Source organism: Conger conger, chromosome 2, assembly GCF_963514075.1.
Source record: "Conger conger chromosome 2, fConCon1.1, whole genome shotgun sequence".
Lineage (NCBI taxonomy): Eukaryota > Metazoa > Chordata > Actinopteri > Anguilliformes > Congridae > Conger > Conger conger.
Genome location: NC_083761.1, coordinates 29,474,001 through 29,618,179, shown reverse-complemented (window position 1 = coordinate 29,618,179; position 144,179 = coordinate 29,474,001). Strand labels below are relative to the sequence as shown.

At 40.5% G+C, this 144,179-nt stretch overlaps 4 protein-coding genes and 1 long non-coding RNA gene across 7 annotated transcripts; 2 read left to right on the top strand and 3 right to left on the bottom strand.

Moving 5' to 3' along the window:
• Nucleotides 1-27,035: 27,035 nt before the first annotated feature.
• Nucleotides 27,036-55,490, bottom strand: casc3 (casc3 exon junction complex subunit). The gene is made up of 13 exons (XM_061229460.1): nucleotides 55,094-55,490; nucleotides 46,581-46,605; nucleotides 46,232-46,287; nucleotides 45,139-45,387; nucleotides 43,365-43,516; nucleotides 43,040-43,216; nucleotides 39,090-39,955; nucleotides 34,915-34,976; nucleotides 34,468-34,576; nucleotides 33,022-33,138; nucleotides 31,985-32,190; nucleotides 31,669-31,856; nucleotides 27,036-30,016 (listed from the first exon to the last, which is right to left on the bottom strand). The coding sequence occupies exons 1-12, from the start codon at nucleotides 55,277-55,279 to the stop codon at nucleotides 31,710-31,712; spliced, it is 2,352 nt and encodes a 783-aa protein (XP_061085444.1). The 5' UTR covers nucleotides 55,280-55,490; the 3' UTR covers nucleotides 27,036-30,016; nucleotides 31,669-31,709.
• A 4,467-nt stretch (nucleotides 55,491-59,957) lies between these two features.
• LOC133122964 (uncharacterized) lies at nucleotides 59,958-63,895 on the bottom strand. The gene is made up of 2 exons (XR_009708161.1): nucleotides 63,442-63,895; nucleotides 59,958-60,599 (listed from the first exon to the last, which is right to left on the bottom strand). It is a non-coding gene; the product is annotated as an uncharacterized LOC133122964 (long non-coding RNA).
• Nucleotides 63,896-75,261: 11,366 nt separating this feature from the next.
• On the bottom strand, nucleotides 75,262-90,210 carry msl1b (MSL complex subunit 1b). Of its 3 annotated transcripts, none has more exons than XM_061229532.1 (10): nucleotides 89,977-90,210; nucleotides 89,242-89,370; nucleotides 88,179-89,060; nucleotides 84,688-84,884; nucleotides 83,861-84,183; nucleotides 83,437-83,501; nucleotides 83,288-83,355; nucleotides 82,972-83,096; nucleotides 78,568-78,640; nucleotides 75,262-78,409 (listed from the first exon to the last, which is right to left on the bottom strand). In XM_061229532.1, the coding sequence occupies exons 3-10, from the start codon at nucleotides 88,854-88,856 to the stop codon at nucleotides 78,319-78,321; spliced, it is 1,620 nt and encodes a 539-aa protein (XP_061085516.1). In that variant the 5' UTR covers nucleotides 88,857-89,060; nucleotides 89,242-89,370; nucleotides 89,977-90,210; the 3' UTR covers nucleotides 75,262-78,318. The 3 variants fall into 3 exon arrangements, with proteins under 3 accessions (XP_061085516.1, XP_061085501.1, XP_061085507.1); XM_061229517.1 differs by having other exon boundaries at nucleotides 89,857-89,981; XM_061229523.1 differs by lacking the exon at nucleotides 89,977-90,210 and adding an exon at nucleotides 89,654-89,968.
• A 4,398-nt stretch (nucleotides 90,211-94,608) lies between these two features.
• Nucleotides 94,609-109,670, top strand: gip (gastric inhibitory polypeptide). Its single transcript, XM_061222969.1, has 6 exons — nucleotides 94,609-94,880; nucleotides 95,238-95,310; nucleotides 106,142-106,229; nucleotides 106,437-106,580; nucleotides 107,568-107,666; nucleotides 109,542-109,670. The coding sequence occupies exons 3-6, from the start codon at nucleotides 106,156-106,158 to the stop codon at nucleotides 109,549-109,551; spliced, it is 327 nt and encodes a 108-aa protein (XP_061078953.1). The 5' UTR covers nucleotides 94,609-94,880; nucleotides 95,238-95,310; nucleotides 106,142-106,155; the 3' UTR covers nucleotides 109,552-109,670.
• A 5,439-nt stretch (nucleotides 109,671-115,109) lies between these two features.
• Nucleotides 115,110-135,123, top strand: snf8 (SNF8 subunit of ESCRT-II). Its single transcript, XM_061231615.1, has 8 exons — nucleotides 115,110-115,578; nucleotides 115,796-115,846; nucleotides 126,722-126,860; nucleotides 130,257-130,361; nucleotides 132,731-132,803; nucleotides 133,435-133,576; nucleotides 133,864-133,938; nucleotides 134,765-135,123. The coding sequence occupies exons 1-8, from the start codon at nucleotides 115,525-115,527 to the stop codon at nucleotides 134,900-134,902; spliced, it is 777 nt and encodes a 258-aa protein (XP_061087599.1). The 5' UTR covers nucleotides 115,110-115,524; the 3' UTR covers nucleotides 134,903-135,123.
• The last annotated feature ends 9,056 nt before the right edge of the window (nucleotides 135,124-144,179 follow it).

Below are 144,179 nucleotides of genomic sequence, written 5' to 3'. Positions count from 1 at the left end.
AAACTCTCTTCAGCAACCTCACCTTGGAAGGTTTGGTTGTTCCTCACCCAGTTTTAACCCTCCTACACAGCTGTTTCTATTTCAGTTAATGATTGGGTTTCAACCTACATATTAAAATGATTAGCTCCTGTTTGGTATAATTGGTTAATCACATACCTGACTATATGCCTACAAAATCCCTGACTTTGTGCAAGTGCACCTAGAAGAATTGATGCTGGCTTGAGGAGTGGTCACAATGTAATAATTGTTCCTTTGTAAAGGTCTCAATGAATTTTGGAAGAACGCATCACGTTCAGATGACATAATAGCGCTAAGAGTACAGGACTAGAGCTTAGATTAAGAAAAATAAGGAGCTTACAAAAATGACGCACAACCTGGGAGGTACTGTATTCCCTAGATAATCCGGAACCCAGAAAGAGAATTCAAACTCCAACAGAGTGCTACGTGTTTTGCTCCTCTGTGCAGTGAACTAAATGCTCCCCAGTGATCAAGATCAACTCCTGAATGGAACTCTTCAATAGCCTAATTTGGCAGTGTGTTCAGCTCCTCCAAACAAAGAACTGCTGTCCCCAGAAAACCCACACAGGCCCAGAAAAACAGAAACAGATTGCACCTAATGGCAGATCAAGTCTCAAAATCTACAGCTCAAATAACCTACAGCTCCATAACCAAATATTTGTCTCAATGAATACCAATACCCACAATGATCATGGATTAAACCATGAAGCCATACTTTAGCATACACACTACCATATTTCGCAAGGCAAGACTCACTTAGGCCTTGACCTTACAACAGTAGCAACATTACATTATATTTATGCCATTTTGGCAGACAAAGTAGAGATATTACTTTCCACAAATAATGCATTCCCTCCGCAGATGGAAGGAGAGGGACACCTGTGTACCTTGTTGAGTAACTAATCTTGATTATTAGCATTGAGACCCAGGCAAAACCGTTTGTAAATTATTTTAGCAAACTTGCATTGTCCACATGACTAAAGTAGCCTGCTCTGTTAATCTTATATCTCTGGAATGCTGTCTGTTCTGTCTCTATCACTGCCCCCCCCTCCCCAAAAACTATGCTGAGAGTTTTACTTTATGCCTTGGGAAGAACACATGTCAGCGGCCTCATTTATAAACGTTGCGTAGGCACAAAAGAATGCGTACGCCACTTTCTAAGCAAACTTTGGCATTTATAAAAAACGAACTTGACCGGAAAATGTGCGGTCCTCCACGGAAACTCTGACCCATGCGTACGCACATTAACTGGAGAAATGAGAAACTGTGCCTTTAATGCTTGTGACGTAAGACCAGGAAAACGGGAAGTGAAACAGTATTTAAAAAGGTATAAAGATTTGCCGGGAGTTGTGGCTGGGTATGGCTGCTGTAAGGACGTGCTTCGTCCCTGTTATACTTATTAAAGTGTTGTGTTGTTGAATCTCGCTATACGGGTTCTCTCCCTTCCTAAGTGCAACACAACATTTGGCGACGAGAGAAGTCGAAAATGATATACAACAGATACCACTGTGTAAAATAAATCGAAATTGTTGTTGATTGTACTCTTAAAGGGTTCTGATTTTCTGCACTAGGACTCGGAACTATACTGTCCTCTCAGGTCCTATTTGCACTTGTTCTTGTGTTTAATTTGCACTTTGTTGTACGTCGCTCTGGATAAGAGCGTCTGCTAAATGCCAGGCAATGTAATGTAATGTAATGTAATGTAATGTAATGAAATATTACCTCTCACGTATCACGAAGAGTTAATTTGCAAAAACGGATAAAAGCATCTCTTACAACGAATAAACAAACAGCTGTTTGATTGATGCTCCCTGGAGTGCCCAAAAAATATGATTTAGGATGATAAATATAAACGGAGATGTTGTTGTAAAATAATCCCTCAAATATGTAGACGAATTGTTAAACAATACTTCATGTTATTAAATGTATTCTCATAAATAATATGGTGAACAGTCGGACAAATTGCGCTGCACTGATGACGTTTACAATGCGTCAGTCGGGCAGATACGAGCATAGTTTCATATATTGTTATCATATTCATATATTACGTTTTATAATGTGTTTATTGTTATACATTTTTGTTCGTTTTATCTCTTAATTTTGTAACTGTGTTTTCAATGGTGCTAGACAAATAACGTGTATTATTATTATTATTATTATCATCGTCATCATCACATTCGTTGTGCAGAACTGTTCGTCATTTACAGGATAATTCCCACACCTGTAGCTTTTCAGAGGCAATCAAATAGCTGAAATCCCTTTTCTTGGCCTTCTTTTCAGCGTTTGCCATTGTCATGTTCGTGAAATGCATATTCATTAGGGGTGTTTCACTGCCTATTTATAGGCAACTGTGGGCGGGACATGAAGCTGGCAAAGTTGCGCCACATTTAGAGTTGATTGTGATTTATAAAGGAAAACTGGCGTGAGACGTGCGTTTTATAAATCAGAATATTTTTTTTGCATATGCACGTCCTAGGTTTCATGCTTACGCAACCTTTTGACGTGAATCCTAAGCACAGTTTTATAAATGAGGCCCCAGAAGACCAAAAAAGACAGATTAAAGAAAACGTGGTTGTCGTGCCTGGCTGCCAGCAACAAAAAAAGTAGTGGAAGGCAGCAGCACTAGCCCAAGGGCCCACAGCCTTCCTTATAGCCACCTCCACAGGTGCAGCCAATCTTGCTGATTACATCTGTGGAGGGAGCAGAGAGAGAGAGAGAAAAGAGGAGAAAACAGCCAGCCGTCTCATGTGGTCTAACAAAGGACTTCCTTAGATTTATACTCAATACTCTTTCCGATGTATTCCAGAATCCTGTTGGCCTTTTATACTGCTGCACCACAACCTTTGATCAACTTACTTGTCATTAGTTTATGTAATTTATCTAATACTTCTATATCCCCTATCTCAATATTGGCAAAGACATTCTGATTATTAAATATGCCCTCTGGCCAAATAGTAACCTCATTTTTAGTAAAACTCTCATCACATTAGCTATTTAAGGCATCAGAAATATCCTGATTCTCATAAAGCTGTGCTCCTTCATTATTTTTAATGCACTTGACCTCCTCTTTAACTTTCCTTTTCCTACTACAGTAGTGAATGAAACTCTTCACATTTTGCATTGTCAGCAATTCGAAGAGCCTTTTGGCAAACCTTAGTTTTTTTTTGTTTTTTTTACCTTAGCACACATATTACAATATTCAGCCTTATTACTACCAGGTCTGTCACTTTTTATCTATCTTTTATATATCACATGCTGTGTAGTCCAAATGAAAGTAAAGGACATAATTATCTTACCAATGTTGTGCGTTTATTGGACTTCAAGCTGTTTGTTCTGGCTGACAGCAAGACTGGCTTGGAATGGCTTACCACATTTACAACTTCTACATCAGTGAGCCTGTGGCACATCAGGGAGAGCAGAATTGGTTTTCCCAAGACCAAGAGCACTGTGCGAGGGGACATGCACTGTATGTGAAGAGGAGGGACCATAGGGATGTCGCTATGTGTTCCTCAATTTCCAAGACCTACAGTGGGAGGACAACACAGCTGCGTGTGAAGAAACCACAGCCAGTCTTTCAGAACAACAGGTACATGGAGGGGGGTGACCAGTCAGATACACTCATCCAGTACTACAGCGTCATATCTTTATCATTCACAAAGAGCTGGCTCTGGAGAAACAGCACACTCCCCTGACTCAGAAGTCAAGGGAGGTCCTCTGTGTACAGCTAGCTAGTGTGGGCATGGATGGCAGCACACAGCAGGGAAAAGCTGAGGTGGCATCGACCACAGGAGGCAGCAGTGGAGAGGAGGCCAGAGGGCTGTGAGAATGCTTTCAAAAATAGAAATGTTAATAGTTTATTTTTATCAATTAACAAAATGCAAAGTGAGTGAACACCTTGCCTTCAAACCAGCATCAGTTCTTCTGGATACACTTGTACAAAGTCAGGGATTTTTTAGCCATATAGTCAGGTGTGTGATTAACCAATTATACCAAGCAGGAGCTAATTATCATCAATTTAATATGTAGGTTGAAACACAATCATTAACTGAAACAGAAACAGCTGTGCAGGAGGGTTAAAACTGGGTGAGGAACAGCCAAACTGCTTCCAAGGTGAGGTTGCTGAAGACAGTTTGTCAGAAGTCATGCACCATGGCAAGACTGATCACAGCAACAAGACACAAGGTAGTTGTACTGCATCAGCAAGGTCTCGCCCAGCCAGAAATTTCAAGGCAGACAAAGGTTTCCAGATGTGCTGTCCAAGCTCTGTTGAAGAAGCCCAAAGAAATGGGCAACGTTGAGGACCGTAAACGCAGTGGTCAGCTAAGGAAACTTAGTGCAGCAGATTAAAGACACATCATGCTTACTTCCCTTTGCAATTGGAAGATGTCCAGCAGTGCCATCAGCTCAGAATTGGCAGAAACCAGTGGGACGCAGGTATACCCATCTACTGCACGGAGAAGTCTGGTCATAAGTGGTCTTCATGGAAGAATTGCCGCCAAAAAGCCATACCTCAAGATGTGGAAACAAGGTCAAGCATCTGAACTATGTATGAAAACACAGGAACTGGGGTGCAGAAAAAAGGCAGCAGATTCTCTGGACTGATGTGAAAAATGTGAAATATTTGGCTGTAGCAGAAGGCTGTTTGTTCGCCGAAGGGCTAGAGAGTGGTACAAGAATGAGCATCTGCAGGCAACAGTGAAGCATGCTGGAGGTGCAAGTTTGGGGCTGCATTTCTGCAAATGCTTGGGGTTGGGGATTTGGTCAGGATTAATGGTCTCCTCAATGCTGAGAAGTACAGGCAGATACTTATCCATCATGCAATACCATCAGGGAGGCATCTGATTGGCCCCAAATTTATTCTGCAGCAGGACAACGACAAGTCCTGGAAGTGATGGTATGGCCCGCACAATTTGCAAGAAGTGCAGAGATTATGGACTGATGCGACCAAAATTAACCTCTACCAAAGTGATGAAAAGGCCAAGTGTTGAGAAAGAAGCCCTGATCAACATCATCAAGTCTATCTGGGATTACTGATAATTCAGTTTGTACATTTTTAATTCTATTAATAAATTCCCTCCAGTAGTGATGAATGCAATATATTAAAGTATTCCTGCAATGTTTTATTCATAAAGAACACCTCTTTCTCTCATAATACAGTCAAGCAGTCGCTGCAGGAAGTGAATAATCGATCCTGGAGCTGTCAATGGGCCTCGTAACATTGCATGTAGAAGCTATCCCTTAAACAACCTCCTAAGTAAACAACATTAGTTAGGTATACCTTTCGAGTCTAAGAGACACCGTTATCGGGAAATGCGGCCCTAATGATCTGTGCTGAGTTTCCCAAAGCATGTCATAGCCATTAGATTATTTTGAAGTCTCTGTTTGCTACTTTTTCAAGTATTTCCCAAAAATATCAAGTATTATGTGAAATTGTATGTTTTCCACAACATCCTGGGACTAGTCATGAGATTCCAAGCATTGCATAATGTATAATCCATCCATCCATTCATTATCTTAACCTGCTTATCCTGAACAGGGTCACAGTGGGGCTGGAGCCTATCCCAGCATACATTGGGCGAAAGGCAGGAATACACCCTGGACAGGTCACCAGTCCATCGCAGGGCACACACACCATTCACTCACACACTCACACACTCACACACTCATGCAATTTAGACTCTCCAATCAGCCTAACCTGCATGTCTTTGGACTGTGGGAGGAAACCGGAGTACCCGGAGGAAACCCACGCAGACATGGGGAGAACATGCAAACTCCGCACAGAGAGGCACCGGCCGACAGGGATTCGAACCCAGGACCTCCTTGCTGTGAGGCGGCAGTGCTACCCACTGCACCATCCATGCCGCACATAATGTATAATGTCATTTATAACATGTTAATATTTGGTTTTAATAGTAAATAGTAATGATACAACAGAAGGCTACATAATTCTACAATGTACAACAAAGGACCTTTTTCATACTTCATCTCGTTATTTGAAAGAGAAAATATTTCAAACAAATTCACATTTAATTTTTACATATAGGGGTACATTTATTGCATCATGCAACAGAACAAATAGAGACAAAAAAAAATGTAATACCTAAACAAAAGAAAAATTTTGGGGGAGAAAATACTTGAGGATGAAGGACATTACTACAGTTCCCAGCATTCATTGGGCACTCAAATGTACCACTACTTAATCGATTAATCTGTCGGTTATTTTATTGATTAGTCGATTAAATGATTAATTTGCAGTTGAACATTTCAAGATGTATTATATACTATCCTTAGATCACTTGGGTAGCTGCCTCTCTCACACCACCTACTGAAGACCCAGAGTAGATCATCTTTGAGCAAAGAGCTCAAATCACAAAACAAATCAGATTAGTTTTTTACTAGGAGAAAGTGCAAGAAAAAAGTAACAGTATTACTTTGCTGTAGATTTTATATTAAGATGTGTACTTATTAATAAGAATATAATATTAATAATGTTGATTATAATATTCATCACGAGCCATGAAGATTATTTATGCTTGTAACATAGTGGTTGAGGTACATGATTGGGACCAGTGGGGTCAGTGGTTCGATCCCCGGTGTACCCACTTTAAGATCCGCACAGCTGTTGGGCCCTTGAGCAAGGCCCTTAACCCTGCATTGGAGGGGGAGGATTGTCTCCTGCTTAGTCTAATCAACTGTACATCACTCTGGATAAGAGCATCTGCCAAATGCCATTCATGTAATGTAATGTAAATACTGTGTAGTTTGGACACGCACTAGACTATATTACTAGGGCCATTTGCCTGTAGCTACGTGCTGAAAAAAATTGCAGAGATTATCCGACGGAGGGGCTGCACTTTGATTACAGATTAATTGTGGGTGCTTCTATTTGGGTTTGTCTAGTGCACATGGCTAGTTGTTTATTAGGCTACGTGTTTATTAAAGTGATGGTAAACATTGGACTTGGACCTGGAAACATTGAAATTGAAATTTGTTGAATTCATTATATATTTTAAGATAAGTTATTTATATTTTGAATGTGACTCATTCATTGCGCACTAGTTAGATGACATATGTTGCACATATTATGACTTTGAATGCCTGCCATTTCCACTGCAAAGACGGCACATAAGTAAAATCAGAGACGTTATAAAACTAACCGTACAACTTGTTCATTAGACAATTTACATTGAGAATTATAACAGCTGCTGCCTTTTGTTTGCCTTACAAAACGCATGATCGCTGATGCCATTAATGGAATATAAAACCGTGGTCAAAGTTTTGCAGAGTTACACAGTAGCCTAATTATGCATAATGTTAAGTGGCTGGAGCCATCAGAACTCAGCAGTGGGGATAGGACTATGAAACTTTAGTGTAACTGTGGTGTTATAACAATTCCAACAGTCCAGTCCAATTCCAACAATTATCATGGCTATATTTACATTAATCTACCTAGATTTCAGACATGCATGGGTTTTAGGTTAATTGAGAATAGCAATGTTGACAATGTTACAGAGCTACATATACATAACAATAGCAAGCTAGATAACCAGCACCACAGCTCCTGGATGCTTTCTTTCAAGGTATTTGTGCATGGCCATCATGCTGCTGTGGTCTGCCATTTCGGCTTTGCACAGCTTGTAACGCCCCATAATATTGGGGTTTTGCTTAAAGAATTCCTACACTTTGAATGCTCAAGTTTTTTGGATTAACTCCCTCCCGCACTCTCAGCTGGGTTTGCCGCTGCCGTGTTCAAAACAATACGGCACTTAGGTCATGAATATGCAAATCGACTAAATTACATGGTCGACGTCATCGTCAACGTTGACGAATCGCTGCTACTCTAGTCTGCACTTCCTCCAACTGTCACCCTCCCCCTACTTCTCCCTCTCCTTGTGGTCTCCTCAGATAGCAACAGGTCGAGAAGTAAAATAATTGTAAAAATAAGTACAATAATCCACAATAATAACATCTTGTATAATAATATATTCATTGACTTCCCCTGATTGACGTATTTGACTTGTTGATGGGGGCTGGCTATATCACAACAAACATTTCTCATGCTATTTATTATTCAAAAGCAGGCTGGTTCCTTATTTATAAGCATACTGAATAATAATACAATATTTTGAGAATATATTCACAGATCACTGATATAAAATGCGGTCACGTCGATGAAAATGTTCTCTATTCCGTTGTATTCACGGTCTTCCTCAGAAATATTCACTCGACAGACTAGATAGACGAGAGGTTCCTTGCATGTCCCCCAAAGGATGTCATCTATTTAGGTGTAGACATAGCAAATTTGTTGTAAAACGTCAAACATTTTGGCCATAAAATCTAAGAACAGTTTTTGCTGAAGTGTCTCAGCACCTGAATTGAAAATACTATGGTTTCCTTATGCAGGCAAAAAAGTGCTGTGTTGTTTTATGAAAGCGAAACAAACTATACTCCGTTGCTAATGTAATGTCATTACCTAAATTGCTTCTCAGTTGTTACTTCAATACCATACTACTAGCCGGTTCGAGGCTCAGCTGAAGTTATACTGTATTTTTTGCTCACTTATAGGGATAATGCCTTTGCTGTGCAAATGGATTACCAATACCGGTCAGATAAGCTTGTACTTGGGCCCTTCTTGTTCTAGAGACCCTATACAAAATATAACTAATAGCATTCCTATGTACGAGTGCTTTTGTAGAAGTATACAACAACAATGAACATATGGACAACGGTGATAATTACTCCAGGGAAATTCAATGGATATTCTATCAACGCTTCTATGAGTTAGGACATTTTTAGAATTGCATTATTAAGCATTTGGTTTTCTGCACCCTTGCAGTGAAAAGCAATGGCTTCTTAAAATAGGTTATACAGATAGAACCGTGAGTTTTAACCCTTTCAAACAGTATATACTTTTACTATATTGATTGAAAATTCCACTGATAAAAAAGTGAATGCAAAAAAACCCCACACTTAAGACTTAAGGGGTTAACAGAAACATTAAATACAACATTGCATGCATAACAATTGTTATGTTATTGAATCCCCCCCAATCCTTTACACAAAATGCGTGCATGCGTGGCAACGCCTCTAGAAATAATGATCTGGCCTACTCTATGTTTGTCAATCCACTGAAATGCCCGACGTAAGTAACAACACGACGACAAACATTCATTGTTACACCACATAATAAAATACTTTTGCCCTGTTTTTACTGTTTCATTCATGAAAAGCTGATAAATCTCCTGTACTATCGTTGTTTATGCAAGCAGACCTATTGTACAATAAACAAACAAAAAACAGGAAGTAAAAATAAACAAAAGTTTCCTTTTCATCAATCAGTCACTGCAACTGCATACTTACGACATCTATTAGCACGCACCGTGCTATACACAATCGTGCCGCCGATTAATTTATAATCAATTGTGAAACAACGATTGTACTTCAAGTGTCCATGTACTTAACATTGGGTCCGGGTTAACCCGTGACATCCCCCGCCCCTTCTCCAGATCCCCATGAAGGCTCCTTGAAAAGTCAGCAGTGCAATTTTGCTTTCATGCTCTCAAAGTCAAATGGTTGAATGGCCAAAAACCAGCAAGTGGTCTGGGCATTCATTTCCCACATCTGCCCAAGCCAAGACAGTGCCTGGTGGTCTGTCTCTAGCCAAACTTCCTGTCCATTCAGTAATAGCAGAAACAGTCCAAAGCCCACTTTATCACCAGGCACTCCTTCTCCACAGTTGAGTACTTTGTTTCCATTGAAGGAGTTTACTGCTGATGTAGATGATCGGCTTAAGTGGTCCATTCCCCTTGCAGCAAAACCACCCCCAGGCCCTGATCAGATGCATCCGTTTGCAGAGTGAACATATGTCCAAAGTCAGTGCTTTGGATGACTGGCTCCTGGCAGAAAAGTCTTTCACGTCCTGGAAAGCAGACCCGCATTCCAGTGGACCTTGTTTGGCATTTACTTTTTAGTTAATTCAGTATGTACAAAGTTAGGTACAAAATGTCTCTACCACCCTTCTAGACCCAGGAATGGCCATAGTTGCTTCGATGCCAGAGGCCTCTCTGCTGATCACTCACTGCCCCAGGCCAAAGCCCAAGTACTTAGTCTCCCCCCTTGGCCGGGGCACACTTATCAGGGTGGATGGTCAAGCCTGCTGCCTTTATCCAGGTCAATACCTCTTCCACATGCACAAGATGCTCCTCTGAATTGTGGCTGTACACCACTATGTCGTCTAGGTAAGCTGCAGCAAAACCATAAGTGCCCTTGAGGATTTGGTCCATCATTCTCTGAAAAGGTACCCCATGAAGGCCAAAAGGTAAAACAGTAAATTGATAGTGTCCAAAAGGGGGTCTAAAAGTGGTTAATGCCCTGCTCTCTGGGGTTAATGGAACTTGCCAATTGCCTTTACACAGGTTGAGAGAACTTAAGAACTTAGTCTTACCCAACTGTTCTACCAAGTCACTTACCAGTGACAATAGGTAAGGCTTGAATTAACTCATGCTGTTGAGCTTCCTGATGTCCAAGCAGAACCTGATGCTGCCATCCTTCTTTAGCACCAGGATGACTAGGCTGCTCCATTCACTGGTGGAAGGCTCAATCACCCCTAGGTCCTCCATTGTCTCCAGCTCCTCCTTCAGCATGGACAGCAGATGCTCTGGTACCTGGTAGACAGGCTGCCAAATTCGTTGTGTGTATTTGATGCTGATGTGATGCTGCACTAGCTCTATTCTTCCTGGTCTCTCCTCAAAGAGGTGCCCCAAATCCAGCTTCCGTTCTTGCCACTTCCCAGGGAAGTATTGCTCCGTTATATATTATTCTTCTTCCACAGCTCTGATGTAGAGGGCTTGGTTGGTAGGTGACTCAGGTAGACATCAAGCATGCTATTTCTTGAGTATCATGGAAAGTCTGCAGTGGCTACCTCATCATCACGAGCATGAGACGAGATGGCGTGTTGTTCTTGGATCGCCAGATCCCTTCGGGTCACCGAGGGACGGGGTGTGGTGTATCCCCAGCTAACACTAATTGGATTAGTTAGGGTACAATTGGCTGCCAAATTAGGAGAAAAAGGGAAAAATCATAAATAAATGATGCCTCCTTTGGGACTGCAGCAGCTTCTCACATCCCAAGGCGATGGTCTTCTGTAATTGTTCCTGCATCCGCAGCAAGTAGATCACCAGTCCCTCTGGTGCATCAGCTTCCTCCCAGCACCCCTGCTCAAGCAGCCCCCCACTGGCTGCCTGTCATGACTTGCATCAAATTCAAAACATTGGTGCTAGCCTTCCAAGCAGTTAAGGGGTCAACCCCAGCTTACCTCCAAAAAATTATCAGAGCCTACACCCTCTTCGTTCGGCCTCCACTGGCGCCTCCCCCTCTCCGAAATTCCACCTCCCGCTCACGACTACTGTCTGTTCTGACTCCACGGTGGTGGAATGAACTCCCCGTGGAGGTCATCACAGTAGAATCTCTTTCCATCTTCAAGAGCAAACTGAAGATGCACCTCTTCAAGTTACACCTCTCCCTGTCCCTTCCTACCTACCTGTAAACCTTAATTGTTGTCTTTATCTGTGATATTTACTTGTGTATCAGGATGTTTAATTTGGCTAGATAAGCAGCGGTTTCTTCGTACATTTGCATGTTGCGGTATTATGATTTTTAAAAAACAAATAGGCCCTGGTCCTTATCTTTGTTGTGCGGGTAGCAGTTGAAATTGTACTTCCCTCTAGGGTCTTTCAGCACACTTATCCCTGGTTATGTGTATTCACTTTGTTGTACGTTGCTCTAGATAAGAGCGTGGACCTTTTTAACTATGCCAATTAACCACTTCTCTCTCTCCCCTACAGTACAGCTTGCTCTGTCTGAAAGCAATGGAGATTTGTACCTTTTCTCTTTGATACCTTGTCCTACATATATAGACACAAGTCATCAAAGCAGCATGCAAATGCTGACAGTTATCCAGGCTCCCAATCAAAATGCAGGCCCCAGAAGCCAAAGAGCAACATGAAAATCACTGGGGAATGGTAAAGATAAAAGCCCTTGCGAGAAGCCATTTTTGGTGGCCTAGATTAGATTACAATAAAGAAGAAATGATTAAAACATATCAGATCTGTCAAACAAACAGACACCTGCCAAACAGGTGCACCCGTGCACCCATGGAAATGGCCTGATAGGTCTTGGCAACACATACATATAGGTTTTGCTTAAAAGGGGAAACAACAAATTCATACTCATGCTGGCGTGAGGTAAAACGTATGGGTAATATCACAGACATGGCCACAGTCAAAGCTTTGGATGTTTTCTACATGGGGGTTAGCAGAGTGTTTAGTTTCAGACAATGGTAGGCAGGTGGCACGGATGGTGCAGTGCGTAGCACTGCCGCGTCACAGCAAGGAGGTCCTGGGTTCGAATCCCCGTCGGCTGGGGCCTCTCTGTGCAGAGTGTGCATGTTCTCCCCCTGTCTGCGTGGGTTTCCTCTGGGTACTCCGGTTTCCTCCCACAGTCCAAAGACATGCAGGTTAGGCTGATTGGAGAGTCTAAATTGCCCATAGGTGTGAGTGTGAGTGAGTGTGTGTGTGTGAGTGAATGGTGTGTGTGCCCTGCGATGGACTGGCGACCTGTCCAGGGTGTATTCCTGCCTTTCGCCCAATGTATGCTGGGATAGGCTCCAGCCCCCCTGTGACCCTGTTCAGGATAAGCGGGTTAAGATAATGGATGGATGGATGGACAATGGTAGGCAGCTTGTCTCTAACTTGAAACATTCTTACAAAACAATGGGGTTAAGCACATTAAGTCAGCGCCATATCACGCAACAAAACAGCATCATTTCTTCTAGGTATACTTGCACACAGTTTTTGAAGGAACTCGGCAGGTAGGTTGTTCCAAACATGTTGGAGAACTAGCCACAGTTCTTCTGTGGATTTAGGTAGCCTCAAATGCTTCTGTCTCTTCATGTAATCCCAGAAAGACTTGATGTTGAGAGCAGGGCTCTGTGGGGGCCTTCCAGGACTCCTTGTTCTTCTTTACGCTGAAAATAGTTCTTAATGACATTGGCTGTATGTTTGGGGTCGTTATCCTGCTGCAGAATAATTTTGGGGCCAATCAGATGCCTCCCTGATGGTATTGCATGATGGATAAGTATCTGCTGTACTTCTCAGCATTGAGGAGACCATTCATTCTGACCAAATCCCCAACTCCAATGCAGCCCCAAATTTGCATGGAACCTCCAGCATGCTTCATTGTTGCCTGCAGACACTTGTAAGGCTGGAAATCTGGCATTATCACTCTGGGCTGGTCAGCTTGCTGGCTTCCTCTGGTATTGTGGAATATGTGGCTGTAAAGTAATTTAGGAGCATGCACCATTAACCCCCACTATCTCCGCACCCATACGGGCAGGAGCCTGTGGGGGAAGACTCAGGCCTCCAGCCGTAAAACTCGTTACGACGGGGCAACATCCTTTACGGCACGGGAAGGTTTCAGAGGGCACGGCCTGTTAGGCCCTGACCTTCTCCTGAACCCCCCTTTATTGCTCTCTCCCTCTTTACTCAGTCACTAATGATGTGTACAGCATTGGATGTTTCATGACAAAGTCAGTTTAGATAATATTCATGTTTGGTATTATTCTGATTGTTTCAGTGCGACTGGTGCAATGGTTTTATTTCTGCAACAGCAAACCCTGGACATCATAACCAACCAGGAACCAGAGGAAAAACTGTGTGGAGCTCTGCCCCAGTGAAAGCCATGTGCCTCAACCCCCCTGCGCTTCCTGGGGAGGCGTGGCTCCAAATTACAGATGGGTGACCCATTTTTAGGGTTAACATCAAAGGCCAGATTTTGGATTTAAGGACAGCAAACTAAGCAATCTGGGAGAATGCAATCAGCCTCCCGTGCACTCCGTGCACGTAATTTCTACATACAGGGTGTCTGTAGCCAGACTCCCGTATGTAGCTTTTATTACCAGGTATGACTTTTAAGACTCCGTAATTTGGTTTCCGTTGTGATGTTTTTTGATTTGGAACTAGTATGTAATTACGTGTATGTAACCTGCCTGGTAAAATAAATTGTTAAAACTTGATCTGTTTGGTTTCGCTTACTGACACTCAAAGTTATACAGGGAATGCGTGGTTTACCCCCTCGAACTGGTCTAGGGAGGATGATTATTTCCACTTAATGTATCACGGCTTATAGCACCCGTAGACCTATGTTGGTAAATCCCTCGCCTCCGCATGGTAGTTCATTCATGTCGAGCACAGCTGTAGCTAGGTTGGTCTGCTTGGGTCCCTAGGCTGTAAACAGATATACCCAAGAGTAGCTATTCCTGCGACCTCTGATGACTACAGATAGCTAGTCAGTTCGTGAGACGTGCACATTACGCGCAATGTGACATGCGGTGGTACCAGCAGAGGACTGTTTGGAGAGTAAATCTCAGTACAGGATTCCTATAGCGATCAAGTCAAAATTATAAATACGACATCCACTAAATGTGGACAACTAATCTAAATTATTATTCTAAAATGGAGTCAGATAAACGAAGGTGAATATATTGGCCCTATTGTGGAGATTCTTGGTCAGCCCGGACCAGTAAAGAGCGGAAGGCAGAGTGGTACTACTGCCTTTGTATCGTGGTTTGTTTATTGGCTAATCTAGACTGTCTGCATAGGGGCCACTAATTTTTAACCCTATTAGTATTCTTTCAGCAACACCAGAAGGACGAGCACGCTGATACCGTCAGCCCTCGCTGAATTCCGTTGTTGGGTTAGCATGGGGTTTTTACACACTCATTCTTGTACCGCTCTCCAGCGAACGGCGAACAAACTGCCTTCTGCTACAGCCAAATATTTCAATATTTTTGACTCATCAGTCCAGAGAACCTGCTGCCATTTTTCTGCACCCTAGTTCCTGTGTTTTTGAGCATAGTTGAGTCGCTTGGCCTTGTTTCCACGTCGACTTTTTGGCCGCAATTCTTCCATGAAGACCACTTCTGACGAGACTTCTACGCACAGTAGATGGGTGTGCCTGGGTCCCACTGCTTTCTGCTAATTCTGAGCTGATGGCACTGCTGGACATCTTCTGATTGTGAAGGGAAGTAAGCATGAAGCATCTTTCATCTGCCTTGGCTGACCTCTGTATCTACGGTCCTCAACGTTTCCCGTTTCTTTGTGCTTCTTCAAAAGAGCTTGGAAACCCTTGTCTGCCTTGAAATTTCTGCCTGGGGGAGACCTCGCTGATGCAGTATAACTACCTTGTGTCTTGTTGCTGTGCTCGGTCTTGCCATGGTGTATGACTTCTGACATTTAATTAGTTAATTAAGTTTGGCTGTTCCTCACCCAGTTTTAACCCTCCTACACAGCTGTTTCTGTTTCAGTTAATGATTGTGTTTCAACCTACAAATTGATGATCATTGGCTCCTGTTTGGTAGAATTGGTTAATCACACACCTGACTATATGCCTACAAAATCCATGACTTTATGCAAGTGTACCTAGAATATTTGATGCTGGTGGTCACACCAAATGTTGATTTGATTTAGATTTTTCTTCTGTTCACTCACTTTATATTTTGTTAAAAAAGAAACTATGAACATGTCTATTTTTTAAAGCATTCTTACTTTACACACCTGCCTAAAACTTTTGCACAGTACTGTACTTCTCCTCTGGGATGGAGAGGGAGAAGAGACAACCTTTCGGTGGAGTGGTGCCGGGGTGCAGTTTGATGGCGCAGTCGTATGACTGCTGAGGAGGCAGAGAGCAGGCTTGGGATTTGCTGAAGACTTGTCCCACGTCTTGGTACACAGGAGGAACGGAGGATAGGTCAGGTGGTGTCACGGGCTGGTTAGATGCAGACTGGAGGCAGGACTGGTGACAGTTGGGGCTCCAGCCTGCGATGGTTCCCCAGACCTAGTCGACTTGGGGGTTGTGCTGGAGTAGCCACAGTCTGCCTAAAACCACCGGGACCAGGGGAGACTCCATAACGTAGAATGTGAGCTCCTCCTGGTGGTTGCCTGAGATCTGCAGCCGAACAGGGGAGGTGATTGTGTTAACTGCAGCCAGGGGTGCGCCAGTGATGCCGTTGGTGCAGAGGACCTGGGAGAGGGTTGATGTCAGAACCCCCAGGTGACAGACCAGAGTGGGGCAGATCAGGTTGGCATCAGTCGATCAGGACTTGCACTTGGTGGCGAACCCCCTCCCAGGAGATGTACACCATTATCATGGATCTTGAGCTTGAGGGGGATGTGTTCAGGGTAGCGCCCATCAGGACCCCCTCTTTTACTGATGGACGTGGTCTTTTAACAGGTACAGGCAGACATATTCCCTCACCTGTCTCTCCCTCTCCAGGGTGGTGAGGTATGTGGATCCCACCTGCATGGGTTCAGGTTCGGGTACTGGAGGTTCTTGAGAGACCTGCCATTGGGGACGAGGGCTCTGAGGCGGCGGAAGAGGATCAGGTTCCTGGGGTCGCCTGGTCGTACGTCGTTCCCTCAGCCATGTGTCCACTTGGATCACCAGGTCAAATCCAGGGAAGCCGGCAGCTCACAGGTGGTCAGTTGGTCTTGGATATGATCTGACAGCCCACTCTGGAAAGCGTCCTGTAACACGGTTACGCCGCCGAAGCTGCCAGGGTCCGGAACTCAATGGAGAAATCCGAGACAGAACGAGACCCCTGGTGGATACGGAAATCCTGCAAAAAGAGAGTAGCCAGGTTCAGGGCCCACAAGAATTCTGACCCATCAGCTAGAGAAGAGAGCAAGGAATTAATATGGACGAAGAAGTTCAGTTAATTTTAAAGAAAATCTATGCTATGATAACATAATTATATCATACTATAGTGGTATATTTCTTTACCAAACTAATCATTCGGTCATTATTTATAAAGACTGTCCTGCCGGGTAATAATTTCAGTCAGGCTGGTAGCGAAAATGCATAATATAAATTGATTTAAGTGCGATGTCATGTACTAGAAAGCATTTTCAGACATTTTCAAGATTGGATCACTTCTCAGCATTTTCCCAGCACAAGTTTTGTGTAAGAGACTTGAACACATTTACTCATAATCTAAAACAAGTGCAATCTTTATGAAATAAATAGTAGTATTTTTAAAATTTATTTCCAGAGTACTACATACCTTAATCTGACCTTTAATATTTACTAATTATTGGGTGGTAATTTAAGCACAAAAAAAAGTTTAATTCATCTATTTTATCTATACAATTTCTGACTGATGAAAAATTTTGAAGTAAGTAAACTGGAATCCCATTTATCAATGACCCATAGATAGTTGCAGTCCTGTAATCAAGGACAAATAAAAGCCCTGTGCAAAAACTGTTTCTTGAAGGAAGAATAATCCATTACTATCTTGAGTTCATTCAGAGAATATTATTTTAGGGTATCATTAATTATTTTTCTTGGAAAAAGAGGAGGAGTGTAGCCTACTCTGGGGGAGAGGAGCAGGCGAAGCATGTGTATAAATATCACTTGTCAACACACAGTGAAGGATCGGCAAGGAGCCAGCAGTTCACACCTACCACCACTTGAGAGGACAGAGAATAATAATCATTTCATTTTTAAGGTCAATTTATATTTTTGCTGGTCTTTTCAACAAAGTTAGCGTCAATTATTTATACATTCACTGAAAATTTAAATTACAAGGCGGTCTGTTGGTATTTGCGTCACTGCAATATATTTACCTGCCACATCGAAATGGAAATTTGGAAACTTGTTGTTTTAATAGTTGCCCTTTTTGCGCTGATATACTACGCTCAGGGAACACCTCCGAAATTTGAAAAGGAATACTGGTCGGCAAAGGACTGGAAGGTAAAAAATATTTTATTTTACTCTCATGGCGAACATCTAAGGAGTTTTAAAAAAAACGTCAATTATTAATTTCCTCTGTGTTCGAAGTGGAAAACTGAGATTCGACTGTGCTCCACATACCAGCAATATTGTAAAACCTACGATCAATTATTCATGTGCGAATAAAAATAGCACAGTCCAGTTTAATATACATTAATTTTCTGTTTTAATATTACTTAAATCATTATTTCCTGACATTACATTTACACGACACAAACGCAAATAAGATTTTTAAGGGGTTTTTTTTTGCTTGCAGGACGAGCCTTCGGGTAGACGAGTGGCTGACATAATAAAAAGATCAAAATCTCAGCAATTCTATGGACTCATGGGAAGACGCTCAGGTAAGATAGGATCTTTTGGAAGTCTGAAGGCAATGCATCACAGGTCACTTGCTATTTTATTTTAGGGAAAATTAAGGCGTGTAATGGCAGGCCTCGTGGAATGTCTCCCATGATCCAAAAATTAAAGCTACATATATTTGTATATGTATATAAAAATATATTTATTTAAAAAAGAAAAACGTGTGGCGGGTTAAAACACTGTAAGTTAGTGCTGACACCAGTCAATAGCCCAAACCATGGCTAATAGTATTCCATAATAATGACGTGAACTTTTAGCATTCTTGAGAATCATAATTCATCTATGGATCTACGGTATGTGAAAATTGTATAGGCTACTTTGTTAGCTCAATCTGTAAAACAGAGATTAGACGATAGCAGTTAAGCATGGTTTGGAAATGTGTCCATTGCCTGGAAAAGGTCACAGAAAAAAATTAAATAAACTAAACGACTACAGTCAAAATCATCAGCAAGCATAGTCTGTAAAGCAGATATTGGAGGCGAATTATGCTGCCTGATTTACCTACATGTTGCGTGATTATAACGGGTTAATTCAAGTTTACATTGTTTCAAGCAGACCACGTATATCATCATTAAATTGGCAATGCACTAGGGCATATAGAAGGAAAGAAAGCCTACCAAAAATCGCGGGCGACTTTAATCGTTTTAAAGCAACTGTTTAGTTGTTTCGAGTTTCTCAATTGTCTGATATTGGAGGACAAGATCATACTTTGGCAGTGACGGCGATTATAGGCTACGTCCAAGGTTAGTTTAAAAAAAAGATTCATTTGAAACAAAATGTTTTATGTTAATCAACTGTTAACATTTAATTTCATTATGGTAAATGATAATAGATAACATTTATTTTTCGCTTTTATCCACACACGGTGATAGGCTGCCAGGCAAGGCTACCAGCTCGTCGGGAGCAATTGGGGGCTGGGTGGCTTGCCCAGGGCAGGGGATCAACCGGCAACCGACGGCCACTCTTACCTCCTGAGCTAACTTAGATCTAATATTATCATTATAATATGAAAACAAAATTAACATTTAATTAATAAAAGCAATTTGCAGTTTTTAGGAATATTCTTTCTAGCAAAAGCAAGCAAGCATGTAGCTAGTTAGTGACACTACAATGAACTACAAAATATTTTTATTAAACTATAAAATGTATTGACAGAAACATGTCTTTTTGGCTGTATCTGCTAGAAAATGCAACTAATACTTACAGATTTATTTTGGACTAATGCATTCCTGTGAGTTTCAAGATTTCATCATGATTTGAGAATATTTAGATATTTCAAAAGAACATTGCAGGATTCTACCTTTTCTTTTTCAGGGGTTCCAGTTCCTGTACAGCTAGGTCGAAAGAGTAAGTTCATTACTTTAAAAGCTTGCATTTTTGGAACATTTCTCAAATTGTTGCGTTCATGTTTATAGAATACAAAAAACTGTGATGTAATACAACTGCAAAACAGCATTGCCAGATTGTTGAAAAGTTATACGTTTGTTTTGCTAATTATTTGATACATACATATTTATGCAACCAAATACATGGTTATGAAGCAATGACTGTTTTCTGATGAACGTAGCCATTTTTGGCCATTTTTTTTGGCCATCCGTCTAGCCATTTTTGAGAAAACTATCTATTTGCCAGGACTAAACCTAACTGAATGCTGTATTCAACTACTTCTTATTGTTGAGTAAATGCATTGCTAGGTCATTTCAGTACCGAACTAATGTAAAACATGGTAAGCTTCTTGTAGGGTTTCCTACCCTTTCCAACAAGGTATAATGTGTCATATTCATATGACGGACAGTTTAGGAATACCGCTGTGTTCGCATAGCAGACTTGGATTTGGACTTGCAATAGATAAACCTGTAATTATACTGGCTAGCAGGGCTCTGGTAAACCTAATTAATTCAATGTGATGCAGGTTGGTTTGAAAGCATTAGGCTGAGTAATCATTTTTAGAGAGCTTTTTGGACACTTTGGGCATTTTTATAACAATTCGTGATCATTCTTATGTCTGAACAAAAAGATATGCAGAGTTTTCTAATTTGAGATATTTGGGGGCACTTGAGGACATTTGGGTGTAGTTTTGGGAAAAACTCATTTGGAATTTGAATGCAGTGGCGGGCAGGAGGAAACGTTCCCTAAACTGACCCATGGGGAACGCCGCAGCAGCCCCGCTTACGAAGGAGGGGACACTACCGTCTATTCGCAAAACATCCCCACAACCCTCACATCCCCTCAACCCTCACGATCACATCCCCTCACCCCTCACATCCCCTCAACCCTCACACTCACATCCCCTCAACCCTCACACTCACATCCCCACAACCCTCACACTCACATCCCCTCAACCCTCACGCTCACATCCCCTCAACCCTCACATCCCCTCAACCTCCAATGTTTGCCCTTACAAGTTTTGCCACATATTTAGGAAATGGCTTCACTGACAGTGATTTTAAAAATGCCTACACACATAATTTAAGCATTTAATCCAAATAACCTCACCTGAAACAAGGGTGAAAGTGCTCCTTTAATATGACACCCTAAATCTTCTTAAGTAATTGCTCAATTAATGTACTGTTTGTTTTTTCATCTTCAAACAGGAACTAAAGGAGAGATGTTTGTCGGGCTGATGGGGAGGAGATCTTCAAGTGGAGGTGTAATCCAGCTTTCTGGTCTACAAGCATAGCAGTTTCACAGTTCAAGCACCAGGTGAATTGCAGGACTTGTGCGCTTCTAGTGAAAATCACTCTTAAAGAGATTATACTGGGATCCAGGAAACATATATAGTGGGCTCCAGAATTATTGGCACCCTTAATAAAAATGGGGGAAGAAAGGCTGCATATAATAATCAACTTGGATACTGACTTATATTTTATATTCAAACATACAGGAAAACAATATACTTTTATTTCAATTCACTCATGTTTCAATTTTAAAAATGTAGTATTGACACCCCTTACAATTATTGTAAATAAAATCTAAGTGAAATTGGCAATTTTACCATCACTTAAAGTTAATCTCAGTCTAAAGGAACTATATTGTGTCATTCCATCACTACTTGTATAACAAGCATGCAAAATCCCTTTGTCAATCATCAGCATGGGAAAAGTCAAAGAACTAGATGATAATTGACCATCACATGTCAGGCAATATGTACAAAAAAAATACAGAAACGTTTAAACATACTGTACCTCGAAGCACTGTACGGGTAAAAATGAAAAGGCCTAAAACATATGGAATTGTTTCAAACTTGCCTGGAAGAGGATGTAAGTGCATATTATCTCTACGGACAGCAAGGAAGAGGTCATAACAGAGGTGTAACTAGGATGTCATCTTTGGGTGGGCATTTGTATTATTTGGGTGGGCAGCAAAGTATTTTTTGCTTTTCCCAAATAGAGTGTGTAAACAAGGGCATCTGAGGCCATTACCCTGTGAAAAAGAAAATAAATAATGAAATTGTAAAATTTAGATTTAGATGTTATGATGAGCATTTGTATGATGAACTAGAGAGGAAATCTTTAAGGAAACCACTGTCTCATTCAAACGCTCTCTTCCAATTAGTGTTTCGTGAATATGTCCTCTTGTTCAGAATTGGAAACACGCCCAGGCAAAGCAAAAGCAGGCATCACATGAGACAGAATATTCTAGCCATGATCGAGACTGGTACCAGCCTGCATTAACGCTTCTCACAGTTTGTCCAAATGGGTGCTTGGGATAACTATTTAAAATTGGCTGGGATGGGCTATCTATATTGAAGAAGGGGGCGGACACGGCAGAGCTGGAGGATGGTGTGTCTGGAAAGTTTGCTGCCCCCAACAGTAGATGTGCTGGGCTCGACAGTGGACGCAGCCTGCACTGGGGTCGAGGGTGCCTGTTTTTAATGAGCCACCCATCCATGCTGAAAGCTTTACATAGCTATCTAAATAAAACTCATCCTGTTAGCCTTCTTAAAAATCATTTTATACCAAACAAGCCAACCCCAGTGACTAGCAACAAATCAGCTATAGCTAGCCTGACTACCAATGGCCACCAAGTGAGCTAAAAGAAACATGCAGCTTGCAAACTCAACTATGAAACTATAGAAGACTCCTAATATAACTTATAAGAATGAGAGAAAAGAATTAACAAGAATCAAAGGTATTATAAATGTGGAACCTGTTTTTTTGGGGACGTACATTTTTAATTTGATCAATTTAAGACTTTGGTTGATTCCATTGAATAATTAATAAAGCACACTACTTTACACATGTTGGAAAATAAAGCGTATGTCAATTTATATTTTTGTGCATATTTATCAAGAAGTCCAATCATTTTGGAGCCCACTGTATATTATCATGCCCCTTTCTCCTGTCTCAGCATACTTCACACTGTATTGTTTTTCACAATCACTTAATCTCTAAATCTGGTCACGGATTTTGATTGAATTTATGCACATCACAGATGGTCAACCATCATATTTTCACCCAGAATTAAAAACAAAGGTACATACTGAAAGCATTTTGAAGGAAACTAAGTTGGTTCTGAAGTTAGAAATTAACAAGACTTCATATCACACCAAGTGGTGACTTTGAGGTTTCATTTCATTCAAGCCAATATCCATAAACCATATTGAGATATGAAGTAGCCATTTTAAAGCAAATAGAAGATTTTCCATGTATTCCATGTCTTTTGGGTTTAAGAACAAGTTATAATTAATCCATTGTGCAAAATAAATATTTTTTTGTAACTGGATTAGTGCAATTAAGCAAGTGTGTCATAATGAACCGAAAACAGACTGCAGTGTGTTCGATGCTGAATCTGACATTTTATATTTTTATTTGACAGTTTCAAGAGGAATGGGACAAATTCACAGAGGTGTTAACACTGCCTCCTGTTGCACATTTTCCAGCTCTATTTATCAACATCAACCTTCCTAAAGAAATATTTGGCAGCAATGAAATAAAGTAAAAGGCTACACTTAAAGTGGGCCAACACTGTTCAACACTTTCTGTAACCGTTCAGAAATCAATTAGTGTAGACTAATCAGGAACACCGTTTGGTAAGTCATAGTGTCAGTCTTAACAGACTTAGTTTATTGCAAATATTCTCCATCCATCCATCCATCCATCCATCCATTCATTATCTGAATGGATGGATGGCAAATATTCTCAAACACAATAAATCACATGCCACAAGTTAATTATGTCACAAGTCCAGAATCCATAAAATGAACAATAACAAATCAGCATAGATAACAGCAAGTTAAGGATCTTTTTTTCCGAAAGTGCGTTTTATTGTGAGACATGCGTTTCGTTTGGAGCAGAATACCGGTAGGATATCAAAAGATTTTCGCTTTGGTTTGGGATTTAATTTACTTTTGGACTGTTTGATTCTATTGCTAAATGTTGGGACTGATGGGCACTGAAATCTGGGGCATATTTGATGGTTCACTGTTAAATTTTATGTAGTTGAAAGAGTGTCGGGATTTCCACCCGTCTGTTTATTGCGAGCCAAGGCAGCCGCTTTCATTCATTAATTGAACGTGCGCTGTGCTGTAAATACATGGAAACCTTATTGCGTAGCCAAGTAGCCTAAATTGAGTTAATTTTTCAATTTTTGCCTGATTGAATTTTTATTAAATTCGTAGGCTGGAATGCCTCGCGGCAACAATTGTGTTTAAATGTATACTGCTTCAGCCTTTTGCAAGCTACTTAGAAGGGGGCGGCAAGCGACTGGTAGCTTGAGAGCAACGTGTTGGAGACCCATGGTATAGGACAACGACTTCTCATTGGCAACAGTATTAAACCAACCAACAATATAAAATATGAAGAAGAGCTCTTTTATTTCATTGAGTTAAATCGGCTTGTATTTGGAAGGGGGGGGGGGGGGGGGGGGGGTTGCTCTCTTTGTCCGAATCGACCACGCCCCCGGCTTTTATCCGAGGCCTGGCTTCAAATAGAATCCCGGACACAATTTGAGGATTTACAGTAGCTATTCATGTACCAGATTCATAATAAAAGAAACAAGTAAAGATTTTAACTGAAAAAGTTATATTGGCAATTCTGTTTACATGTTACAACATGCTGTTTACATTCTCAACTAGCAAATGACAAGCTAAATTGGGGATAGTTGTACAACAACTTGGAATGTCCTGAAAAAGAAATACACTGTACTGAGAAACAGACATCAAATAGGTCAACCAAGGAAAACAACAACCGTCAATGAAAGAAACATTGTGAAAGCTGATGTTTCAAGAAAAACTTTGAAACATCAGTCAGTAACATGAAAAACAATCTTCACAGGGTAGGGATGAAGGTATCTCGACCATTCGAGGAAGACTTATAGAGCAGACTTATACAGCAATATAGAGGATATACCACAAGTTACAAATCAGCATCATTCGAAAGATTCGGAAGGTAAGATTACAGTTTGCAAAGAAGTACAGAGACGAGCTACAAAAGCACTGGAACAAAGTTCTATGGACTGATGAGACCAAGATGAACCTCTAACAAAGTGGTGGACAGGCCAAAGTGTGGAGAAAGAAGGGATCTACTCATGATCCCAGACATACAAGCTCATCTGAAGCACGGTGGAGATAATATCATAGCCTGGGCTTGCATGGCTGCCCCTGGAGTGGGCTCATTAATCTTTATTGATGATGTAATTCATGATGGTAGTAGCAGAGTGAATTCAGAAGTCTACAAAGAAATTCGGAGAAATGCGTCCAAACAAATTGGGAGGAACACTGCCAATACAACAAAAAAGTGTGTTGGCACTTAATTCTGGAGAAAAACTGGAAAGTTTTAGACTGGCCAAGTCAATCACCAGACCTTAACCCAATTGAGCACGCATTTCACCTCCTGAAGAGGGAAAACCCCCGTGAAACAGGTTGTAGTAAAAGCCTGGAAAAGCATCACAAAATAAATTGGTGATGTCAATGGGTTGCAGGGTTGATGCAGTTATTGCAAGCAAGATACTGTATATGCTACAAAATAGTGTTTTTTACATTACTTAAATACTGTTCCAATATATTTTCTCCCCTAAAAATGGTGTGGTCTGATACCAAAGTTAAACATCTTGGCGTAGATACCAGAAAATAAAAGCTGAAATTCTGAACTGTTGTCTTGTATTCATCTTTTTATCTCAACCCCAAATTTATTCAGTGTATTGCAAAAACAAAAGAATTGGCCTTGCTGTTCCAATACTTTAGGAGGGGACAGCATATTCTGCACTGGATTTGGGAACCACCTGTAAATAAATCAGTTTGCTCCACTTTGACATCCTGGCTACTTTGTTTAAGCCTACATCTGCCAGTGCACCCTTACAGCATATTTATTTTGGTTTCACCATGTAGAAAATTACAGCAGTGTTTATACATCATCGGAGACTTAGAGGCAAGATTTCCGCATGTGGGATCCCATGGTCCTCAACCGCACCCAAGGATTTTGTTTTGCGTGGTTTTTCTTTTGTTTCTTTTTTTCCAATCATAATTAACTTTAACTTTCCATGAAAGCATGAGGATGGCACACACCGCAGAAGGCAGGATTATTGGGCTGGCCTTGCCAAGAATAAGGGGGCCATCTTCCAACAGAGGTGAGTCACCTGTGGAGTAGTTTTTTTCCTTTTTCCATTAGGCCCACAGTGCACACCTTAGCTTAGGAATCTCTTGGTAAAGTCAGTCTAATTAGGAGCATTATGGTTCGGCCAGCACCTGATAGGCTTAATTTAACAATATCCTTTGCATGCAATGACTGTTTGAAGTCTGTGATTTAATGGTTATCACCAGTTGCTGGGTGTCTTCTTTGGTGATACTCTTTGGTGATTTATCTTCAACATATGAAAGGCATGCTCAATTGGGTTCAGATCGGGTGATTGACTTGGCCACTGAAGAATTGACCATTTTTTTAGCTTTGAAAAACTGCTTTAGCAGTATGTTTGGGGTCATTGGCTTGCTGTAGAACGAACCATTTCAGAATTTATTTTGCTACTACCATCAGCAGTTATATCATCAATGGAAATAAGTGAGCCAGTACCTTTGGCAGCCATACATGCTCAGGCCATAACATCCCCACAACCATGTTTCATAGGTATGCTTTGGATCTTGTGCAGTTCCTTCTGTCCTCCATACTTTGCTCTTGCCATCATTCTGATATGTTAATCTTCATCCCATCTGTCCACAAGACCTTTTTCCAGAACTGGAGTTGCTCTTTTAAGTACGTCTTGGCACACTGTATCCTGGCTATCCTGTTTTTGCAGCTAACCAGTATCTTGCAGTGTAATCTCTGTATTTGTCTTTTATCTGTATTTGACAAATCCACACCCGACTCCTGAAGTGTTTCTGCTCAGTCAGACAGGTGTTTGGGGATTCTTCTGTCATCAGCTATGGAGATCTTTGCCTGCCGGTCCCTTTGTGATTATGATGCTCCAAGTGCGGTCTCTCTTAATTATGTTCCAAACAGTAGATTTTGGTAAGCCTAAGATTTGGCCCATGTCTTAGTCCATGAAACAGTTTTATTCTCGTTTCTCAGTCTCATAATGGCTTCATTCACTTTCATTTGCAAGCAAGATGCATGCTACCAAATAGTGTTTTTTACTTTCATTACTTAAATACTGTTGTATTTACCTGCAATCCAGTAAAGTGCCATTTTAATAAAATAAATGGTAATAAAGGTTTTATTTCCTGAGCACTACATACTTGAGATTTCACCGGGAATATTTACTGGTTATTGGGTGGTCATGAAAGCAAAAACACCATGCAGCAGTAGCAGGGTGCATGGTGGTATGGCTGCTTTACAGTAAATACATATTGCGATGACAAAATAATTGATAACCAACATGGATTTATTTCACTTCATTTTTTATTTCTCCACCATTGCTCCACAAAGAACAAAATAGGATTTTACAAATTCACACACACCTATAAAATAAACAAGCCATCACAGTGTTAACTGGTCTAGAGAAATTAAACTGATATGTAAAACCAACAAGACAATTCTTAAAGCAGAGGATGTACACTGCTTTTTTTATTAATATTATCATCAACATCTTAAAAATAACATTGAGAACAAACAAAAATTTAACTAACTTGAACTTTTACTGCCAGGTGTTTAGTAAAAAATAAAAATAAAATAAAATAAAATAAAAAGTAAGACATAATATACAAAAAGAATCCCCAGACTTGTCCCAGTGGCCTAAACAGTAACACAATGTCACGCTCCCGCCCTAGAATAATTGCATTGAATGGAGAAAATAAAAATCTGGTACAATTTTCAAGTTCAAGTCTATACATTTATTCATGCATGCCTGTACTGTATGGTTTCTACATTCCAAATAGCCCTCCTGTGTGATTCATTAACACAAGATGACATTTCATGCTGCCTTGGGAGCAAAACATGGCGCATGTCTGCCATTGCGCCAAGGCCTCTGAACCCCAAATCCATTGTGCATTTGACATTTTGCAACATCAATTAATCAACAAAGCAAGAGCAAGCCCTTTTCGGGATTAAAAAGCCAGTGCCCTCGATCAAAGCATTTCCAATCAACAGCTCATACAGCATCTGTGCATAAGGTTCTGTAGATCTCAACGCTTTTCTTTACCTAAACCCTTACTTATGAGGGATACTGTAAGAACCATAGGTTTTAATAGATATCTGTATAGCTATATACAAATCTTTAGACCTATTCCCCTGCACACTTAATATCCAATACTTTTCTCTGGCAAAAAAAAAATATTTTACTCGTTATATCAAATTAAAAACATACTGTACAATTGACAAAACTCTTAATTCTTAGGGGAAAAGCTCTTTAACTGATTTTAATTTTAACCCAATACTACACTATATGAAGCAAGCACTATCAACATGGCTACAGTACTCGTCATTAATCATGAATAGATCTCCATTCTTGACATTAAATATGGTGACACTACTGCATGTAATACAACCTACACTGTGAACTAAGCCAAATCCTAGGCATTTTCTGAGAGAGCGCAGCAGAATAAAAATAAATAATTGATCAAGACTGGGTTGCAAGAAGTCAAACGTTCAAGAGAACACAAAATCCACATGCGCACTTGTGTTACACTGCGGTACAAGTGAAAAAATAAGCAATCAATTAAATCAAGATTTTAAAGTGAGTGCTACACACAGCGCTGTAAAAAGCAATACTTTATGAGCAGACCACCCTGTCAAAAGCCCTTAAGACAGCAGGAATATAACCGGATATACAGAGACCTTAAAACTCTGATGTACCAAAGAAAGACTGAAACACCATCTGGCTGAAACCAACAGTAAAGCGGTTTGTGAAAGGACACCAACCTTTTGTTCCAAGCAAAATTCTCCTGGACCCGAAAGGAGATATACAGAGATGACGGATGAAAAGCACAAACAAAGTATCCAGATGAACCCAACATAAAGCCAAGCACTTGAACAGATTTAGCAGACTACATTGACTACAGGTTGAGGCAGGATGCAGGTTCAGCCAAACAAGAAAAAAGCAAGTAAATGCTCAAACCCACTGACTAGTAGGACTGTCAGAAGCAACAGTAGGCAAATGGAAAGGACTGCATTCTATCCACAACCAGCTCCTGCTTAACACCTGTGTATGACAAGTAGACAATAGAAGTCTCCCTCCAGTTAGTTAGCTGTGGTGTACCCTCTCCTGAAAAGACCAAGTCCAAGAGGCATTTGTTGAAAAGGGGACATAAGGGTAGGTTAACCCTGCTTTGTGTAGGGCTCTAAAATTCTACCCATGACCTGGAAATGTAAATCTGTGGTCCCGAAGCTCAAGCTCAGATAATATAAACCAAAACACTTCTAACCCCTTATGGGGGGGATGCGATCAGCATGTTATGTTACTTCTCCCTTAACAGATGGATGCGATTTTTCAAGACACATGACCAGTGAAATGCATTGTGATTCCTAGGCCTTTCTATGGTTTTTCTCTAGGGCGCCTTAGTCCATAAAGGGTTAATGAATTGCCCAGATGAACCATTTTAACAGTCAGCAAACTTACACACAATTGTACTGGGGCTAACTGTACTCTGTGTCAAAAACAGCCCAACAGCATGCAAACTATGCAAAAGATATTTGGGACAGGTTGAAGCCAGCCATTGTCAGCCTGGTACTGTAGTCACCTATCACTAAAAACTGCCTCTAGCATGACTGTCAGAGTAAATTCCCTCACAGTTTAATTATTGCGGACCAGATTCAAAGCAAGTGGTCTGCACAGTAAAAATCACCAACCGTCCAAATCATCCAACTCTGCCTCTGTTGCTCCTCTTAGTTACACAAAGAAATAATCAATTCAGTCATGCATTGTTAATGAGGGGTATTAATTTCCAAAAATAAAACTTCCCTTAACAAACTGACTTGATTTGAGCATTTCCCACAACCCGGCTGAAAAGGTTGGCTGCAATGCCACCGTGCACCATTGTGTGGCAGATCCACACCAAACGCCAGGAGAATAAGTGGCAGCACCTCTCATTGACCATCCATTACAGTAAACAGCCTTCCCATTTCACCAACATTGCTTTGAAGGGAGGGGTGAAGGCAGAGCACAGGCAAACAGGAACACCAATCAAACAAACAGCAATGATTCTGCATCTTATTAGGTTAAAGGGAAAGCAGTCTATTGATCGTAGTAAAAACTACGCACACATGTTTAAAGTTTTTCTTCTCATTTGACTCATGAAGCAAAAGCAAAAAAACATAAAAATCAAATATAAAAAAAAAACAAATTCTTCCATGAATGGTGCTGGTCCATTGATATTCGCCTCCTCTCAGCTAGGAGCCGGTCTTGTCCTTCACCTTTTCACTCTTCTCTCCCTGGAACAGAGAGCATGAGGACAATCATTACGAGGAGAATGTGCCTGTGACAGACACACACAGCAACTGGGGCAGAATAGTGACCATCAATCATCACTAACAGCTTGTTGACTGCTGGGTAGCTCATTTGGTCAAGGTACCACATTGTGGTGCATGGGAGAGCCCCACGGTCTCCACTCAAATCTAGACCTTGCTAGTACCACTCGAGGTCACTAAGTCCTTTGGGGAAACACTGGGCATTGCGGGGTTCAATAGGCTAAGTAACCCACATTTCATCATTCTCCAGCAACCCACCCCCTCCCTTACTGGTTGATCGGACATTCATGGACCGCTTCCAAAAGCCACATACAAATCACATACAGTTTCCTAACAAAATAAAAATGGACATCATCACATTTTAATAAAGGGAATTTTTATACATTTCAGGACACCTGCTTGGGACACAGGAAAGTTAAGTAGTCAAGTAAATTAAAGTAGTCATGTTTAGTATTTTGTTGCATATCCAACTGTTTGAAGTCTGCGATTGATAGACATCATTAGGTGGGTGTCTTCTCTAGTGATGCCCTGCCAGGCCTGTATTGCAGCCATCTTTAGCTCATGCCTGTTTTGGGGGCCCTTATGTTTTCTCTTCAGCATACGGAAGGCATGCTCAGTTGGGTTCAGATCAGCTTGACTTCAGACTGACTTGGCCACAAAGAATTGTCAATTTTTTGGCCTTGGGAAAAACTCCTTTTCTGCTTTATCAGTAGGTTTCGAAATCAGTCTTGTTGTAGAATGAACCGCCGGCCAGTGAGTTAAGGCATTTACATGCTTCAAAGACAGTGTGACAGAAACTCTTGAGACACTGTGTACCTGTGCTCTGTGGGAAGTGCAAAATGGGTTTGCGTGGTCACAACGAGTCAGCCAGCTCACTAAACCCTGGCATTGTTAGGTGCATTTTTGAGACTGTGTGAGGGGGGCACCAGGCTCAAAATACACTGATGCACAGCCTTATTTTAAGGGGCCATCTAACACCATTCAGAATGAACTCCTGGATCGCATGCATGAGGTCTACAGGGAGGAATGGTAAATGGTTGGCATTTATATATAGCGCATTTAAGCAAAGCGGTGTACAATTGATGCTTCTCTCACAGACTCACACCAACGGCAATTGGCTGCCATGCAAGGCAGCCCAGTTTGTAGCTGTCCAGGCAGATGAGACTACTGATATATCATGCAAATCCCTAATGGTCAAAGTGTTCAGATGCATGGTAGACAACACTCTTCAAAACTGCCATTGGCCTTTTAACAGTGATCAAATAATCCCTTGAGGCCCTGGGGCTGACAGACCAACTCATTGCAAGTATGTGGGTGCAAGTATCTGCATCCAGAATCAGTGCGCTGAAGGTGTTTTTTGCAGATTTTTATAACACCTTCAACTCCAAATAGCAAGGGAAATGCCATTTTCCACAATATGGAAATCCATGAAGCCTTTCACACTTCTTGCTTTTGCCATCTTTTACACTGTATTACACTGAGTTCTCACAGAAATATATTTTCTTTATTAAAACTAACCCTCTCCTCTACCTTTCTGCTATCCTCACTACCCAGTGCCATTGTGGAAAAGATGTGGCAAGCGTGGCTTGCTAAAGACGGCGTGAAGAAAGACTTGCCCAGGTTTGGCTGGAAGCGAGATCTGCAGACGCGGCTTTACTCTGGAACAATGAACGGTACCTCTGGAGGAGGAGGTTTGATAGTAACTGGCTGGGAAGAACGGCGGGGGGGCGAGGGTTTGGGCTGGGCTTGCTGCTGCATGGTGTCATAGTAGGTCACTCCACCATACACCTGGGCCTGCGCCTGCAGGGAAGAGTAAAAAGACGCATGCATGCAGGGGTAAACAACTTAACACTCCCAACTGTGTGGTTAAGAATATTGACAACGACAGCCTGCCACATGGACAGAAGTATAGCGTGTCATGGACCCACCTGGGGGTTGGGGTAAATAGGGGGCAGCGTGGCCCCAGCAGCGTAGGGGAAGTTGGTATTCCCGAAGGTCATAACGCCAGGAGGGGGGTAGAAGGGGGGAGCCAGCAGTTGCTGGGGAGGGGGCTGCCCAGGAGACATGGAGACAGGTGGGCCAGCATACATTGCAGGGTTGGGCATGGGGGCACCAGACTGATGAGGATGCAGACCTGGATGTATCAAGTAAAGGACAGAGTTAAAATAAACATGTCCCAACAGTTTTGCCTTAAATTCTGTGCGAAGAACTGTGATCGCATTGCAGAGCCAGAATGACCAGGATTGAAGGCACCTTTGATCAAAAATATTGATTTACACTTGCACTTAATTGAGAATGACACTTAAACAAGTCAAAAGCTGGGCAATCACTGACATTAAATAAAACCCTCCAAGTAATAAACAGACAGAGCTCCAGCCTTAGGACAAACATGTTTTCTATTAGAATTAGAATTAGAAAGCCTTGTTTAATTAGAAATTAGAAAGCCTCGTTTAAAACCTAGAATTTTGCCAAAATAATCACAACTACGCTTAGCCATTTGCCTAGCTTCAATTTTGATGAGAACTTAACTAACATAAGTAACCATAGCAACTTGCTGAAACAGTAGCCACCTTAATGGCCTGAGGTAGTTACTGCCAGCCAAAAATAGACAACCCTTGCTTACATCTTTATCTTTGGTAAAACACCATGGTATAAGTGGAATAATCCACTCTGAGGTGGTCATTTCAGTTACATTTCCATGGAGGCAACGGCCTTCGCTTCGTGTTGGGTGGCCTGTAGCCTGTAGTGTAGTGGTTAAGGTACACATCTAGGTGTAAATACCAGGGCATGCTGAAATTCGGAACTATTGTCTTGTGTTCATCTATTTTATCTCTAACCCAAATGTATTCAGCATATTACCACTTAAAAACACCCCCCCCCCCCCCCGAGACCAATGGTTTAAGAATCCTAATACAAGGGCCTCACTAAGAGGAGAGTGAAGACAACTGAGGGCAGGCAAGCTGACCTGGATGGCCTGGGTGACCAGGATGAGTGAGGTGCATCTCTGGCTGGACCAGCATGCCTTGGGGTGCAAGAGGCGTGGGACTGTCACTGTGGGCATATATTGGTCCCTGGAAAGACACTGTAGGAGACGAAAGTTAGCACAGCACACAACATAACTGTTGCAACTTCATTCCACTATATTATACGATGTGACATTGTACACCAAACCAAATTGAATAGACAACCTATCAAGAGTTGCCATCATACTGCTTAGCAATGGAACAGTATTGCGAGAGAGCATCTCCTGTTCTGCTTTTCTAATTCCAATTTTCACAGCCATGACTACATAAGTAATTGCGTAACAGAGCTAAAGATGCTTAAAGATGCTCTTAATGGAGAACAAATGTAAAAATGAAATACAGAAAATAAAGACATCCACAGAGCTCACAGAAAGATGTGGAGGAAATATTGCAGACTATAGGCTATGCAATTTTTGGAGCTATTCTGGACGGTTAGCATGTACAGGTATCTAGGTAGTGATGCTAGATGTTGTGTTGTGATCTACAAACATTATGTCAAATCAAAAGAAAAAGCGCAAAAACTTTCAACAGATTAGTTATGGAGCAATGAACATTTTTGTCACAGCTCAAGAAATGGCCAAACACCGCTCCATCACATTATGCAAAATTAATTGACTTAACCGAAAATACTACTGGCTGTAATAGCTGTAAAAGACCGTTCAACCAAATATTGAGCAAGCAGGATGAATGGCTATGAACTATTCATATTTCAGTTTTTGTTTTTTATCATTCCAATTTCTTTTTGGGCTTCACTGAAAAAACATGCAATTCACAAATAAAAGATCCCAGGGACATTAATCAAAATCCCCGGTTATGACAATCATTCATGAGGAAAAAATACAACAAAAAAAAAGTTGGGGGCTGAATACTTTAAGGGGCTACGAATATATTATCCATTACTTGACTGACTTAAGCCTCATTGCTTCACATTTTGGATATTACAATAGCCAGCATCCCATCAGACTACAGTTAGCGCTGTACTACTACTGAGCACAAAGAGACAGGTTGTGTGAACCAGGTAATCACTCAATGCGGCAGTTACTATTGAGAGGAACTAACAAGATGTCTTCGTGCTTTGGGTTGGGATTGCAGTTCTCCCTTGTGACCACTAGATGGGGCTTCAAATCACCCATTGCTCTTTTAACATACAGTAAGTTCAAAATAACTGATATAGTGAATTTTGAATTCTAAAATGTGAACACATCTAATTTAGGCACAGTAAGCCAGAAAATAGTTTATAGTAAACATATCCCTGATAATCATTCTTTTATTTATTAAGAACACTGAAAATTGAAAGAAATTCAGTTATTTCCCTTTTTCCACTGTCTTTCTGAATAAAGCAGATGACACTGCAAACCTCGGTTGGCTGTCAGCAGTACTGCACTTACTGGGCTCATAGTAGTGGCCCTCCATAATGCCGATATGCATGGGAGCTGGCTCAGGGACTGGCCGCTGCCTCTGAGAAGAGTATCGCTTTGCTCGGCCACCACCCACACCCTAGTGAGGAAACGGAGAAAAAAAAGGAGACTTAAGAGAGTCAGACTTAAAATTTAAATTAAGAATTAAAATTGAATCCATTCTCTTGCCTCCAATTGGCAGTACAATCCTATTCATATGGACTGATCCACTCAGATTGGTGGTAGGGTAATAGTAATGGCCATCATAAACTATTATCACTTAATCCATTTTACTACATGGAAGAGGCTAATTTTATGCAAAGATCAAATCCAAAAAAGTACTCGTATCTCACAAGCCAAGACCGCAAGTCTTAGTCCATTCCTGCTCCATTCATAGCGAACAGGCATCAGCTATACTCACTCTTCTCATCGACTCACCATTTCCTCCATGCGGTTATACTGTGGGGGCCCGCCAGCCATGTGTATGGAGTTAGGAATGCCTGCAAGAAGCAAGTGGGGAAACATGTCTCATTCTAGCCCACGCAAAACCCTCATCACACAAGGTTGTTTGCATCACATCTATGGAGTGAATTCAGTGCAAATATAAAATTGCAATGCATTTCAGAACTATTTGAGAAATGCCCAGAAATGTTCATATCATTGTACACAGATGTTACATCACCAGACAGCAGGTAGCCTAGATGCTTAGCGAACCTGCAAATATGGCAGAACCCAGGAAATTCAAGACTGGATAATAAAATAATTTTATTGTGAGAATTTATTCATAGTGTGATAAGCAAATTTAGTAAGAATTATCTGAATGCCAGAGGTATCCTTTAAGGGGAATGCCTGATCATCAGTTTAAAATGTCCCCAAACCTCTATTGTCCTATTTCTGAACTTTACACAATACAGGGTACACTGTCAAAAACTGTTTTCCCTTCCACTTTACCGAGCCACATGTTGCCCTCACGTAAATGTACACCACCATGCACATCTCAGTCACGTTCAATCAAATGGCAAGCCCATTATCCTAGTTGACAATAAACTCACTCCGTGACCAGTATTTAGAATCAATATACAGTCACCTCCAAAAGAATTGGAACAGCAAGGCTAATTACCTTGGTTTTGCAATACACTGAATACATCTGGGGTTGAGATAAATATGAACACGAGTTAGTTAAGAATTTCAGGTTTTATTTCCTGGTATTTAAACCTAGATGCGTTAAACTATTTAGTTGTTTGTTTTGGGGAGGTTTTCCCTTCAATCTCCTCTTCAGGAGGTGAATTGCATGCTCAATTGGGTTAAGGTCTGGAGATTGACATGGCCATTCTCAAGCCTTTTTTTCTGCAAATGAACTCCTTTGTTGGGTTTGGCAGAGTGTTGTTGTTTTCCTTGGTCAACCTGTTTGATATCAGTTGCTCAGTATGCCAGCAGTTTCTGTCTTTCAGGACAGTTGTTGTAAAAACTATCCCCAATGCTTGTGCCATGGCTCTGATCATTTTCCCCTCTTTTCCTATGCTTCAAAATGGCTTGGCTTTCTTCCAAAGACAGCTCTCTGGTCTTCATGTTGATTTATCTATTCTAACATAAATGCAGTCTTCACAGGCAAAGCCAAAGGCTAAACCAAGAGCAGACATTCAGAACTATTTATTGTTTTACCAATCAATCTAACGCATCGGAATAAGAAACACCTGTCAGTCATGTTTCAATACTTTTACTCACCTAAAAATAGGATGGTCTGATATGATCTATATCGTTTAACAAATCTAGATAAAAATACCAGGAACTAAAAGCTGAAATCAGGATCTGTCATCTCATGTACATATTGACCTGAAACTCAATTGTCTTCAGTGCATAACAAAAACAAAGGAATTGACCTTGCTGTTCTAATACTTTTGTAGGGGACTGGACTGTATGTCAGCCGTAGCTTTAGTGGCCATGTGTCCACACTTTCATCAATTAGGGAGCAATTGGTTAAATTTGATCAGTTACATAATTTAAACGATTTCATGCAATAGTTTGCAATATATTTTAATAAGCACAACATGAATGTCAGCAGGTTATTCTTCATGGCCATTTCGGACATAATATGGCTTAAGAGGGTAAATAATCCAATACCATGACGCCAAAACAATGAGGTTGATAAATATGAGAAGTTATGCTGGTATTTTACAATTTCTCACTTTCCAATTTGATGAAGATTCATCAAACTCATTCATTCATGGCACACACAGCATTCACTCACACACTCATACCTATGGGCAATTTAGACTCTCCAATCAGCCTAACCTGCATGTCTTTGGACTGTGGGAGGAAACCAGAGTACCTGGAAGAAACCCACGCAAACACGGAGAGAACATGCAAACTCCACACAGAGGCCCCGGCCGATGGGGATTCGAACCCAGGACCTCCTTGCTGTGAGGCGGCAGTGCTACCCACTGCACCATCCGTGCCGCCGATTCAACAAAATGCGCAATGTTATTTATTTTAAACTGGCAAATGCCACTGTTAAACTGACACTAGCTCCCGACTCATTTAATGAAATTACTGTTCATTATATAATATATATTATATACACACATGTTCTGTGACGATTTTATAAAACCAATAACTCACAACAGGCAGTTATCTGCATGCTGGGCCAAACACCCCTAACTGTGATAAAATCACAATATACCACTGCCTGTCATCAGTTACTGCTTAATTACAGTGTAAAACATTTTGTGCACTATGCAAGGAAAGCACTCTAGACATAAAAAGCAGTTATTGTAAATTACATGCAATTATAAACAAGTTGTCCCCCATTCACATGCACCGTCGCCACCGTCGATTGTGAGGGACAAATACTGATGTTGGTAGTATGAATACAGTTAATGCGCGTTTAATTAACAAACAGTAGCCTAACTTAAAGTGGGCTACTCATCTAAAATTGTGAGATACTGCTTAAAAAAAAAGAAAAAAAAAAGAATGCCATGTAGAAGATCGCAGAACCTGGCAATGTCATCTTGCAACTTGGGTGTTACAAACCATCTCATCTGCCTTCCTTCTGTAGTAGGTCACTTCACAGCTAACATTACCCATTACCATCATTTAGCAGATGGTCCTATTAAGAGCAACTTGCATTGTACATTTTAAGTGGCTCTGGCTATGACCTTCCAATGCATTTGCCAATTTCTCCAGATATGAGCAAACAACATTGCTAACAACATTCCAGACCAATGTGTAAGGACGTGGACAGTAACCATAAAATGCATGTCAACTATTGTAACTACCCACGAACCAAAGTTCAAATTCTAAATGCATATGAAAATATATGAAAATTTGAATCAAAGGATACTGGTTTGGTGTGACTGCACGTTATCACTGCACTAGCTAACTTGTGAGACAATTATAATTTGTAAAGAGATACGTTAACTTGGAAATTAACTGGTTAAAGCTTGGCAGCACAGTAGACAATCTTGCTTTTATTTTAAGTATTTCGAATCATTTATGATACACTTCAGCAGCTAGCCATCTACTGAATACACAAAGCAAGATTGTCAAATTGTTGTAGCAGTACAAATACTGTGATTTATAAGTAGGGAAAATGCAGCTTTGTATGCACGTGAACTCAATACATTTCAAACGAAAAACATAAGTTTGTCCACTTTTGTTTTTTTTATACTTCACAGGAGTGGTGATAAAACTTACAAGTAATAAGTTGTTGACTTTTAGTGATCCCTGTATTAGGTTACCATGGAGTAGTTCGCACAAGCCAGTAGCAGCAACCCATAAAATTTGGTGTTTAACAGTACATGGTCAGTTGAACAATAAAATTGAAAGCTTTCGATTCTGGTCAATGGCACCGAAAATTTCTGCTGCACCTTCAATCTATGGCAAAAGTCCCATTATAGGATCGATTTAAATACTTTAAAGATATACATTTTCTGAATCATCATCAATTTCTCTTGGCCACTGTGAATGAAGCAGACCGATCTGCACGTATAGTTGCTATGTAAATTATATCAGAAGGATTCAGCATTGTGATTTGCTACCTAAACTTAGCAGCATCACTGAAAACCATTAACATGATTGGAGCCTGACATGTCTATTATCAAAAGCCATTTAAACTATTTGCCAGTCAGCTGGGACTTAAGTTATAAGGCGGAATATATCCAGTGTCCAGCAAAAATATTGACCTGGCAATCCATTCGAATTATGAGAGTTCAAACAGGCACCAACAGCCGTAAATGAGCGTTGAACATTGGCTCTGGTTGATTTTATGTCATTGTTCCCGAACCCCATGTTCCTGGCTACTTGCGTTGGTTGTATTACTGGTCAAACCGAGAGACTGTGCACACCTAGTTATGATTTGGTAGCCACCTTGTGGTGGACACAAAGTATCATATAGTGATGAACGACGTAATGAACGAACAAACTGACAAAGCCTGATCCATAGGCAATAAAGTGTCGACCATTTAACTACAGGCATGCAGGTTTTATTCATTTACACTTTCAGCTCAGATAATTCAAGCTGAAACAAGTGTAAACGGTGAGCAGTGTTGTGGCTGTTAAATGAGCACTAATGTAATGAGCACTGCAGACGGTGGCAATTTCGGGCTAAAGCTCACCCCTCATCTCGGCACGCAAGTAGGAGGGAGGGCTCTGAGCCCAGTTCTGCCCCGCCAGACTGAGTCGAGCCAGATCCTGGTCGAGCCCTGTGAGCCCCCCCTGCACACCACTGCTTTCTTCGCGGGTCTCCCATGCCTCATTCTTCTCTGTGGACAGGGCGGGCTGGGCAGGGGGTGGCACTGGCGGGACCGACTCCTCCAGAGATACCTGCTTGCCCAACTCAGAAGGTTTGGTGCGAGTCCTGCGGGCCAGTGAGTACGACTTCCTCTCCACTGTCCTTTCGGGAGCAGTAGCAGTGGCTGGGGTGGTATCCCTGAGCAAAGCTGGCTCACTTTGGGTATCCTCGCGCCGGCGGTTAGGGAGGGGGTCCCTCTCCGACAGCTTGACACTGTAGTAGCTGGGCTGCTGCTGTTGCTGTTGCTGCTGCGGCTTTACCGGCTCTTCCTCCGTGTACCGCTCGTCTTCCACCACTACAGCAGGGCTGTGTTCCGTCTCTGCCTCCCTACCCCTACGTGCAGGGCCCTGCTCCATCTCTGGGTGATGTTTGTGGCTGCCCCGGCCAAAGACTCCCTGGTGCTGCAGAGAATTGTGTTGGTGACTGTTTTCTTCCAAGGGCTTGTAGCTCCGGTAAGAGTTCTGAGGGGGGCGGTTGCCTTGGAAGTTGCGGATCTGGGGATGTGAGGAGGTTCGGCCCCCACCGCCCTGGATGCGGGGCAGAGGTGGTACAGGACCAGAGGGGGAAGCCACAGAGGAAGACTGGACAATAGCCGTGGTGGTGCCACTGTTACCACTGCAATGCCAGGATGAGCGACTGAGCTTCTCTCCATCCCTCCACCTCTTCTCCCGTCCAGGGGAGCTACTGTATCTGTGAGAAGAAAGTGGAGTCACACACTGCACACACATCATCAGCAAGACCAGCTAGATTGCAGGCTACAGTGAAACAACCAATTTCTGGGCAAAAATTCTGCACAACGGAGGTTCTTAAACTCAACCCTGGGGAACCACTGAGTATGTTGGTTTTGTAGTAGGCAGCCGATAACTTAACTCCTTTGAGGAGCAAAATTGGGCCACTTTTTACCCATTTCACCGACTTCCCCTACACTGTTCTTAATGTTTTTTTTTATTTTTTATTTTTATTTCTTTTTATACAAACTTTAACTATATATTGCACAACAGAAACAAAACTATAGCCAATATGTGTAGTAGTTTAACACATCTAGGTGTAATACCAGGAAATAAAAGCTGAAATTCTGAATGTCCCTTGTTCATCTTTTTATCTCAACCCCAATTCGTATTTGTATTCAATGTGTTGCAAAAATAAAGGAATTAGCCTTGCTCAGAGTTTGGGCCAGTGTTGCTAACTTCGCTTGGTTGGAAATCTCACCACGTTTTAACCAACGCACTATTGGAAAACAGCAGGTCTGAGATCAGTGTTCTTTACCGTCTCTTCCAACTATCACAAGATAATGTTACCTCGCAAGCCACCATTTCTTATTTAGTAGGCTAACTAAACTCCTTACAAACTGTTATCACCTCATCTCGTCGGTAAGTACATTATTATATTATTCTTCGTTCAGCCTCCACAGGCCGCTTGGCACCTCCCCCTCTCCGAACCTCCACCTCACGCTCACGCTCACGACTACTGTCTGTTCTGGCTCCACGGTGGTGGAACGAACTCCCCGTTGAGGTCAGAACTGTAGAATCTCTCCCCACCTTCAAGCGCAAACTGAAGATGCACCTCTTCAAGCAGCACCTATCCCCATCCCTCCCTACCTCCCTGTGAACCTTAATTGTTGTCTTTGTGATTTACGTTGTGTTTCAGTATTTTTAGTTGCCTATGTAAGCAGTATTTGGATAGTTAAGTTTGGTCACTTCTGCTTTTTTGTTGTTTATTTGTCGTTTAAAAAAAAAAAATAGGCCCTGGTCCTTACCTTTGTTGTATGGGTATTGAAATTGTACTTCCCTCTAGGGTCTTTCAGCGCACTTATCCCTGGTTATGGGTATGCACTTTGTTGTACGTCGCTCTGGATAAGAGCGTCTGCCAAATGCCAATAATGTAATGTAATATTATCATAATATACTAACTATATTAAACACTCGTAGCATGAGTATCATCGAAATAATGACTTCATACATTTATTAATACTGTTAGCTTGATGACATTGACGTGCATGACAACATGGTCATTTAGCTAACTTCGCTAGCTAGTCAAACAGTCAGAAACACAGATACTTCCTTTGTGACATTTAGGGACAATGTCAAGGAGTAAAGGTAGACTAAAATAAAATGTAAAAAACTGTTTTTTCAGATGGCCAAATACTGGAGGTGATTGCAATGAGGAAGAGAATGTCCTCTCCTTCATGAGCACCGATCAAAAAAAGAGACTGGATAGTTTAATGCAACAATGGTAGCAATACTATTTTTCTAGCTTTCACTGGTCTCTTTGACACCAGTGGTCATGAAGAAGAGGACAATTATTAAGCAAATGGAATGCACCAAGTGCCAAAGATGGGAACGGATTTACAATGGTAACAATGTTTTAACACAAAATGGTAAATGGCAGGCATTTATATAGTGCCTTTATCCAAAGCGCTGTACAACTGATGCTTCTCCATTCACCCATTCATACACACACTCACACACCGACGGCGATTGGCTGCCATGCAAGGCCCCGACCAGCTCGTCAGGAGCATTTAGGGGTTAGGTGTCTTGCTCAGGGACACCTCGACACACCCCGGGCGGGGGATCGAACCAGCAACCCTCCGACTGCCAGACGACTGCTCTTACTGCCTGACAAAAATCTTACCAACTGTACCTTTAACCCCTTCCCCGCCAATTATTTTGGAAAAAACCTGTCATTTTCAGACAAATTTATTAAATTATATTTAATATAGTATTTTTTATGCTGATTATGAAAAATAATAAAATTTTTGTGGTTGAAATTTAATTTTGAAAATACCCTTTTCGGCAAAAACGTGTTAACTTGTCTTCCCATAAACCGTATTTTTTTCATATAATTTTATTACCAGAAGTAAAGGGGAATGAAAAAACTATTTTTTAGTTTTTTATTCCATATACTAGCAAAATATAGCAGAAATTAAAATTATTTGCAAATATAAATGAATGAAATTACTTATGAATGAAATTATTTGGAATTATTTTATAGCACAAATTACCTTTTTTTGCAAATATTCAGTCAGCAAATTTATGAATGGTATTCTGTGTCATCAGATGTATCCAAGCTTCTAAGCGAAGGTTCATATTCACCATCTTCCCCTGAACTAAACATTTGGGGTGTAATTTGTCGAGAAAAATGATAAACAGCGAATGAATGGCGCGAATCAAAAGAAATGCCCCTGAGAGCATTGACTACTGTAGGAAAACTACGAAACAGGCGCCTTTACTTTTGAAATGCCTGAGCGATAGCCAACACCTCTGCCAGATGTATGAGTCGACGAGTAGACTCGTTTCATGCTTAGAAAGGCTCAACAACGCCCAGAATCGACAGATAAACTTGTCTGTAGCTGGTTTTTGAAGGTTATGTTTTAGACGTGTTTACTCCGTGACTGAAAAAAAACACATTCGGTAAAAACGTATATACTCGTCTCCGCCGGGGAAGGGGTTAAGAGTGTAAATAATCTGTAAATCATGAAGTGTAATTTCATTTTATTATTATGCTTTGAACAGCAAACATCATATAAAAAAATTTTTTCTAGAAGACTGGAAATTAAGCCGCCCAAAATTCTCTTTTTATTTTTACAATACTTACAATGACAAATGTAACAAAAAAAGTGATCTATGCAATCAAACCCCCAGCGATGGATTACTTTCATAGACGTGTATGATTCTTAAAGTTAGAGAAGATTTTGAGCATTGTGATCAGCAGATGACAGATTTAGTTCCTACGTGCCCACCAATGGGACAGAAATGAGGCTGGATGTCAATGTACCTTGGTTTACGAGACCTGAAGGGACGGCCATCGCAGGGGCCATTGGCGTTGCGGATGTCATAACCATACATGGCAATCAGCTCCTCACGGGACTTTGGTGCCTGCTCGTCCTCTCTGAATTTGTCATGCTCCCAGCGCCCCTCATCCTTCCACAACTTCCTGTGTCGCCCCTTGGGCCTGCAGAGACCGAGAGACAGAGAAGGATTATTGAATACAGTTCACGCCTTATTCCCCCATTTTCCTATGGAATCGCTTGCATCTGTTCATTTTGACTGCATTTTAATTCTTCTGGGCTAAATGGCCTCCCCTCTGTCACAGGCCTCACCGAATGTCTTCCTCGTGGGCCTGCCCCCTCACGTCATGTTCAAAGAACAGACCCTTTCGAGGGATGTAGGCTGGGTTTTTGCGATCTTCATCATCATCCAGCTTCTTGCCAGCCTTGCTGTCAGACTTGTTCTCTGGGTCATCTGTGCTTTCCTGAGAAAGGAGGGGAAGACACTGGAATTACTGCTTCTATATAATGTTATGGCAACTGTTTAGTCCAACAGCATTACGGCCAGTTAACGATATGCCATTAAGCTAGGGATGTCACGAGAACTGATACTTAAACAAGTCAATACCAAAATTCAGGAGTAATAGTACTAATATTTTTTCATACCACGTAAGCTCAAATTACAAAAAAAAAAAAACAATGAAAGTCTGTAAATGTATTAATATAATTAGATTGCGAAGGAAACTTCATTTAAAGTTTCTTTAAGTTCTTTAAGGTTAACTAATTTGACCAGAGGTGTGTTCAAATTCTGCGATCAGCAGAAAATGTTTGAGTGCAACGAACACATCTGATGCCGTTTATGTTTGTGTTTAAGCCGTTTGCTTGTTTGCAAACATTCAACAGAAAAAAAAGTTTGAACTTGTTCCATTATTGTCGAGGGTCACCAGGAAATACCTGTGAAATAGAATTACTTTATCTTGAGTTATAGCCCAAGATAGCTTTTGCTTTTCATTATTTTAGTTCATTTTGAAAAGCATATAGGCTTGTCATTTGCCTTTCACTTTATTTATTGTGTTTTCATTTGAACAATTATTTTGGGCTGCTGCACTTAAATTGCCTTTTTTGTTATTTACCCTGTTAGGCTATACTAACTTGAAAAGCGTTTCTGTTCATTAATTCTACCTAAAAGCCACTAATTATTATTGTTTAATTAATACCCTATACCCTATGCATGATAAATGTTCTAGATCTGGAACTTTATTCTCTTTTCTCAAATTATACGGCCTAACATCTAACAAGAGGCAGTTAACTAGCTATACAGCAGGAAAAGATTTGTTAAACAAATTTCTGGTGAAACATATGTTGGGTTTAATTAAGAAGTAAAAAAAGAAAAATGCTTAGCACTCTGTATATTAATGTAAAGATGAGAAAATGTGATAGACGGCTAACGTCATCTCCAGTCAGTGACGTTAGCAAGCATATAGTTTTATCCCCTCATTAGCTGCTATACTTTTAGCTAGATAGCTTACATTGTTATATTTGCTTGAATATTTCTGGGGGCTACCATGAAAGATGTGAGACTTACAGTTAATTTAATATTAACTTAACTGATAGTTAAGTTCTATATTTGTCTTAAATGAGCATTGTGCAGTGTCAATGCTCAATCATGTTAATTACAGTCTCAATATAAATATGTTAATTGCCAATGTGTACTGTTAAATAACCAATTAAATGTTAAATATTTTAATGTGTACACTACAAGACTTATTTCATTATTTCCTAAAATTGCTTGTAATACATAAGAGGTGCGTGCAAGCATTGCTTTATTGTCAGGAAGCTGTGATGGTAACTTAAAAGTGTTGTTTTTGAACAACAAAAACTATTTATTATTAGAGGTAAATGAATCAAATTATTGTGATATTGATTTAAGGCCATATCGCCCAGCTGTAGTAGCAAGTCTGGTAATAAACAGGGGAAATGAACAGCCAGCAACCACCGTCATCCCCAAATACAAAAAGCTGCAACAGGCAAAGACAGTGAGTCAGAAAACAAAGATGGCTCAAGGCAGTTGACGACAAAACCAAGAAAGCAAATAGAGGCAACATACCTGTCCATCCCCACTCTGCCTTTCTCCTGCCAGGTTCCCCTTTTTGTCAGACTTCACTTCTTTACCCCCTCCCTCCTCATCCTCCTCCTCCACCTCCACCTCCTCCACCACCTCCTCTTCATCCTCCTCCTCCTCCTCCACCACCAAATCTCCAGCAAGCTTATTGGTGTCAGATTTAGGCTCAGGTCGTTTGGATCCCTCTTCATCACTGAACTTCTCACCTTCCACCACCTCCTCTTCCTCCTCACCCTAGGTTAAACAGATAATGTTGCTTCTGGATGAAATGCTACTCCTCATACAAGCATGTCCTCATATTAGCATAGATGGGAAGGTAGAAAGATCCCAACCAGAATGAATCTATAATAGGAATGAAGGTATGATAGCCTATAATAAAAAAAATTTTATCGGTTAGCTCGGTTCAAAAAGAACCGTTTGCTGTGCTTAACCAAAATATCTACTTCAAGCCTTAGAACTCTGCAAGTCATACACCAAGTGGTGCTGATGCAGCAAGACATCAAATATTGGAAAGAAACTGCTAAGCAGTATGATTTAGCATTTATGAATGACTATAATTGTTTTTCTAAGCAGTATTATGAAAATAATTACATAATCTGAAAAGTGGACCGAAGTGTGTCAAGAGTACATGTTTTCAGGCTTTTCCCTGCTTTAATGCCAAAGATAGGATGCTCCAAATACAAAAACCCAAATTTCCACTCATGAATGACTTTTTGGGGGCTACTACACCTTTTTTATGAGCCAATATTTCAAGAACGACAAATCCAATCAAATGTTTTGTAGGTTCTCTGTTGAATATATCACACACGTTTCAGCAAAACTGGAGTGGTCACCCCGCACGCCTTGGGTTGATTTCTTACAGAAAGACCCCATTACAATTCCAGCACAAATCTGAAAATCCTAATGTTTGGCACACACAAAACAGTGAACTCCTCCACCAAGACTCCTTCACTGCATGGGTTCCATGAGTGATTCTCTTTTCAATTGTAAAAATATATATACATATTTTTTTAATCTCTGGTTCTAAATTTTACAAACAAAGACATTCCTACTATTGCTCAATTGCTGCCAAACTTACCTCAGAGTGAGAACCGTTGTCCTCTGGATCAGCACTGTCATAGTCAGACAACACAGCTGCAAACACAGTCAAGACAAGGGTATCATGAACATGCCTACAATTGTTGATAAAAGCAGACTGTATTTTGTGTTGGTTACTAGAAGGTGAGCGCTGAGCATTCAGCTAATAACATACATTAATATAATATACAATACATATACAACATATACAATACAATAATATACAATACAATAAAGTAATCTCTTGAAACTATTACCTACTAAGGCATATTATTTAAAACCATTAGTTGCATTCTTCTAGGTCGCCTTGTGGAAAACATGAACGGATAAAAATGACCCAACACACTTACCCTCACCAATGGCGTCTTCACTTTCCTGTAGAATAGTACAAGAATTGAATTAGTGATGTGTTTCTTGAAGAATGCAATCAATTTTGAGACCAAGCAGGGTAGCTCGCAAACATTTCACTATTTATTCATGATGGTAATAAATCTTTCTCCTACCTAGCAGGGAGAGTTAACACATTCATATCGCCAGCTTTACTGATAAGTGATCACAAAAGATCACTACAATGAGCAAGCCAGAGTAAATAAGTTATCAAGCTTTCAAACTATGAAATACTTCTATAATAATTTAAAAAATATTAAATACAAATGTATCCAAAATGTATACAAAAAAATATCTCCAAAATTAGCAGCAATAATAGCACTCAAGCCACAAATTATAGGAAAAATGTAATCATATAACGTGATCATTTCACTTTTTAATGATTAAACAAGTGACAAGTAGTGACGCACCTTGCGATTCAAAGGCATTCACTAACCTTACGTTTAAACAGATTAGCCTAGGCCATTGTCGTTTTTATTATAGATCAAGCAATAAAATGCATACTGATCGTGATTATGCTGATTAATACATGTCAATAAATAGCCTATAGTGATTTTTGTATACCAATAATTCATAAAAGGTTGATATATATACTAGCAAAACAAAAATTTCATAGATGCTTATAAGGTTTATTGCTTGATAATGATGAACAAGCCAGTTTCTACCTGGACAAAAGTCTTGTCACAAATCAAATTATAATCAATAAATTTTATCTTTCTCAAAAAGTAAATAAAATACCAAATGAAAAATCAGTCTAGTATTTCATCATGGACTATAAGTTAAGAAATTAATATCTTGTATGGGTTCCTTTGGCCTGCAGAACAGTTGCCATCCGGTTTGGCAGAGAGTCGTAGAGCTTGTTGATGAAGTCGTTGGGGATGGCATGGAAGGCCACCTTGCAGGCATCCCAAAGCTCCTCCAAGTTCTTCAGCTTGGTCCTCCAAGCTTCCTCCTTCATTCTTCCCCAGATATGCTCAATAATATTCATATCTGGAGACTGTGCTGGCCATCCCTGAAGGACCTTGATCTTCTTCCCCCTGAGAAACTTCATAGTGGAACCTGAGGTATGGCAAGGAGCTCCATCCTGTTGAAAAATCTGACCCCTCTTGTAGTTGGGAATGTACTGGGAGGCAAGAATCTGTTGATATTTGGCACTGTCAATGTTACCATCCACCTTACAGATCTCCCGGGCACCTCCGTATTAGATGTAACCCCAAACCATAATCTTTCCACCTCCAAATTTGACTGTCTTCTGGGTGAACCGTGGGTCCAGACGGGCCCCAGAGGGTCATTGACAATATTGGCGGCGCTTGGGATGGAGCTCAACTTTTCTGCTGTCCAACCTTCCATCAGGCTGTGGGCCTTGGCGTATGCAACACCGTTTCTTAGCTGTCTCTTGTTTAGCGCTGGTTTCTGAGCAGCAATACGACCGTGAAGACCATTGTGAGCAAGAATCAGACGTACAGTTCTTGACGAAATAGGTGTTGCTGGCGTCAACTCCTCCTGGAGCTGTGAGGTGGTTGACATGGGGCTGGCTTTTGGCAGTCGGACCAGCCAACTGTCGTCTCGAGCAGTTGTCTTGCGCGGTCTGCCCGACCTGGGTCTTTCATGGACATCGCCAGTCTCTTGGTAGCGCTTGCGAATCCTCTCCACCTGCCGTTTAGACACATTGAAGATGTCTGCAACTTCAGCAGGAGACTTGGACTTGAGATTCTTGATGATCAGCACTTGGGTTTCTGGTTTGATCTTGGGCATGTTGACAGAAGCAATGTTGAGCATGAACTTGATGGCTTAAAGTGTAAAATTTCTGCTTTTATAGCTCAAAGTTACCTACAGCTGACTAATCAAGCCCCTTGTTTGTTTCTTCCTTATTCACTGTGGCCTAGAAATTGGAGTTGGCCATTGCGACAAGACTTTAGTCAAGCCAAAATTGGCCTGTTGATCATTATCAAGCTGTAACATTTAGTAACAATTTTGAAATGTCATTTTGCTCACTTCGAATACACTTTAGACACTTATGATTAATTTGTGTTGTTTTCTAACTTTATTAGCTTGGGTAATTAGCAATTGTCACTTCTGTCCACTCATGCGACAAAACTCTTGGCCGGGACTGTATATATATATATATATATATAGTGGCGACTGATGCGCTGGAAAAAAGGGACAAAGCATTACCTTAAAATCAAGCAGTACGGTACTCAACCAGTTCCCATTGATTTTGCTTGATTAACAATATGTCGCCCCATGTCAGACAGTAAGAGCAGTCGTCTGGCAGTCGGAGGGTTGCCGGTTCGATCCCCCACCCGGGCTATGTCAAAGTGTCCCTGAGCAAGACACCTAACCCCCAAATGCTCCTGACGAGCTGGTCGGTGCCTTGCAGGGCAGCCAATCGCCGTTGATGTGCGAGTGTGTGTATGAATGGGTGAATGAGAAGCATCAATTGTACAGCATTTTGGATAAAGGCGCTATATAAATGCCAACCATTTACCATTTATAAAGAAAATGTTTTGCAGAATTAAAGACCAATAAGTAGTCTACGATTACAAAGAAATGATAATCAGAGATGACTGCAATGCAACATTGTTTAACAAACAACGTTTTTTCTCATCACATCATAGAATGTATTTAGATTTAAGACAGCACTCAGCTAAATAGTCAAAACTATTCAAGCGTTATAAGGGATGCAAACCGGTGAGGGATGCAAACCGGTGAGGACCCAAAAAGGTTTTTATCGGATGAAATGCAGAAAATAATTGTTTGACGCCCTTCCCAACATGCTGGATACATTTGTGCAGACATTTACTGGTTTTCTCTGTAATAAAACAATTCACACGTGGTCAAAGCATGCAGACCCAGAGCTTTTATGAAAAGGTATTTTCATACATTCAGGTTTCACCATGAAGTAATTACAGTATTTTATGAAGACCCCCATTTCAACGTTTGAGGCAAATTAACAATGTGAAATAAGTCACATTTTGTATTCGGTTGCTTATCCTTTGCATAACAAGACATCCTGATGACTGTGACCTATCGACATCAAGGTCTGGATATCTTTCTTTTTTTTCTTTTTCTTTTTTTACGGACTCTTTGTAATTAGATGGATGTCTATGGGAATTGGGAGGGTGGCACTAGTTTCAGATGTAAATAACACTGATATGGCATGCAACACATTTGCTGGCTAAATGGCTTGAAGTCATCAAGGGTCCAAGGTATGAAATGAGCTTCCATCCATCATTCTGTTGCCTGATATGCAGTAGATATTACAATAGTAGATACTTATTTCTACTGACAAATTTTCCTGTTGAATTAACCCTTGATGTTTCTGCAGGCTTTAGTAATAGAAATATTTCACTTTTTTGGATTGTTTCAGTTCAGATATAATGCAATGAATACACCGTTTCAGGTTTGTTCATGTAGAGGAGACTGTTGTGAAAAACATAAACCATGGCCAACCATGGCTTGATGACAGAACCAATACTTAATATGTTGCAAGACTTTATTCATGCAGCTATTACTCCAAAATATTGGCATGAGAAAACCAAAAACACAATCGAATATATAAACATGAAATATTTATATAATTATGACCAGACCCAAATTGGAAAATAAAACTGGGCCAAGTATTAAACTATATACAGCCCCCCCAAAGTACTGGAACAGCAAGGCCAATTCATTTGTTTCCAATGTTTCTGCAACAGACTGAATACATTTGGAATTGAGATAAAAAGATGAACATGAGACAAGAGTTAAGCAAATTTTTAGGTGATCGAAAGTATTGGAACAGAGTATTTAAGTAATAACACATTATTTGGGAACATATCCCTTGCTTGCAATAACTACATAAAGCCGGTGACCCATTGACATCACCAAACTGTTGCATTCTTTTGTAATTCTTTTCCATGCTTTTACTCTTTCAGTTGTTTGTTTCAGGGGGGTTTTCCCTTCAATCTCATCTTCAGAAGGTGAAATGCATGCTCAATAGGGTTATGTTCGGTTGATTGAGATAGCTTCACCCCTGCCCAATGATGTCACTGACTGTTGTTTTCGGATTTCGCTTCAGTTTTCACAATGTTTCATCAACTGCTGTTTTTTTCCTTGGTTGGCCTGTTCAATGTCTGTTGCTTAGTACGCCAGCAGTTTTTCTTTTTCAGGACATTCCAAGTTGTACAAGCTATCCACAATGCTTGTACAATAGATTCCCCCTCTTTTCTAAGCTTCAAAATGGCTTGCTTTTCACCCAAAGACAGCTCTCTGATCATCATGTTGGTTTATCTCAACTTCCCGTTGATAAATTGAAATCATAGTTTCCAAAGGTGATGGAAATACTAGGTGCTGAGAGATTTCATACCTGCATTAAGGAGGCAATTAAACACACCTGAGGAAATAAACATATGTGAAGCCATGTGTCCCAAACATTATGGGCCCCTGAAATGGGGGGGACTATGTATAAACATCACTGTAATTTCTACATGGTGAAAGTAAAATATATAAAAATAACCTTTAATAAGATCTGAGAAAAAGATTTTTATTGTTTTTGTATTTTGTATCTAGTTGTATAATTTTGCATCCTAAGCAACACAATCATGAGCAGCTGCTGCCTAATTTCCAACCCCGCCCCCAATCCGTAACTCTGGTTATTATGCCCATGAAATGCAACTTGGCTATATGATAAAAAAAATCTGTCTAGGATATTGCTGTTGCTTTTGAAAGCTTGGATGTCGTGTCTGTGCAGCAGTTTGCAGAGGACAGGTGGACACGTCTTAAGTTATGTTTTAAGTTCAGTGTCTTTTTCCCTGCTAACTGCTCTCAATTTGAAGGCTAATTTAGGCTAAATAGTCAATGTATACTGGTGACTCTTTGCAAAACTCATGATTTGCAACTGTCGAATTGTGCACATTTTTTTATGACTGATGGCAAGAAAAGGCTAATGCTTACAAAGCAAAAATTGTAACACGACCAATTTAGTGGAGGCAGCACAAAACTTAATTATAAAAAACTTAAGGGGAGTAGCCCTCAACACAAACATGAGCTAAAGATGGCTGAAAAAAACACACAACAAAATACTAAACGGGACTACTTTTATTTACATAACATAGCTGAGCGCCAAACATTATGGCGCCCTGAAATGGGTGGGACTATGCATGAACACCGCTGGAATTTCTACATGGTGAATAAAAATGCCCTTTTTTTAAATCTGACAATGTGCACCGTAACTATTACAAATCACATATTGGGGAGCACGGATGCAAATAAATGTTTGTGCCAAACATTATGGAGGGAAATTTACTATCAGAACTGCTCTGAACCCCACTACTAAGCTCACGAATACCAAAAATGTTCAGGTTTCAAGCAGAGGTTATTCCAACTGCATGAATATAATACATTTGATTAACACTACATAATATTAATCACAAGAAAGTATATTTTAAGAGAAATCCTTGAAAGACAGGAAATGAAATTGATCAGCCCTCACGCGAACATCAGCCTGCTCTTCATTAAGGCATCAGCACCGGTCTCTGACAACATGCTACAACCATGTACAATGTCTACTCTACGATAGAGCTGGGCAGTATCCAATTTTTTTTTACCGTTTAAAAAAATCCCCAAATGATACCACGGTACACAGTTCCACTGTTTAAAAACTACCGTGGCCAGAAGACATAACCGTTTCACTGAAATTCAGTTAGAGGCTGCTATTTAGCTGAAAGTTTTCTGTTTATGTACACCAAGCTATCTGGCCCCTTTTTGGCCACCCTCGCTGAACTGTTTCTGAAACTTTCACAAATTGAGAGTTTGCCTTCCACTTTGGACAGAGTGGCTGCTTTTAGCCTATCGTGTCACCTAGCGACAACCTGCACACAATAATGTTGCTGTACATAACAGTCTCAAGTTAACGTTTATAGATTTTTTTTTCTTTAGAGCATTAATTAGATGCAGTCAAGTTAGCATTGTGGTTCGCCATGTTAAGTCTGTGGGTCGAAATTTAGAATTTAAAAAGTACAGTCATGAAATTAGATGAGTTATCTTGTGTTGGGATCTATAGGATTTATATTTTGTGCAGAAAATATCAATCTTAATATTTTATGCTAATTTTTAAGGGTATTCATGACACCAAAATGGCACAACGTAGACGAGACTGTTGCCATCGTAAAAGACCTGCGAAATGGCCGGCTGGCCGGGCAAAATTGAGAGTCGTTTTGAAATGGGTGAGATATTGAGGTTCAAAATGAGCTATTTTGAATGGAAGTGCCAACCAACACAAACATACTGCACTCACTTTAATACTAAATACTCTTATTTATTATAAGAGAATGACATAATATTTTTTCTAGCAGATAACAAAACATTTTTATAAAGCTATGCATTACAATGTAGAAATACATTGGCTTCAGAAAGTAAACTTTTTGAAAACTTTATGGTGTTGTAGATTAAATTTTCAGCAGCAGCTAAGACACTCAAATAAAAGGCATAAGACAACCAAACATTTAGTCGCTCAAGATATTCTCTGGAAGAAAGCCTGCTTGGAGTTTGCCAAACAAGATTTAAAGATCTCAGAGCATGAGGAAAATTATGATCTGGTCTGATGAGACAAAAATGTAACTCTTTGGGCAGAACTCCAAGCACTATATCTGGCAAACACTGGGCACTGCTTATCACCTGGGTAATACCATACCTACGGTGAAGTATGGCAGTGGGAGCATCATGCTATGGGGGAGATTCTCAGCTGCAGGGACAGGGAGACTAGTTAGAATAGAGGGAAGGATGAAGGCAACCAAAAACAGAGAGGTCCTTGAAGAAAACCTGCTCCAGAGTGCATGCGACCTCAGACTGCACTGATGTTTCACCTTTCAACACGAAAGCTGGCTTTGGGACAAGTATCAGGTTTGGGACAGCCAAAGCCCAGACATGAACCCAATAAAACAACTGTGGAGAGACCTGAAGATGGCAGCTCACAGATGGTTCCCATCCAATCTGACAGTGTTTCAGTGGTTCTGCCAGGAAGAATGGTATAAACTGCTCAAATCCAGGTTTGCAAAGCTAGTAGAGACTTAACCAAGAAGACTCAAAGCTGTAATTGCTTGTACAAAGTACAGAATCAAGAGTTTGAATACTTGTGTAAGTGAGAGATTTAAGATTCCTAGAAACATTTTCACTTATGAGTTATTGAGTCTAGAGCACAGGTGTCAAACTCGAGTCCTGGAGGGTCACAGTGTCTGCTGGTTTTCGGTTTGTTCTCAGAACCTGTGGTGCATTTAAGTCATTGATTGGCTAAAGAATCGACACTCCATGTTCTGGAGGCCTTAATTGACAGCTGATTGAAAGGAAACCTCAAAAACCAGAAGATACTGCAGCCCCTTAGGGATTCAGTTTGACACCCCAGGTCTAGAGTGATTTTCAAGATGGCAATTTTATCGATTTAAAAATTAAATTTATAACACCAAGTGTGCAAAAAGTGAAGGGGACTGAGTACTTTCTGAAGCCACTATAGCTTTGTCAACTCGATTCTGGCTAGTAGTTTTAATTTGGCAGAGCATTGTAACCACTTTGCTCATATCGACGTAAATGTAGCGAGTGTTACCACAGGGAATAGGCCAGTGACAAGTTTACTAACGTGATGCTTGGAAACATTGTTTTAAACTGCTGTAAACACATCCATGTCGCTATAGTCAGCGAAGAGATAATTAAGTTCAACACTCTTGTCTACTCAACGCGTTCTGGGTCGATGGCTTGCGGAAGTTGAGATGCAGGACAAGAGCCGTTCAAGAGAGACTACAGTCGGCGTCAAAGCCACGCTCTCATCTCGTGTGCATGCAGCAACAAGGGAGGATGCATATATCGATCTGTTATGTTTATTATGAGAGTAAAACACACTTTGGCTTCGTTAATTATTGGGAAACACTGGGATTCGTTAACAATAAGCGGCTCTGTCGTAGCACTGATGTGTTGCTAGCTAACGCTATAAGTTACATGTTTAGTTGGTTTCCCAATTAGCCATGTTGCTGCTCTCGAATTTATTATTGCCATATTCTATGACCATACAGCATTTCATATTTATTTCACTTGAAAAGAGGACCAAATAGCTAACGACCTTTTTATACAAGCACCAATAATCCGTCTCGTTACGAAGTTTAGATTTAGTATTTAGATCTAATCATAACAGTCAAGAGAATCATGTAGCTACGGAACCAAACGCCATAGCTAGCTTCCCACACCGCGCGGGGAAAAGTAAGTTGTAAACTGTCGATTAGCAAAACTTATATAAATTTTTTTTTTTTTTTTTTTTTTAGAAAGCCCCATTCCACTGTTCTGATAGTCAAGATCATCGGTTACTTCAAGATTTTTTTCTTCGTTTGAATAAATGTGCGTTACTAAGGCCGTGTGGCCTGTGTATAGCCACTCTGGTTACTAGCTAGCCAGTTAGCTTCCTTGGAAAGAACCAATTGCATGCAATAGAGATGAGAAACGGAACACTCACACATTCCGATTCTTCTTCGCTTTTCGTCCGAATACGAACTGTTGGTACCACCACGGGCTCTGGGACAGTTATTCGTGTCTTTCCTCCAGCGGAACCGGACCCTCCGCTCTCTGTACCAGAACCAGATTCATCCTCCTCTTCACTATCCTGGGAAGCGCGTTTCCGTCGCCGCCGCCTGTCCGCCATCTTGGGAAACGAATGGTGAAAAAATCTAACTGTGCAAGGTATTATGGGAATAGTATGCGAATAAAGTATTGCTTCATTTTGCCTCTTGCCCTAATTAGCTGATCCTGGATCAGAATAAAAATGAACATGCGATGTTTTGGGTCGTCTTGGGATCGAAAAGATGATCTTAGGTCTGTTGTGAAGGAAAAGGACGCCCTAGGAGCACGAAACAACCACCGAAGCCAAAAGACCAGAGCAACGCATACGGGTACTTTTCCCTTACGTCAGGACCCCGGAGGCTACAAAGGAAAATATTTCTATTGAACTGTAGGATTATTTGATTCTACTGCATGTGCAAGACATCATTTATATTGTTCTGTATTTCAATTCTATATGCCTGAGCTGTGTACACTTTGTCGATTAAGCCACAAAAAATGAAAAAAATACACTACTTAGTTTTGGGTAACCTTTTTTTGCTTTTTCTGATTTAATATTTTATTTTCTCTGTTTGGAATAAAACAATTTGTATGTGGTCAAAGTTTTTATATAAGGATATTTTTTTATAAATGTTGGTTTCACCATGTTGTAATTACAGCACTTTTGGTAAATGGTTAGCATTTATATAGCACCTTTATCCAAAGTGTTGTAAAATTCACAGTGCTTCTCATTCACGGTGATTGGCTACCACACAAGGCACCAACCAGCTCATCGGGAGCATTTAGGGGTTAGGTGTCTTGCTCAGGGACACTTCGACACAACCAGGGTGGGATCAAACTGGCAACCCTCTGACTGACCCTCTAACTGTTCTTATTATATGTAATCCCCCATTTCAATGTTTGAGGCAACATTGTACCTTGAGGTTTGTACAATGTTTGAACATAATGTCAAATAAAAGAGTCATATTTTGTATTTGGTTGCATGTCCCTTGCATGCCATGACTTCCTGCTGTCTGTGACCCATCAACATTATCAGAGTCAGAGGATATGTTGTTTTCAGGTTGTCCTACAGCATAAGTGCCGAAACAACCCAAATCTTACTGGTGCTGACTGCGTGTTTGCGTGACCACGCCCCCGTATACATCATCAAGGTGCAAACTTTCCACTTCTACAGTGTCCTCCAAAAGTATTGGAACGGCAAAATCAATTCCTTTCTTTTTGCTATACACTGAAGACAATTGAGTTTGAGGTCAAAAGATGTAGATGTGATGATAGATCCAAATTTCATCTTTTATTTCCTGGTATTTTTTATCTAGATTTGTTAAACAACTTAAACATATTACTTTTTGTATGGTTTTAGACTGGCCATGTCAATCAACAGACATCAAACAGGTCGACCAAGGAAAAAAACAGCAGTTGATGACAGAAATATTGTGAAAACTGTGAAGAAAACCCTCAAAACATCAGTCAACAGAAACAATCTCCACAGGGCAGGGGTGAAGGCATCTCAATCAACCGTTCAAAGAAGACTTTGAGAGCAGCAATATAAAGGCTATACTACAAAATGCAAACCACCAACCAGTAGTAAGAATCAGAAAGTGAGATTACAATTTGCAAAGAAGTGTAGAGATGAGGCAAAAAAGTTCTGTAACAAAGTTTTATGGACTGATGAGACCCAAATTAACCTCTATCAAAGTGATGGAAAGACAAAAGTGTGGTGAAAGAACTGGTCTGTTCATGGTCCAAAACATACAAGCTCATCTGTGAAGCACGGTGGAGGAAGTGTCATGGCTTGGGCTTGCATGGCTGCTTCTGGAGTGGGCTCATTCATTTTTATTGATGATGTAACTCATGATGGTAGCAGCAGGATGAATTCAGAAGTCTACAAAAACATTTTGCCAATTTATGGAGAAATGTGTCCAAACTATTTGGGAGCAACTTCATCATGCAGCAAGACAATGACCCAAAACACACTGCCAATACAACAAACTGACTTCATTAGGGAGACATAGTGGAAGGTTTTAGACTGGCCATGTCAATCACCAGACCTTAACCCGGTTGAGCATGGATTTCACCTCTTAAAGAGGAGATTGAAGGGAAAACCCCCTTCCCCAAAATAAACAACAACTGAATGAGGCTGCAGTAAAAGCCTGAAAAAGCATCACAAAAGACGAATGCAACAGTTTGGTGATGTCAATAAGTCACAGGCTTGATACAGTTATTGCAAGCAAGGTTTATGCTACCAAATATTAAGTGTGATTTGCTTTCATTTACTTAAATTCAAATTTATTAATGGATAACCCCTAGAGATGAGCCATCTCGTTTTCGAGGGGGTACTCTCTGTTCCAATACTTTTGCTCACCTAAAATAGGGTGCTCTGATACTAAAGGTGCTATGTTCTAAGTAGCTTAACACATCTAGGTGTAAATACCAGGAAATAAAATCTGAAATTCTGAACTCCTGTCTCATGTTCATCTTTTTACCACAACCCCAAATGTATTCAGTTTATTGCAAAAACAATGGAATTGGCCTTGCTGTTCCAATACTTTCGGATGGGACTGTATACCAAACATGGTAAACCATTTAAAATGGCAGCCCTGTCTCTTGACGCAGTAAAGCATTTGACCAAGTGGAGTGGAAATATATTCTAGCTGTAATCCAGAAGTTTGGATTGGGGGATCAGTTTACTTCATGGGTCAGTATGTTGTATTCATACCCAACTGCATCCGTCCTGACCAACTCTGATCGGTCAGTCCCTTTCTCCCTACACCACAGGACTCGCCAGGGGTGCCCCCTTTCACCGCTGGTATTTGGAATTGCTATAGAGCACCTTGCCATTTCTATACCACACAATTGCGGCTATTAATATTGGACAAAATAACCACTCCATCTCCCTTCATGCAGACGATGTAATCATTTCAGATCCAGTATCATTTCTGCCTTTGCTTGATCTCATCACAACCTTTGAGAAAGTATCAGGTTATACTATAAACTGGCAGAGAAGTGAGGTCATGCCTCTCACTAATAACTTAGATCATCATTTTCTACAAGGCCTACCTTTCAAAATCACTGTTCATTATATTAAATACCTTGGCGTTATGATCCCCAGAGATCCTAAACAGATATGCAAACTGACCTTTCATGAAATGCTGAAAAAGTGGCACTAGGTTTTCACTCCACGCAATCCTCTTTACAAAAGCGAAACCACTCAACCGTATAACAAGGGAAGAAAATTGTTAAATAATTCATTGAAGATTTGGTATCAAATTAGAAAAGCCTATCAACTACCAGACACTTCTATCTATGCAACCATCTGTCACAATCACGACTTTCCCCACATTAAAATTTGTTGGAAACACAAAGGTACAAGTACTATTGAAGACATTCACATCGATAAGCAGTTTGCTTCCTTTTCCCAATGGAAAGAAAAATATGACCTCCCCATATCACACTTCTTTAGGTACTTACAAGTTAGACACTATGTCTACCATACATCCCCCAATTTGAGTCGCTCCTGGATGACTGTAAAATATACAAAGCCAAGACAGGTTGTCCCTATTCACAAGGTCGGATCTATGAATTCATACATATTCTCTCTGACTTGTGTATCTTCTGACCACTTGAGAAGGGACTGGGAGGGACTGGGAGGTTTGCAGCAATCAGAGGATAAATGGAATAAATTCTTAAAAGATGCCTCACGTTGCTCAATAAATGTGAGGCACCCACTGGAGTGGAGTGGTCCTGGAGAGCTACTGGGTAAGCTACATTTTGTTTGACATTCACAGTACCTCCGATCCATTTTGTGTTTGCTTATGGTGGAGTATAACACTAATGCTACCTTGTGTTAGTTAATGTGTGATACATTCTGACCAGCTGGTTTTACATTTGCGATACTAGGGACAGATGATGACAGAAGAGCCCTCATCCAGCCTCTACAAACTGATTAGATATTGTGTTTGTTTTAGTAAATGGTAAATAGTAAATGGCTGGCATTTATATAGCACTGTACCATTGATGCTTCTCATTCACCCATTCATGCACTCACTCACACACCAACGGTGATTGGCTGACATGCAAGGTACCAACCAGCAGTACCAACAAATTTTCCGGGGAAGTCTCCTGGGAAGGCAGGCCGATTTGTTGCTAAAAGCTACATAAAAATTTGTACTCTGAACTTAATGTGTTCAAATCATTTGACCAAAAATGAACATATGTTACTGCTGCTGTCATCAGCCAACAATGCAACAATTGCTGCTGCCTGTACCTGGCTATTGAGCTGAGCCTTCACTACTGCTGACGTCAGTCTCTTTTGCAGCACTTTTGCAGCATTTTTCAAGGGAAAATGCGTGCATTTTAGTGTTTGAGTGACTTTTCAAAAGTTGCTAAGTCCCAAAAAAAATTTTTTAAGTAGCTAAATTTGTTGCTAGGTACTTTTTGAAAAAAAAAAAGTTGCCAGGGTAGTCTGTTGCTAAATCTACCAACAAAATTGCTAGCTTGGCATCACTGATTTAGGGGTTAGGTGTCTTGCTCAGGGACACTTCGACACACCCAGGGTGGGATCGAACCGGCATCCCTCTGACTGCCAGTTTTGTCTTATGCCTGGATATGTTTTTTATGCAGACAGTTTATCAGTCACTGATTCGATGAAAAAGTTTTAACTTGTTTAAAAAAATGAATGTTAAGAAATCTAAGCATAGATATTTATAGAACAAGGTCTCAGCAATCAAGTAATATTTCGGTGCAACCAGTCATACGCAATAAAATCTAATTATTCCTATTTATTTAGTCTTATATAGATTTACAGCTTATTGTGTCTACACCACTGGTACACATATGTATATGCTGTTAAATGTCGAATATTCACTCATGTTAATTTTTTATACTATTTCTCCTTTAAACCCTTACATCATGCAACCTTAATCATTAGCATTACATATATCAAATAAAAACATACATTTTTTATTTTAAAGAGACAATTACTTTAATACATCAACTGCACTGGAGGAACAGATTGTAACGTATTAATTTAAAACAAAGAAAGTTCTATCTGATGGTGGTGACTGAGACCTGACAGTGGTGACACAGATCTGACAGTGGTGGCAAATAACAATTTTGCAGTACATTTTATCCTTCTGTAAATATTATCAACAACAGTGAACAGTGAAATGAAAACTACAGAACTGCAATATTTAAGCATAAACTTCAGAAAACACCCCAGGAACTGAAAACAAATCCATCCATTTCTGGGCTTCAAAATCTTCGAAAATATTCAGTCAGCTTTATCAGGAAGTAGACGATATGCTCCTTGTCTATGAAGTCCATGACTTCAGCAGACAGCTGGTGGATCTCCCTCGTCCTGCTTGCACGACCCAGCGATGATGGCTCCATCAGTTTGACCAGAGTATCTTTTACAATGATAAGAAGGGATTCATGGTTGCGTAATATTGTTTTAACACAAAAATCTTACCTTTTGTACCTTTAACAAACACACATTTCATTCACTCAGAATGAAAAGTGCCATGTAAATAACAAGTGTATACATTGGTAGAGAAGTCAAGTAGCAGAATATTATTTTTTAAACATGGTAGTGAACATAATGGGTCCATGAGCTTAATTGGTGCATTTAGCCTCATTTTTTTGTTTTTTTTTTAACTTATTTTTTACTTGTTTATTAAATTCTTGAATAAGAGTTGTGGAAGAGCAGGGTTTTCTTGATGGAGGGGTTTTTGAGTTTGCTTCCCTGTAGTATCTGCTTTTTTTTTTTGTTGATTCTTGTTTTTTTTTTACTTCTAGTTTGCTCTCTTCGCCAACTTTTTCAGTTTCTTCCTATCTTTTCTTTTCGCTTGACGGTTCTTTTTCAAATCTCTCTCGAGTATGTTGCTCTTGTTTTCTTTCTTTCCCTGTCCCCTGCTATAGACTGCCTATTTCTGTCAGTTGGCTTCTGTATAGTCTGAGCCAATGGACTCTCTGTGGGAGTTTCTGGGTGTTCTGGGTCCTTTGCTTACGGTCTCTTGACTCTTGCTCTCTACATTTCCACTCCCTTCTCTTATTCCTCTTTTCCCTTTCATTCAAATCACTGATAGTTTTTTAGCTTTCCATCCTCTACTCTCCTCTTCCATCTTTGATTTTCTTAGGTATTCCTCCTTTAACTCTGGGTCACTTTATATTTTTTTATCCTTTTTTTTTGTTGGTATTACCTGTTTCTTCTCTTTCTACTGAAAGCTGCTGCTTAAAGTACATAAAAGGAATTTAATTAATATGATTCCCGGTCCTGCCAAAGTTTTGCCGGCTCACATGGAGCGGCATAATTGGCTCGCTGCTTCAGAGGGAGGGACTTGGCCGGTTTAGTAGAGTGCAGCACAATAAAGCACCTCGGGCGCCTCGGAATCACGGTCACAGGCATGAGACAAGACGGCTTGAAGAAGGCGTGTCACTCTCCTTCGGGCTGCTGAGGGACGGGGTGTGGGCGGTGTATCTAATACTAAATCTAATTGTATCAGATCGGCTACCAAATTGGGAGAAAAAGGGAAAAAAAAACTAAAACACACTTTCTTTTTCAAAGAATTTGGATTCAGACCCGCGGCCCTGGCAAGGATGGGGATAGTTAACTTCCCTTAACTTTTCCCATTCATTCTCAACGGCACTTCTTAACACTACGGGTGTAATATATTCTTGGCCACACGTTGATATCGTGGTGCTGCTCCGAGCTAAACGAATGACGTCTTTTCAGTGCGGATTCCTTAACTATACGAAACGCAAATAATTTCCATGGGCGCCGACGCACGTTTCGGTAAGTCTATCTAAATAATTATTTTACTACTAACGGGTCCTTGAATGATACTGATGTTGTTGAGGTATTCCCACAACATTTTCAGTAAAATTGCCTGTAGTTTAATCAGTTACTGCAATGCATTATTATTTTGAATGTTCCAATTGTTAGTTTTTTTATGTGGGAAAATTACAGGTAAACGGGATCATGTCTCGGCATGTCTGTTTCGCAACGTCGTAGCCAGCTACATTAACATTCTATCACATTAGGGTTTAAAATGTCATCTTTAATAGTATTGCCAGTCTTTGTATCTACGTTTGATTCACTGTGTCATGAAGGCTTAGACAATTGTTACTCTTATTTCACTAAAAGCAATAAGTAGCGCCAATGCCAATTGTTTATTGTCATAGGGCTAACTTACTGTCATTCAGACATCTTATTTTGGTATATGTTCCTTTATTTACCATTAATACATTATCATTGTTGTTGTTGTTAACTTGCCCATATTATGTAGTTGCCCAGCTAAGTACTTAAATAATAGAGCTGTTTCCACAATAATTATATTATACAATATTTACACCCATGTTACCTTAAATTATATGAATGTACAGTAAATACATAGACTTATTGTTTTGTTTTTTCTTTGTTTAGTACAATAATGACTGTAATGCCATACCTTATATCATTGCACATATAAAACCAGGCACACAGTATAATTAGTACGGGTCTCTTGGTTACTTTTGTCCTAACTAATGTTACTTTGATATCTCCAGGTGATCAGCATGTGGAAGTGTGTATATTTTCTCCCAGGTAGGCTACAGATGTGCTTCTGAAGAAGTCTGTGAAGTCCTTGGCAAAATCAGAACAATACCAGTACTTAACACCAGTCCTGAGAAGCTTCAGGAGACCCAGCAGTTTTGGCAGCACCCGACTGTCGGGAGATAGGCTGTGTGTGTGCCAGTTGTCACCTTCCCTCCTGCCCTGGTTATTCCAACTGCCCCAGTCCCAAGCCCAGTCTCCTTTAATACCTGTGCATATCAACCCTGCTAATATTGTTACAAATAACAATATATAGTTATTCATTTATATTTTTGTTGCTGTTGTTGTGTTTATATGTTCATAAGAATTATGCAATGCTATTTGTTTAGTACTGACGCCTAGTGGTTCAAATTGTAAACTTAAATTTTGTCAATGGGAGAAATGTACACGGTGAGGAGTTGGTATATTAACCCTTTCACATGTAAGTTCTAAAATAATTCCAAGGACCGCTGATCTTTTTTTTTTTTTTTTGCGTGCAACAGCTCTTCCAGAATTCGACTTCTACATCACACTTGCCTTCCCTCGGTTGAAGTAGGCCTAGCCCTTGATACTGACCAGTCACTATAATAGCCCATTAATACTACTATAGGCGTACTACTACTATAATAATACAAATATATAAATAGTAGTAGTAATAATAATAACAACAATAATCTTACCCATTAGTGTGGAAACTGCCAAACTGCCCCCAAATCAGTGGATACCGACCGTTTGCACTGTGTTTTGCAGCTGCTGTTTATATATATTCTTAAACTTTATCTTCATTCAATTGTCTGCATTGGACAATTTAATTCTGTTCAATATATCTAAATATACAACGAATACAACAACGCTAGATGACTCTTGTGTATCGCAGGTACCGTCTGAATTGTTAGAAGCAAGCTAGCTACATGCTCTGTCCATTTCGTTCATCAGTCAATGTCAGCTAATGCGGTTCCAGTGGTGAATACGTCATTGTTTACGATATTATTTCCATGTTTTCAAAGACGTGTTACAAATTATATGTATTCCGATTCTAGCAGGCAGCATAGGACACCCATGATGTCCATTTGAGGCTTGTACTGATCACGATATGCTAACATTAAGGTAAAACCACATTACTCTAATAGTACACTTCACACGGTCGCAGAAATATAACGTCATCTGGTCAAACCAAAGACCGCGACAAGGATACGCCACGAGATGGCGACAAAGTGCAGACGTTCTTCCTGAAACTGGAGATGCCAGGATCTCACCACCAAAAACCAGGGACTGTGGTTATAGTTCTCCACATCACTCCAAGTCCACGTTCCCTCTAGTGTTGATGGGTTTCAGGGTCACGTGAGGTAGTCGGAGTGCTACAAGTTATTTTCTACCATTTATTTTCAATTGTTACGGTAGGCAGGTAAGTTAGAGTTAATTCTACCATGTAGCCTAAGTAGCTAATTTAGCTAACGTGGATAACTTGGCTAGCTAAATGAGCTGACGAAACAATCTTGGCATTCTACAGTGCATCGAATTCTGTTTATACAACAGAGCATTAACATGTGCTTTGGGTGATGCAGAAAGCCACAGAAAATGGATGGTTTACGCATTTTACCAAGCTAACTTAAATGTCAGAAAGTAAAAGTGCTAGATCGCTAATGTATCTAAAGTCTATTCACCAGGAGACGGGCTGGAGTTTTAACACAAATTTTTTGAATCCACTTCGCCTCTAAAAAATTTAGCTTCCCTTGTTTTAGTTTTCCTCCAGTTCCACTCAAATCTCGATGGATTTTAAGATGCGACCAGACTCCGTGTGTAACGTGAAAAGTCACTCAAGTTAGCTCACCTTTCAAACCGTGCAAAACAAGGTAACGTTAGCAAATATCCCTTCCTAGCCCAGATCACTGGCATTCATGTGTCATTTTCGGGTGGGAAATGTTACACAAGCACCCATAAACATTCTCATGTTAAATAAACAAACGTTTATGCTTCTCACTGTTGGCGTGACGGCTTCATATTTCACAAGAATTGTTGATGGACAAATTGAACACAGTGCTGAATACTGATCGCTTGGGGATTCTTTCAACCAGCTACCAAACAGCATGTGTTTGTCCCAATCCTTATTATACGATACAGAGCGTTTGAGTCTTTTTTTGAGGAATTGGATTTTTAATTTGCCTTTGCCCATCATCCTCCTCGTCCGTTTCGCCACCCATCGTTTGATTTGTTTCATTAGGCTTGGAGGACTACTTCAAAATTCACTAAAATTTTTATCTCTTTCTCTCTCTTAAAATCACATCCGCTGATAGATCGCTTCAAAGCTTTCACTTTTGTCGCCAAATACAATGGTCGTCGCAACGCGTTGACATAGAGTAGAGTCTAACCAATAAATGCGTTCTTTACATAAAATATTTGTGTGTTCTGGGACTTGGCGCTCTCGAGGGTGCGTGAGCCTGAAGGAATGTGGTGCACAACTACCTTGTGTTGGTGCCAATTCCTCTTTTATTGCAAAAATAAAGAGTGTAATTCGTGAAGGTTAATAACGTCTCTGCTCCATTTGTTACAGTACATTTAGGAACGAACACTGGATACGCTGTCTACATTTCATTAAGCAATACTAATGTATGCAACACTCGAAAATACTTAGATTCCGGGACATTTCGTGTCATAATTTTTTCCAGGACAGACAACAAAAATACGGGACAGTGCCGTAGAATCCAGGACGGGTGGCAACCCTACCTGTGAACCCAATTCAGTAATTCTGTTTCGTGATATGCCCCCTGAGCATCTGGACGTCAGCATAAACAAATAAATTCTCACAATGAGGACATGAAGCCGGCGTTGTAAAGACTTATTTGGTGCCGCCGTGTTTTTTGGAAAATAACTGCGTTTAGTCTTAAGCCCAGTATACACCAAACAGCCAAGACGATACGAGATGAGACAAGACGAGACAATAATCTCCGAACATCCGTGTTTAAATCTTGAAACGTCCGCGAGTATGGATTATCAATCAATCAATCAATTTTTATTAGCATTGTCACAAAGCAGCTTTACAGAGAAACTTCAATTCCCCAAGAGTACGCCAAGGGCGTGTAACGGGAAGAAACCTTCAGAAGAACCTGTCTCAGTAGGGGAACCCATGTGCTGCTGGTTGACAACCATTCTTTCTTTTTGTTGAAAGAATGGTTTTAAAAAGAAAAACATTCATAAAAGTACATAAATGTACAATTAAAAAGTTGAAGCAGAAATTAGACGGAAGGATGGCAGGAACACCAATGGGTGGCACTGTCAGGCAAGGGGACAGGCTTGGGGCTACATTGGAATTAGCTTGGCAGGAGGGACATGCACAGCTGGTCTTGGGCTGGAGCTCTGGGCCAGGAGGGGGTGCTCAGGAACAGTTGGGCTAGAGCTCCAGGCAGGTGCCCAGAGCGGGGAGAAGAGGAAAGTAACATTGTTAGGGGGTTCAGATGGTAATTGGTCAATCACAGCAGGAGAGAGAGAGAGGTGCCCGTGTGCGATAAGGAGAAACCCCGGCAGAATAAGGCTATAGCAGCATACCTAAGGGAAACGGAGACAGTAGCCAACACAGCCATGAGGGCAGGCTTGAGACAGTCACCACCAGCCACCCACTCCTGCCCCTCAACTATAGGACAGACTAAAGAGATACGTTTTTAGCCTAGCTTTAAATAAGGTGATAGTGTCTGCACCCCGAACATGAGCAAGTCATTTGTTCCACAGGAAAGGAGCATGGTAAGAAAAGGCTCTGCCACCTGTCGTGTTTGCTAAAAACATATATTCGCGTGAGACACTGTTAACTAAATATGCCGTCTTTATTAGCTTAGCAACTCTCCTAACCCTTTTTCTTTCCACATATCCCAACACTGGTTCCTATTGGTCCATAATACATAGGGCTTCCTATTGGTCAAATACATGTCAATCAATTGTATTATGTACTGACATGCAATAATACCACACCACCTCTGGTACTTGTAGTTATTCGTGGAATAACAAGGAGGCCTGCACCCTGCGAACAGAGCATTCGTGAGGGAGTATAAAGATGAAGTAAATTGTTTGTGTACAGAGGGGCAAGCCCATGTAAGGCTTTAAAATCAGAAATATCTTGTAATCTATTTGAAATGTAACAGGCTGGGCTGATGTGCTCAAATCTCCCTGTTCTAGTAAGAATTCAAGCTGCTGCATTTTGAATTAGCTGCATTCCTTTCATAGAGGAATTTGCACATCCAGACAAAAGAGCATTGCTGTAATCTAATCTTGAGGTAACAAAAGCATGGACTAGCTTTTCTGCATCATTTAGGGACAGTATCTTCCAAATTTTGGAAATATTCCTCAAGTGGTAAAAAGCAAGTGTATCAAATGCAAGATCTGGATCAAAAGCAACACAAAGATCTTTGATAACAGCACTTGAAGTGATTTCAATGTTGGTCATATCGTCAGATAATTTACATCTTAGGGACTACTTGGGCCCCACTACCATTATCTCTGTCTCTCATCCATTTCTTTAAGACAAGATCCATTTTTGACAGCTGGACCATTTCAGGTTTGACTGATAGATACAACTGTGTGTCGTCAGCATAGCAGTGGAACTTAATGCCATGTTTGCAAAAAACTTGTTCCAGGGGAAGCATATATATAGAGAAAAGCAAGGGCCCAAGCACAGATCCTTGTGGTACTCTGTATCTAACCCTGGATTGAGAAGTTATTGTTAAAATGCACAAATTGATATCGGTCTGATAGGCATGATCTAAACCAAGAGAGAACCTGTCCCCAAAGGCCTACACTATTTTTAAGTATATCCAACAGGATGAGGTGATCAACTGTGTCAAATGCTGCACTTAAATCTAGAAGCACAAGTACAGAGATGTAGCCATTCGGAAGCGAGGAGTAGGTCATTGAGTACTTTGACCAGGGCTGTTTCAGTGCTGTGGAAGGGTCTAAAACCAGATTTAAAAACTTCCAATATATGACTGGGGTGCAGAAATGAACAAAGTTGTTTTTAAATGACCTTTTCTTGAACTTTAGACAGGAATGGGAGGTTTGTCAAGTCATTCACATCTAAGTTTGGCTTCTTAAAAAGGGGTTTGATGACTGTAAGTTTAAGAGTCTGTGGTATGTGTCCAGATGTTAAAGAAGCATTGACAATATATAGGAGTGGTGTTCCAATCACTGGTAGTAGCTCCTTCAAAAGCTTTGTTGGGATAGGGTCTAGAAGACAAGTAGAAGATTTTGAGTATTGGAGTAAGAGTTCAGACAGGCCATCGGTCCTTCCGAAGATTCTGCATCTATGTGTTGAGTGGATGGAAAGACAGACCGTATTGGAGGGGTGGCAGAAGAACTTTGAATCTTGCTCCTGATTTTTATCATTTTGTCATCAAAGAAATTCAAGAAATCATTGCTACCAAATGATATTGAGACACAGGGATCATTATAATTCTTTGTTAATCTGGCAACAGTGTTAAACAGGTGCCTAGAATTGTTTCTGTTTTCATCAATTAAGGAAGAGAAATATGATGAATGTGCTGTGGAGAGGGTTTATAGCAGTGGAGGCTCCTCCATAGAGGTGGAGGAGGCCTGGCCTCCCCAATAATTTGAGAGAAGAGAGAGATTAAAAAAAAACAATAAATATATTTATTTTATTTATTTATTTTAACAAAAAACATATTTTTTATTTTTTATATTCATATTATTTTAGTTTTGTTCATAAATCTAAATTTTCCCATGGCTAAAACCCAATATTGCAATTGTAAAGCAACAGGCCAGATTTCCCTATCAGTTTGTATTAAGGGAGGCCAGGCCTCCCCTAGGAAATTAGCTTTTCATAGAAGTCAATGTAATGCATTTTTTTTCATGCCAATATGTGATTGGCCAGATCACTGAAAATGGGTGGGCAACGGAGGCCTGGCCTCACCATGCATTGTGTCCAGGGCTGAAAGATTGACATTTTGTTCGTCCAATCACATGCTACTGGTTCATTTGGAATCAACTATCCGTTCCTTTCCTATTCAACACAGAAGCCATTTTGAGAATTCGCTAGTCACTTCAGTCAAACAAACACTCGCCATAGTGGCTCATTTGGCCAAACACTTTTGCTTAAAACTACCTCGGAAGTCGGCGAGATTCTAGCGCAATTTGAGATCTTGGGCTGGAGATATGCAGATTCCAGATACTAGGGAGTGAGAATGACATTCAATAGGTCATGTTAGACACCATTTGGGATTTATTGAACAGTTTTATTTTTAATGTAGTCCATTTCGTTTTATTACAAGTCAATTTAATAATCTTCCATATCAAATTACTGAATTGTTGCTCTGTGAGGAAATTCACTCTAAATACGAATAGAGTGCTGCCCTCTAGTGGATAACGTTAACGTTAGATAAAGCCAACTGGAAGCATATTTTTACATATTTTATATTAAATATATTGAATAAAACTACATATGATAAAGAAAGTGTTATCTTATCTTTTTTATATGCTAAACTTGATTAAATTGGTGATTACATGTTGAAGCTGTAGAAGAATGAAAAATGTAAGCTAAACAAAATTGTTTTTAACTACATAATTAAAATTCCTGCCTTTTACACATGTTCACTTGGCATTTATATTACATCCAAATGTCATTTCTCAGCTTAATTATCAGGCAGGCTCATAGACTTACAGCAATGTCATTTCTTCAGGAAGGCACAAGGCTAAGCTCTGCACAATGAATTTCATCAGCCAGAACTTTCTGACTGTAGCTTACACTCCAAATAGTATGCCTTTGGCCAGCACAAAGACAGATAAGAGAACAGGGAACATTCCATCGCGAGTGAAGTGAGCAAGCGGAAAAAAATGGCCTCCTCAATTCTGGAAGTCACCAGCCTCCACTGGTTTATAGGCAAGTAGGCTGTCTTTCCAGGCATGGAGGAATACCTGCAATTTGGTAATTTGCTAACTGACTCTTCATTTTTGTGACTGTTTTCCAGGTTAGTAAAGTGTCACAAGCACCATGTATTGTGTAATTCAGTTTTATAAAATCAGTATAGAGTTTGATTTACGTTTGTCAGGTTGGTGAATGTCCAGTTTATCTAGTTTAGTGTGAATTAGCTCATGTAGGCTAACTAAGATGTGAGAAGTTAGCTAACGTTCGCCAGTAATGTTATGAATGCTCCGAACGCTAGCTAACTATATAACTTATTTGAATAAATTTTACTGTTACTAAGCAAAGTTAACGTTAGCAAAGTTAACGTTAGCCCTATGTTAGTTTCCTGTGAAATTTGGAAAGTTAGCGAACATTTCTTGTTTTCCTGTTTGGCGCGAAATTAGGTAATGTTAGCTACCAAGGGCATATGCTCATATTCGTTTGGAAATCAATTCGGTTACTTATGACATAATAAAATGTAACTTATGTAAAGTTAGCCCAGATTGGCACTGCCGCTATTCTAGCTAAAATTAACGTATTCTCTTCTCCAATTAACGTTATGTGTCGTTGTTGTAGAGACAACAGGATTCAGCACTCTGTGCTGATAGCTTTGTATCTTGTTGTGTAAATGGCTCCACATATCCCATTCCTTTTAATTTTATATTTTTGGCTGGCTCAATAGTTTCAAGTTTAATGAATTCATCACTGCGATGCTTGTCCGAGGATACTGGGAAGTATGTAAAGTGCATTGAGGATGCTGATGCAGAATATAGACACATGTTTAGGAATGACCATTTATTTTGAGTGTCTATAAACAAGATATAAATGTCTAGTGAATAGAGATATGGAAAGTGTATGGGGAAGATATTGTTTTTGATAGTGACCATTTTATTTTGAGTGTTCTATGAACAAGAGATAAATGTCTAGAGACAGAGACAATGGTTATATCTGTACAGCAGTACAAGTAACTCTATTAAAGGGACAGTGCAGGCAGGGGTGATAATTTTAATACTTGTGATAATTTTAATACTTGTGATAATTTTAATACTTGTGATAATTTTAATACTTGTGATAATTTTAATACTTGTGATAATTGTAAATAAATATAACTTTGAGAGACTTCATGAAAACAGGTCAAGTCTAACTGACTCTTCATTTTTGTGACTGTTTTCCAGATATTTAAAAATATCACTGTCTATGCGTGCCACGCCCGGTACGTGTAACAATAACACAGGATTTTTAGCCATGACTGCTATATTTACTATTTCTGTATCATAAGTTAAGTCCAGATTGAGAGTATGGTTATGAGAATGTATGGACTGTATATGTTAATCATAGCCAATAGATTCAATGATCACCGTCACTATTCATGTGAATATTAAAATTCCCTGCAATTACTACTTTATCTGAATTTACAACAAGGCTGGAAAGGAAATCATCAAACTCAAGTAAGAAACCACTGTATGGCCCTGGTGGCCTGTATACAATTACAAGGATAAAACTGACTGCTTTTTTGTCCAGACGTGCAAAACTGAGAACAAGCACTTCAAAAAAAAAAAAAAAAGTAAAAATTGAAGCCAGATTTCAAAGTAGCATAGAGATTGGAATTATATACAGGAGCAACACCCCCTCGGCGACCCGTCAGGCGGGGAATGTGAGTATAACTGTAACCCAGGATTCATTTAGGACAATATATTAATCAGTTTTAAGCCAAGTTTCACTTAAACATAGGATTTCAATTTGATGATCGGTAAGTAATTCATTTACAAGAGTTGCTTTAGGAGCTAGTGATCTGATATTAATCAATCCAATTTCTGGATAGCCACATTATTAGTAGAATGACAGGGTCTGATTTGTTTTAGATTAACCATACAACCACCCTTAATGGGCTTTTTAGCAAGACTTAATTTAGTTCTGGGTACAGACACTATCTCAATAGTGTGAAACCTGGGCAGCAGTTCTTGGAAACAAGCAGAAATCTGTGTAGGACAGAAGGTCTGCTGCCTGGCCTTGGCCTGGTGTGTCAAGAAATTGAATTTCTGAGACTAAGACACATTTCTAGAGAGAAGAGCCGCACCCTCCAACGAGGGGTGAATACCATCTCTTCTCAAAAGACCAGGCTTCCCCCAAAAGGTATTCCAATTGTCTATGATGCCCACACCATTTGCAGGGCACCAACCAGACAACCAATGATTTAGTGATGTTAATTTGCTGTAGATTTCATCAACACGCCGTGAGGGGACGGGACCAGAGCAAATAACTGACGTAGACATCTGTTTTGCCAAATCACACACCCATTTAAAATGATCATTGGTGATCTCTGATTGCTTCAATCAGACATTGTTAGTTGCAATAATCCAGTCAGGAAATGACGAGTTGGGTGGCTTTCTCCGTCAGGAGATGACGGATACGGCGTATATTGTAGAGGAAGAACCTGCAGGTTCTGGCAATGGAGGATACATGTGGAGTCAGGGTGAGGCGGTTATGAAGAGTCACCCCAAGATTCCTGGCCGTATGGGAGGAGGATACTACAAAGTCCTCAACAACCAGTGAGAGGTCGATTTAGCTAAATATCTAAGGAACATTATGTCTGACCCTGGATAAATGGGTAACATACTTTACACCATAAAAAACATCTCTGGTTAGTCTGCAGCTATCCTAGCCATCGAATGTCTATTGGTGTGTTTTGTTGGGATAGCTACCTAGCTCTATGCTTCTGTGCTTTGCTAGCTAGTTCATATTGGCTTGGCGGTAAAGTAACGTTAACATTACTAGCTAATTGCGTTAGCTAGCTAGCTGTGTAATGTTAAATAGGACAATTTAGCTATAATGGCAACTTCTAGCTAGCTAGCTATGTTATTAAGTCCTGTAAAGCATATACAATTAAACTAACAACAGCAGACTAGAAGTACACATATCATATAATGAAATAAAGTGTTTATAGACAAGTTTATACAGTTTAAGGCATTTTTAATCATGACAACTGGTTTAAGCAGGTGGGTTTAATGTTTCGGCTGATTGTTCTATGTAACGCACTATATTTACTGATTACAGACATCTTCATATCAGTGGTCACACTAATGCAGTATTCCTTCATTATATAAGCAGGGGGGGAAAAATGCAGATTCTGATTTTGTTGTATTAAAAGGTGCTGATTTGAGAAGCTACAGCAACTGCAACTTACCAAATAATTGCTGCCACACACACACACACACATAGACTGACCCTGTGGAAATATCTGAATGTGTTTCTAAGCCGATCAGCTTTCGGCATCTAGCATGTGTTGTAGTTTGTATCATAATATTTACATGGTCCTGGGTAGCAAGTTATAGAAAGTAAAGTGTTTGCATCTATTTCAATTCTTCTCTTTTTGCGCTTGCTTAGTGGCCTAGCTAACTAGTTGGTTTAAAACAAACTTTAAAAAATCCACTTGCAATGGCACAAGCCAAACGGTAGCTGAAAGTTTTACAAAATCAGCCATCGCAATGCTTCCGGACAATTACTGTAACTTCAGCTATTTCATTTTTGACTCGGTCCAGAAAAGGCGGAAAAGAATGTGGTACAAGGGGTTCAAAGCTTGTTGGTTACTTCATTGAAACTCTTGCTGCTGTGGCATTTACGTGTAAGGGCCATTATGTATTTGATAGGTAACAGTATTAAACTACTTAAGGTTCTCCATTCTTTTTAAATGGTCAAATAAAATGATTAATAATAGTTAATTAATAACTATTAATAATGAATTAATAGTTCAAGTTATTATGACAAAATTGGTGGAGTTTATTCAGAACGCAAATGGAATATTGTAAAATGCAGATTTTGGTTTACTTTCTGATAACACAAGATACCATCGGTTAGGGCAACCACTGTTTACATAGTTATGATTACATTACCTTCCGGTAAAAAAAAGTCTGGAAATTCAACACAAAAATTATGTTTAAAGTGAGAGATAATGTCATAATGGTTGGCAAAAGCTGAAAGACAGGAAATTCACAGAAGCACCGAGAACATTATCTTGACCAATGCACTGACAAAGCTTCCAACACACAATGCATTAATACCTGCTATGGGTACTGTAACTATGGTGGTCTACTTCAAACAACATGTACCACTGGGCAGGCTGGACAGGATACAATGAAATATTCTCTTTGAATCAACAAACCAAATAGATTATTTTCAGTTTTTGGGTTGAATTTCGTCTTTCAAAAACTTCCAAAGCTACATTGATGTTAAAGTAAAATTACATAGGCTGCAATTACATTGTATGTAATGTAAAATTAGCTAAATTAAACTTTAAAGCAATTAAGACAATACATGAAATATATTATTGCAGCCTACACATAGCTAGCTACATTTCAATATACTACCTACCAAAATAAAATTCCGAACTATTAAGCTGGTCCGCGGAATGCCTGCTGATAGCATTAAAGTTAAGTTTTAGGGCTCAACTGCGCTGTACTTTCAGTACGTTCAACACCGGCTCATGGCTCATTTGACCGTGGAATGATTTTTGGTTTGAGTATCTCAGAAACCGCTGATCTCCTGGGATTTTCATGCACACTAATCTCTAGAGTTTGAGTGCAAAATGATGCAAAAAACTAAAAAATAGTGAGCAGCAGTTCTGCAGAGAGAAACACCTTGTTAATGAGATTGTTAATCAGGGGAGAATGGCCAGACTGGTCAAAGCTGACAGGAAGGTGACAATAATGTAAATAACCACACATCACAGTGGTATGCAGGAGAGCATCTCTGAACACACAACGCATCATAACTCAAACCACAAGAGTTTATCCCACCCCTTCTCTGTGAACATGCTGATGTTGAAACGCCAGTGGCTGTGGTAATTTAAACAAATTTTCAACAAATGCGCTTGAATTACAGCTATTTGAGGTTTTGGTACAGAGCGCCAGGCCGTCAACTGCATATTTTGAAACCCAAATTTAAGGACTATAAACACAGGCAGAGGGTGAGGCAATATATCAGTGATAGAAAGGGATTTACAATAGTCTAATAACAATGTTTTAAGACAGAAATCTTACCTATTGTACCTTTAACTGCAGGCCTGTCTGTAGCCTCTTGTTGGTATTTCAATAGCCATAAAGCCTCCTCCCCTATAAATAAAAACACATCAGACTGACCGCCTTCCAAATCAACTGGAAGTGGGTCCCCTGTATCACCCAGTGCATCCTTCCAGTTCAAGTGAAATCCAATGGAAACATAGACCTACCTTACAATGACATTGGGATGTGGCTTCCAACAAGTTCACCAGGGAAGAACATAACAATTACACATTTTACAGGCTTGGAGTTCTGGCCACATACATGTCCAACTAAGCATAATTTAATTTTATAAGATGGAATCATTACACTGAAGAATGCTAAATTTTTTAACATCACAAGGCTTCAAATTAAACAAGGCTTTAAATATATTTTTTAAAATCCACAATGGCATTTCGGATCACCTGACATCGGTAGCCAATCTAAACTGTGAAATAACCAGAAGCCATGTGACTTCCAACAGGAATTGTAAAATCTTTCATTGGTTTAAAGACCTTTGCTTGATTGTATGAATACAAGCGTGTGGACAAAGTCAAACAAATATATTCAGAATTTTGTATTTTATTGCAAAACAATTAAACTTGTTAATTATTTTGTCAACATACAAGCATTTTTTAAAACATAATATCAATACTGAACATACTGAACACTCAGACTTTAAATAATAAAAAAATAACAGCCATGTCTTCCATATGTACAATGTTTTTCTGGAAGCTATATACAGAAGGCCAATTTTACATTTCTAAAATCTAGGTTTATTTGTCTTCTGTAGCATTGCAGTGGTGAGAGACGAAGCTATCATACCAGCAGTTAAATGGGAAAGCGATAGGGCAGCACACAGCGACACAAGCACTGCATCAACAGGAACCAGACAGTTTAACATCAGCAAAGGTCACTAAGATATGGAAAAGAACAAAATCAAAAGAGCTAAGCATCTTGATTAACTCCTAAACACAACAGTAGTGGGTTTGGGGGCAAACTCTGAATAAAGCCATAATCATAATTTGCTCACAAATGTTGCTACTAGAAGTTGCTGACAAATCCAAGAACACAAAAAATGTGCAGTTTTTAGGTGCAGTACAAGCTTCATTGCAACTGAGGTCTCCAGGGCACATCCAATGGTCACTATCAGGAATGAGATCAGTGGGAGCATCTAAATAATAACAGTTCAATAAAGAACAAAATGTCTCAATGTTTAGAATGGGAAATATGACCCTTTTGGAATTAATAGAAATAATTTTTCATATCATACCTTAAATAAAGAAAATATTGCCCACACTGAGTCTCTGAGAAGCTCAGAGAAGACCCACTGCAGGTGAACCCAGAATGATTGTGATTCAGATTACCTACTGGGTGTCAATCCTGCAGACCTCAGAATGGTGCCATAGTCAAATAAACCAGTTAAATTTTTCTCAAAAAGTGAGATACCAGCATGCATCAACACACAGGTGTACCCAGCAATGCCAAATGTCACATTCCAGTCAAACAGAGGGATATACTTCTCCAGCCTTTTACCTTAATGCTAATTTAAGGTAGCATTTCCACCACTTTGATGCAGCACACAGCCAAATTGGTTACTATAAGTAACTTTAATAAACTTTGTGTCTAAATAATGATCCTAGTCAAATCAAAGTATCCTGTGAATGGTTTGCTTTCTATTCAACTCACAAATAAGTATTAGGGCCATATATACCATACTTGTTTTAATCTCTACTGCCAACAAAATGCCAACCTCAGTTGACCAGCCAGTAAATATTTACATATTTGGGTACACCAGCCAAAACACAGAAATTGGCCGATTTAAAGACAAAAAACAATCCTTCTGTAAACAAGAGGAAAGCAAAACAGACACACAGCCCCAAATGGTGATATCTGTACAGCAGAAAATAACATCCAAGGAGCATGCATGCATAATATGGATTTCTTTAAAATCAACCCACTTGACTGTAGACTTGTTTATCTTCTTTTTACCATCATTTTGCATGTTCAGAGCGGGGTTTTTTATTTTTTATTTTTTCATAAATCAACACAGCAGCTTTTCAGAATGTGTTCATTGCTATGACTTCTGAAGTGCAAAATACAGAATTTTACAGACAGGAAGAAAAGTGAACCCAAAGGTTCAAGGTATGGGAGTCTGGGGGTTGTCATGTTGTCATGTTGTTGGAATATATGGGGCAAGAGCTCTTTCAGTGATATTGTGTATGACAAGTGTAGATCAGGTTTAATTATTGTTCACAATATCATAGAGTTTTCAACCTTGGTCCTGGGAACCCACGGTATATGCAGTTTTTGCACAATGTAGATTTGTTTGATGCCATTTGCAGTCAGTAAACATTAATTTTACATATTCTTTTCAGGTTTCCACTCTCAGCAAATAGGACCAAACTCATTTCAGATGATAGTTTGTAATTTAATAAATGAAAAATGATTTAATTAATATTCAACAGACTGGAAAAGTGTCTAATTAAGAACAAATTAGAGCTTGTACCCTGCTGACAGACTGTAGCGTGGTGGTCAAGGTACATGACCCACAAGGTCGGTGATTCGATCCCCGGTGTAGCCATGATAAGATCCGCACAGCTGTTGGACCCTTGAACAAGGCCCTTAACCCCACATTGCTCCTGCTTTGGATAAAAGCGTCAAGTCAAATAACATGTGATGTAATATTATGGTTGGAACAAAAACGGCATACACCGTGCATCCCCAGGACCAAGAGTAAGAAACCAATTAGTTTTCACCAATCACTCCAATTTCTGGTTAAGCTATGATATGGGAAGCTTCATGAGAAGATTCAAACTGCTGTGGCATCAGCCAGTCAGTTTAATCTGTTACCATTTGCAAGCACATCCTGGTGTCCCTTAATGTCCCATGGTTGAGCCCTGACGCTAATCTCCACTTTGGTTGACATGAGCCTTAGGCTTAAACCATTAAGTCATTTCTTATACATTTCCCAGCCAGTTTCAAGTGCACAAAAAAAACTCTGCCAATGCATACATGTAAAGCTATGGCAGAAAAACAATGCTGAGAGGATTAGGAACCCAGAATCCGCATTAGTGCAAACGTGAAAGCTCTTTAAAGCCCTGTGGCCACACAAGAAAACATTACACTGCAAAAATGCAGACCAGGGAAAACCGGTTTCGGGGAATTCATTCTATTTTGAATGGCAATACGTCCAAGACCAACCCCACAATGAATCATGTGGGGACTGTGAAGGGAGCTCTATTTGCAATGTGTACATGCAACATTGCCCATAAGCTTGAGGTTACACATGGGGTTTTACATTTTTGCTATAATAATTAGCATGGGTACACATTCTGTTGCATTTTTTAACAGAACTGAAGTGCAGCTGCTCCATTTTAAATTGAGACCAAGGTGAATCTAGATCAGCTGGCTGTTGCCACCCACAAGCCCCTCCCTGGTCTTCATCCTCATCCATAAGAGGCTGATGGTCAGAGAGTTTGCCCACGCTCCCTGGCAGGCCATACCATGCGCTACACTAGTGGTAGCTCAGTCAGACTCTTCTGATTGGCTCTCATAAAAATGGTCTTTTTCCAGTGTAGTAGAATTAAGTTTCACTCTTGAATAGGTTCGAAGACATTGTCTCACTTCCGGCAGGTCCGGTGGGGAGTCTGCTTCTTCTGCATTTCAATGCGGCAGCGGCTGCGCTCATCCAGCCAAGGCAGCTCAAAGTTCCTGTAGGAGGAGAGGTAGAGCAACCATTTTGCATGGAAGAAGGGGATGTACAAGGGATAGTTTCAAACAGAACAACTCGCATAAGCACCTGGGGGTGTAAAAATTAAGATTGCTGAGTGCATGTAGAGGTAGACTGTGATGCAAGATGTGACACTTACTGTTGTGTGAGTTTTGGCAATGGTCGGCCAAATGCTACCACAGGCAGGAAGGGTGTGATCATCAGGGACTCCACTGGAGAGTGAGGAATGATAAAAATAAAAAATAAAAAAAAATCATTATTGCTATTATTATAAAAATGAACAGAAGAACAGATGAAGATGACTTTGTTAGATTGGTTTGCATGGTAAATGTTACTTAATGTCTTTCTAATTCATAGTTTTCTTGTGATGTCACCGAGCCATCGGAAGGCCCACCTGGATGGAGAATTAAGCTTACTACTATTGCTGGCCAACCAAATCACACCGTTATTGCACCATTTGTGACCTGTTCTATCATAACCAGTCGGAAGTCATGATGGCCAATTTCATATAAATCAATGTGTATATAAAAATGTCCAGTTTTGGGCTTTCGTCTTCATTTTGATGATCTGATAAAAATAAGAGTTTTTAAGCTTTTAAATGCAAGATGTCAAAGTGAAAGAAGCACTGGAGTTGTGTATTGTTTGGAGGTTAGCCAGCTTGTTATCAGTCACCAGTCACACAATCACATCAGCTGCTTTTGCAGCTAAAAGCCCATGTATTCAGTTAAAGATTTGATTTGAATTTACTTTTTTCCGATAGTGTAACAAAGATCAATAGATAAGATAGGACACTCCGACAATGCAGGACAAATCATCAGAACACCGGCAGCCCTGACCACAATACAGCGAGTGACGCTGAAAAAATGGCAGCCAACAAAGTACACATACTTTTGCAGTAAACATTTCATTAAAGATAATCCCAAGCCCCACCCGTGCTTGGTTACTGTTGCTACGTTGGTCAAGCTTTCTTCTTTCCTTTTTTTTGGTAGCCCCGTCTGATTCAATAGTATTAGATACACCGCCACACCCCGTCCCTCGGCGGCCGGAGAGCAACACGCCTTCTTCAAGCAGTCTTGACTCACAAGTCATGACCGTGATTCCGAGGCGCTCAAGGTGCTTGTTTGTGCGGCGATCTACTAACCCTGCCAAGTCCCTCCCTCTGGAGCAGCGAGCCAATTATTGCTGCTCCACGCGAGCCAGCCAAACTTGGCTTTTTGGCAGGACTGAGAATCAAACCCCAGTCCCTGGTGTGCAACTGCAGCAAACTGCAACCACAAGTCTGCTGCGTCTTAGCCTGTTGCGCCACCGCGGCTCTCGGTCAAGCTTTCTGAATAAAGGCCGGAGTAATTCAGTTTACCAGTTAACCGTACCAAAAAAAAAATAACTATCAAGATTTTTGGGATTTCAGAAACATACAGTAGTGTGCAATAATTTGGTGCGATAATACACCCCTGGTCAAAAAGGATATTCCTTTTACAATGAATATCCAAGGGAACAGAAGCGAGCCTGACCTCTAAAAGGTACAACATTAAACATGACATTTCTTGCATGTACGGCATATTTGAGATCTCTCCACAGATTCTGAGAGCTGTGGTGGCCATTCCAAAATCTTCATCACTCTTTCCTGGAGGTAACTTCATGGTTGATTTTGAGGTACGCTTTGGATCATTGTCTTGCTGGAATACCCAACCTCTTTTCAACTTCATTGTCTGGACTGACCTTTGAACATTAGCCTCTAGAATTTCTTGATATTTGGTGGAATCCCTTTCCACTTGCATAATATTTATGACAGACCAAATGCATAATAGTTTCTCATTCCAAACTCTGAGAAACTTTGATAGAATGTCCATTGTTTACTTAGAATTTCTCTGGAGCAATTATCATTCAACTTCCGCCGTTGTTTACTTCTACAAAAGTGCTTGAACATAGAAATGCTACTATCTATTTTGTACAGGCTCGAATACAATCAGCCCAATTACAACAGTCTCTGACCAGTATTTGTAATTTAGTTGCAGAGAAAATGCATTACTCCCATCTGTGTGTAAGAAAATGCAGAAAAAAATCATCTCCTCAAATAACCGACTACGGGCATGTTATTGAAGTGTATATATAGTTTATTTTATGAATTAAATCGTTATGGGTCGCCTGTAGTGTAGTGGTTAAGGTACATGACTGGGACTCACAAGGTGGTTCGATCCCCGGTGTAGCCACAATAAGGCCCTTAACCCTGCACTGCTCCAGGGGAGGACTGTCTCCTGCTTAGTCTAATCAACTGTACGTCGCTCTGGATAAGATCATCTGCCAAATGCCATTAATGTAATGTAATGCAAAGTGACTACTAAAAAGCATTTTAGCTAATGAAATTACGTTTCCAAAAAAATATTTTGTGATGCCTACGTCTAAAGAGTCCCAAGGAATCTCTCGTCTGAGTGGATATTTCTGAGGAAGACCGTGATAGAACACAATAGAGGGCATTTTCAGTGACGTGACCCCATTTTCTATCGGTGAGCAACTAAATACATTCTCAAAATATTGTATTATTATTCAGCCTGCTTTTGAATAATAAATAGCGTTTGAAATTATGTAATGTGTTTGAATTGTTGATGGGGGTTGGGTATTTGACAAAAACTTCAATCAATGGACCTCAATGAATATATTAGTATACAAGGTGGTATTATTGTAATTATAGTACTTATGATATTCTCGACCTGTCACTGAGGAGAGCTGCACACTTTTTTTCTGGATTTTGTTTTCCTCATGAGACCAATATAATTTAGTTTCCATGAGTCCTTTTGGACTCCTTTTTGGAGAACTGCCTAGACAGACTAGAAGATGCAGAATGCTCATTTTTGGTGATAGTGTCCTCAAATTTGAACATTTTAAATTTCCAAGTGTACAATCTTAAAAATATTTTAAGCTACAATAATCTGTATCCAGTACAAAAACTGAAAATCTTTTCCGTGAGAAAAAAAAGCTTCCATGTTCACCGTGTTTCACATTGTTTTTGTAATATTTAGAGTAATTCTCGGAATACAAATATTTTTAAGATTGTGTCTAGAAAAGGGGTGATAATTAAGGGGTTAGAGTTTGTTTTGGTATAATGTAATAACTGATAGCAGGTAATTTTGTTTTGGGTTTCAGAAATGGATTAAAAAAAACATCTATACTGTGAGGGTATCGGCTGCCACAAGCCCTCAGGCATATCTTTTAACCATGTTTGCTGGCTTAAAACACAATTCTCCAGAATTTGTGACCGAGGTTAGAGTGGATAGCAATGGTTGCCAGGCTGTGATTGGAAGGCCACGAAATTACAGAGGGGCTTGGGATCAGTCGGTCACTGCAACCAATGTACCTGCATGTAATCATTGTAATTACTGATATGGTCCATTTATCATCTGTACCAACTAGACCAAATGTAGTACATTAGCAAACTACATAATATGCTAGAGGCAAATTTGCACCATAAGTAAACAAGAAGACCTGGGTAGAGTCTCATGGGATCTTTTAACGACTACAGGACCTTGGTTTAAAGTCTCATCCGAAAGACAGCATCTCCTATAGCACAGTGTCCTAATCACTGCACTGGGATATTGGGGGTAATTTGACCGGAGGGAAGATTGCCCTTTACTGGCCCACCAACACCACTTCCAGCAGCATCTTAAGTTTTCCCAGGAGGTCTCCCACTATCCAAGCCAACAATCACTTAGCTTCAGCTTTTTGGGTAGTCGCAATCGGTGTTTTCCCCTCATCTAATGCCTCCACGTGCCAATTTTCTTTATTAAGTTATTGTGTTATTCGGACAACACAGCAATACTTTGTGGATTAATCAGGGACATTCATCCACAAAGTATCAGATGCTTCGTGGAGGAGCCCCATCGGCTACCATACTGCTCAGTCTCCGGCTCCAAAAATTTCCAGGCTTCAAAACGCTTTGGATAGTCAGTGGGTGACGTAACTGACATTTGGTTCTGATTTCTTTTTACCGTCTATGGTAAAGAAAATGTGCGGCACGGAGTTACTGAAATAGTCTCCATCTAAATTTGCTCCATCTAACAATATGCTCCGTTTTTCAATAAATTTGATAGAAATCTACACAGGTCAGAGCTGTATTTAATGACTTCAGCGTCCAACTAAAATGAAGTTGGACAGAAACATTTTAGATTTTTGCAATTTCATAGAATATGTTGACGATACAAAACAAACAAAAAAGAAATTACTGCCGTAATCCTTTAAGAATGTGAATAACTCAACTAGTGCCGATTATGCGGCACATGTTTGCTCATCTTCTTGGTTTCATGTCTTTTGAGAGGTGATCTGTAAAAGTAAAATAACGTTTTACAGGCTGGTGGGGTAGGCCATTCGATTTTCCAGTGTCGTTGCACATGCTGCAATGTTTTTTTTTGACACCCACACATTTGTAGCAGCCACATGGCTGAACTAAAAATATCAGGAAAGTGTATTGTGAATTAAAATTTGAGGAGAACGAGGGGTCCAGAAAACCGAAGATGAGCTTGAGGTTTGGATTTGGCTGATTGAGTCATACCATCCTCTGTATCTGGGTAGAAGGACAACACTTCTGGCTCACTCTCTTGGATGCCCTTCTTCTTGTTCATGCGTTGCTGGAGCCGCTGGAACATACGCTGTTCACGGATCCTCTGAATGTCCCATCTGAAGAGGAGAGACAGAGGGGCAAACAAGGGGGGGGGAGAAGGACAGGACTGTCAGGAGAGGCAAAAGATTACAGTTTAAGGGCAGCAGGTAGAGGAGGATGAGTGTAGAGATACCAGCAGCAGGAGCTGTATGATCTGGGCATGGGTACAGATGAGAAATATGCAGCTTCAGGGAAAAAATCGTATTACCTTTTCCTTCTCTTCTCATCCAGCTCTAGCTTTGCGTGACGTTTCAAAAACACACCGTCATCCAAATTCTAGATGGGAGAAAGGGAAAGTTTAAATTATCCGGACTCTTATCTGGATGATTTATGAGCATGAAATATCTCCTCACTCACCTCAGGGATGTCAGAGATTGCCTCCTCCTCCAGGGGATCCATACAGTTCTCTCTCCAAGAAGGGACTGCAAAAACATTAACAAAAACTCAATCAGTTGCAACACCCTCAGATTTAAACTTGTATCCAATCCACAAAGGCATCCAGAATGCATAAGCATAAAGGGTCCAACTTCCAAGCGTTAAAAAAAGGCACAGGCTAAGGACATTTCAGTGGGAATAAAGATTAAGATAAACTCCAATCAAGACTTCGACACTTACTGGGCCAACAATATTATTGAAAGGGGCACAACTGGGGCAGCAACGTGGAGAAAGGGTTGGGACAAGAGACTTACAACTACAACTTCTACTTATCACCCAAGTATGACACTGAATGTGTTCCAGGTACAGGCACCTGACAAGTGCAAAGGCAAGATGCTAAACTCACTGGCAACAATCTCCTCCTTCTTAGGTGAAGGTTCGCGCAGGGGGGAAGGGGGTGGCTGGTGCCAGCGGCATAGATACATCTCAGTTGTGGACATGTAAGGCATCTCCCCCATCTGAGCAGCAGTCCTTTGGGGATCCTCCTTGGCTGTTGGTGGGGTGGCTCCCTGTAGCAGGGGCCGGGACACTCCCATTTTTTCAGGGGTTTCCTTGCTGCGGAGTTCCCTTTGAAAGGGAGAGCCTACCTCGGAGTCTGATTTCTGTGGGGAGAACTTAGAGGGCTTCCCCCGCGACTTGGGCGTCTTGGAGTCGAGGAAGCAAAACTTCCTAGGTAAAAAGGGCATGGGTAAAGAAAGAAATTAAAGGGCAATACCTGTCATTTTCTTTTTTTCAGTATTGTCAACATCTATTAAAATACCAAATCCGATTTCCAAATCTCTATCAACGTATCCCATCCTACTAACCATTAAATCATCTAGCCAACACCAATAACTGGCTTAAAAAAAGTATTAAAACAAGCTTTTGTGGTTGAAGTAGAGTTCGATAGAAGCATTTTTGGTTGTCAGTCCCAAGCCTAATATGAAGTGGCTCCACCCAAATCCCAAGGGGTTTTGGCTTTGGTTGAGAAAATAGAGAAAGTTAAGAAAATGTAGGGTTTTAATAAGGGCTCAAATAACTACTATAGCAGTTTTGATTGGCTGAAAAGATACAGGATCGAGAGTGCCATATGGCAATCTTGGGCCTGAAAGAGTTAAGAAATTATTCAAAGCACATTGGATGTTACATTTTGATGGTGCTGGCTATTATACACACCGCAGTTTTGGTCCATACCTCTTATGGCCTTTGCCACCTCTGCCAAACGAGATGGCCTTAGTGGTATGAATTTGTGGGCTTTCACTTGAACTGCCTTCCAGAAAATCCTCCCTTTCAGGCGTCCAGGGCTCTAGAGGCTGGAACAGTCGCTTGTCACGGGAGTCCTTCTTTACCAGCTGCAAACGGCGTTCCATACGCTCTATACGGGCCAACAGCTGCAGACAGACAAACTCAGAGGTTTCTACAGGCTAATGCACACACAAGAAGGGTACACAAGTTGTATCAAACACAATCACCAAACTCGCCTCATATCCAGAGTTAAACATGCGGAAGAATTCTTTATAAAAAAAAAAAAAATAAAAAAAAATAAAAAAAATTTTTAAAAGGACCATCCTCCCGACAAACTTTTTACTCCAGGCTATGAACAATGCACGGTTTCACAGAAAGCACAGAAAAACCCTATTTTTTGCCAATCATACATATTGAAAAACAGAAAGTTGAGGGACAGTAAAATGTACTTCGGTACTTTACAACTTAACACATTAGCAGCCCTATATTATTTGAAGTGCCATAGAGGACTGCATTAGTTTTGGGTATATGTATACCAACTGATTCAACACCAGCTTAGCGGAGACAAAAGCCCCTAGCAAGTGTTCAAAATGCCAAAAATAAGGGACTGGCATCAGGCTGGTCTGGAAATAGTGCAACTATTGAATTTCACATGCTGAAATTGACTCGCTAGCAAACATTCACTTTGCAAACTTTTTAACAGGTTCGGTGTGCAGCACATGTCAAACAACTTGGATAGGCAATTTATCCAGACTTGTGTTTCCCAATAAAACATCACATTGCATAAAACCAATGTCAGAGGTAAACCTAAAGCAGTCTTGGGAACAACTGGGAGGATAATCACTACTGTATAGGAACCCACTGAAATCCACCTTCCAATAGTCATATAGATTCATCCAAGAAACAAAAGGTGCTTATTTACATCTGATTTGCCACAATTTTAAATCCGCACACAATTAACATTTGGTGAAACCAAAATGTGTAAAAATGCTCAATTGGATTGAGGTCAGGTGAGACTTGGGCAGTCAAGAACATTACACTTTTCGCGTAGTCGTCTCTTGTTGACACATCTACACATTAACAGATGGATGTGACCCGCGCGTTACATCTCCCTTCACACACGGATGAGACGCCAGCTTGTCATACGGATCATATGACCGTTTTACGAGACACATGACCGTTGAAATGCATTGCGATTCCTATGCCTATCTATAGGTTTTCTATAAGGTGCTTTAGTCCATAATGGGTTAATCTGTTGAACAGTTGAACAGTTAAGGGATTTTTCTTCACCATTCAAAAGATTATTTGGTCATCGACTACACTGGTCTTCTGTGGTCTACCAAGTGACTTATTCAGATTTTTCAACCTAATGATTACCTGCATTACGGACACTGACAATCCTTTGGTCCTCATGCTGAGTTGTTTCTGCGAGTTGGGTCTGTAAGCCTCAATTTCTGTACTCAAACAAGTCACATGAAGGCTACTTGAGGTGCAGATTTCTCTATAAGGTATTTTATACATTTTGGTGTCACAATGTAGAAATGAACACTTTTCATACATGATCCTCGATTTCAGGGCACAATAATGCTTGGGAAAATGCTTTCACAGGTGCTTCTGATTTGTCAAGTGTGTTCAATTGCAGATATGAGCTGTCAGTATCTAGTCTTTATTCAAGGCTTTTGATTGCCTTTGGAGTCCATTATTGGCATTTTTAAACATGAGGACCAGAGTCGTGCCAGTGAATGTGAAGGAAGCCATTATGAGAAATAAAATAATAAAAAATAAATATAAATAAAAACAGTCAGAGGCACAGGTCAAACAAAAGTATGTTGCTTACCAAAACCAATTATCTGAAACATTAGGAGAAGAGCACTACTGAGGCTCAGTAAATACAAAGGGGCTGTATTTATTCTCACCATAATGAAGAAAGCCCCCAAATACCTGTACGACAGATCAGAAACACTCAGCTCAGGAGGCAGGCTTGGATGTAATGACTGTCTGCAGAAGCCTTCACAAACAATCACAAGTTAGCTGCAAAACCAGGATTGCCAGGTTTGCCAAGTACCTAAAAAAGCCAGTTCTGGAAAAGGGTTTTGTGGATGGATGAAGATTCACTTGCATCAGAGTGATGGCAAGCGCAAACTGTGGAGGCCAAAAGGAACTGCCCAACATCCAAAGCATACCACCTCATTTGTGAAATATGGTGTTGGGGGTGTTATGGTTTTGGCATGTATGGCTGCCATCGATACTGGCTTACTTGTCTTCACTGATGAAGTAACTGCTAATAGCAACAGCAGAATTAATTTTGAAGTGTACAGAAGCATTTGCTCAAGTTGTAGCAAATGTCTCCAAACACATTGGGTGGTATAAACATACTGCTTAAGAAATCGGAGAATTGTTAACTGGACAAGTCAGCCACTCGATCAGATAGAACATGCATTTCATATGCAGAAGAGAAAGCTTAAAGCAACTAGCTACGGAAGCATGGAAAAGCTGAAGATAACTGAAAGATGACCAAAGATACTCAGCAGTATCACAGACATGTGTCACAGATTAAGCCGACATAGCATGCATGACTATTTACATTTACGTAGTATTAATACACCCCAAACATTATGATTCCCTGAAATGATGAGCTACAAAAAGTGCCAATTTCTACACGGTGAAACCCCCTCGCGGTCAAGAGAGGAATTGCAGCAATAAACAAACCACAAACCACAACATTGTTTATCCCACCCCTTCTCTATGAACATGCTGATGTTGAACCCCCCCCCCCCCTCTACACCATTGGCTCCGTGGCAATTACAACCAATTTTCAACCAATGAGCATTATTGTACAACTATTTTACAATACAATGTTTTGGTACAGTGTCGGTCCGTTAACTGTTTATTTTGAAACCCAAATTTAAAAACTATAAACACAGGCAGAGCCTAAACATGTCAGTAAGCCTTTTCAATGATAGGAAAGGATAATGTTTTAACACAAAAATCGTATCTACTGCAGCTTTAATAAAAGCAGAGACGCTGCACTTTAACCACATGTGAAAATAATTGTTGATTACAAATCAAAAATCGTGGAGTACAGAGCCAAATCAAGAAAGAATAGGTTTATGTCTGTTTCAACGTTACGGAGGACACTATATGCATGTGTTTGTATACATATACACAGTGACATTGTGTACACACAAAATATTGTAAAAACCAAAGCATTAACGTTATTAAGGTAATATTGCACAACTGTGCTTTTTTTGCCCTGTGTGTCATGTTTGAATGGTGAATATTATATGGCCAATAATATTGTTGGTTTAACAATTACCATCTTATAATGTTCAAATGGTTGACCTAACGGTAACTATTATTGTGTAGTTGCACCCTCCAAAAAACTCCGATACACAGCCCAGTTGTATTGCAATGCCCCTTTAAGTTAACCTTTTCCATACCGTCTCCTTGTCCGCTTTGAGCTCATCTATTTCCTTGTCCTTCGACTGCAGCTGCTGTTGCTGCTGTTCTATCAGGTCCAGTTGCAGCAACAGGATCTGGCGGAGACATGTAGCTTGAGTAGGGGAGTGGCTGGTGGTTTTCCGGACGTTTTTCCACTTGCCCTCTGAGCTCAGCTCGAGCGATGCAGTGTTATGAACTCCTGCAGCTGCAATCCCTCTGTCACTTCCCTCGGTTGCAATGTCCCTGGAGCTATTGTTAGCGTTCACCGCCGTTGGGTCCGTCTTATCCATGTTGTTCGTCTGTCCGAATAGGGTTTTGCTCTTTACCGGGGTGCCCTCGCCCCCCATCTGTTTACCTGGCGCTGTCAGGGCGCCCAAGCTCACCCAGTTCTCCTCCTGCCCTACCACTGCACCCGCTTTGTTCTGTCCAGCCGCCACAGGGGTCCGAGCGGATTTACTAGCGTGATTGTGAATCGGTTTCTTGGATTTCAGGAGCTGTTGTCCGCCTCCGTTGTTGTGGATGTCTCCCAGCACGTCAAGAACGTCGATTACAAAGTCGCACGGCTCTCTCTTGATGCCGATTGAGTTGGTGGTTGCCGTTTGCGATTTGTCCAAGTCGATTTTCTCAGCATCCAGTTTATATCCACCACTGGCAAACACAGTAGATCTCATATTCATGGCGTACTCAACTTATACTCCGTAACCATACGGCCTAACGTTATCAACCTAACATCTACTTTATTATTTTGGTTCGTTTGCTTTCAAGGACAAATGACCGACGGCCAGGTTAAGATTCCAATGGATTTATTGACTGGATTTAGCTAGGCACGTTATTTTCCGCCAATAACATTGGGTAAGGCCCTCTGTGATCGGTTTTCCCTCCTGTCAAAAAGAATATGTATGGAAGTTAAACTCATTTCAAATAACGTCCGCCTAGATCAGATGCTAACTTTTAGAGAAACGTTAATTAACTTAAAGCAAAATGCTAGCTAACCTTGCAGACCAGTTTAGACATTTGCAAAATAAGATGATCACTTAACTTAAACAGCTAATATCAACTTACCTTCCCAGTGGCTGCCTAGAAAACGTCAGCTAGTTATTTAGCTAGCTTTTTTGTTAATGTAATAACTTATCGCTTCCCCCACAAGTAAACCAAAAGCAGCCTCCATTTTCTGCACGGAAAAACGTCAATCTGCAGCAAAAAAGACAAGACACTGCTCTTATTTTTCAAGCCGGCCACTTAAAACCGCCTAAACACACAGCCTGTTGAAACTACCAGAAGAAAATTCCCGCAACCCCTTCATCTTTGCTAACATTATATTTTATCTTCTTTTTTTTTTTTTTTTTACAATAATTTCCCGTTTGCGTAGCTAGCAATCCACTATGAACAAGCTAACGAGCTACAATCCAATCAGAATAACAATAATCTTTGTATTAGCCATGGTAACTCGCTAGCCATTTGTTCGAATGCCTACGCGTGAGGGCTGCCGAGTACAGCCAGTAGCTCCTCCATTTTAGATCTGCAGCAAAGAAAACAATAACAGTCCCTTCAACTAACTAATACTTCGCTTGAGATTGCGCATACGGGACTTCGAAATCGCATTTTCAAACTTGTAAGGGTATTTATCCATTCGAACTTTGGCTGCTTTTTTCACTGTATACAATTTACGGTGTTTACAATTATTAGTGGCCGTCCCCCATTTCCCTGCCCATTCTCCGGCTCGCCTTCATGTTCCTCTCTCTTGAGGACTTGTTTAAAGCGCCTGCAACAGCGCATGCGTTGCGTAACTTGCCAAACCTCTGTTTCCGTAAAGGTCGGTCGAGAATGGCTGCGTCTTAACGTTGCCTTGACGCCTCGTTGCCGCTCTGCCTGATTAGTCACTGTCCTTCAAAGACGTCTTCGGAGCATAGACGAGAAAAAGTATGGACCGAGTGCCTGTTACGTCACTCACTGACTATCCATGGGCTTGCGAAAAACGGCTTGAAGCCGCGGAGCTGAAGTTTACCGGCGCCGCCATGTTATACAATTTGGAGCCGGAGACTGCGCAGTAGAGACACCGAGTGCGGCTCCTCCACTATGCGTGTAAGATAGTGACGTAATCTGTCCCTGATTCGTCCGCAAAGTATTGCTGTATATGGGGGCGGCATGGCTCAGGCAGTAAGAGCAGTCGTCTGGCCGTCGGAGGATTGCCGGTTCAATCCCCGGCCCGGGCTGTGTCGAGGTGTCCCTGAGCAAGACACCCAACCCCCAAAATGCTCCATACGAGCTGGTCGGCGGCCAGTCGCCGTCGGTGTGTGAGTGTATGAATGGGTGAATGAATCGCCATCGCCATTGGTGTGAGTGTGTGTATGTTAAAAAATGTAAAAAACATTTTTTTAAAAAGTATTGCTGTATGTTGTCCCAATAGCTCAATATGGAGACATTAGTGAAGAGAAAAAACACAGATTGCGACTACATTTGCTTGATTGACAACTGTGTATGTTAAGGGGCGACATGGCTCAGGCAGTAAGAGCAGTTGTCTGGCAGTCGGAGGGTTGCCGGTTCGATCCCCTGCCTGGGCGGTGTCGAAGTGTCCCTGAGCAAGACACCTAACCCCCAAATGCTCCTGACGAGCTGGTTGGGGCCTTGCATGGCAGCCAATCGCCGTCGGTGTGTGAGTGTGTGTATGAATGGGTGAATGGAAAAGCATCAATTGTACAGCGCTTTGGATAAAGGCGCTATATAAATGCCTGCCATTGTTACATACCATTGACTTAATGTTGAAAACGGGTCTGAACGCCGATGGTGCCAAGATGTCTTATGGCGGTCGATATTAACACCTCCTTAGTCTCAGAACATGAATCTGTCAAGAGGTCAAATTCTGACTTTCGACGGGTTATAATTTTACCTGATAACACAATAACAGCACTAAATTCTATGGGCACCCGGGGTGCCCTCTGGTCGTTCGGAAATTCAGAGCGCCCATAGTCCCAGTTTGAAAATTAATTCTTGATTGGCACTCTCGCCAGTATTCTTCAATACGCATCTACGTGTGACAAAACTGGTAATAATAATGTTTGTGCATGGAATGAATTGACGTCCATTTGTTAGAGCAACGTCCATTTGTCTCCCCTCTAGTGGATAGGCAGGGCTACGGGCGTTGTATCTAAGGCCCTCTGTAGCCACTTCACACCAGTTTTCCATAAAACATGAAACAGCTGCTAACATTATATATCTGTACCTTTTACACTTATTAATTCATTGAATGTATTCATTCAATTGTTTTAGAGCCAGAATCATAGTCCAGTCAATCAGTGCAGTCCAGTCAGAGAGAGTCAACTGAGGACAAGACAGGGTTTAGCTGGGGGCAAGGTGCTGTCCTGCTTCTCATCTCACACTTTGAATCCCATAGAGCCAACTTTACCTCAACAGAAATGATCCCCATCTTGGGAACTGTTTGCCAGATAAATGGCTATGGAGGGGTATGTAGTTACTGGGGCACAATGCGAGAATAAATGGAAAAGGATGCTGAAAGTCTACAAAGACACGCTGGCCAATAAGAAGTGGTCTGGTCCTGCCAGAGCTACTTGCCCTTATTTTGCCCCCCTTGATGAACTGCTGCACAAACACCCAAACATAAACCCTCTGTCAAGGGCCAGCAGCATCAGTGGCTTAAAGCCACCAAAACTAAACCTCCATCCAGCCTCCTGCCTCCACCCACCACTGTCCTACCACCACCCACCGGACCAGAGGAGCAAGAAGACGAGGGACAGTATCTTCAACAAAGACAAAAATTTTAACAAAAAAGTGCAGACAGCTTGGCTTCAGGAGTACTGAAAAGAAACAAACAGAAGAGAGGTATCGGCCCAGATGAGGTCAGAAGACGCATCAGAATGCCACAGGGAGAAGATGGGCATGTTGCGCCAAATCCTGGAACAGCAGAGCCAAATTTTAGCTTTTCTAAAAAAGTGAGAAAAATAAAAAACAAACAAGTGAGAATGAAATAATGTATTATTAAATATAATTTAAAAAATAATTTCAACTTCAGAACTAATTTATCGTAACTGTCTTTTTCAAGGTAAGATTCAAATGGTATTTACACATTCAGATTATGATTCAAGGTATATTAACACATTCAATAAAGATTCAAGTAGTATTTACATATCCATATTATGATATTACACAAATAGTATTTACAGTCACAGTTTACAGGGGTGTATGTTATGATATTATAGATCAGGAGTGAGGATGTGGGCGATGTAATTTCTCTTACTGGCAACATCTGCTCTTGGTCCTGATATAACTCCTGTGGTGGCTCCTCCTGCATAAGGGATGTTGTACACTGTGTTTGCAAATCATTAGGGACACCGGTTTTCCATAAAACTGCTGCCACATGGTTGTGAAGCAAACTGATGTCATGTAATTCTTTAGACCAGGGGTCAGCAACCCTGGTCCTGGAGAGCCGCAGGGTGTGCTGGTTTTTGTTTTCGCCTTAATACCAGCAACTGATTCAGACCCAAGAAACCAGGTGAGGCGAGTTAACTGTGTAATCCACTGCTTTAATCGATCAATTAAGTGCTGAGTAACGACAAAAGCCAGCACACCCTGCGGCCCTCCAGGACCAGGGTTGCCGACCCCTGCTTTAGACTATGGTTTGGTTTATCAATGAATTTGTCAAATATTCATAATTGGCCCTGTATTCATACAAGCCAGGTCTATGCATATTCTGCGCAAATCAGCTGGTCATAGTAATATTGTTTAACAAACCTGGCTTATATGAACACCTTTGCCTACGGGATAAGGATCAAGCCAATTGTTACAAAACAAGAGCATTAGTTAGCAGTTACTTATGACACACCTGGATCATGTTCTCCACATCCTCCTCATTGGTGAGACACAGGTTACGCAGAACACAGCAGGCCATGCTGCATATTGGGATCAAATAAATTCTGTTCCTATCAAGGTACTTCAGGCAAGGTACTTTGCACCTGTAGGCCATACTATTACATTGATGACTCTTTGGAAGCAGGCCTCTACAGTTGACTTCGACACATTGAACTTGTCACTGATCTCCCTGCTGAGAAGAATTTGTACATATATTTGTATATGTGACAATCTAATAGTGTTATTTATACAAAAGCCCCAATAAAACACCACTTTGTAGCTAGCTTATGTCACTTGAATGGGCGGAGTCGAGAGTAGCTAGTAGCTAATCAAGTTAGTCGGTCTACTTTGGTAAATATATGATTCTAAGCTGCTTTTTTGGGCCTTACTCATTTTAATTTAGTTACCTGAATGACTCCTGATTGCCCAATAGCCACAGAACAATGAGTAGCTGCTTGAAGGCTGAAATGGATGTGCACCAAACTCTATTTTGGTAGGTAATGTCCTCTGCAATTTCCCTGTGTCATACAGAAATGCATTTCAAAGTCATCCTCTATGTACAGAGGTATGACCATCTCTGCATAGTAGGGGATTCTATGTCTCTGTTGTTGTGCAGGGGCTGACACTGCGAACATATTTAGCAGGTGTCGGTCCACCCTAAAGTCCTGCTCCTAGGGAAAATAGCATAATCATTAGCTAGCTAGCTAACATTAGATCAATAACGTTACTTCACTCTAACATTAATGTTAAAATACTGAAATAGCAAGCCCCGTTTTGAGTGACTTAGCTAACGTTAGCTAGTTAAAGTTAATGAAAACGTTAGTTACTGTATCTATTTGCTGGTTCCTTTTGATGGCTACATTTGCTGGCTACATTTTGACTTATAACCAATTGACAAAAGACGAAAATATATACTAACTTGTCAACTTCGCTGTCAATATTATTGTCAAATACTGCTGTAAAATTGTTGGATGTAAAAATGATGGTAATGTTATCATTGGTGTCCACCAAGTTTACAGTTCAACTGACTCAACTGACCATTTGTAAATTAACTGATTTCAGAGCGCTCTATGACGTTGAAACCAGAGCGCACTGAAATCAGAGCAGATTTTCAGGGTGAATTTCCGAGCAGACCCTGTAGGCAGGTAAAGCGGAAGTCCCACTGAATGGCAATTCCGGTATACTGCTACGTGCTAGGCTCCAGATCATCTGTAAATTATCGCTATGCAGCTCTTCGTTGCTTTTTAAAAATTTTCATAGTTACAAATGTACGTTCAGATTTGTGTACCAAATGCAACAACAAAGATGACGTTATCTATCCTGGGATGGCCAGTCTCACGGGACATACTGTGGTGGCCCGACCTGCGATCGGTACACCACTGGTGGAACGGCCCGTGCGCCCGTGCGCCGGCGCCAAGAGTTGGGGAAGCTGATTATCTCCGAATATTTTCCATTGTCATATTTAAGAGTGGCACCTTGGAGAGAGGCCCGGAGGAGAATCAGCACCAAGGCCAGCACCCCCGGGACGAGACACGTGCGCGCTCGGAATGGGTTCGGAATGCGAACGCACTCTAATAACATTCTCTAATTGAACAGGCACAGCTGAGCCAAGTTCGGGGAAGGGAGCGGCGCCCTTCAAAAAAGGAGAACACAAACACAGAGCGGGGCTCATGACGGAGGAGGAGATACCCGGAGCGAGAGTGCACGAACGCTCTAACAAACAAACCAACGAGCTAAACCCGCTCCAAAAGACGTGGATTAAGTTCGGAAAGGACTACGAGAGAGCCAATGCTCAGGAAATAAACTCTGCGGACGAAACCTCAAAGTCCCGGATTCACGTGAGCCCCATCACATTATCCCCATAACCCAGCTAATCCCTCTCTAAATCTAGACGGGATCACCCCAGACGGGCGATTAAGGGGGAAGGAGGTCGTCAGAGACCGGGGCACCGCCAGGATTGAACGGCCCCACCGCGGACTAAAGACGGAAGAACGCGGCCACGTGAATTCCGGCCTTTTTTGTTTTCTCCATTTTCGGAGTTCCTAATTTTTTGGCCACTTATTTATTTTCCTTTTTTTCCTGTTTTTCCCTTTTTTCCCTTTTTTTGGAAAAGAAAGCACTTCTGTGCTGGACAATTGAGATGTGAAAAAAAAAAGAATAAATAATTTTACTCTCTCTCTCTTTCTCTCAACCAGCGGGGCACCACGTATGGTGGAAGATGCGGGCACTGTGAACCGAGCTACCACGAGAGAGAGACCCAACACGGATGTAAGTTCAAACCCCCCACTTTTATTTATTTGGCCACTTATTATTATTATTATTATTATTATTGTTTTTCCCTTTTTGAACTTTTTTTGGAAAAGAAAGCATTTGTCTGTGCTGGACAATTGAGATGTGCCCTGAAGGCGCCAAAAAAAAAAAAAGAATGAATAAAAATAATTTTGATTCACAAATTTTACTCTCGGCGGCACGGATGGTACAGTGGGTACCACTGCCGCCTCACAGCAAGGAGGTCCTGGGTTCGAATCCCCGTCGGCCGGGGCCTCTCTGTGCGGAGTTTGCATGTTCTCCCCGTGTCTGCGTGGGTTTCCTCCAGGTACTCCGGTTTCCTCCCACAGTCCAAAGACATGCACGTTAGGCTGATTGGAGAGTCTAAATTGCCCGTAGGTATGAGTGTGTGAGTGAATGGTGTGTGTGCCCTGAGATAGACTGGCGACCTGTCCAGAGTGTATTCCTGCCTTTCGCCCAATGTATGCTGGGATAGGCTCCAGCCCCCCTGCGACCCTGTTCAGGATAAGCGGGTTAAGATAATGGATGGATGGATGGATGGATGGATGGATGTATAATTTAAAAAACATTAGTGTTTAACGATCACAAACTGTTTCTGGCACAATCAACCACATTTCAATTCACAATTCTAGCTGTTTCTGAAAATACAATATTGCAATACATTGTCAAGAAATCACTTGTAATTAATTTGAAAGATCATAGTTTTATGCTTTAAGATATCAATTCCAAAAATTGGTACAAATCAAGATGCTATAATTCTGTGTTGCTATTACTTAAGTTAGTATGAACACTACTCTTATGTTTGTCAAGGAGAATTATTTTAATAAATATGTTTTGGAACTCATGTCATATGCATTGTGGCTTCGTATTTGCTGATACCAAAGGTGATTTTTGCCAATTGATTTTGTAACCTGATATTTTATTACATTTATTAAATAGATCCATACAGTATGGTAAGGATTTATCTGGGTTGTCCATAGATAGCAAAATGCCATTGAAATATGGTTCGCTCTTAATCATTACAATTTCCTTGTGTTGGAGGGCAAGCGGCTATTGCAACCCATTAACTTTTGTGGTAAAACACAGGGGTTAAACTAGGCCTAGATATCATGGCATCTATTAAAATATATTATGATGGTGCCCAGTTAATATCAGTTTTCATACAAAGGTTGGATGGTTGACCTGTAACATTTATTCACTGATTTTGTTGTAAAGTACCTCGTAGCTTGCTAGTTTGGACTTTAAACTTGGTAAAACTGGTCCTTGGGATTTTTCAGTGCACTGGTTAGCTTGAATGTGTGGAGTTATATGATAGAACGCATTAAGAGTAAGCTTACCACATTACATTACAAAGCATTTAGCAGACGCTCTTATCCAGAGCGACGCACAACAAAGTGCAATGCAAACACAGGAACAAGTGTGAAGAGGACAGTATGGTTCCGAGTCCTTGTGTGACCATACAGATACAATTGGAACCCTTGAAGAATACATCAACTTACAAAATAGCATACCACGGTTGGCAGCTAGAATACCCTGAGTACAAAAATACAATATCTAATACAATACAACACAACAATATTTATATATAACTATATATAAATATACAAGGCTAATCATAGTGGTGAGGTGGGGGGGAAAGGTGCAGACTGAAGTGATGAGTCTTCAGTCTGTGTTAGAAAGTGGTCAGAGCCTCGGCTGTTCTGACTTCAACAGGAAGGTCATTCCACCACCGTGGGGCCAGAACAGGCAGCAGTCACGACTGAGAAGTGCAGGGCAGCGAGGGGGAGGTGCCAGGCTTCCCGAAGTAGCAGAACTGAAGGGTCTTGCTGGTGTATACGTCTTGATAAGTGATTGAATATATACAGGGGCTGATCCCTTGACTGCCTAGTATGCGAGCACCAAAGTTTTAAATTTGATGCAAGCCATAACAGGCAGCTAGTGGAGGGTGCTGAGCAGGGGGGTGACTTGTGAATGTCTGTGAACGTTGAATACCAGATGGGCTGTGGCGTTCTGGATCAGTTGTAGGGATCTGATGGCGGATGCTGGAAGGCCAGCAGAGAATTGCAATAGTCCAAGCAGGACAGGACCATTGCTTGTACAAGGAGCTGAGAGGAGTAGGTGGTGAAGAAGGGTCAGATTATCTGGATGTTGTACAGGTAGAACCTGCATGATCACCATAGCGATGTTCTCGGAGAAGGACAGCCTGTTGTCCATCACGATTCTGAGGTTTCTTGCACTGGGGGATGAGGTCACTGTGGTATCCCCTAGTGAGAAGGGAGAGGTTAGAGCAGGGATGGAGATTACCTCCGTCTTTCCTGGGTTGAGCTTTAGATCGTGGTTGCCCATCCAGTTCTGGATGTCTCCCAGCCTATCTCAGTTTGCCGAGTGCACATCAATCTCATCATACAAATAAAATGGATCATCTTTCGTGGAGAATGCACTGCTATCTGAATTTCGCATCCAACAAGTTTCCCAGTCCTTCCAATCGATGCACTGTTTTAGGAATTTCTTTCACCTAGTAGGGAGTAAGGTGTAAATCATGTTTTATTGTAACTCTGTGTCGGAAATGAATCAGATTGTGCAACCGATTTAAATGAATTTATGGCTTAACTTAATTTACGTTCAAACTCACCTACGTTTGAAGTTACATTATACTGGTGCAACAGGCTGCTGGACTTTAAGGACATTATTCAGGAAGTCTAGTGGTCTGAGAGAAGCGCAGACTTCTACCTGATGTTAATGTTAATATATTACATTCAATTATTGGCCAAATTATTACTGGTCATGACAATACTCTGAGGATCACTACATCAAACAAGGGGTTAATAAAATTCTTGAAAATTTTGAGGTGGCTCATAACCCAGGCAAGAGGAGAAAGGGGACAGGCCGGTGGAGGAGACTAGCAGCAAGTTGTGCACATACTCCACCCATGAGAGTGAGTCAACCTAGGAGGAAGGCGACTTTTCCACCAGGCAGTGCAAAGTCTTTTCAAACTCCTGGTTCATCCGCTCTGTCTGTCCGTTGGTCTGGGGGTGGAAGCTGGATGAAAGTTGGGCCTTGCCAATGTGGCTACTATTGTAGTTACTGGCAGGTTAAATTCAGTGATGACAGTTTCCATAGACCTATGGACATTTTCCAGCAACTGACGGATGTTTTTATGGACTGAAGGATGTTTTCCATAGACTGAAGGATGTTTTCCATGGACTGAGGGATTTCTTCCATAAACCTACAGATGTTTTTCATAGACAGACAGACTTTTTACTGAGATGTCTGAGGGCCACCGTATAAATACAGTTATATACATAGATTATGACTCATAACCCCGGCTACAGGCGAAAGGGGACAGGCCGGTGGAGGAGACTGGCAGCGAGTTGTAAGCGAGTCTGAGGGCCACCGTATGAATGCCACAATTTGTGTCAAAAAGCATTCGTTCTCCATCAAATAACTTATTTCTGAATGTAGGATCATTCTCTTTTCTTTTTTGTTGTGCAGAGGAAACTTGTGACCGTTGAATTGGCTGACAGTAAAATTGGAGTTGTGTTTGAAAATCAGAAAAGAGAAAAGTACATGGCCAGCTTATCTGTGTTGTCCTATCTTATTCTTACAGGATGATGTAGGTTTTGTTTATCAAGATTGTGTACATGCTTTGCTATGCCAACAGAATAATCCTGAACCCATCAAGTATAACCCTAAGGTTAATTTATTTTTCTTTTATAATGTATTTTCGTCATGGTGCAGTACTGGTTTGGACCACCAGAGGGTGGTTTGGTTGATTGACAGCCTTTTCAACCTATATACTCACAGCTGTAATCAGTTCTGTGCAATCGGACCGCACCCTTGATAAACCCTCCTCGCACAGCACTCCGGTGCTCCTGTGTAATTTGTGTTATGCTGAAGCTGGTAAACAGTATCGCTGATTCTCTGAGAAAAGAGTTTGTTGGAGTCTAACACTCCCTTTGTGAGAATACTCTTCTATTTTCACTGAGAATAGTGTTTGGGGGAGTCTATTCTCCCTGTGTTAGTTTATTTGCTACAACTATTTTTTTTCCACCCGTTTGGGATATATTTAAGTTCACCACCTTTATCCTTCCTGTGGGAGCCAAGTTGCATTTATATATGTTTAATTCAATAAATAAGCACAGTCTGTATTTTGTTTAACATGGACTTTTGAATAGTGATGTAGGTTACTGTCTCTTTAAGAGATATAGGCTCTTGTATTTGCTTAGGGTGAACCTGTGGATTTGTTTTTAGTTGAGGCTCAAGTAAGAACCAAGCCACATGGTTTTCTTACCATAGTACAGTTTTCTGATTAGGATAACTTAGCTTTGAATGCTCCTGGAAGAAGATACTACAAACTGTGGAATTAATACTTCAGAGTCCTGCAGAAGTTTTTCCTCCACAAGTTAATGTACACAAGTTAAGCCAAGGCCATTATTGAGCTTCAACCACAGACACTTCCCTTTGTGAGAAGTTTTTCCCTGGTGGGGTAGTTTTCAGTTCAGGTTATTCCTCCTTTTATGTTTTTGTTTTCCTGTTCCTTTCATCGGCTTTGCAGATTTAGTGGTTGTTCATTTGCAAACAGCTTTTAGGAACCCTGGTGTCTGCGTTTTGCCTAACACCCCACGCCCCACCTTACAGTTATTGCTCTGCATAGTTATTGGTTGTTTAATTGGTTGCAGTGTCGTCAAAAAGAAAAACTGTTTTTATTTGACCCTTTCAGTTCTTTGAGCATACAGTCATCTCCAAAAGTAATGTAACAGCAAGGCCAATTCCTTTGTTCTTGCAATACACTCTATACATTTGGTGCATTGAGCTGTCCGGCAGCTAAAACCCACTAAATAATTAAAGTTATGGTATTGTGAAGTACAAAATTGTGCATTTATAATAATGTGTTAGGTGGGTGAAACTAAAGGCTCTGTTTTTTTTTTCCCTAGGGCAGGCTTGATGAAAAATGCTTTAGATACATACAGTCACATCCAAAATTATTGGAACAGCAAGGCCAATTCCTTTGTTTTTGCAATACACTGAATATTTGGGGTTCAGATAAAAAAATGAACACAAGACAAGAGAGAATTTCAGCTTTTATTTTCTGGTATTTACACCTAGATCTGTTAAACTACTTGGAACACAGCACCTTTGGTATCAGACTACGCACATTTTAGGTGAGCAAAAGTATTGGAACAGATAGTATTTAAGTAAATGAAAGTAAATAACATTTAATATTTGGTAGCATATCCCCTGCTTGCAATAACTGCATCAACCCTGTGACCCATTGGACTGTTGCCTTCTTCTTTTGTGATGCTTTTCCAGGCTTTTACAGCAGCCTCTTTTAGTTGGTGTCTGTTTTGGGGTTTTTTTCCCTTCAATCTCTTCTTCAGGAGGTGAATTGCATGCTCAGTTAGGTTATGGTCTGGTGATTGACTTCACCATTCTAAAACCTTCCACTTTTTCCTCCCTAGTGAAGTCCTTTGTTGTGTTGGCAGTGTGTTTTGGGTCATTGTCTTGCTGCATGATGAAGTTCCTACCATTTAGTTTGGACACATTTCTCCGTAAGTTGGCAAAATGTTGGCAAAAAATGCCAAAGTTTTTGTTGACTTCTGAATTCCTCCTGCTGCTACCATCATGAATTACATCATCAATAAAGATCCAGAAGCAGCCATGCAAGCCCAAGCCATGACACTTCCTCCATCGTGCTTCAAAGCTTGTATGTTTTGGATCATGACCAGATCCCTTCTTTCTCAACACTTTGGCCTTTCCATCACTTTGGTAGAGGTTAATTTTGGTCGCATCAGTCCATAATCTCTGCACTGCTTGCAAATTGTAATTTTGCTTTCCGATTTTTACTACTGATGAGTGGTTTGCATTTTGTGGTATAGCCTCTATTTGTCTACTCTCTAAGTCTTCTTCAATCGATTGATTGAGATACCTTCACCCCTGCCTTGTGGAGATGTTTTAGGGTTTTTCTTCACAGCTCTCACAATGTTCTGTCATCAACTGCTGTTGTTTTCCTTGGCCAACCTGTTCCATGTCTGTTGCTCAGTACGCCAGCGGGTTCTTTCTTTTTCAGGACATTCCAAGTTATTGTACATGCTATCTCCAATGTTTGTGCAATGGCTCTGATCGATTTCCCCTCTTTTCTAAGCTTCAAAATGGCTTGCTTTCTCCGAAAGACAGTTCTCTGGTCATGTTGGTTTATCTTTTCAAACACAAATGCAGTCTTCACAGGCAAAACCAAAGGCTAAAACCAAAAGTAGACACAACTAGTGGGCTTAAAGTTCTTAAACACGGTGCCGTATTTCTTGTTTTCCACAAAATAATATTCTCGCAAAATAAATAAATCAATAAATAAAAGAGAACACAACAACCACTCCCAAGCCAAGTCAAGATAATACATAACTTTGCTACTTTCCCCCTAAAATGATAGTATGTACAGGAGGAATTTAATTCTGTGTAGTAGGTTATATCAATATGATTACATTGTAGTAAGTGCAAGAAAACTAGCGATTTATTTTCATCTCAAGGAAATGAACAATTCTGTTAGCTGAAAAACGGTAGGTAGGAAACTGTGGTCACAAGTTCTGTGAATTACGCCATTCTTAACATTGTGGGCTCACTTGCCACATACATTCCCCCAGAATTCACAGAAACTGGCATTGCGATCTGGACAATCTGATTCCGCCGGAGTGGGGACACGGCAATCGGCGGTCGGCCACGTCGAGGGGGCAGACCCAGTTTCACAGGCTACATCAGGCTTAAGCCGGTCCCCTGAGACATGGTCTGGCTTGCCTCCAATGCCCACAACAAAAGTATTGTCACTGCGCTCCAGGACAAGGAAGGGACCATCGTACGGCGGTTGCAGCGGACTCCGGTGTGTGTCATGCCATGCAAAGGTTGTCTGGAACCTAAAACTGGGGCAGGCCATGGTGTGAAGTGGGCACTGGTGCGAACACCTCCGCGTTGACCAAGTGGCTGGCACGTTGACTGGTTGCAGACCACGGGACTATGACGGTAGGTATGAAATCCCCCGGCACCCAGAGCGGCTGACCATAAACCAACTCCACAGAGGACAACTGAAGATCTTCTTTTGGGGCCGTCCGGAGCCCTAACATCACCCAGGGCAGCTGATTGCATCAGCCTTCATCCTTAACGCTGGCCCTCAGAGCTGCCTTCATGGAGCGGTGGAAACGCTCGCACAGACTGCTGGCCTGTGGGTGATAGGCAGTAGTGTGGTGATGCTTGATGCCGAGGTTCCAGGCTTTCTCACCCCAGAGCCCAGAGGTGAACTGTGGGCCACGGTCAGAGGATAGGTCAGCAGGCATGCCAAACCGGGCAACCCAGATGTCGCTGAACACACCACATCAGCTGTGGATGTCGACACGAGTGGTACAGCCTCTGGCCACCTGGTGGTCCTATCCACCATGGTGAACAGGTAAGTGAACCCTCGGGAGGGCGGGAGGGGACCCACCAAGTCGATGTTGACATGATCGAAACGGCGCTCCGGCAATATAAAAGTCTCCAGGGGTGCCCTGACTCATACCTGTGTTATTTAAACCCCTTTGTTTGTTCAGTTCCCTGCTAGATTGTTATGTGTTTACTCCATAGCTTTCAGTGTTTTCAGCTTGATATCTGATATCTGCTACGACCTGTTTCGCCCCCGACCTCCGAGTCTTGCTTATCCCGTATATCTGACTTTAAACCGTAGCTTTTCGGCCCTTTTCTGTACCGCAACTTTTGTTTCTGGATTTTGTCTTTGTCTGATTAGCCCGTTTGTTTTCGACCCTCCGCCTGTGACCTCAACTATTCTATGTCTTTGTTTTGTTCTGAATGCATACTATCCAATCACGTTCAGTCTTGCAACCATTTATTCTTCAATTAGAATAAGGAAGAGTAAGGCAGCTTTTCCATCAAATGAGTAGGGAGTGTATCCGCTGAAACATGGAAGCAAAGTTCATTCAAACTCAGGAAGACACAAGCCTAATTGAGAGGGGAGTGAAAAATTAATGGAGATGGGCTTGGGTTGAAGAAAATGGTGTTGACCGGCAACCACTTAACACTTGGTGCAAGACACTCTATGAAGCTGGTTGTTGTTTCTGCACGGTGTGTGACAAGAAACTTATACACCGCAGTAGTAATGTCTATCTGACAAGTTGAAAAAAGGAATGTTTTCCTTGAATTCTGATGAGTTTACAAGCCTGAACATGGATATAATTCTTAATGTCCTAGTTAGCTATTATGATGATGATCTTGGCAATGTTATAACACAGCATCTAGCATATTCAGTGTCTCCCACAGTGGTTTATGGACAAAATAAGAAAGCCGACATCAAACAGCGGCATTTGCTGGTTTAAAAATAACATCACTAAGTTTGTCATTGGATCGTTATCAAATTGGAAAGTGACTAATAGTAACTCCATAAAATGACAGCATAACTTGTCTAATATTTTGCTAATTATTAACCTAATTGTTTTGTCATGATAATGCGAAACCATGACTTTTGCACGTTATAAGTAGAATAGCGGCTATTTAGAGTATTTAAACTCATATAAACAAATAAACAGACCAGCTGCCCCCCCCTCACCCCCGGTCTGCCAGCACCTTATCAGAACAATTTAATATTATTTCATATTATTTCATTACAATTTCATATTATTCTGGAGAATACATTATTCTGGACATGTATTCAATACATTTTAAGCCCTAGAACTATTTATTGTTTAACCAATCAATCTAACAGGACTCATCTGGGCAACAAGAAACTCCTGTCAGTCACATGTTCCAATACTTTTGCTCACCAAAAAATTGGGTAGTCTGATACAAAAGATGATATGTTCTAACCTGTTTAACAAATCTTGATAAAAATACCAGGAAATAAATGCTTAAATTCGGATCTGTCATCTCTTGTACATCCTTTGACCTTAAACTCAGTTGTCTTCAGTGTATAACAAAAACAAAGGAATTGACCTTCCAATACTTTTGGAGGGGGCTGTATGTCTGGTTATAAAGCAATGTCCTATTTACATGGCTATATGATGTGGTTACTCTGTACAACCTGTTCTTCTAATAGAGGATGATATAACTGAACTGACACTTTTTTCACATTTTTTGAGTTGAAAAAATTATGTTCTCTCATATAATGGGGCTCACCAAATAAACCATATCATATCCAGGCCTGTCCATTTTTTGATAGTGACAGGTATTGTGGAAAAAAATGAGGTGTAGGGTGATAGGTTATCTATTAGAAAAATCTACTTTGTCTATAAAAAGCTGAGAGTAGTGAAAAAACATAGAAATTGCCCAATAGGTCTCAAAAGGTTATTTTGCCCTTTAAACTAATTTAAAAAATATTTATATTTACAATTAATCAACCTCTCTTCCAATTGCGTCTTGGTCTCCCTGCAGGCTATGTTTTAAACACCGCATCTGGTGGGAATAGCCGCTTAGCATGGTGCAGAACTGGCTTAACACTTAATTACCTGTCCAACAAATCATGGAGGTGTTGGGGCTGGTGTTATGATTAAACGCTCCATTAATGTCTCACATGAAGTCAATTCATTTGTTCTCAACCTTTGCTTCTTTGAGCAGGATACTGATCGGTCCTGTCTTTAAAAGGGGTTCTAATTGTATGTACATAGGCAACATGCCAAATACACAGCAGAGTACTTTCCAACAGGGAGTACATTTCTAGTTTAACATTAGACAGTAATGCAGGGACCTTCTCGATGTTTGTCACTACCCACTCATGTTTTCAATGCAACCAAAATATGGCCTATAAATAAACAGGTCACATCCAGCCCATATGAGGTGATATTAGCCTTCCATTTCATTGAGTTGACTATTTACCCTACCCCAGCAATTGCACTAATACATTTAATTTTGGCCACATAATCTTCCCAATGTGCAAGAAGCCTGGCTTGTCTCCATTTACATTTGTATATCAGGAAGCTAATTTATGACCTTAATGTAGCAGAACTAAAGTGTTTTTCCACGCTAATATTCTGGGTCTGATAAGGGTTGCAGCACTATAGCCGTGCCGCAGAATAGCCTATAAAGAGCAAGAGCATTCTGTAAATCTGAGCAGAACATCACTTAAACCGTCTACTCTGACACGTAAAGGAAGGTAAGCATACAGCTCAGCTTATATCAAGGATCCAAATTCATCTCTACTGGTGATGATTATTTGATACTGGTGACTTGTCTTGTGTGAAGTTGACTGTATAAAGCAAGAAATAAGAAATCCAGATTCAGTTTGTATTGTTATTTTAGTTATTGAATGCCTTAAATTGGGAGGTAGTAGCTTCAACGTTGTCCTCATTTGCAACAGTTGCGAAGACTGTTATACAGTACTAGCACAACTTATGGGAACACTGCATTTATAAACAAGTCAAATGCAATATTTTGGCATAATAAATGACAAATGTAAGATAAATGTAATATCAATATAAAATAAAGAACTTATTCACAAATTGTGTTAAACAAGTACTGATCGTAACACCTTCCTATATGTATTAGTTAATAATTAATACAAGTATTAGTACATCATTGATTTGTCAATCCATGCTTAGAAAACTTTTTTAGACTTTTATACTTCATTTAAAATGACTAGTGATCACATAATGTCATTACCACTAATAGTCAAACTGTTTTGAATACATTTTAAAATTAGCTCAGAGAAACAACACAAGAAAAGAAAAAGATTACTAAGATTTAAGCACAGTGTTTCCATAATCTGTGCCAGTACTATACATGGACTGATATCATTATTTTCAGTCTGATTTTTGACAACAATTACAACACCTCTCTCTCTCTGCAGGATCCATAAAGGACATGAAGATTGAAGTGCTACTTTTATCCTGTCTCATTGCTTTGCCAATGGTACTGGGAAAAGCTAGAGAGAGCAGGTGAGATTCATACTGTGCCGCACTATCATACAGGTATACTAGTCTTTTCATATGTTGTCTCTCATCTCCGAGAAGATATTTATTATTTGTTATGTAGTATAATAATTTGAGGATTTCCAGCATATGCTCCAACAGGAAATGGGAAAGCTGTGGTGTAAACTTGTTGACTTTTCATTGACTCATCCTTGTCCTCACGTGTGTGTTTAGGGACAGCCTATCAGAGGACGGACAAGCTCTGAGCAGGCGATACGCTGAGTCCACCATCGCCAGTGACATCAGTAAGATTGTGGACTCCATGGTACAGAAGAACTTTGTAAACTTCCTCCTCACTCAGAGGGAGAAAAAGAGCGAGTGAGTAAAAGGTGGAAAGATGGCATGAATTAGACTGCATGTGGGTCTGTATTGTTGTATTGAGTGCATGAAAAAAGTGATATTGAGAAGTGGGAGAGAAACAAAATGGGACCTTTGAGAAGGAAGGATTCAAAGAATGGGCAATAGATAAGCAGTAATGTGTGGAAGGGACAGATGTACTGAGCATTAGAGAGATATTTTAAGAGATATACTATAGTGAACCCTTTGGGTTAATTTGTCTCACATTTAACCTATCCTATATCCTAATGACTTAGTAGCAGTGGGCAGGCACTGTGAAGCACCCAGAGACCAACTCCAGTTCTGTGGCCAGTGCCTTGGTCTTTTGGTGCATAAAATAAAAAATTTTGTACCAACAGTAAATATGTTTTTGCTAGGCATTTGAGTCTGAACGTACATGCAGAGTGTGTATAACATCTTCCTTTTTTCCCCTCATCATTGGTTTGGGCTACCTGAGCACAAAAAAACACTTTTTATTTTGAACATTACAAAGAAAATTAAGAGAGGAGAATGTTGACAGTATGCACAGTGAGTAGAGTACAGTGGTGCATGGATATTTTGCAAGAGTGCAGGACTGGTGAGGATGGAGATCAAATAAAAGCACCTCATGATTAGTCATCTGAATTAATATAATAATATAATTATCCACTGGCACTAAAAATCAACTTGAGTGTCTCAGTTAGTCAAAATGCTTGCCATGAGCATAAAATGAGTCCTATAGCCTAAATATTGCAAGTTTAACTGTGGGCAGTGTCATTACAATTACTGACCATCATTGGGAGCAGAATAATAACTTTTGTCTCAGCAGTTCCTTGGGTTCCTTGGGTTTCTGCTGTATTAATCCTTTCTGATGAGCCACAAGTTCCATTCATGAGACCACTCCCCTTATTGGTCCTAACTGTCCTAACTGAATACTTTATTCAGTTTTATTTCCCTATCACCAAAGCCAATTTTTATGTTTTGTCACAGGCCTACCATGAAGCCTGAGGAACCAGGGACTCAGCTTTTCAATGAACTTCTAAAGCAGGAGTTTACTCAGTGGGTCCACAGCAAGGGCAACAATGCCAGGTGAGTGCTGTATTAACCCACACAATGTCCTAATAATACTGTATCACAAGGACATTATACATTTCAGGGAATAAGTGATGGCAATTTGTTCCACAAAGTTAGGTGGGTAACTAGATAGTGTTTTCTGGTACTCAGAGGCCGTATGTATCAAACATCTTAAGAATTACACTTAATAAACCTCTTAAAAGCTTAGAAGTGTAATCACTCTCCGCTTAAAGTGGTGAAACATATTTATCAAGCAGCTCAAACTTTGTCTTAGATAAGTCTTGTAATATTCTCAATAGTAATTCTCAAGTGTTTTATACACTTAAGAACTGAAGAACACAGGTCACATGATCACAGGTGCCTCAAATGAAAAGATTATGATGATGTCATCAAGCATCAAAATGGCAAAGAGGAAGAACCAATCAGCTTTTGGGAAATCAGTGTCCTGTTCATGTAAAAACATTGTAATTGTTTTTTTTAAAGATTTTAAAGAAAACCAAATCCAAAACCAAAAAAAACAAAGAATTAAAGGAAAAGGTAGCCGCACACTGAAGAGCCAGCTTCACCTTCGCACTTTGGCCCCTGGACAAATGCAGAAAAAATTGTACTTGATAACGTTATATCCTGGGTGGCACAGATGGTGCACTGGGTAGCACTGCCGCCTCACAGCAAGGAGGTCCTGGGTTCGAATCCCCGTCGGCCGGGGCCTCTCTGTGCGGAGTTTGCATGTTCTCCCTGTGTTTGTGTGGGTTTCCTCCGGGTACTCCAGTTTCCTCCCACAGTCCAAAGACATGCAGGTTAGGCTGATTGGAGAGTCTAAATTGCCCATAGGTGTGACTGTGTGAGTGTGTGAGTGAATGGTGTGTGTGCCCTGCAATGGACTGGTGACCTGTGCAGGAAGCCTTTTGCCCAGTATATGCTGGGATAGGCTCCAGCCCCCCTGCGACCCTGTTCAGGATAAGCAGTTTAGGATAATGAATGAATGAATCTTATAATCCTGGGCTCTTTCAAGAAAGCAACTTCTGGTACTGGTTCGTACAGTACATTAAAAGGGGGAGGCCTGTAGTGTAGTGGTTAAGGTAAATGACTGGGACACCCAAGGTCGGTGGTTCTAATCCCGGTGTAGCCGCAATAAGATCCGCACAGCCGTTGGGCCCTTGAGCAAGGCCCTTAACCCTGCATTGCTCCAGGGGAGGATTATCTCCTGCTTAGTCTAATCAACTGTACGTCGCTCTGGATAAGAGTGTCTGCCAAATGCCAATAATATAATGTAATTACTTATTTATTTATAAGACATTTGTTTCATATCAAAATATTGCTGATGAACATTGGTTATACTTTATAAGAATTATTTGATATTCAGGTGGAGGTCCTAAACCTCTAAGAGATAGTGCTCTGCAATTATAAAATAATTACTCCAAATAAGTTCACTCCAAATTATTTACTCAATACTTATTTTATTGCTGCATAATCACAAGAAAAACAAGCTTACAATTAAATATAAGCAAATGTTTTCCAATAATGCAGATAATGTAGACAACACCTTATCCTCCCTTTGTTTCGATCTCCCTGTAGAGAAACTCCTAACACCACTGCTTCCATGCCCATCTGGCACTGCCTCTCTAACAGCAATCCTTGAAACCCTGCTCCTAAGCCTATTCCTATGGAAGTTAAGAGATGTCTGGAGCTCTCTTAAAAAATACCAGTCACCAATTTTTACATACATACGGCCCCAGTACTGCTCTCAAATGTGTTACTTGCAATCTTTGGTGAATTATCTTCTCATTGCTATTTTGTCAGCTCCATTATAACACATAATACATTTCGTGGATTATGGGACATTAACAAAATGAAAAACTAATGAATTTCACTCTTCTATTTTGCTTCTAGAACCCATTAAGATGCTGAAAAGAGTATAATTGACCTGTGAGAAAGTAAATCTAGGTATATAAACCAGGATCTAAATACTGCTGTCTTCATCATCATATGAAGATCAATTAATTGACTACCTGTTTGTGAAGAGTAAATGTCATTGTATAAAAAATAAAAAAATAAAAAAATAAAGTAATCAATTGAATCGAGCAAATATATATTTTGTTTGTGCTATCAATTATTTGTGGACATGTCCAACAGTTTAGCAATGTGCAGTATATTACATTCGTTTTTGAAAATAACAAAGGGATTACAATTAATTTTTCTCTGCCACAATGGAGTAAGCCTCATTCTGAAGAGGAAGAAAAAAGCGGTGTTTTTCAGCATCAGTTCCCCCTTAGTAATCTTTTCAATTTTTAGGTACCACTCAATGGTTTCCACATACACAGTCATTAAAGCACAACTGCATTAAATTGCATGAGCTAGATTGCACATTGCCCATCAACTATCCTGCTTAACCAAAGTTCCTTATGCACTAGTCTCTGTCAGACAACTTATCTACATACCAGCCACTATATTAAAGGGACAATAGGTACGATTTTTGTGTTAAAACATTGTTACAAGACCATTGTAAATTCATTGAAAAAGGCTCACTGACATGTTGACTCGCCCTCTGCCTGTGTTTATAGTCCTTACATTCTGGTTTCAAAATATACAGTTGATGGGCCGTCACTCTGTACCAAAACATTGCACAGCTGTACAATAATTCAAGCTCATTGGTTGAAAAATGGTTCTAATTGCCACATATTATTCTGATTGTTCGTGTGTAGCTGCCCAAATTGCATTCCAGACTAGCTGAATCTTGTCACTGAAACTCTGTATACTATTGCTTATTATCCAAGCAAAGACTACATATCTAGTTATAAAACAATATAGTTAGCTCAACAAATTTGCAAATATCCACCTGAGGCAATACAAACATAGTAGCGAGCGTTGCGAGCATTGTTGCACACGCATTGTGTCTCAGGAGGATATTTGTAAATTCGTCAAGCTAACTAATAGCTCATTTGCTTGTTGCTACCGATAAGGAACTGGTATCGTTTTATAACTAGATATGTAGTCTTCACTTGGACAAGAAGCAATAGTATACAGAGTTTCAGTGATCGCCTGGAGTGCAATTTGGGCAGCTACACATTCCTTTTATCTCTTTACCTGTTAAATCATGCGTGTTTAACTGAACCTTTATTTGTCTCAAACTGAAAGTTGCAGTTGCATTGTTTGGTGGTACACTCATATCTTAGTTCCATAGCCAAATAATTTGCTTGCTCATTATATACACTGCTCAAAAAAATTAAGGAAACACAGTGTAACACCAAGTCAGTTAAACTTCAGGGATATCAATCTGTCCATTTAGGAAGCACAAGTGATTGTGAATCAATTTCACCTGCTTTGGTGCAAATGAAAGTGACAACAGGTGCAATAGTGATACAAAAGCAAGACAACCCCCAAAAAGGTAATGGTTTTGCATGCGGTGGCCACAGACAATTGCTCTCTCCTTATCCTTTTTGACTGATTCTTCTATAGTTTTGTGTTCTGCTAGTGTCCTTGTCTCTACTGGTAGCATGGGGTGGTACCTGCAGCTAAATCAGGTTGCACAGGTAGTCCACCTCCTCCAGGATGACATCCATATGTGCGGTCGCAAGAAGATTTGCTGTGTCTCCCAGCACAGTCCCAAGAGCATGGAGGAGGTCCCAGGAGACCGGCCGTTACACAAGGAGAGCTGGACAGGGCTGTAGAAGGGCATCAACCCAGTGGCAGGACCGGTATCTGCTCCTCTGCAAAAAGGAACAGGAGAAGCACTGCCAGAGCCCTACAAAATGACCTCCAGCAGGCTACTGGTGTGAATGTCTCTGACCAAACATTGGATTAGATTGGCTACAACTGGCTACCAAATTTGGAAAAAAAGGGAAAAATCAGAAAAAAAGGTGTACATGAGATGACAGATCCGAATTCAAGCTTTTATTTTATCTAGATTTGTAACAACTTAGAACATATCAGCTTTTGTATCAGACCGCCCAATTTTTAGGAGAGCAAAAGTATTAGAACATATGACTGACAGGTGTTTCTTGTTGCCCAAATGTGTCCTGTTAGATTGATTTGTTAAGCAATAAGTAGTTCTGAATGTCTACTCTTGGTTTTAGCCTTGGGTTTTCACTGTGAAGACTACATTTGTGTTAGAAAATATAAACCAACAAAGCAAGCCATTTTGAAGCTTAGAAAAGAGGGGAAATCATTGGGGATAGCTTGTACAACAAATTGAAAACCGCTGGTATACTGAGCAACAGACAAAGGGAAACAACAGCAGTTGATAATGAGAAACATTGTGAGAACTGTGAAGAAAAAACCCAAAATATCAGTCAGTGACAGCACAAACAATCTCTACAGGGCAGGGGTGAATGTATCTCAATCACTTGTTCAGAGAACACGAAGAGTGCAGCAATATCGAGGCCATAATACAAGACGCAAACCACTTATCTGTTAGGTTCTGTGTTTTTTGTTATCCAGTCTTTGTCTAAGTACTTTGTGTTTCCATGTTTTGTTACCCTCTGTGCACACCGTAGTCTGTCTGTCAGTTCAGTTCACATCAATCTTTCATATCACCTGTGCTTCACTTCCTGATTGTTTCCGACACCTGATTGAGCATGTATTTTACCTTCTGAAGAGGAGATTGAAGGGAAAACCCCCCGCATCAACTGAAAAGCTGCAGTAAAGGCCTGGAAAAGCATCACAAAAGAAGAAGGCAACAGTTCGGTGATGTCAATGTGTTGCAGGCTTGATGCAGTGTAAGCAAGCAAGGGATATACTACCAAATATTAAATGTTATTTACTTTAATTTACTTAAATATAATTTTTTCCAATACTTTTGATCACGTAAAAATGGGTGGTCTGATACCAAAGGTGCTATGTTCTAAGTAGTTTAACACATCTCGGTGTAAATACCAGGAAATAAAAGCTGAAATTCTGACCTCTTGTCTCGTGTTCATCTTTTTATTTCAACCCCAAATGTATTCAGTGTATTGCAAAAACAAAGGAATTAGCCTTGCTGTTCCAATAATTTTGGAGGTGACTGTATGTCTGTATGTGTCATTTTAAATTAGCATTACCATACCTTTAATTATTTAGTGGTGCCAACTAGGGGCACGCACCGCCCCCTCTACTGATATAAAGACTAAATTATAAAATGGACAGGACAAATCTCGCAATCTGATTGGTTAATAACAGTGATAAAATAACGATATACCAGTGCTATGACTTCTAATGCTTGTTTACAGTTCTATTTTAATTATCACTCCGCAGAGAAGCAGTACAAATTCAAAAGTGCTACATGCAAGCCGATGCACCCTGAGCCCCATATTGCTGGTATCTTGAGGATGAAGGGTTTACACATATGCAAATCGGCATATGGAAGAATGGGAGAACTAACCGACTTGCTTTTCAGTCAGAAAATACTTCACAGTTCCCATCCCACAGATTCCCGAGGGCAGCTGTGGTTTGAGAATGAGGCTTCTTCTGGCTGGTTTTCCACTAACCTGTGTAGAGGGGCAGGTATGCTTCCCCCCTCAGATATGCCTATGATAGGTTGTCGACTGGATCTATTGTCCATCCCTGTTTTCTGACAAAATATTTATCATGGACACTGTGTTGCCATCAAAGTCCATATAGACGATATAGCTATATCCATACTGTGGCCCATATTTCTATCATTATATCATGAAATCTACATGGAACTGGTGGAACTGAGTATGCAACGGTGCCAGTGGGGTGAGCTATATCCTTAGTCACCGGGTAGGTACTTGTGGTACATGCGTTCTGTTCTGTGAATGAGGAAATGTTATTCTATGTACTAATACATTTTAGTGCCGAACGTCTTTTTCTTTTTTCCTGCCACTCCCCCAACCCCCTGGAGGTCATGGACCACTCTAACTGGACTCTCAGACCCCCGCTCTGAGGTCATGGACTGCTGCAGCCCAGCTCCCCCCTATTCCAGCCCACGCTTGGACATGAGTCCAGACTCTATATCCCTCCATAAGGACTTTCTAGTTTGCCTACTAGTTTAATACATCAAATGTTACCATCTGAACATTTGACCAACGGAAGATGGGCATGCCCCTATAGCCGGGTTCCTCTCAAGATTTCTTTCCACTGGGGAGTTTTTTTATTGGCACTGTTTGAGGATTTCTCCTCCCCATAAGGGAGTTGTTTACCTCATATGCTATATGGGGGTTTAGGGTTGGTATTTTTTATTTCCTTCTGTTACTCTGTAAAGCTTATTTTTGATAGTCTTCTGTGAAAAGCACCATAGAAATACAATTTAATTTAATTGAATGAAACAAAGGTTTCAAAGGTGAGAAGGTGAGAAATTGGCATTGTCATTATTTGAATAATTGCAATTTTAAATCAACATTTTCAGAATTTGAATCTAATACATATGAAAGCACACACACAAGCGCACACACATACACTCAATGAGCACTTCATTACATATTTATTAGACTCATCTTTTAGACTTATTAAGTCTTCTGCTGCTGTAGCCTATCTACTTAGTTGATGTGGTGTGTGTTCAGAGATCCTCTTCTGTATACCACTGTTGTAATGTGTGGTTATTTGTCTTACTGTCACCTTCCTGTCAGCTTCGACCAGTCTGGCCATTCTCCTCTGATGTCTCTCATTAACAAGACATTTCTGTCTGCAGAACTGCTGCTTGTTTTTTTTTTCATATTTTGCAAACTCTAGAGACTAGTGTGCATGAAAATCCCAGGAGATCAGCAGTTTCTGAGATACTCAAACCACCCTGTCTGGCACCAACAATCATTCCACAGTCAAAGTCTTTTAGATCCAATTTCTTCCGCATTCTGACATTTGGTCTGCTTTACCTTTTGACCGCGTCTGCATGCTTTTATGCATTTAGTTTCCGACACATGATTGGCTGATTTAAATATTTGCATTAACAAGCTGGTGTACAGGTCTACCTAATAAAGTAATCACTGAGTGTAGTTTGAATGTTATATTAATGACCACTACTGCAGTAGAATTTGTTCACTTTCTGGACTGTTCTCTGACTTGTTTAAACGGGCGGTATTTTATTCATGATGGTTTTTTGTTTTGTTATTACAGCTGAATGAATGAATTCAATGAATTAATAACTGCCTAAACAAAGTTTGAAATAACAGGTGTAATTGTAATTAACTTTATTGCAATTGTAAACCAATATTATCCCAATTATTTGTATTACTTGGACACATATAAAAAATGTAGTAATGACTATATATTACATTTATGTTTAAATTATTGGTAATTTCTTAAAATGTAATGCATAGGTGCATTGAAAATGAATGTCCCACCACAGTTGTCCCATTGTCTTTGAAGGTCTATCAAAAGAATTAAGATTCCAGACACTCTAGACAGTTTTTCTCCACAACCGACTAAAAGGATCCCACTTTTACTTAGCTCACCCTATCCCGAACCACACTCCAGTTCAATAGGTGGCGGTACTGCAGAATAATGCTGTTTATTCACAGACATAAAGCTCTAGAAAAAGACGAAAACATGTCGTCAGACTTCCTGGTTTACGCTTTTAGCTAAATAGTTTTATTTTAAAAAATTATTTTTAAAATAATAGACCTATGAAGGCTTTATGAACACCACCGACGCACTGTCTATAACATCAGAAGGCTGGGCGATTTGAACGATCTGTATAAAAACAAATTGGACGTACAAGTGCTGTAACTATGTTATGTTATGTATCGCAGTAAAACAAAGTTATCTTGCATGTTAAAGTAATGTACAGATTTATCAATATATCTGTTTAATTAGAGACTGTAACATACCTGCTAGCTAGTATTGTGTCAACTGCCAAGCTAATGAGTGAAACCTAAGGCTAACTACAGAAGCACAGTTGGAAGAATTTGTACTGGCCGTCGAACTTACACAGTAACCTAGAATGCACCGGAGAGGAGTGGGAGCTGGCGCCATCGCCAAAAAGAAGCTTGCTGAGGTAACGTAATGTACCATAATGGCAGAAACACGTTTTGCCAATTTTATTGTAGTTGCTGTAACCGCGACTGTAATATGTTGCTTTAGTTTGTTCTCTGTATCCATACCAATTATTAAATTATTCTCTCTACTCTCAACCAATTACGAAAGTATTCTCATTTTATAAACGGGATTGTCTAGCATTTTGAATGCAATTAACGTTATCTGTCGTTGTACAGGCGAAATATAAAGAAAGGGGCACTGTTCTTGCAGAGGATCAAATTGTGCAGGTGAGTCACAAAACGGTCTTCTTATTTCACTGTCACCTTTTCTGTGTACCTGTAACGTTAGCCAAGTTTCATTCTTCACATTAAACCGTAGTGACATCTGTGGTGTTATGAGTGAAAATTGACCTGTAGAGATGTTAGAAAAAAGTGTTATTTTTTCCTGAAACCAAAGTATTTATTTTGTTGAAAAGAACACATTCAAATGGAAAATGAACAAGAGTGTTTCTCCAGCCATATGTAGTCAAGGCAGTCCATCTTACCTAAACATAGATCCCACCATGAGTATTTATTTGTAATGCAAAAAATGTCCTGTTATTTGTCAAAGCTAAATTGAAGGCTTCAACAAATATTTGACAACACATCTCTTTGCAAAGTGTTGCATAAGGTTTGATTGAAAGCTCAAAATAATAAACTCTCACCAACCAAGAAAAGGTTTGTGAGAACTAAACTCTGAATTATATTATATCCAGACAATACCAAATACAGGATTATCTGTGATTATCTTTATCATTGAAGAGGATGTGTCTCTTTCTCCTCCCTATCATTGTCATGATTGAGGATATGATCAATAACCTCAAAGACAGTGAATCTGTTGCACAAGATGATATTGTGCTCTAGCCTAGTGGATAAGATGACCTGGAGGGTTGGTGGTTCAATCCCTGGTGTAGCCCCAATGGCATCAGTGCTCCTACTGGCCCCTAGCCTCCACATTGCTCCAGAGGGATTGGCCTCTGCTTAGTCTAGTCAACTGTAAATCGCTTTGGATTATAAAGTCTCCGCTAAATGTGGGCATAATATTATGAAGGGGTGCAGTTGTGATGACATTGGGAGTACAAATACATAATGCAAGAAAAGTCTTCTCAGGGATGGGGGGGGGGGGTGTCGACTCAAAGTTGAATCCACATTCAATCCACAGAACTACCCACAGAACTAGCCTAACTTTTCAATGCTGCATACCATACTATCAACAGCCATCAACACCGGGCCATATTTGACCTGTAACACTGCAAATGTAACAATTATTTTTAGAGACCTTTAGAATTGAATCAAATGGTGACCATTGGTTTTGTTGTATTGATATAGCTGCTTTTGAGGATATCATGAAGTCTTGTTCCAATTTGAAAAAATAAAAATAAAAAATAGACGCTATTTATTAAACTTGAAAATGGGTTTGATTTGACCCAAACACAACAGAAGGGTTAAATGTAATCAATCAATCAATCAATCAAAAGTCGTGAATGTAGAAATTAGTGAGTGTGGATTGATGAGAATGGATTGTGCTGGTTTGCTGCCTTAAAGTGTATTAAACATACAAACACGGAACATAAACATGGAGGAAGAGAAGGTGTGCGTTTGTGTGTGTGTTTTTGCACGTGTACACGTAAGCTTGCGTATCACTTGAACAAAGGAAAGGTAGCTAGCATATGGCTACATGGTGGAATTAAATAATGATCAGTCGACAGATATGTAGCTTCAACTCAAAGCAATACAATAAGCAATTACGGGGTTATTATTGGCTACCTTAATTAGAGTTCTGAGTTGGAGTGTTAGAGGGTTAGCTGTGGGGAGAGAGACAATGTGTGTAGTTTAACTCTGTAGTAACAAAGCAACATGGAGCCGTGAATCCTGTGGATGTCTTCAGTGGGGCTACACCATTGAACTGTAATATAACAGTTAATGGGATACACGTAAAACTGGGGTCTTTTCTCGTCTGTTGGTATTTTATTGCTTCTGACGGTTACAGTATTGAGTTACACTGACTAGATGTCACACCGAGGGGGTGATGTAAATGTCACAGAAGTTCCCTGTGGAATCCTTGTAAATGTAGTCCTGCGGTCCCTACACATTGGACATTCGAGTGCGGTCAAGGGAGGGGGCAAAATGTTTTTTGTAACCCATATTGGTCCCCACATCATAAAATGTACATCCTAGTACAACATATCGAGCCAGTTTCATAGACAAATATTAAGCTTAGTCCTGGACTAAAGTTAGTTAGTCCTTAGTTTTCTATGGAGAATTTCCATTCCAAATTTTACAGTGGTTTTAAGATAATAAAAAAATATGTTTTTTTACACAAATTCACTTGCGTTTTGATGAAAATAGGTTTTCTATTTGTAAATAATAATCCACCCACAATAATAACACAATAAATGTAATGCCCTTGCACAGGCAGAAAATAATCAGTGATCCAAATACAACTTTAACGGCACCCGATTACATTACGATTATAGCAACATTGCCACAGTGGGCATGAAAAGTTTAGCTTTTAATTCTATCTTAGCTTATCATTGACAGCTTGTTGTGGAGGGAGTCATTTGCAATGCAGGACAACCTTACAACAGTAATACTAGCCTTTTTTACCGTGCTTCTCTGATGATCCAGGGTTTTAATTAGCTGCAATACAAAGATGACACCCACAGAAAACAACTCTGTAACTTAAAGCACTTTGAAGACAATTGGCTCAAAGAAACAGGAGTAATGATCTTGCTGTGGTTCATGTTTGGGTCATTGTCCGTTGTAGTCTTTAACTCATTTGCCAAAGCCTCTTAGCAGCCACGACGTGGGTATCACGTGACTGCATGACTGAGACAGTCAGTGCTCCTGCAATCACATGATGAAAGGAAACATCAAAGTTTTTGTTCCAAATTCATTACTAAGCGACGCAGAGAAAAGGGTTAAAAATACAGTGACCCACCAACTACAGTGACCCACTGGAGAATAGAGTACATGTAGAGGCATGAAGACAGGGAAAGAAGGCACCAAAATTTTGGATACCGTTGTAGGGTCCTTCGCACAGGGCACCAAATAACGTAGGGTTTTTACTCTCTACGAAACCGGGGCGCCAATTAATGGTATATAGCAGTATAACTGCAAAAAGTAATCGGTCTCATAAAATTACTGTTATCAGAAATATCTAACCACAAATTTAGTATTTTAATTAATAATTAAAATAACCAATATTAATGATTGAACATACCGATAACCTGACGGTTGGAAGTTCTTCGAAAGACTGCTTTAACTCGGCTCTCATGTCTATGTGACGCCAAAACAGACACCGGGTTTAATAAAATATATTTATTAAACAAACGTACAAACACAGAACAGATAAACTAACGGGAAGTTAGTAGCACAAGCGTACGTGTCCCTTGGACAAAGGAAAGGTAAATTGGGCGTGTCAGTGATAGAGTTAGCTGTGAGAAGAGACTACTTGCATAGTTTTACTCTAATTACATACGCGAAAGACGGCGAATCAATTCAGGTATATATGTGGCTAACAAATACATTCAAACGGTAAGACGGCAAATATACAACACAGATTCACAATATCAGTCAAGACTAAACTAAACACTGGCTATGCCTGAATGTTTGTTCTCTTGCTGAGTCCATACGCACTGCTGGATCCAAAAGACGTGCTGTCCTTGTAGACGCAGCGATGGTAATGTGAATGTACTGGAGAGATGTGCAGGCTGGGGTGTTTCCGTCTTAGCCGCGCGTTGTCGTCTGGTCCGCTCAGTTGCTGGAAGGATGTTCGCTGGTCCCTTTTCTGAGTGGAAAAGTTTGTTGCTGTCGTTCGTTGGTGAGCTTTGCAGGGGTAAACTGATATAACATTCCGCGTACACCAGTTTCCACTCGCTATAGGCCACGAAGTTAGGCCTGGTAGTGCGCTGTGCAGCATTCAGCCTCTGCCCGAGTCTCGAAGCAGATGAGCTGAAGCGAATGGCCAAAAAAAAGTACGTCGAAGAAGGGAATGAACACGAGAAGGAAGAGAAAAAGAAAAAAAAGCATCCCGAGAACATGTCTTGCTCTTATACGGGAAAGTTTATTACTCCCGCCATTACGGGATTGGCTGAACCAAGCTAGACGTCATGCAGGGTGGACCTCGCGGAATTGTCTTGTGGGAGTTGTAGTTCCTACATCCCCCCTGTGGTCTCAGGATGCGGCTGAAGCCAGTGTTCCCCTTGAGAGCACAAAAGTCAGTTCACACTCCACAGGTCAAGTACATTTGGTCGGTTACACAGTTCACAATTGACTGACAAACATCCAGGCATTTATCAACAATTAATTAAACTGGTCTAAAACATGATACAAACAATGTGAAACACTAAGGTCGAGCAGTGAAAACATTGTCACAAAATATAAGAAACCTTGGTTAAAAAACCTTGGTAACCTTGGTTAGTCGTTTTGTTAGTTATTGGATGGCGTCCAGAAGGTGGAGCACCAACAGGAATGACCCAGCCACGAAAATGTTCAGATGACGTAGGGGTCTAGGATGGAGAGGCTGTAGCCTTTGGTAGTCTTGTTCAGACTGACCAATTATTCTAGTCCCTACAGTCAGGTTGCTGACGAGGGTTGTCATCTGAAATATGAGGGGACATTTTCAAATTAGGACAGCTTCCTGTATCCAAGCTTAACCTTATGGCTGTGTCATCAGAAAGGAAATTGAGAGGTGGTCTCGTTTCTAAAGGATGAGGTTAGCTCACAAGTGGTCTTGTCTAACTTGGGGAAGAGGTGGAGTAAGGCACACTGGGGTGTGGCAATATACCTGTAAAGATGACACTGTAGTTCCTACATGCAATTCTTTACCATGGTTCAGTAGGTGTAGAAAGAAGCAATGAACGTTTACAATTTGTAACGGGTGTCAGATCTGACTTTACAGTACCTACTTACGATCTGCGTTTGCTGCTGCTACATGCAAATCTAAGTGACTGCTGTAAACTACCAGTTTATTTTGCCACCCCCCTTTGGTAGGAAAGGTGTGCAAAAGAAAGTGGTCAACGCTTCAGCTGGGAGTCTGCCAGAAATCAGGAGGGAGGACTAAGGTGTAGAGTTTGAAAAGGTGTGTTTTGAGTCTGCGTCGAAGTAGGGGGAGGGATTCTGCTGTCCTGACAGTGGTAGGCAAGTCATTCCACAACTGAGGAACCAGAACGGAAAACAGGCGTGAACGTGCAGCTCGACCGTCAGGGGCACGTAGAGAGGGAACCATAAGGCGACCAGAGCTGGCAGACCGGAGTGGTCTAGCTGGTGAGTAGGGAGTGATCAAGGATTGTATGTAAGGTGGGGCAGTCCCCTTAGCAGCCTGAAATGCCAACACTAGGGCCTTGAATCGGATGCGTGCGGCAATAGGAAGCCAGTGGAGGCCAATGAGAAGCGGGGTGACATGAGCCGACCTGGGCTGACTGGTGATCAGGCGGGCTGCAGCATTCTGGACCAGCTGGAGGGGCTTGATGGCACATGCTGGGAGACCGGCTAGGAGGGAGTTGCAGTAATCTACGCGGGAAATGGCGAGCACCTGGACTAGGAGCTGGGTAGCTTTCTCCGTCAGGTGATGATGGATACGGCGTATATTATTCAGAAAGAACCTGCAGGTTCTGGCAGTGGAGGATACTTGTGGAGCCAGGGTGAGGCAGTTATCAAGAGTCACCCCAAGATTCTTTGCCGTACGGGAGGAGGAAACTACAAAGTCCTCAACAGTCAGTGAGAGGTCGAATGATGGAGAGGACTTAGCAGGGATGTAGAGAAGCTCAGTTTAGGCAAGGTTGAGCTTCAGGTGGTGGGAAGTCATCCACGCAGAGATATCAGCCAAGCAGGCAGAGATCTGTGTGGTGACTTGGGTGTCGGGGGGGGGAAGGAAATAAAGAGTTGCGTGTCATCAGCTTAAGAATGATAAGAAAAGCCATGGGAAGAGATAACAGAACCAAGAGACATGGTGTATAGCGAGAAGAGGAGAGGCCCAAGAACTGAGCCCTGCGGGACTCCAGTTTGTAGGGGGTGAGGGTCAGAGACTGAGCCCCTCCAAGTCACCTGGTAGGAGCGACCAGAGAGGTAGGAGGAAAACCAACCTCCACAGATTTGATCATGGCTGTTGCCTGATCAAACTGTGGCAGGTACTCCGCTACCGACGCTTCACAAACCTTAGGATAGCTAGAACGAACCTTTGGTGGAAGTTCTTCCATAAATGTATGGATCTCTCTGGTAGAGGTTTTCCATACAAGTCTTACCTTTTCTCGATCGGTTGCCCTGGGCAGATCCAAGAGACAGTAGTCAACTTCTCTCAAGTAACTCAATGTTAAATTCGGTGTCCTTGGGGTCAAATGGGTGGACATTCTTCGCCATGGCCTCTATCTCCTCAAAGCGAAGACCATGTGAAGTTGCACTAGTCTGCCTGTTTGGGGAAGGAGAGACTGAAATCACATTTGAATGTGAACGCGTTTCATGCTGAGCTCGACGTCCTCAGTTTGGTTTACGGGGCGGAGCTGCAAAACAGTCATTCTCACAATGGTTGGCAGTAGATGAATTGTCGCTGTCAGTGTACTGTACAGAGCTGTCACCTATCCTCTCAGTTATAAAGGGAAAGCTAGCGGCATTAGCGTGGCTTTTTGTGTGCCCAATTAATAATGCAGAATCACGTCTACCGTGTCCATGGGAGGGTTCTCTGACCTCCTCGCTAGAGGGGTATTACTCCCTCCAGTCCAGGAAATACACGAGACCATGGTTCTTCTGTTACAGATGAATTTAATTGTCTTTGTCCTCAAATCCACCATCGAACTGTTCAAATAACACAATTCACCGTATAGCTCATACAAACTGAAACTTAAATATGCACGACAACATAAAACACATGAATAACGTACCTCAGTGGCTGCATGTAACCAAGAGGGAATGAGTCCACTTGACCGAAATAAGTCTTCAAAAAGAAAATTCTCAAAACATAAACCTTCCAAAAGGGCAATGCAATTGTTAAACTCTTATTAAACTTATAAGTGAAGTTTCCCTTGCTACTCCACTCTTAACTGCTCCCGCTACGCTATAGTGCTGCACATGTCTTGAAGGAAATTGTCACACTGAAATGTGTCCCCACGCAACACAAAACGTAAAAAAGGTTCTTACAAATTGTAACTCAACAAATCAATATTCATGAAAATAAAATCATATAAATATGTGTAACAAACGTCAAATCAATTTCAAGTTTCAAGTAAAACAAATAATAACAAATAATGACAAACAATAGTTATGTCAGTTAAAAGGGGTAAGCATGGAAGGTGCAGTCCCGTACTTGCCTGACTGTTTCTCCTTTGCGGAGATGGACCACCATTGGGATGGAGTCCCCCCTTTCCCCCTCTAGGGAAGAGGTGGACAAACCATTCCAAGGGTGGTCAACACCACTGCGATATGAGTAGACTGACGGGTCTCCATCAGAGCACGCTGTGGACCCGGGATCTGACAAACCTGAATCAATTTGTGACCCCCCTTCTCCTACCTTGTGGTGTAAGGAAGAAGCGGGGGAAGCAGGTTTACAGACGAGAGTGGATGTGGTAGCTTGTGGCATCCACTCTTCAACTTAAATAATTCCTCTCTGTAGGAATTAAGATCTGATTCGGCTGAATGCAGATCACGTAAGTATTGTACTGCTTTCTTGCCAACAGTTTGAAGCTCAAGTAAAACACTATTGTGTTGTCCTTTGAGGTATGCCATCTCTGATTCTAAGTTTTTGTTGCTCTGAAGAGCAAGACTAATCTGTTTGGCAAAATTCAAGACCAGACAACTGAGAATTAGGTCTTTTGAATGGTTGGGGGAGTGACCTTTCTCGTTGATTAAGGAGAACATTTCTTTCCTATAATCAGTGAGGTTCATCTGATTCAGGAAAGCTATGTAGCCAGGTGCTAAACCGTGGGCTAAAAAGGAAAGGAACTCCTCATTAGCTATAGGTTCCATATCTCAAGCCAAATAAAGCTAAAAGCTGAATCAGTAACTTAAGAGGGTACTCTTGAAGCTAACTATTTCACAAGCTATAAAAGTTGGCAATGAATTGTTCACCCAAAATCACAATCCAACATACAAGTTGTGACGAAGGATAAAGAATTTAAAACGCTCTTTGAATATTCTCTAACTATAATACAAGGTAGCTATAGCATCACACAGGGACCTGGTTTGCACTAGCGGTACTGCAATGCAACAACAGCAAAATGACCGAACATATGGCAGATATTCAGACCATAAAATAGGAACTGTGACGCTGATCACATTAATCCTAAATACCAGAATGTGACAGGTTGAAATTACAATTAAATTAGGATTTAAAAGTAACATTCAATTCATTATTAAAATTACTTTGATAGAGTAATTATAATTAATACAGTACGGCTAATAATACTATTATTGATAATACGTATTATACCGGAAGGTAAATGCGAATCAACAGACTACCGTGTAAGATTACGAATGTAATGCCACAATGTTGCACGAGGGGGCAGTGTATTGAGAAAGCTGCTCATGCAGGCTTTCAAAAATGGTACAAGGGTGACATCTAGTGGTCTTTTCAGAAAATTGCACTTGTGGCTATTTAGCTGAGAGAGCCAAAGAATGCCGAGAATTCATTCTGGAGTCACATGACATGAAATATGAGCCAAAGCTTGTCTTTCTCACGCAGAGCTCCAAATAATGAAGGGGAATTCGTTATGAAGTCACAAGACATGAAATTTAAGCCAAAGCTAGTCTTCCTCACATGGGGCACCAAAAACTGTAGGGATTTTACTCTCTACGAAACCGGGGCGCCAATTAATGTTATGTAGCAGTATAACTGCAAAAAGTAATCAGTCTCATAAAATTACTGTTATCAGAAATATCTAACCACAAATGTAGTATTTTAATTGATAATTAAAATAACCAATATTAATGATTGAACCGATAACCTGAAGGTTGGAAGTTCTTCGAAAGACTGCTTTAACTCGGTTCTCATGTCTATGTGATGCCAAAACAGACACCTGGTTTAATAAAATATATTTATTAAACAAACGTACAAACACAGAACAGATACACTAATGGGAAGTTAGTAGGGGAAGTTAGTTATTCAAACGGTAAGACGGCAAATATAGAACACAGATTCACTATATCAGTTAAGACAAAACTAAACACTGGCTATGCCTGAATGTTTGTTCTCTTACTGAGTCCCTACGCATTGCTGGATCCAAAAGACGTGCTGTCCTTGTAGACGTGGCGATGGTAATGTGAATGTACTGGAGAGATGTGCAGGCTGGGGTGTTTCCGTCTTAGTCGCGCGTTGTCGTCTGGCTCGGTTGCTGGAAGGATGTTCACTGGTCCCTTTTCTGGGTGGAAAAGTTTGTTGTCGTTCATTGGTGAGCTTTGCAGGGGTAAACTGATGTAACGTTCCGCGTACACCAGTTTCCACTCGTTATAGGCCACAAAGTTACCGTGAGGTAACTAGGTGTGTCCGTAGGCCTGGTAGTGCGCTGTGCAGCATTCAGCCTCTGTCCGAGTCTCGGAGCAGATGAGCTGAAGCGAATGGCCAAAAAAAAGTGTGCGTCGAAGAAGGGAATGAACAACAGAAGGAAGAGAAAAAGAAAAAAAAGAAAGATCCCGAGAACATGTCTTGCTCTTATACGGGAAAGTTTATTGCTCCCGCCATTAGGGGATTGGCTGAACCAAGCTAGACGTCATGCGAGGTGGACGTCGTGGAATTGTCCTGTGGGATTGTGGGAGTTGTAGTTCCTACACCGTCATATCAACAAGTTAAAGCCAAAAAAGCATGAATCGCTTCGAATCGCAGTGGTGAAAAACGCTGCTCACTGAATATCAAAATTAACTAGATTAATTATTGTGTAATTTTACCAAATCATTATACTATCAATATCTGCAACTAAATATGGAATACATATATTTATTCGATGGTCATTTATGGTCTTGGACAATTTGATTTTGAAAAACAGGCTCATTTGCAAAGCCTGTCCATCATCTGAACTGGCTGTGCATAAAACCACACTTGCTGTTTGGCGTTCCAATTAATTATGTTAGTTTGTGACATGCGGCTCATCCACTAAAGTACAGTAAGTACTCTCCAGTGAAAGTACAGTAAGTACTCTCATTGTCCCATTTGAGCTTCCATAGAGCTTTTTGAAGCTGGTGTAAACATGAGGTAGCTTTCATTGTGTGTGCATTGCACATTCCTGGCTGGCAGGAAAAAGACTTGTGAATTCTCGTCTTCTCTAGCAACAAAATATAAATTTTTGAGAACGTCACGGCATAAGGCACATCCTCGCCTAACTAATATGAATTTGGAGAGTGAATCAGAAAATAGAATCGAGAAGAGAAGCACTTCAGGTGCAGGTCATTTGAGTATGCAAGTTGAGTAATTTAATTTTGATTTAGGATGTAACTGTCTCCTAAGGCAAGCAATGCTGCCAAGCTAGTTGCCATATTGTCTGTGGCTTGCAGATTTAGGTTGCTGTCTCTCCCGATTTGCACTTTCCCTTGTGTATTAGTAAAAAGAAAAAAACACTTAAAGTCCTTATCTCTTTTATTGGATTGAAGTTTTCCGTCTCCACAGCGGATTTATGTCATATTTATCCTATAGCCTAGAAGCTGTAAATTTTATAAGAAAAAAAGGTCTCCCTCCACCCCGCTGAAATCAACACAGCTACAGACATTTCTTGAAATGAATCACTTGGTTCTTTTAAAACTTAATAATTATTATTCCAAAAGGCAAAAATGTGTTGGAGCCTGGGGATTATATGGAATTGTAACGTCAACACACAGATAACAGACAACAGGCAGCCTAAGTATTTGTTTAATCATGTAGGTCTATTGGACAGTTCTCAAGCAAAACTTTGAAAAAATAATCTCATTACTTGTTAATGCAAGTTTCTTTATGCTGGGAAAAGAAATACATAAACAGATATCATACTCTGTTGGAAAACTACTGGATGACTAGTATATTGATCTGGTTCCCGATCAAAATAGAATGGATATAACGTTAGGATGTCTTCGAAATACAAGTGGGTTAATAAAAGTGGGTTATTCAATATAGTGTTCTTATTGCTCATTGGTTAGAGGTCAGATCATCAATGTGTCTTTACCTTTCAGATGTCCAAACAACTGGAGACTTTCAAAACTCACCTGGAGGAGTTTGCTAGCAAGCACAAGCAGGAGATCCGCAAAAATGCACAGTTCCGGGTGCAGTTCCAAGAAATGTGTGCCACCATTGGAGTCGACCCACTTGCCTGTAAGATCCATGCACCCATATTTTTTACATGTAGAGCATTGTCATTTCGCATGTAGAGCATTTTGAAGTCTGTTTGATAGTTCACCCCAAAGTAAAACTTTTTACCTTGAGTATTCATTTCACTTGACTGTGTCCGTCATCTTCTGGTCAGCAGATTTTCAAATCAATTTGTTGGCTGCAATCCAAATGGAATGGATGTTCGTTGAACCTGTTCTGCCAAAAGCAGATTATTACCATTTAATGCATTACAACATATCCACCATACAGTACAATAGTCTGTAACTATTTGGACAGTGGTACAATTTCGGTTATTTTGGCTCTATACTCCAGCACATTGGATTTGATGGTTAAAGTGCACACTGTCACACTGTTTACATCCATATCAGGTGATCCACGGAGAAATTGCATAGCTTTTTCATATGTAGTCCCCCCATTTTAGGGGACCCAAAGTAATTGGAGTACTTTGGGTCCCCTGGCAGTAGAGTTGTTCAGATACCGATACCAGTATCGGAAATGAGTCTGATACAGCCAAAAAAGGTGGTTTGGGTATCGGCGAGTACACGTGTCTATGCACCGATCCAATACCACATAATTTATCATGTGATGATAGCTCATTCACGCTGCTCAGGCAAACAACAACATGTGCAGTGCTAGCGGAGAGTGTAGTAAGAGCTAGCAATATTTTACACTGGAAAATCCCACCAGTAAAACACCGATGTGCACAGCATGCAAGGCTTTAGTTTCGAGGGGTGGCACTAGTGTTGCCAATTTCAACACCAGAAAGCATTTGAAGGCGCATCACGCGAAAGAGCACGATCAGCTCATCAAGGCAAAGGGGAACTCAGTTTGAAACCTTAGGTTCACAGAAGATCCATGTTTATTTGTTGACACGGGAATTCAAACTACCGGCAAACTGAACGTGAATTCAAACTACTGGCAAACTGATCGTAGCTTTCCACTATGCTGTATCTACATAAAAATAAACAAAGTAGCTAATACATCATTGGACAAATGCTGCACGGAATATTACAATACGCTGTTTCTAAACTAGCAATCTGCAGCCATTTCAGAGGGTTAAGAATGCAAACACCTCAGGGAATTGAATGCTCAGTACTATAGTTATCAAACAATTTCTGTGTGTTTTAAATCTGTAACTGTTTGTTCACTTATGGCTTATTATCGTTGACACGCAATATCTACATAAAAATAAATTAAGCAATACATTATCATTAGGCTATTTATCCATTGGATATTGAAAGGAGGCGGCACAGATGGTGCAGTGGGTAGCACTGCCACCTCACAGCAAGGAGGTCCTGGGTTCGAATCCCGGTCGGCCGGGGCCTCTCTGTGTGGAGTTTGCATGTTCTCCCCGTGTTCGCGTGGGTTTCCTCCGGGTACTCCGGTTTCCTCCCGCTGTCCAAAGACATGCAGGTTAGGCTGATTGGAGAGCCCCCCTACGAACCTGTTCAGGATAAGCGGGTTAAGATAATGAATGGGTATATATATATATATATAATTAATGCACAGGTATCGGTATCGGCTGATACGCAAGTTCAGGTATTGGAATCAGTATCGGGAAGGAAAAAATGGTGTCAGAACCGGCTAATCTATTTTTAGAACGCCGGTAATAAGCATAGGCTTAACCACAGCCAAAACCATACGATTCAGTATAGGCATATTAGATATGCTACTCGACAGCAGGGGTGTCATTTCAGTAAAAACTTGGGTATGGCCCCCAAAAAAAAAAAAAACCCTGCACTGCTCCAGCGGAGGATTGTCTCCTGCTTAGTCTAATCAACTGTACGTCGCTCTGGATAAGAGCGTCTGCAAAATGCCAATAATGTAATGTAATGTAATGCGTGCAATGACTGCTTGAAGTCTGCAATACAGATAAAATATTTCTGTAGACTTCAGAATTAATTGTTATACTTCTGTCCACATCATCAATAAGACAAGTGAGCCTGTTCCACTGGCAGCCATACAGGCCCAACCCCCTCCACCATGCTTCATGAGTGAGGTGGTATGCTTTGTATCATGGGTGTTTCCTTTTTTTCTCCACAGTTTCCTCTGGTACATGCTAATCTTTCTCTCATTGGTCCACAAGACTTGTATTCCTAACTCCTGGGGCTCTTTTCTGTGCTTTTTTTTATAGCAAACTTTAATCTTGCCCTTCTCTTGTTGAGGCTTATCAGTTGTTTACTTTTTGTCTACCCTCTGTAGTCTTCTACATATGGTAGACATCTAAACCTGGAGATATCTAGGAGAGTGTTTTGTTGAGCCGTTTCTTCACCATAGAGTATTCTCCGGTCATCCACTACAGTGGTCTTCCGGGTCTTTTGACATAATTGAGTTCATGTTTTTTTTTCTTGTTTATAATAATGAACCAAGCTTGACTTGGGCATGCCCAGGGTTTTTGCAATGTTCCTGATTGATTGATTTTAATTTCTGAGCCTAATTACCAGCTTGATTTTCATTGCTTGCACTGCTGTCTTCCTCATGTTGTCACACCCCAACAACAATCTCCAAAGGCAATTTCAAAGTCTAGAATCAGGACTAGACATCAACAGCTCTCTTCTGCATTCACTAACGATACAAATTAGATGTGTAAAACCAATTCAAGAAATACTTGTAGTGTAGAGGGTACAAAAGGTGCTGTCATTTCCAAACAGTTCATCTTATATGGATAAAAATACCATCAAAATGTGTCAGTGTCCATTGAATTATGATGCTCACTGTATACCTTTTGTAGACAAACTAAGTTTGATGCGATATATTTTAAACCAAAGACTTTTTTCAAAATGTTGCCATAGCCTACTCTGCTACTCTGAAATTATACGAACCCCACTGCCGTAGGCTACTCACAACTACAATCAAAATATAAAACACCCAATGTTTTTATTCATGTTTTCTTTAAGTTTAGCTGATTATAAGACTATAACAAAGGATTTTAAAAATAATACTAAAAATATGAAACATTAAACATTTGAAATATTGAAAAAAACGGTTAAGATATTGGTAATTTCGGTTAACCGGTTAATTCATTAACCATGCCCATCCCCAATGGTTATGTTGTAATGCCTCAAAATGTAACAAATCTGCTTGGGACAAGGTAATATGGGCTGAACGGTTTCACTCACTTTCCTAGATATCAATTTATTTTTGTATTGTGTGCTATTGGACGTGTGCTATTGGACATTGCGGCAAGCTGAATGGAAAATTAGAGGTTATTTTTTATTCATGTTACCTTCAATAATTATATAATTCTCTCTTTGGTGAGAGCAATTTAGGTCAGTAGTTTAGACAACTATCTGCTCTGGCTTACAGGTTATCTAAGGTGATTAAAAATGTTGAAGTTAAATTGATATATCGGTATATCTGTTTCTGCATTTTTCACAGCTGGAAAGGGTTTCTGGTCAGAGATGCTAGGTGTTGGAGATTTCTACTATGAGCTGGGTGTGCAGATCATTGAAGTGTGTCTGGCCTTGAAACACAGAAATGGGGGTAAGTTCTCAGGGGGATGGGGGATGTTACTTTCAGCCCTGTGGCAGCATAGAGGAAAAGTCAGAGTTTGATGATTAATACAACTGTCATAATAAATAGGCAGCATGTAACCTCTAGGGGTCTAATAAACTGTAATTTGCTTTGGATAATTTGTGTCGGCTATATAACTGTCATGTGATATCAACATAAATCCAAAGTGATTAAATTATTAACATTATTGTTAAAGGGGTTATAAATCCCAAGTAACTTTTCGTGAGTGTCCATTTTCTGCAAAAAAGAGCCATGCAATGTCACCCTGACCAGTGCTAGCTGACTGTGCGGTGCGAGGGGGGGTGACGGTTCGATGGTTAAATAACTTCACAACCTCTTCAAGTTCTTCACCATCACAACATTAACATTCTTCTTCTTTTCAGAATAATACATAGATCTATAGAAAAATGTATCAAGTACTTGAAGTACAACTGAAATACAGTGCTCCACTGAATGACAATTTGCACGGCACAGGGAGTGATTACAGGCAGGACAGCAGAGGGAGTGATTACAGGCAGGACAGCACAGTGATTGATTACAGACAGGACAGCACAGTGATTGATTACAGGCAGGACAGCACAGTGATTGATTACAGGAAGGACAGCACAGTGATTGATTACAGGCAGGACAGCACAGTGATTGATTACAGACAGGACAGCACAGGGAGTGATTTACAGGCAGGACAGCACAGGGAGTGATTTACAGGCAGGACAGCACAGGGAGTGATTTACAGGCAGGACAGCAGAGGGAGTGATTACAGGCAGGACAGCACAGGGAGTAATTACAGGCAGGACAGCACAGGGAGTGATTTACAGGCAGATCAGCAGAGGGAGTGTTTTATAGGCAGGAGAGCACAGTGATTGATTACAGGCAGGACAGCAGAGGGAGTGATTTACAGGCAGGACAGCACAGTGATTGATTTACAGGCAGCACAGCACAGGGAGTGATTTACAGGCAGGACAGCACAGGGAGTGATTTACAGGCAGGATTGCACAGGGAGTGAAACATAGAATAAAGAAACTTAAAACTCGAAGTGGAGGGAGGCAGGGAGAAATGGGAGATGGTCTTTGCAGGACTAGACTGGGGCCTAGACTGCATACAAATGCAATCACACAAGAGACAACAGTGAATGGGATTTCATGGTATATCAAAATGACTTCCTCTGGACCAAAATCAAAATAAAGAAAATAACAGAAAAGCACTAATTCCATAACGCATTAAACATTCTAGTTTAGTTTGTTGTATTGGTAAAAAGTTAATTACATTACATTAGAGTCCTTTGGCAGACGCTCTTATCGAGAGCGACTTACAATAAAGTGCAATCAGAACCAGGGACAAGAGCGTTGAAGACCCTAGAGGAAAGTACAGTTCCAAGTCCTAGATTAATGAGATTAGTAGTGGGAAAATGAAATGCTTGGCCTACATGTACTATTCCTAAATTCAGTCTTGGATGTGTGTGAGGTAGCTGCAGTGAGGAAGGATAGAGCTGGCGATCTGACTTCATTTATATTCTACTCATGTCAATTTAACTATGCAACTACAGTTCTAGGACATGAAGATCATAATAATGGCTAATAACAAAGCTAATTTCATCCCTGGGTTACATTGCCAGATATTTCTGGTAAATTCCATTCGCTGGCAAGACATTAATTTAATGTTTGTTTCCTTGTCTGGCTAAATTACTATCATTCAATACACCTTGAGAATCATACAATATTCCACAGGTTTCTTCAATATTGTCTGAACACACAATGCGTCAAATCTCTAAGTGGATAGGCTACAGCAGAAGACTTAAGTCTAAAAAATAAAATAAATAAATGCCTAATAAATCTCCACAGGGCAGGGCAGAAGGTATCTCAAGCAGCCATTCAAAGAAGACTTATGAAATATGGAGGCTATACCACAAGATGCAAACCACTCATCAGTAGTAAGAATCGGAAGGCGAGATTACAATTTGCAAAGAAGTACAGATATGTGCCACATAAGTTCTGGAACAAAGTTTTAAGGACTGATGAGACCAAGATGAATCTACCAAAGCGATGGAAAGGCCAAAGTGTGGAGAAAGATGCTTATGATACAAAATATACAAGCTCATCTGTGAAGCACGGTGGAGGAAGTGTCATGGTTTGGGCTTGCATGGCTGCTTCTGGAGTGGGCTCACTAATCTTCATGAGTCACTTTTTTGAGTCACTTTGGATCAAAGTGTCAGCTAAGTAACAGATTATTTATTTATAATGGTTGGCCAAAATCTTTTGAGAGTATGGACAGAAGACATAAGAAGCTTGACACCAGATCATGGTGTGTGTAACAACCTATTTCCCCTCTCTGTTTGATATTAGGCCTTATTACCCTGGATGAACTCCACCACAGAGTACTAAAGGGCAGAGGGAAGTTTGCTCAGGATGTCAGCCAGTGAGTACACTACAATTTTATGTAAATTCATCAAGGATATCAGAAGATGGCTATAGCCAATGTTTTCACAAGCAGTATGCACATTGACTGATAAGAGATTTTGAAGGAATTTTTCACCCAAAAATTATGTTTGCCATTACAATTTGCAGGCTGTCAGAGCATGATGACATATGTAATTCCCTGCTTCATGACATAGTGCTTCTAAAAGTTATACAACTGACCTCTGATGACACTGTTGGAAAGAACTGTTCAAAGTTAACATTGGGATTTGTACATTTTCAGCCAGTCATGATTATTTTAGCAATTTATATAAAATATTTATTTATTCATATGCAGGTATTCTCAACCTCCGTTGAGAAAGTCAGCAATACAGCGTTATCTTTGCCTATCTGGTAAAGTTCACGTTCAATTCCTGTGTAGTCACACCGTGTACACTTTCGGTGTTTCCCTTGCCTCAAGCTGGCTTAGACTTTGCTGTAGCGTGGATGAGACTTTAGTGAAGGAATTGTATTACAATTGTATTACAATGCAAAACCATAAATATAATGTGATGTTGGTTGAATGACAGAATTCTCTGGTTCATATAAGGATGAGTCAGTATGTCTGTGAAATTCTTTTACACCTACCCCAGAGATGACTTGGTACGAGCGATTAAGAAGTTGAAGGCCATGGGTAATGGCTTTGGGATGATTCCTGTGGGAGGCTCCTATCTGGTGCAGTCAGTCCCAGCGGAGCTGAACATGGACCACACCGTTGTTCTGCAGCTGGCCGAGGTAAGTGGAGAAAATAGAAATGGATGCAGTGGGTCCTTTCAATTTAGTATGAGCTGATAGAGGTTACTAGTTACTTAATTCTAAAGTCATTAATAGTTTGTTTGCATTTGTACAGTACAGTTCTGTCAGTGGTTCTCAGACTGAATACTTAGCATGAACATTTTCACAACAGTTAGCTATTTCAGTGACCAGTATTCTAGTGAATTTTTAAATAAAATGAAATCGAGAAAGGTACCAGGGAAACGCGATAGTAGTAGCCTACCTGAATGCCTTTGTGACATCCACAGAAGAAAGGCTATGTGACTGTGAGCGAGATCAAGGAGTGCCTGAAGTGGGAGCGGGAGCGAGCTTGCCATGTGCTGGTAAGTGAAACTAATGCAGCTAGTCCAGTAGGCATTGAAGGAGAATGCTACTTAAAGGCCCTGGTGGCTAATATACTGCTAATGGCTTTCAACGAGCAAAAAGTAATCAAGTTACAAAGCTATGGTATAATAGTATATAATTATTCTCATATTAAAAATAAAGGTAAAGATCCTTGTAAAAAAAGAAGAAAAAAACGTGTTGAAAATAAGTATCGGACTGACAAGTTCTATGTTCATCGTCTTACGCATTTCATTCATATTCTTTATTTTTAATAACGGATGTTTTTGAGTCAGCTGATCACCATGGAAACAAAGTCATAAACTCAATCCCCAAAAATAATTTTTGCGTGTGTTTTGCCAAATAAACCATGCCTAACCAACTCAGATGCATTTCACATTGCCACAGCAGGCTTATGCGAAGTGCAACAGTAACAAAGACTCCGTACCATACATTCAGTCGGCTAAGAAAAGTTGTTGCCCAGGTTTCCAAGAAACCAGTGCTACGATTAAATACTACGAGTAACGAGGCCTTTAACCTTGTGAAGAGTAGGTTGAATAAAATCAACAATAAATTGATTAAAAACCTCTAGAACTCCATTGCTTTCAATTACCAGTAGTGATTGTTACATCAGCATTAGTATTTATGAAGTTGTGACCTTACAATCTTAAGGGTTAAATACTGTGAAGAATCAATTGTGAAATATTTTGAAGGAGAGAGAAAGATGGGTGGATGTATAACTTGACTTAGACGGGGAGACATAATGGATGGGACCGTAATGTAGTTCAGCAGTCTGCCAATACCAAATTCCTGCTTTGACCCTCTCAGGACCACCTACTGAAAGAAGGCTTGGCCTGGCTGGACTCACAGGCTGCTGGAGAGCCTCAATACTGGCTGCCTGCCCTCTTTTCAGAGTTATCTTCTCGTGATGTCACACCAGAAGAGGCCAATCAGATGGTGCCATGAGAAAGAGGCAAGGGTTGTCTTGTGACCTTCACGTGAGCTCTAGTACTTAACCAGAGATGAATTCCTTTGTCACAGTTTCATCTTAAGGTTGTGAAGTGCACCTGTTCACCAGTGGCACCCCAACTGTAAATTTGTACGCATTGTGTGTATTGTACAATTAAGATGTGATTTCTCTCAGTGTAAAATTGCAATGGAATAAATATACCTGCAAGTTTACCAAACCAATTTGTCTTTCATTGTAATGTACTTCACGTAGATTCCCCTTTACTACTCTAGCCTTTGACAAGACAGAGATGAGATCTTCAAATAATACATTTCCCTGTCATTATTCAAGAGACTTTGCATAAGATTAATTTGGATGACATAAATTCATTTTAAACAGGGTTGAAAAACTTGGCTGTTCATCAAAAAAAACATTTAATGCAATTTGACAGCATTATGTGAATTTGTGACTATATCAACACAATATGTACATTACATTACATTAATGGCATTTGGCAGATGCTCTTATCCAGAACGTACACTTGACTAAGCAGAAGACAATCCTCCCCTGGAGCAATGCAGGGTTAAGGGCCTTGCTCAAGGGCCCAACGGCTGTGTGGATCTTATTGTGGCTACACTGGGATTCGAACCCCCAACCTTGTCTGTCCCAATCATTTACCTTAACCAAATGGTAAATGGTTGGAATTTATACAGCGCCTTTATCCAAAGCGCTGTACAATTGATGCTTCTCATTCACCCATTCACACACCGACGGCGATTGGCTGCCATGCAAGGCGCCGAGCAGCTCGTCAGGAGCAAATGGGGGTTAGGTGTCTTGCTCAGGGACACTTCGACACAGCCCGGGCAGGGGATCGAACCTGCAACCCTCTGACTACCAGACGACTGCTCTACCTAAGCCATGTCGCCCCCACAACGCTACAGGCCGCCCATGACCCTCTCGTCGAAGTCCTAGTACTCCAAGAAAGATTTCTCTATTCTGCTGCTACAGCAAAAACATGTACACAGCAAATTGTGAGAAGAGATCCAGGAAAATGGTTATGCAGAGAGAGGTGGGAGGGGCAACTCAGTGATGTAGTTCATTCGAAGACAGCCCTCTGCTTCTCCACTACACTGTGTCTAAGGCCAAAACAACTATACAAATCACATACTACTTACTTACACTCACTGAGAACTTTATTAGGAACATTTTTACTTTATTACACCTACTTATTAATGCAATTATCTAATCAGCCAATTGTGTTGCAGGAGTGCAATGCATACAATCATGTAGATATAGGCCAGGAGCTTCAGTTAATGTTCACATCAACCACTAGAATGGAGAAAAAATGTGATCTCAGTGACTTTGACCATGGAATGATTGTTGGTGGCAGACAGGGTGTTTTGAGGATCTCAGAAACTGCTGATCCACTGATGTTTTCACACACTAGTCTAGAGTTTGCAAAGAATGGTGCAAGCATGACGGACTGCACCTGAACTAGAGGGGAACCTTTGCACTGGGTCAGCGTATGCTTAGGGTAGCACAGGACTATTTAAACTAGGGACTTGTGGGGCAGGGAGGATAGAGAGTGTAATGGGCAGGGAGGTACAGACTGCCCAGACAGAAACGGCAAAGGCTACATGTAATGGGGAGAGAAAAAAAATATTTTCAGGGATAAAATCTAGTAACGGTGGCTTGGGACAGCAGGGAAGGAGGGAACAGGAAAGGATGGGTAGAAACAACAAACTGAAATGTCTTTAAAATTAAAAATGTTGAAGTGCTAGAAGCATAAAACATAAGCTTTTGGAACTTGAGGCAGTTATTATTAGTGGGGGTTATGACATTGTAGGGATTACAGAGACATGGCTTAGGGATGAAGATGGGGATGAATATAATATAAAGGCGTATAAACTTATTAGGAAATTAGGAAGGATAGATCTAGTAAGAGAGGTGGCGGTTTTGCTGTTTATGTAAAGACAAGTCTTAGTGTGCAAGAGATTCCAGAAATTGACCAACACATGCCTAGTGAAAAGCGAGGAGGAATTTTTGGATGTTATAAATGACCTTTTCTTGACACAGTATGTCAGTTAGCCTACAAGAGGGCAATCGATTTTAGATCTGGTAATATGTAATGATTCAGACAGAATTTGCAGGATAGAGGTAATGGAACCATTTGGGACAAGTGACCATTCCAAAATAAGTTTTGATGTATTTTGGCAAATTAACCCTCTGGGGTCTGATGGCAAAATGAGGAAAGCTGGTGACTGCCTTGCCCTGACATTTGTGTCATTTTAATCAACTTTATATACAGTGATTCCAAAGTGTTCATATCTTTGTTTTCAGCACAAACTCAGCTACAATATTATGGCAACAGTAATTAGGTCAGAATCATATGTTGGTTGTAAATTGCTCTAGAATCACACAAATTGTAAATAGTAGTTTTGAACATGTGCATGAATGATGTAAAAACACATACTAATCGATTGTAGCAAACAATTTTTGATTACTGGAATTTGTTCACCTAGGTCTTGGGTATCAAGAGATGACAAAATATTGTAGCAAATCCAATTAGAAATATAAAATTAATTACAAAAACCCAGTGTTGTCACTACTATTTTTCAGCACCAGTTGACAATGGGAGGGCTAATGGCCTTTCTTCAATGAATATTTATATTTTATGCAGTCCTGCCAGGTAAGTAGGTTTTCACACCTCACTACCTCTAAAGCCTTTCCATAAAGCAATACTCAGCGAGCCATTTAGAAGACAAAGAAACACATTTTTTGATTCAGTAATTTATTGAAATCACCACACAACCACATACAATGAAGATGCCATTCACAACAAGTTTTACACGCCATTGTTCAAAATAGATCATGTTTAGCTGCAAGCGCAAGGGGGCATCACACTCTTTGCACTTCCATAGTGTTCTGTTTTTCCCCAATGTCCATTAGAATCATTCATAAATTCAGAACAAACGGGCATTACTGGATATTCAGATGGACACAGAAAGAAGTTGCAATACAGTACAAATATTTTCCAATATGATCGTAAGAAACACACTTGCTCTTGGAGTTGGTCCGTTTAGCCAAGTTATTTCTGCTTTTTCCTCAACTTAGATACACTATGCTAATATTGATTGTGCGAGGACACCCAGTTTTATAATCCTGGCTATGCCACTATACATCACTTGTGCATTATTTTGAGATGCAATGGTTAGAGTGTGGGGATTTACAAATGCACAATATTGCTGAATATTGAAACAAGGCTGGAGAAGTTGCAGTAGACACAGAAGAAATGCACTTACTCATGACGTCCAGTCATCCGTGCCATTTTCTGTAATGAAACATGTTCCGTGATGAAAGATGTTTACCTCAAAGGAAGTAAATATCATGCTTTACAGTTTGCGTTCTTGCACATGGCATTGCCCCTCCCCTGCCAAAAAGTAATTATCAACTCGTTTCTATTTGAATGACATGGGCTGGAATTTGTGCAAGGCAAAACTCATATATTAATGAGTAAAGATTAAGAAATCACAGTGGTCTTATTAATCTAATTTAAGACATTGTAAAACTATTAATATTATGTTTCAATAGGTGCATTGAGAAGTCAAGATTCTAAGGTTTCTGTTAATATGTTCATTGCATCTGTATAGTAAAATCTCAGAAAGTGAATCATCCAAATAGAAAGGAAAGTTGATCTGATCTTGCCGGTGCCGCCAGCGACACCGCCGAACCCAGAGGGTTAAGAGGGGTTCCTCCAAGTCCAGGTTTTTTAAGAAAAAGACTTTCTGCGAAAGATGCGATGCAAATTTAAGTAATGTAGACTGGGAGCAAGTTCTTGATTGCAGGACTGTGAATGTAAAGTGGAGCAGGTTCAAAAGGGTCGTACTTAACGCACAGAGTAAATGTATTCCTAAGATGCAGAAATGTAAGTTGAGAAAACAATCCCACAGTGATACAAATACAGCTATACGTAAAAGTTATAAATAATAAACTATCAGATATATAAAAAGGACAGCACTGAGAGTAATAAAGTTGAATATTGTTAAATGTGTGCTCAGGTTAAAAAAGAACTAAGGTTAGCCAAAAGGCAATTTGAAAGGAAAATTGCGGATGATACTAAATGCAATCCCAAACACTTCTTTCTATACTGCAGTCGGAAAAGGAAAATTAAAGAGGAGGTCAAGTGCATTAAGAATAACAAAGGAGAACTGCTGTATAAGAATAAAGATATTGCTGAGGCCTTAAATGGCTACTTTGTTGAGAGTTTTACCAGGGAGGAGGTTACTAGTAGGCCGGAAGGCATACTCAATACTAACAATGTCTTAGCCAATATTGAGATAGGGGATAAAGAAATATTTGATAAATTACATAAACTAAAGACAAATAAGGCAGCAGTCCCAGATGGAATATTTCCAAGTGCAATAATTTTTAAACCACTGGCAACTATTTTTAGAGAGTCCTTAGAAATTGGAGAAATACCGGATGACTGAAAACAAGGCAATATAATACCAATAAGAAAGGGGACCATACCGATCTAGGAAACTATTGGCCTGTCAGTCTAACTTGTATCACATGTAAAATACTGGAATCTATTTAGGCACAAACTGGAATTATTTCTTGAAAATAAAAACATTCTAAGGGATAGCCAACATGGTTTTTGAAAGGGTAGGTCATGCCTGACATTCTTTAGGGAAGCTACCAAGTGTTTTGATGATAGCAGGGCTTATGATATTGTATACCTAGATTTCAATAAGGTACTACATTTTCAAAATGAGGACGGTAGGAATTGTAGGAGCCATTTCGAAGTGGGTTTGGAATTCGCTACAGAAAAGGACAGAAAGAGTAAGAGGGGCCTTATCTGAGCAGGTTATTGTGGGAAGTGGAGTCCCACAGAAATCGGTGCTGGGGCCACTGCTCTTCCTCATTTACAAAAATTACCTAGACATGGGCATTGAAAGTAATTTAGTTAAATTTGCATTTGGATTCACTCAGAAGATCCTTGGGCAAAAATGAAGTGGCCAACTTGCCTGTTACCAAGATAATGTTGACAAGTACCTCAGCACCACCTACAGTGACAGTGCAAGATGGCTGTGGATCAAGCGGGGTGATCCGTGGACCACACAAGCTACTTGGACACAAGCTGGGGCCTGATCAGCTGGGTCATCTGGGCGAGGGTGTCTGACGTTGAAAGACCGGAAACACCCGATGACCCCAGGCTACATCACTGATGATGTGTATAAGTTACATTGAGAGGTGTGTATTAAAACCAAGCAGATGATACAAAACTAGGAGGTTTAGCTAACAGTATACACCCTTCTAAAGTAATCCAGAAAGACTTAAACAGAATCGAGAAGTGGGCGGAAACCTGGCAAATTAAATTTGAGGGTCAGCCTGGAGAGATTATATCGTTTTTGTGGGCGGGTCCGCTATTGCCGACTGGATCTATGGTAATGAAATGTGTTCAAGGCTTAAAGCTAGGCATCTTAAAGTACATTGTTTTCCATTCTTCGGATTTGCTTCACTCACCTGCATGACAAACATACCACAGCTGGACCCATCAGTCTGGAATGAATGGAGAATAGTCCCTGGTTGCCATTTTATGTTAGTTTAGTATTGCCTGATATGCCGAATCCTCCTCATTTTGAAGTCGTCTCTGAAATGTAAAAAAAATTACTCTCTCTGTGTTACTCTCTGTGGCACATGGAGCCACTGTTTTGGGTGGTGGTTAATCACTGGCTTCATGAGTTTTCATTTCTAAAAAACAATCTGAACAAAAACATGGGTTTGAACCAACAAACTCATATCCCACATCAGAACACAAAAAAACAGTGATACAATTTCACTGAGGAGGGGAGGCTAAGCATCAAGGGGTATGGAGGGTTATGGGGCAGAAAACTATCAGCAATACAATATCTCCTTCATCCCATTACTCAAAGGCCCCACATTCCCAAAGAGTTTCTTGAACAGACACAGCTGTTGGCAGAGCAGGATGGTTTGTGTGACACACATGAAGCAATTTACATTTCTTTGGGTTTAGTTTTATTTTGTCTAATATCAATTCATACTTTATCAAAATCAATGTGCTGCCATTGCAGAGTTGTTTTCCTCCTGAACCCCGATGGGATCCATGACAAAAACCTGTTGTTTTGCAGCATGGTGATACTGTAAGTAATGCATTATTTTGGAAGATTTCTTGAAAATTATGACTTACAAAATTGTGATTGGTTTAAATTTTTATATTAATGGCATTTGGCGGATGCTCTTATCCAGAGCAACATACAACAAAGTGCAAAGTGCATACCCATAACCAGGTATAAGTGTGCTGAAAGACCCGAGAGGGAAGTACAATTTCAACTGCTACCTGCACAACAAAGATAAGGACTAGGGCCTATTTGATCATCAGTTATTTTTATTTTGAGGGGTCAAACACCCCTGTTATTCAAGATGGCCTGAATATAGCATTCAATTGTTTGAAAAGTATTAAACAATATCACCATTTCAGGATTATGAACATGTCCCATTTGTTTCAGATGATCTATGAGTGGAATGTCTTGTTCCTGTGAGGGTGTAAACATCACAATGGCTGTCCTCAAGCTCTTTATAATGAGCAATAATTAAGTTTAGTAAAGGAATTGTGGGGGTGGTTCAGAGCATGCAAAGGGCGGGGGAGTTCTGAGGAAAGGGGGTCTGGATATAACCCTGGATATTATCTTACCTCTCCCAGATGCTTGGTCTCAGAGACAGAAATGAATTGTGACACAATTCAAGTATAGGTGACCTTCTTGTCACGGGACAACTGACAATTATTTCACTCATTTTATTTAAAGTATAATACATTCAATGAATATTAGTATATTAAATTACAAAATGGGACAAAATATTAGAAAACTAAGGAGAGCATTGATTTGCAGTCTCAGAAAAGTGCTTATCAGCAGTCACCGATGCTGTTTTTCTATGTGTACTAGTTTGTTCCTTCTTTATTGTTAGTATATTAGGCATTGACAGTTTGTGTGGATCTTCAAAATATTTGGACTTGCCAACTCCCTTTTTGACCATTCCTCTTGTGAATGCGAAAGGAGTTCTTCTGGAAGGCCTTGCTGCATTATATGCTCCATGTAGTGTCCTTTCAAGGATGCATGCCTTTTCTGCAGAAAATGTGCAGGGAGTATGTTTCATGAGAATTGAATGTCTTACAATACTAAACCATTTTTCTGCATGTCTGAACCCAGAAATGGGCTATCTGATAGCTGATGATAGTTATTTTAGTATCCTCATCTTTGCAGTCGTGGGCGGCACGGACGGTGCAGTGGGTAGCACTGCCGCCTCACAGCAAGGAGGTCCTGGGTTCGAATCCCCGTCGGACTGGGCCTCTCTGTGCGGAGTTTGCATGTTCTCCCTGTGTCTGCGTGGGTTTCCTCCCACAGTCCAAAGACATGCAGGTTAGGCTGATTGGAGGTCTAAATTGCCCATAGGTATGAGTGTGTGAGTAAATGGTGTGTGTGCCCTGCGATGGACTGGCGACCTGTCCAGGGTGTATTCCTGCCTTTCGCCCAATGTATGCTGGGATAGGCTCCAGCCCCCCCGTGACCCTGTTCAGGATAAGCGGGTTAGGCCAATGGATGGATGGATGGATGTTTGCAGTCTGGGTTGTATCTGCTCAGGTCACCCAAAAATGTCTGGGCAAAAAATATTGGTATTTGTCTTCTGTGATTTGTCCATGTGACATCACTGTCTCCTTCGTCTTTGGTGTAATCACCATCTTCATCGTCTTCAGTGTAATCACCAAATTATTTCAGCCTGTTCATCGACTTTGGTGTAATCAACAAATTATTTCAGTCTACGTAGCACTTCCGTTTAGATTCATCTTTTCATCTTTTCATCATTGCAATGCTCATATTCACCCGGATAAATTATTTTCCATGAAAACAGTGCTCATTATTGCCAAAAATGTTCTTCCCCTCATCAATTGAAATGGAATTTTGCAATCGGCAAAACAAAAGGTGGAAAATTCCTTCAGGTCCTTGTAATTTGTAGGTCTCCAAAATTACTGCGAAACTGCTTTGCTGATGTGGTAAGTGTAATACTGTAAATATTTTTTCTTTTTTTTTCCTCCAGCAGATATAGTAGGATCATTCAAGGTAGGTCATGATATTGTCCTTATTCAAAGCGAGCAAGACACTTTGCACAAAATCCCAACTACCTGATGGACCCTGAGGGTAGTGTATTTTGACACAGGAAGAATTCCATTAACCAAGATGGAGAATGGAGTGCCCTTCGCTGAGCATCTCTGTCATTAGCAATGGAGGGCTGTTGGTACCTTTTCCAGGAAGACTGACACTGTAGAACAGCACCCTTTTGTTTTGCTCAGGAATCCTGCTAACAGTACCTCCTATAGCATCAAGGTACAGTGTAACAGGTGTCCTTTGCCTGAGACCTTAGGTCTATCAATATGCCTACACCAGTTTCAGTGTACACAGAAAGGGTCAAAGGGTCTTTGTATGTACCTTGGGACGCTGCAATGGCCTGTGTCACATTCTTTTATTATTTTTTTGGTCAACATTAACTCCAATGTGATGTCATCATGGAGGTACGTGTTTTTCATCACTTCAGAGGAGATTCATTTTACAACATTCTTTGTCAGGGGTGTACTCATGTGCCCAGCAAGAATTTCAGCAACAGTACAGCCACGTCTTCTGTGGCAAAAATCTTTATACGTTTGTCTAGCAATTTTACCTCTTTGTAACCATGTGGCTGGTCTGAATTTTGTCTCAACTACTTGATGTTTCCAATTTGGTGAATAGTAATTGCAAAGATTTTCAAACTGGTTGGTTTTTCAGCCATCCTAAAAAGATATGTTGCATTGTAGGTGGAAAAAGTACACAATTTGTCTGTGCAAGTAAGGACACTTTTCTACATGGTGAGCAAACATGTTGATATTTGAAGCTCAGTTTGCAGTTTGGAGCAAGCAGACACAGTGGGTCTCCAGTTAATATTTTTGCTAAGCTTTTGTTGGTGATCTAGGGAAAGGTCAGATTGGCTCTCTGTTGCCAGGTGCCAGGCTCTACTCCAAGCTCCCTCCGGATGTCCAAGCTCCTCATCCTATCTCTAAGGCTGAGCCCCAGCCACCCTATAGAGGAAGCTCATTTTGGCCGCTTGCATCCGCAATCTCATTCTTTTGGTCACTACCCAAAGTTTGTGTCCATAGGTGGGGATCGACCGGTAAATCGAGAGCTTTGCCTTCCTGCTCAGCTCCCTCTTCACCACGATGGTCTGGTGCAATGCCCGCATTTCTGC

What these genes read in the sequence shown, in the direction of transcription:
- casc3 (XM_061229460.1), bottom strand. Translation starts at nt 55,279, where the DNA reads ATGGCGGACAGGCGGCGGCGACGGAAACGCGCTTCCCAGGATAGTGAA. An exon ending in CTTGCGTGCCGAGATGAGGG is followed by an intron (nt 34,977 to 39,089) that starts GTGAGCTTTAGC and finishes TGCTTCTTGCAG; the next exon opens with GCATTCCTAACTCCATACAC. An exon ending in CTATTTACCCCAACCCCCAG is followed by an intron (nt 31,857 to 31,984) that starts GTGGGTCCATGA and finishes TCTTCCCTGCAG; the next exon opens with GCGCAGGCCCAGGTGTATGG.
- msl1b (XM_061229532.1), bottom strand. Translation starts at nt 88,856, where the DNA reads ATGAATATGAGATCTACTGTGTTTGCCAGTGGTGGATATAAACTGGAT. An exon ending in GGTGGCAAAGGCCATAAGAG is followed by an intron (nt 84,184 to 84,687) that starts GTATGGACCAAA and finishes CTTTTTACCTAG; the next exon opens with GAAGTTTTGCTTCCTCGACT. An exon ending in CTACCCAGATACAGAGGATG is followed by an intron (nt 78,641 to 82,971) that starts GTATGACTCAAT and finishes CTCACTCTCCAG; the next exon opens with TGGAGTCCCTGATGATCACA.
- gip (XM_061222969.1), top strand. Translation starts at nt 106,156, where the DNA reads ATGAAGATTGAAGTGCTACTTTTATCCTGTCTCATTGCTTTGCCAATG. An exon ending in GGAAAAGCTAGAGAGAGCAG is followed by an intron (nt 106,230 to 106,436) that starts GTGAGATTCATA and finishes GTGTGTGTTTAG; the next exon opens with GGACAGCCTATCAGAGGACG. An exon ending in CAGAGGGAGAAAAAGAGCGA is followed by an intron (nt 106,581 to 107,567) that starts GTGAGTAAAAGG and finishes GTTTTGTCACAG; the next exon opens with GCCTACCATGAAGCCTGAGG.
- snf8 (XM_061231615.1), top strand. Translation starts at nt 115,525, where the DNA reads ATGCACCGGAGAGGAGTGGGAGCTGGCGCCATCGCCAAAAAGAAGCTT. An exon ending in CTTGAAACACAGAAATGGGG is followed by an intron (nt 130,362 to 132,730) that starts GTAAGTTCTCAG and finishes GTTTGATATTAG; the next exon opens with GCCTTATTACCCTGGATGAA. An exon ending in TTGTTCTGCAGCTGGCCGAG is followed by an intron (nt 133,577 to 133,863) that starts GTAAGTGGAGAA and finishes TGACATCCACAG; the next exon opens with AAGAAAGGCTATGTGACTGT.